The sequence below is a fragment of the Leptodactylus fuscus genome, chromosome 11 (genome assembly GCF_031893055.1).
Source record: "Leptodactylus fuscus isolate aLepFus1 chromosome 11, aLepFus1.hap2, whole genome shotgun sequence".
NCBI classification, from domain to species: Eukaryota; Metazoa; Chordata; class Amphibia; order Anura; family Leptodactylidae; genus Leptodactylus; species Leptodactylus fuscus.
The window spans coordinates 35,980,979-36,125,157 of NC_134275.1; the positions used below are offsets into that span (position 1 = coordinate 35,980,979).

Consider the following 144,179-nt stretch of genomic DNA (forward strand, 5'->3'; position numbering starts at 1 on the left):
TTTTATTTGTAGACTTTATATGGCAATATTGTATGTATATGGAGAGTAGTATTTGTATACAGTATATGGCAGTTGCCACTACATAGTGATACTATGAGGGTTGTATATGGCAGTATTACATGCATACAAAGAGAAGTATTTGTACACTACATGTTGTTTGGTGCTTTATAATGGTACTATGTGGACACTAGCAGTATTTCTAAACTGAGAGTATTATTTGTACACGCATGTTGGTTGGTACTAAATAGCAATATTATGTGGGTGGTATATGGCAGTATTACATGTATACTAAGAGAAGTAATTGTAGACTATATGTTGTTAGCTGCTTCATAGTGGTACCATGTGGGTGGTATATCGCAGTATTACATGTATACAAGATTAGTATTTGTACACTACATGTTGTTTGGTGCTTCATAGTGGTGCTATGAGGAAACTATAGCAGTTTTTGTAAACCTAGAGTAATATTTGTACACTGCATGTTTGGTTAGTACTACAGAGCAGTACTATGTGGGTGGTATATGGCAGTATTCTGTATATTTTGAGAGCAGTATTGGCATTTAATAGTGGTCTGATAAATAGCAGTATTGGCTTAGCACTAAATGGCAGTATAATGTGAGCCACATGTGGCAACCCTGTTGCTTAGGGCCCTGTCTTTCATTCAAGGAGCCATCTAGGACAATGGGCCATCCTGGATTTAGGTGTCTACTCTCTAAGGCTCTGTTCACATCTGCGCTAATAATCTGTACAGGGATTTCATTCCCCTCTCCGCATTTTTCGCCCTTTTCGGGCAGAAACCGAGCAGAAACCACATGGACTCCATTATAGTCTAAGGGGTCTGTGGTTTCCTAAGGTAACCGCTTTTTTATGCAGATTAGATTTCCGTTCGGATGGAACCTAAGCAGACCACCCGAACGGAAACACGTGCGCAGATGTGAACCTAGCCTGACACTCAGAAGAACATTTATTATCTAATCTCTGCTGGTGAATAAAGCTTACTATGCAAACTAGATCAAAGTCAGCTGACAGGGCGGCCTGAGCATGCTCAATCCTTCAGTCTGCAGAGAGATAACCCCCTGGCACTTTGTATCCTACTTGCCTTATCAATGAGAGATGCAGGCCTATTACATGGGCTATCTTACCTTGTGATGTTCCCCTATATAATTCTGCACCGTGTTCTCCTGCAAACCACTGCACCAAAAAACCACCTCAAATTGGGCAGTTTTTTCTACGGCCACCTCACAGCTTTCAACCTTATAATGGATATGCTGCGGGTTTACAACCCATGGTGCAGGTCAGTTTACCCGGCAGGTTTTAGATGCAGCATGTGGGTGATATTTGTATAAATCTCCTCCACAACACTACTAGTGTAGATGGCAGTGAGTGCCAACCTACTACAATCCCTAAGGCTACATGCACAGTGTTACTGCTAGTCATGACCCATTGTTTTCTATAGCCCCATATATACGCCCCTCTGTATTATCATGGGTACCTGAGCCTGGGACATAACTAAGAACAGGTCCTATTCTTTCCTTTCTGCAGCCGCTCTCTCTGCAGTAAATCAATGGGTCCGAGTGCATTTCCCCTTAATAGGTTTTCCCACTATAGACACTCGCTTGGGATTTAGCACTGGGAACCCCAGCAATATGGAGAACAAGGGTCTTCAAAGAGCGCCATGTGGAGTGCCCACCTGTAGATACCACCCCATTTACTTCTAGGGCATCAAACTCGTGCAGTACCTTGTAAGTACATGGAGGGGTGGCCCCATACACACACTGCCAGTGCAGTCACATGGGGGATCTTTACAGTATAAACGTGGGATAACCTCTAAAATGAGTAAACCACAGTCTAAAGAAAATTATCACAGAAGAACTGTACTGAATCAATCGTACGTACCTGTCTCATAAGCATATTGGTTACTGTCTCTTTAAGAGGTAAAAGTTTTTGCAGGTTACAACACACAAGGTGGCGCAATTTCTTAAATGTTGCAAACAACTGTAAAACTTTCACTGTCAGGCTTCAAGTCATCTCCGAGAGACCTCATCTAGACCTTGTTACTTCACAAAGTCTTACACCCATCTTTCCACACCCACCTTATCAAGTGTCCATCGCTCCCTGTTAGAACCTCCTGGTCATAGTTCCCTGAGTTTCAAGACTCCTGTGTCCCAAGGGTTTAAGGATTCTCCCTCTTCCAGCAGGTAGTCACAGCTCCAGACTGACTAAACCTATGCCCCAGTGGCCTCCTCAGAAGGTTGTGGCTCCCCGCTCAGGCTCATACAGGGTACCAGGTGGGTTATCCCCCTCTATGATATCCATGTGCTCTAATAAAGACATATAAAGCAGGCTGGCTTTATCAAACATCCCATCTAAACATCACCCAGCTTTCCCAGAATAAGAAAGGACTAACTATAAGTTACTGTAATGTACTGTATTACACCCTATTGTTAACCTTCAGCATGCCACCAGATGGTGCTGTAAGTTTTCGATAAATTCCAAATACATTGACTGAATTCTGATCACTTGCAAAGAAGCTGAAAACATTTTTATTTTTCATCCTCTTGGAAAGCTGGATGACAACAAGGATGGTTTTCTGATGTACCCATGAGGGCTCCCAGCTGCTCGTAGCTACTGACTCACACACATCCATGCATTAGGATAGTGTCTAGTTGTGGGAACATGGGAGTCCTTATAGCCATAGCAGCGATCAGAAGAGCCGAGTGGCTCAGGGGCCACTAGTTTTCTGCTATATGGTTCTACTATGGCGCCAAACCCCAGGAGTACTGGTAGTACATTACATGTTAGGTATACATTACAGACAGGCTTAGAGCATCAGGGTACCAGGACATCCAAAGTGTATCCGAGGTAGTTACACAGTTATGGGGACATCGATAAAAGGCACACTGCTATGGGGACATCAATAGTAGTCACACTGCTATGGGGACATCAATAAAAGGCACACTGCTATGGGGACATCAGTAGCGGGCACAATGTTATGGTGACATCAGTAGTGGGCACACTGTTATGGGGACAACTATGGCAGGCATACTGTTACGGGGATACCTATGGCGGTCATGCTATTATGGGAACATCTATGGCGAGCACACTGTTCTATGTAGGGGCACATTGTTATGGGGACATCTATGTTGGGCACACTGGTCTATGTCGGGCACAATGTTATGAGGACATCTATGTCGGACACACTGTTATGGGGACATCTATGTCGGGCACACTGTTCTATGTCGGGCACATTGTTATGGGAACATCAGTTTCTGTCATCCCATGGAGACTCCACTGCAGATTCCTTCTGTAATCGGTGGAGAGAAACGTCCTGCACAAAGGACTATAGTGTCCGTGGTTAACCGCTTTTTTACCGGACAGTCTCTCTTGGAGTCTTTTGGATCCCCACGTGGCCCTGAATGACATGGAGACAAACGCGAGTGTGAAACTGTTGGTATATGAATTGCAATACGGTTGAATTATACGCCATTTTATTATACGCCATTCTATATACGCCTACTGATCTGTATACACAGAAACGCCATGTTGGGGACTCCGCAACAAAATGCGCCAAATTTATAAGCACTTTTTCTTATCTAGAAGCGATTCCTTAGCTCACCTACAAGCGATAGCTTAGAATGACTACCTTCCTAAATTGTTAGATGTTCCTGGAGCCCAAATTCACCCATTTATGCCTATGACGTCACATCTTTTAAGTCAGCCATTAATAGGTACCAGTAACTGAGAAGTCGCACTTATTCTTTGTCACTTCTGCATTATAAATAGATATACAGGATTTCTCATTCCTTCTGCGTCTAACAACTGTGAAGTGTGCACTGCTGCCTACAAGCAAGAGTCCACCGGTGACGTCACCTGTTGCTCAAAGCGATTTTCAATAAAGTTCGGTGGCACGTTCTCGAGAAGTGGAACTAGGGGCGTGGTCTGTGAAGCCAAATACGGCGCCATGTTGACTGGCGAATGACATCCTCAGAACTCTGGTGGACGCGTAGATCATCGAAGCCCCGCCCACTAATGTTCCTCGAACCGCCCCTCGGCACTTCCTATCCGCCTGTACTGCTGTCAGCTGCCTTTGTAGGCGTGGCCAGCCGCCCGGCTCCAGCTAACTGTTCGCAGCAGTGAGTGACGGTGACAGCAGCTCTGGAGACAAAAACGGGAAGTGGTGACACCTGAGGCTCCGGCAACAGGAGGGGGACAGGTAACCCAGCAGACACTGAGGCACTTATCCATATACATGCCCTTTAAGTGCAAGCTTACATGTGGTCAGTCCTAGCTGCCAGACATGGCAAGGGACTCTTGTGTAGCATGTTATACCACTATATACTTGTATATAGTCACTTAGGTCACCTCTAGAACAGATTGCAAGCTCTTTGGTCTAGCGGATACCAAAATACCCCTAAAATAGAGACTTGTGACCCCACTAAGGTAGCCAGATTGTAACATATAGGTCATATACATAGTTGTGTATGTACTTCTATAGAGTACACTAGTATATGAATTCATATAGACACTTATATGCCTAGAAAAACAAACCTTTGTATGTAAAAGTTCCCGCCTCTGACACACGCAAGGATTTGCATATTTGCAGATGTTCTGGTGCAATATGTATACATACACAAATCTGTAGTCTAAGGCAGGAGATTGTCTCCTCCTTGTATACATACACTACAGGGTAGACACTTGCAGGTAGGCTCACAATGGTCCAGGTGTGTCCGTCCCCTGTCACCCGGGCTGCGGTCCTTAAACGAGTGGCAGCGTTGGCATTGGCAGCCTATGGAGCCCGCCGGCTGTACCCGGTCCTGAGACACCTCTTAGTTCACTCGTCTAAAAAACATAAAGACTCCAATGGACTCCAGAAGAGTAAAGGGGGGTCGTCTGCCACGAGCCAGGCCGGGTATGAGAAGACGGGGGTCAATAAGGTGTTCTTCCGTAGACTGATCCGACTACTTCGGCTACTTTTCCCCAAGTTAGCGTGCAAAGAGTTTGGGTTGCTGGTGTTGCATTCGGCTGCCCTCATCTCCAGGACCTTCCTCTCGGTGTACGTGGCACAGCTGGATGGACGATTGACTCGATGTATTGTAAAGAAGCGACCAGCAAGTTTTGTTTTCCAGCTGCTAAAATGGTTGCTGATTGCCCTGCCCGCCACCTTCATCAACAGCGCCATCCGATACCTGGAGGGGCAGCTCTGTTTGGCTTTCCGTACCCGTTTGGTGGCCCATGCTTACAAGTTGTACTTTGGAAACCAGACTTATTACAGGGTCAGCAACATGGATGGACGATTGCGCAACCCGGACCAGTCCTTGACTGAAGACGTAGTGGCTTTTGCCAGCTCTGTGGCCCATCTTTATTCCAACCTGACCAAACCTGTGTTGGACGTGATAGTGACCACTTACACATTGATCAGTACTGCCAAAACTAAGGGAGCCGATACCGCCTGGCCGTCGGCCCTTGCTGGACTCGTGGTCATCATTACAGCTAAAGTGTTGCGGGGCTGCTCTCCGAAGTTTGGGAAGCTCGTAGCAGAAGAAGCAAGAAGGAAAGGGGAGCTGCGGTACATGCACTCCAGGGTGGTGGCCAACTCTGAGGAGATTGCCTTCTATGGAGGTCACAAGGTAAGGAGGACAATGGTGTATGGGTATCTAAGTGCTCAGATACAGTGTAAAGGATTCTGTCAGGTTTTATACAGAATGTAAATTTAGGAAACATATATAAGATGTCTTGTTTCCATGACAACTATTCCACCACCAATTTTGGGAATTGAGAATGAACTTGGCACCAGTGATGTGGTTTATAGCATTTGTGCCCTTTACCATAGTCTAGTTGCGTTTTTTGTCCCATCAAGCAGTTTCACATAGGTTCGGCCTTCTGGACATGGTCTGGAAAATCCAGTCTATATAATGGCCACAGTTCCTGGCCCGATCCCTGTCTGGGGTCTTGGACTCCAAGCTTCATGGTCATCTATGATGTTAAGAGTCCCTGGCTCCCACCAAGGTGTCCTAGCATCATAGATGACCACTATGCTTATATATATATATATATATATATATATATATATATATATATATATATATATATATATATATGCTAATCGTACGCTTTAGACAGGTTTTCCTCCTGATTCTGCCAAGAGTGTATATTCAGATTTTTTCCAGTTGGGCGAGGGTAATAAGCGGTTGTCAGACTCCTCTTATATCCAGGGGTGTGGAGTCTGTACAGCAAACCACCCACTCCATCCTTTTTTCCGCTTACAGACTCCGACTCCTGATCCGACTCTGACTCCTTCAAAAAAGGATGACAGCCATGGTCAGATAGAAGCTAGAGATTGATTCCCATGAAAATAAATAGAGCACAAACTACAAATGTAATTATACAATGCCAATAATTATAGAATATCATTAAAAATAATTTCGCTAGGTTCACACTAGCCTTCATCTCTCAGTCGTTCGGGTCCACTTGGGTACCCAAAAGACCAAGAGCCATCTGTCTAATATGCAGTTACCCACCAATACCATAGACTACAATGGGGTCTGTAGAGTTTTCGATAGTTTTACACTGAAACTGGCAGAAAGAAAAGTCCTCGGTGCAGGATTATTCTCTCCACCATTACAGATGGAATCCGCGCTGGAGTGTCCTACGCAGATGTGAACCTAGCATTAATCTACTGTAGGAAAACATGGTTGAACATGTGAAAATCTGACATGCGTAGTTCTCTCCTCTGAAATCTGCTGTTACACTTGAGAAAGTTGGACAGCCTTTGCAAAATAAGCTGGTATGGCCGGCCATAGTGTGTTCTTGGACCATGGCGCCACATAGACAACTTTATTGAGTTCACAAAAATTTGATCTAGAGAAGGAAATGAAAATAATAATAATAAAAAAAAAAAAAAAGAAACCTCACCTCTTCAGTCCCTTGACAGTTCAGTACCACCGCTCTGAGACCTCTTCAGTCGCCTGACAGTTCAGTACCACCGCTCTGAGACCTCTTCAGTCGCCTGACAGTTCAGTACCACCGCTCTGGGACCTCTTCAGTCGCCTGACAGTTCAGTACCACCGCTCTGGGACCTCTTCAGTCGCCTGACAGTTCAGTACCACCGCTCTGGGACCTCTTCAGTCGCCTGACAGTTCAGTACCACCGCTCTGGGACCTCTTCAGTCGCCTGACAGTTCAGTACCACCGCTCTGGCAGTCCCTGCTGGTCTCTACTTACTTCCTGCAGCAGTGATGTGCCGTACATGCAGTACAGTACTAGTACATCAAGACTGAGGCCAGTGATAATGTGACTGCTGCAGGAAGTGAGCAGAGACCAGCAGGGGCACCCGCACACAGAATGGGATTGAAGTATAGTTTGTTTTTGGTTTTTAATTTTTATCTAATTCCTACTCCTGACCCACTTTTTTTGTAATGTACATTGTGAGCCCTATTTAGGAATCACAATGTACTTTTTTTTTTTCTATCAGTATGTCTTTGTAGAATTCGAGGAAATCCACGCAAACACAGGGAGAACATACAAACTCCTTGCAGATGTTGTTCCTGGCGGGATACAGACCCAGGACTCCGCACTGCAAGGCTACAGTGCTAACCACTGAGCCACAGTGTAGCCCCCACTCCTGACCCACTTTTTGTAAATCCCAGACAACCTCTTTAAGGCTCTACCCGCCCTCCTTATTCAGTCATAGGAGGTCACTGTGCCGTGTCTTGAGGGTTATCACTACAGATCCTTGAATTTGGGCAACTATTGATTACCTTATTGGGGGAAGGGAGGGCATGGGCCTCTATAGAGTGAGACATCTGGGCTAGACCATAATGAATAGAGCTAGCAACATACAGTATGTAAGACTTACTGAATGAAAAGAATATTCATGGGCCTGGTGGTAGAAGGTGTGGGCTGGCAGACACTTCGGTCGGGTTCCACTTATCTTGTAAGGAACATTTTTTTCCCTAGAAGACTTAAGGATAGACGTCCATGACAACCACCTCTCCTGAAGTCATTGACTTCTCTGCACAAGATAAGCGTTAGCTAAGGTGTTTAGCAGCCGCCATGGCCATAAATCATGTGTTGCCAGCTTTATTGATTTCTGATATTGCGGTCCTTCTGATATTAAGAACCATCTAGCTGCTCCATCTTATCGCTCCATGACTTTGTACACAGTCTCTGTAAACTTCCATAACCAAGCGTTGTGGTGACACCGACCGCTGATCTTCTATACTCAGTATACTCCACATCTAGGGAACTAAGTCTGGACTCCGCAGGGAGTGTTTATCCAGATGCTGATATAAAAGTAACCTGACATCTGTCCGTGGCCATTTTACTTTTAATTGAGTTATTGCTCATGTTTCTTGAGTGAAATGAAATTTTGCAGGAACTGTAGACATGAAAGGATTGTGCGACTCAGCTGTGATCTTCCGTCTTTCCAGCAGCCGGCTGGCGCTGAGGATTCATATGAATGCTTTGATGCCTCCAGGATCAAGAGAAGCTATGATGGGCAACTGCCTAAGGGTTAATTCACACAACTTTTTTTTTTTCTTTTTTTAAACACCTCGCCATTCTAGTTTGACCTACACTACTATATTTTCTATACACCGACCCTATAATAATAAAAACAGATCCACATATGCCCTAAAATAAAGGAGTAGTATGCCTGATATGTGTAAGTCTAATGTGCATGGTCTGCTTGAGGTTAGGTTTCCAAATGGCGACTATGGGAAGGCTCATGACTGATAACTGTGTAGCCAAAGTGCTTGCAAAAGTACATCAAGAGGTGCTTGCCATGAATACACTGGAAATCATTGTTGGACTGTATTCAGATGGCGTTGTAGATCTCGGTGCAGGTTCAGATGTTTGATCAGGAAGCCATGTAGGTCTAGAAACCACTCTCTACCCAATACCCCAAGTCTCAGTGTTGGACACTGAGTTGGAAGTAGATCGGTAGAGATTAACCCACCATGAACATGAGTTTAGCTATATTGCGAACTCTCATGGTGGCACAAGACAGTTGTATCATGATAGAAAATTGTTTGGGTTCACCATCAATTCCCTATACCATGTATTCTGCGTCCGCTACAATGGTACCAGTGGATGTTAAGAGAGAAAACTCTTCTGGTTTCAATAACTACAACTACTATTACTAGACAAATTGCATTCCATGGATACCAAGAAACATTCATTCAAGGTTCTTACCACCCGAATTTCCCACCAGCGTGACCTTCTCATGTTCTCAGTAACATCTTGGTGACACTCATTGAAGGACTTCATAGAGATGCCAGTGGCGTAACTAGAAATGGTGGGGCCCTGCGGCAAACTTTTGACATGGGGCACCCCCGACCGACACTGACGCCGAAGACCTCAACCGACCTCCTCCTACGCATTCCTGCGCACTCTATTATGCCCCATAGTGGTCCCTGCATACAGTATTATGTCCCTTAGTGGCCCCTACACACAGTATTGTACCCTATAGTGGCCCCTGCACACAGTATTATCCCACATAGTGGCCCCTGCACACAGTATTGTACCCCATAGTGGCCCCTGCACACAGTATTATCCCCCCATAGTGGCCCCTGCATACAGTATTGTACCCCATAGTGGCCCCTGCACACCGTATTATCCCCCTTAGTGGACCCTGCACACAGTATTATCCCCCATAGTAGCCCCTGCACACAGTATTATGTCCCACTGTGGACATCCATAAACAATTATTATACTCTGGGGTCTTTTCAGACCCCAGAGTATAATAATCGGAGACCCAGGGGGAGAAAACCATAAAAAAAAAACTCTGTTACTCACCTATCTTCCAGCTCCTACGCTGTCAGCCTCTGAACTAGTCCATCTTCAATGACGTAAGATGTCACATCACCCGGGACACAGGCCGGGGTCATGGGATGTCAGACGACTAGGCCGAAGCCTGCCCGGATCATGGAGAGGTAAGTAACAGTGTTTTTTTTAATGTTTCTTACCTCTCCCAGGCCGCCAATCATTATACTTGGGGGGTCCGAAAAGACCCCCCAAGTATAATGATAGCAGCGGTAGCGGCTGTCACCGGGCCTGTAATTTCCCGGGCCCTGTGGCAGCTACCTCTGCTGCTACGGCGGTAGTTGCGCCACTGAGAGATGCCATTATACAAGGTACATCAAAATGTCATCCTGCCATGTTAGCTAATAGCCAAGAAGCTGAAAGGTTTTTATGACTTGTAGCATGCACACTTAGTAGTAATATTGATGGGAATTTCTGTACTTTTGCCCGTGTGTGGCTGTTTTCATGAACTGTGTCCTGTGCACCCGGTCAAGGTTGATGCTTCATCTCTCCACCAAGGGCAAATTCCATTTAGAAACTTTTATCATTTTTCTGGCAGCCGAGGTTTATTGTAAACTGGTTATCACTGGTTAAACTTTGGAACTCTGAAACATGAATTTGATTAGTGCAGAGGTGGGAGAAGACCAGGCCAAGATTGGCAGCTCTCAGGACTATAACTGGTCCCATGACCTTCCTTCTCAGATCGATAACATGTTCATTTGGCCCGGCTGAAGGAACATGTTGTTTCAGGTGGTGGAAGGAGCTGAGTAATGCCTTCTGACCTTGCTTATCTCATAGAGGAGGTATTGGAAGGGTTGATATCTAACTTGGTCAACCCTGGGACAGTAAACTTCAAGGACATATGATATATAGATGTATACTCACATAAAAAGTTGTACCATCTCCACCTGTCAACATGACCACAAGACTAGTCCAACCTATTGCCAGAATGGAAGGGTACTCGAGCACTGTATTTTCAGCACCAGTCCTATAGACAGTAAAAAGTGCTTGACCACCGCTCTATTCTATTCTAGTCTTGGGAACCCCCTCAACCCCATTCTGGTAATTGGTGGGGTACCTAAAAAGTCAGACAAGCTCCATACCTGTGGATGGGTGAATACTGGGTATAAATCTTAGTATCTACAGTACCCAGATGAGCGAGTACTATTCTAAACGGCCGTTTCGAATAGCACGCACCCATAGGAATGAATGGAAGCAGCCAGCACGCAGACTTTGCTGGCCGCTTAACCCCCTGCGTGCCTGCTACATCCATTCATTCCTGTGGGTGCGTGCTATTCGAAACTGGAGTTTCGAATAGTACTCGCTCTTCTCTAAATTTGTACTCTGTTGACCTGCAATTGTGGAATGGTCATCAGTTTTTTTTTAAGCTGTCGCTCAGAGTATCTGCAATGTACGCCAAAAAAATTCTCCATGTTTAACTGTCCAAAATAATTTGGAAGCGAAGATGTTTAACTTGGGTCCACTGAAAGTTTCTTTGACCCTGCTTGGACAAGAGTACGAAACGTTCCTGTAGAGTTTTGTTCAGGTGATGCATTGACCGGACATAACCCTGAGTTAATGCTAAAAAGCTGTGGAAGTCCACGATATTCTCTAGCAAAGACATATTTTGTTTCTATCCCTATTACAAGTCCGGAATTTTTTACATTTCCATTTAAAGAATCATTGTATTAGTAACCTATAGACTTAAGAGAGATCTCAGGTATTCCCACCATCTCTAGATCTTTCATGTGAAAGTTTGATTTCCATTGACCTGAACACTCAGATTGTCCAAGCATGCATGTTTCTTTATACATGTGAGGTTTGGGTACGTAGTCAACTATTTTACAGTCTACTGCTTGACCAAAAAATCCAAACTGACCCATACCCATAGCAGGCTGAGATGTGGCAGATAAAACACTTAACATGGTGGCTTTGCTTTCTAATCATATGGCCAAGATGAGACTTGGCGGTGTTTAATATATCTGCGCAGGATCTGTTTATTGCCCCACTCAACCCCAATGGTCTATTTTTGTTATATTTTTAAGCATCATGGACAGCACACGGCAAGTCTGTCATCCGAATTGGCTCTTATTTGGACATTGATACTCTTCTAATAAGTAGAGCATAAAAATAGATCTTCTTAAAAGAAAGGAAACTTTTCTGTTTTCACTTAGTAATATCCAACCCCTTAGAGAATCTTGGACATGATTCAATGACACATCCATGGACAGCACTCTGTTGTGGAGTTGTCGTTCCTCATCAGCACTGGCCAGCTTTCTAGTTGGCTTTGTGAAATACCTTTAGTGAGGCTAGGCGACTATTGACAGGTACTATTGGCTTGAATTGGTGGAGGTAGTGAAAGGTCCTCTTTAAAGTGCCACCATAAATGATAACTAGGCAAAACAGAATCCCTTCAACCAACTATGTGGACAGAGGTTGGAGTCCGTTAATGCTTCTTATACACTTATACTTGCTTTGGACTTGTAACTTTTTTGCATAGTTCGTCAATTCAAGTTTATTAATTTTCTTACTCAATGGATTCTGAAACAATGACACTGGCTCCTGAAGTGGTCAGACTGGTTCCTGATGTCTACTCTACCCGGCAGTATGTTTGCAGTTCTGTTTGTAGGATTAGGTTTAAGAAAGATGCCACCAGAATTGCGTTTCTTCATTTTCTATTGCAGTGCCATAGTGACCAAAGCCACCATTGCTGTAGTCTAAGACATGGGAGATAGGTGGAGTTTTGACCTCTGGACTACCAATGTTTCTGGGAACAAGGTACTGCCATTCCCTCTTATTGGTCAGATACAAGACCTTTCCTCAGAATGTCAGGATGTAAGACATAAGAAGGAATAGCAGTGATAGAAACAGTCAAGTACACTCAGGTATTACTGATGCTCCCATTGATCTGTATGGTGTGGGACAATGCAGAATGTGGTGGAATTTGGAGATTGGACCTTCCTCGTAACTAAACTACATGAGTGTCCTCTCTGGAACGTTTTCCTTCTGCTCCTTTATTTGGGCTCATGGAGGACACGGTTAGCCATTAATATAGCCTTCGCCTCCCGTCATCCAGCATTCTTTTAATGGAGTTTGTGGAATAATTCACTCTCCCCTGTCACAGAAGTATGCTGCCGATCTGGATGAACCTGTTTAACGTTGTGAAACCACTGGCGGTTCCTCAGTTCTTCTGTTGGCAGTTTGTGGACACAGTCCTTTGTGATCACCTGCTTACCTTGAGACATAAAAGTAACAAGGCTGGATCTTTGTGGATTTTGCAGGTTTTTTTGAGTAGAGATAGCCATTCAGTAAGTTAGAGGAGGTTTACTGTAAAGAATGCTATCTGTCGGGTCATGTAACAAAAAAACATCCAACCCAACAACAGACACTGGAACAAAATCCTTGTCCTCATGTAAATATTCGAGTGGACCTCTATCCACCTCCATCAACTCCATCTCTTTTAATCATAATAGATACTGCTCTACTGACTCTGGCACAGTTGGAATTTTTTCTTTACCCCCCCCCCCCCCCCCGCCACCACCACAACCATTCCTGAGCAATTAGTTCTGTTACTCAGAGTATCCGATATAGCCCACATCGTGACCACCCCTCACTTCCTTTCCCCCCGCAGTATTCATCAGTACTAATGTAAATAAGCCACATCATCTTTAGCACCCCAAGATGGCGGCTGTGTACTCTACTGCATAGGTGCTGAAAGTGTTCAGTGCAAGTATGGAGAATATATGTAACGTCCATTGCTGCCATCTCGCAGTATACTAAACCAGGTCTTCCTCTCATGTCATCCAAATCTTCGTAAAATTGACTTGTTCAGTTGTTCCTAGGCTGCTGATATCAATATTGGATTGTTCATGTGTTGAGTTATTTATAAGGTGAGAAGATAAAGAATTCCTCGCAAACTTTTACTATGACTGATAAGAATAGTAATGTTTGTTTTGCTTCCCGGGCGGATAGCGGCCGTCAGCGGTGTAGTAAAGCAATGATGTGCTCCAAACAGTTTATAGTCTGTGTTGACTTTCCATAGTCTTAGCTCATCCATCACCACCAATGTGTTCTGCAGAAAGAAGAAGGAAATAGTCCAGTCGTAGCAAAAACGTGGCGGTGAATATTTATGGATATAGGCAGAGGGACAAGCCAGATTGGCCCCCAAAAACAGCAACCCGTCAAGTTTGTCATTATTCATCTCTCTGTGATCCTTGTCACACCACCATATTTGGATTGAGAAACACTGTCTTGTTTCATCCATATTTCCCAGCCCAACTATGGACCGCTGAACTGATCTCTGTGGGGCTACATGGTTGGTACATGGTTGTTCATTCACTAGTGGCCAGCTTCACCCAAACAATAGTAATTTCCTGGGGGCCTAAGGAGCAGGGCTCTCCTACTTGACGAATTGGGACTGCTTGCTTTTCTGTTCATCCCCAAAACGCCTAGGATCTTACAACATGTTTTCGAGATGTGTTGTCTTCATAAAAACCCCTTACGTAAGGCTCACACTAGTACCTTAGGTTCTTAGGAGGACCCGAATGACAGAGAGCCCTGACTGCTACAACAGCGGTTACACATGGAGACCGGTGAACCCCATTGACTATAGTGGTTGAGAAAGAAGTCCTCCATGCCGGACTCAGTAGTCTCTCCAACGCAGATGCGAGCTCAGCGTTCGTCCTCATATACACAAACACTTACAAATTTGCCACGAAAAATGGTTTTAATGTGTTTTTTTTATGGCCATTTTTTATCCATGAGGCATCAAGTCTTTGAGAGATCCCTGAAAATGGACAAAAATAGGACAACCTAATTTTTGATGGTCCATTAGAAAAGGACTGTCAAAAATGGGCATCTGATTAGACACATTGAGGCAGAATTTTGAAGACTGGCGTTTTCAGTGCCAATCTTCATATGCCCTGCAGCGGTTACAGGTGCGCCTAATTTATGCGGAAACGCACATCTCCTAATAATCGGGCACATGAAATCTGTGCCAGCTTGGCAGCGTACACTTCAGGGATCATTTATACCAGTAAACTATTGGAAATGATCATAAAGCTGGCAACTGGGTGGCCCCATCCACATCACACCCACTTTCATAAAAAGGGTAGCACAAAATTTAAACAAAAATTCACAAATTTGTGTGCAAAATTTGGTTTGTGCAAAGAATTGCAACTTTTACACACCTTGTACATAAACAGGCATAGGAGGCATAATAAATCCCCCCTGTTGAATTTAATAGAGAGAATATATTAAGACTGGTGATACTTATGCCAGTCTTTATTCATTCCCCAAGAGGTACAATATTCGACTTTTAGTAATTTTTGTGCATCTACCTCAAATCTACGCTAGCCAGCAACTGGTGTAGACTTGTGGTATAACTTGCACCAGTAGAGATGAGCGAGTACTATTCGAAATGGCCGAATAGCACGCACCCATAGGAATGAATGGAAGCGGCCAGCACGCAGACTTTGCCGGCGGCCGGCCGCTTAACCCCCTACGTGCCGGCTGCTTCCATTCATTCCTATGGGTGCGTGCTATTCGGCCATTTCGAATAGTACTCGCTCATCTCTAGATGAGTTATAGTAAATCTGGTTGACTGGGATGTCCCCACCCTGCTCAACCCCCTGTCTAAGTGGTGAGAGGGACAGGGGGAAGCTGAGATGCGCCTTTGTGCACCAAATTGAGAGAGGTGCAGCAGTCTTGATAATGGTGGGCCTATATATTCTAAAAATGGCAGTCACATGGTTGTTTTTGCTATGTGAATTAGACCTTGCACAGGGGGTGGCTTACTGAAATATGGTTGTCCTATAAGAAGCTACATGACGTGTCATTGTAGTGTTGCACAATCCATGTCTTTAGATTTCCACATATGGTAATATTCTTTCTTAGGAATTAGAAAAGAAGTAGTGGGTGAGATGGTGAAACATGTGGTGTCCTGGGCCAGGTGATAAATGCCATCACATCCTGACGTGACCCACAACCGTAGAGTTCTCCACCCTTCTTCATCCAGACTGGAGATGATGGAACAGATTTGTTTGGCCTCAAAGTGTGCATTCATCATGTATTTCCATATTGGGAACCATTCCGATCTTCCTTTGTTGCCTCCGTACAGTAGCTTAGGGCGACACGTTGTAACTAGCAGGAAGAGTCCAAATCAAGATATGGAATTTGCGATGTCAGGTTATACATAGCACTGGGCGCTGCTTTACCTTTCCCCTACTTGGCTTGGTAGCTGATGCTGGTTTTGTGACCTGTGTGAATAAGTGTTGCAGGTGGAAGTGTGTAAATGCATTGGTGGTGTGCACGTGGGACTGAATTAATCTACATAAAACATTACATTACTTTTCCTGTACTGAACCTGAGTTACATCCTGTATTATACTCCAGAGCTGCACTCGCTGTTCTGCTGGTGCAGTCACTGTGTACATACATTACTTATCCTGTACTAATCCTGAGTTACATCCTGTATTATACTCCAGAGCTGCACTCGCTCTTCTGCTGGTGGAGTTACTATGTACATACATTACATTACTTATCCTGTATTGATCCTGAGTTACATCCTGTATTATACTCCAGAGCTGCACTCACTGTTCTGCTGGTGCAGTCAGTGTGTACATACATTACATTACTTATCCTGTATTGATCCTAAATTATGCTCCAGAGCTGCAATCACTATTCTGCTGGTGCAGTTACTGTGTACATACATTAATTACTTATCCTGTACTGATCCTGAGTTACATCCTGTATTGTACTCTCGAGCAGCACTCACTATTCTGCTGGTACAGTCACTGTGTACGTACATTACATTACTTATCCTGTACTAATCCTGAGTTACATCCTGTATTATACTCCAGAGCTGCACTCACTATTCTGCTGGTACAGTCACTGTGTACATACATTACATTACTTATCCTGTACTGATCCTGAGTTACATCCTGTATTATACTCCAGAGCTGCACTCACTATTCTGCTGGTGCAGTCACTGCGTACATACATTACATTACTTATCCTGTATTGATCCTAAATTATGCTCCAGAGCTGCAATCACTATTCTGCTGGTGCAGTTACTGTGTACATACATTACATTACTTATCTTGTACTGATCCTGAGTTACATCCTGTATTGTACTCTCGAGCAGCACTCACTATTCTGCTGGTACAGTCACTGTGTACATACATTACATTACTTATCCTGTATTGATCCTGAATTATGATCCAGAGCTGCACTCTCTATACTGCAAGCTTTAGAAATGGAGTCTCCTAACGTTCTTTACACACACAGCGGTTTATATTTATTATTCCTTGTACGCCAGTCCACTAGTAACCTTTCAGTCTTCCAGTTTTTTGTCGCTTCTTAGTTATTTGGTATATACCACTAACAGAAGAGGTCTTAAGGACCTGTATATATGGGTGACCACTAACAGAGGAAGTCTCAAGGACCTGTATATACGGGAGACCATTCACAGAGGAAGTCACAAGGACCTGTATATACTGGAGACTATTCACAGAGGAAGTCACAGGGACCTGTATATACCAGCCATGGACCTAGAGTGCTGACTTAGACTCCAGTGAGGCCTGCTGCGGTCTTGTAGTTTGTTCCCCGCAGCAGAGCTCAGATAAGCAATGGTATTTTGCAGCCTGTAATCTCTATAGAGCAATTCTGGCTCGGAGGGAAAGGTTACTATAGGACATTGCTCTCTACCACTTTTCTGCAGTTCTGCTTTGGTTACTAAGATGCTAAACAAAAAGGCCTGATGTCGGCGGCCCGCTTTAACCAGTGCACTGCCAGCACACTCCACAACACTCATTCATGTATTGTATGAAGACAGTTGTAGAAAAGTAGGCGCAGAAGTTCTCACGCTGTTGCCTTACTGTAGGGCGGGGGAGATATGTGAGCGGCAAGCTGATCTGTGGTGTAAGCTATATTAGGAACAAAGGAGCACTTGACACAAGATTTAAAGGAGAACTCTAACCCGCAATAATAATTTGTAATTCTACATGGTATAAATCTATGTAAAAATGGAGTAGCTTTATAAAAAAAAGAAATTTACTTCTCTTCAGTGTTTTTGTTGTTAAGCCTTAAGTTAAATTTAGACGTCTTCAGGTTTCCTGTCAGAGCAATAAGGAAGCTCAGATTACAGGTCACATGACTGACAGCAGGAAGGAGATGAACCGTTGTCTGTTTCTAAGGGCAACCAGCAGAATTTTGAGAGCGGGCCTGAATTAGTTTTGCTGACCTCCACAGGTTTTGGGTTTTTGATCCTTTGCTGTGACCCCCGTATTTGTTGGATTCCAGCACTCCATGTGTGTCACAGAGCCCTTAAAGTCTATGGGGGTCACAGCTCACTGCTCCTCTGTGTTGAAGATTCTTGATGCATTTCTGTGTCTTTGGTCCAGCTGTCTCCCCCCTAGGTTAGAGGGGTACTCCCTCCATCTTATATGTATAGTATATGCCACCAACCAGAAAGGGTCCACAGTTCTGCCGACATTCGAAGTTTTCCCTACATGGCCATGATACCCGGCTGTGCTGGAAACTGAAGTTGGCCCCATTGTCTTGACTGAGGCCACGCATTGCGCTGCTATCCTGGGAACCCAGTGAAGGGGTCACAGCACCACAGCCCCTCTATTCATAGGATTGCCTGACCTCCGCCATATCCTATTGATATAACATGGTAGTGCCCCCTACAGCCAAAGAATGTCAACAGGCCTGGCCCATCTCTTTTGTTCTAAAAATCAATGGAGGCCTAGCAGGCCCCACTGTATGTACCGAGGTCATTGCCCTGGATTAGTAACCTATAGTAACCTCAGTTAGAACATGCTCAGTGCCTGTCTATGAAGGGATTTGGCTCTTAACCCCATCACCCGGTCCTATAAGGGAATTTAGCGGTTTTGGGTGCTGTATTCAATGTGTCAGTGTTTATCTGAGGTCAGCGCAGTGTGTAATGGGAAGAGATATTCAGGCCATTGGTCACACAGTGCATTGTCACATTATGTGAATCATCTGGGGCTTGCGGACTCCTTCAGTCGTGTCATGTTACTCTGAGGAGCCCTGACGTGTGGCCTAGTATACTCACTTAACCCTGTAGGGATAATCTTAAAAAGCAAGAATTCGGGAGTCTACTCTGCAGAGGTGGCCGGACAATGACCGCTTCTGTTGGGCGAATGATGCTCTGCTGGAGTTGGGGGAATGTGACATAAACACAGCGACTTACTTTATGGCAGGGAGCAGTAGTGTAGGAGCATGGAGGAGGTAAGTACCTAAAATTGTGCAGGGTTAGAAAAAAAAGGCTCTTTATTTCCAGAGACAGCGCCACTTTTGTGCATAGGCCTTGTCTGGTATTGCAGTTCATCTCCTCCATTCACTTGAGCCACAGCACCAGACTCTTCTGATGATCTGTACACTAGATCGGCTATGGCACATTGGAGCCCAATGACATCATGTAGATGAATGCACCCGGAAATGTCCCTCTACTGTTCGCCTCCTGTACTGTGCGGTCACTAACGCTCCTGTTTTCCATGTCATTGACAGGTGGAGTTGTCCCTTCTGCAGCAATGCTACAAGGACTTGTCCTCGCAGATAAACCTCATCCTGTTGGAGAGGTTGTGGTATGTGATGCTGGAGCAGTTCCTCATGAAGTATGTGTGGAGCGCGTCTGGTCTCATCATGGTGGCAGTGCCCATCATCACCGCTACCGGATATTCTGAGAGTGGTAAGGAATGGGTAGGCTTCTGTGGAGCATGTGCTGTTCATGATTTTGTACATCTCCACCACGTTAGGGCACAAATGGGGCATGCTTCAATACTTGCCTTGAGTTTTTCCCCAGGGCTCATGGCCACCTACACGGACCTATGTGTGTTTGGGGTCATAGAAAATAGTGAATCGGGGTACTGGCATACTGAAAAAGAACATATTGTTATACATGTATTTTTTAATTGACATTACATTTCTCAAACACATGGTCTAATTGCAGCTCAGTCCCATTCAAGTGAATGGGCTGAGCTGCTGTACCAAGCGCAAACACTATACAGTGTTTGACGCTGTGCTTGGTAAGTATTGAAGAGGCTACAGCACTCACCCAAACACTGCAGCCTAGTCAAACAGCTGATCAGTTGGGGTGTCTGACCCCTGCCGATTGGAAGACCTATGCTAAGTACCACCAGTATCTGGCAGCAGCTTTCTCCCGCTTCCCATTCAGAACACTAAGCTGAGCATACATCTTTAAGGAGATGTTATGAAGAATTGCAGATGGTCAAACAAGCATTTGATCGACCTCTAATGTGTATGGCCACCTTTCGGGCATGTGTTCTTGCCATCAAGCACACCTCCATGTTCTAGTCTGCTCCACCCCACAATATGGCAGCTTTCTGTCAGTGTAAGTGAAGGGGGCATCATATGTAAGTGACTGCAGCCGTCTTCTTAAAAATTCTTTCTTTACCTTAGACTCAGAGGAAGTGAAAAAGGCAGCGATGGAAATGAAGGAAGAGGAACTAGTAAGTGAACGCGCTGAAGCCTTTACCACTGCAAGGAATCTGCTGACCGCTGCAGCTGACGCCATAGAGAGAGTAATGTCTTCTTATAAAGAGGTGAGTCACGTGGCATGATCTGATTCATATTTTTCTATTATGGTACATAAAGAGGTTGTTCAAGATTGGGAAAAACATGACTGCTCCTCTCCACAGACTGTTGAATTAAATGGGACTGAGCTGCAGTACCGATGCCAACCTGTGGACAGGAATGGCGCTGTGCTTAGAAAAAGCCGTGGATTTTTCTAATCCAGTGCAACCACTTTAAGTGTAGGCTTTTAAGGAAGTTTCACAGACTGGTTGTCATTTCCCCTCCAGTCTTCTTAGCCATTCATATGACAAGCAGTATTAAGCAAGGAGCGACAAGTTACATAAGAGCGCTCACTGTGTTGTGCAGAGAGGTTCCCCAGAAGCATCGCTTCCAGGGGAGAGTGCTGACCCCTAGGGATTCATTGTGCCACCGTACTGGCACTGTGCACGTGGTAATGCCAAGTGGATAGAGTCTAAATCTATTAGTAACCTGAGAAGACTATTAATAGATATGCCTGATGTAGGTCCCTCTGCACAGTAGGGGGCAGATTTTCAGGACCTGTGGGAGCTGCCTGTTGTTTCAGTCGAGGCTCAGTATAAATAATCGCTTTGAAGCATTGCACACCAGCCATGGAAATGAGAGGGCACCTCCCAGAGGTCTATGTTTGAGTGTGAGAGTCTTAAGAATCTTAAAACCACTGTTAAAGGGGTTCTCTGCTTGGAATAATCCCTACCTGTTAGAAGGGTCCCTTGACAATAAGAATATCATGGAGTGTTTCCTGCTTGGACCTCCAGTGATAAGCTGCCATCTGTTTGGGATCTAGCTTTAAGTGTTAATTTTCTCTGCAGTGCCTCCACAGGGCAAATTAAGCATTACATAGAGAGCGATTTATCCTGCCTTATACACCAGTTTTCTCTGCAATTCTTTGTGGACAGTTCCTTTGTTTTCCACTTAAATAGACGAAGTCTGAGGCTGCACTACTGCCGGATTCTTAGTTCATTGCTGTCCTAGATACCTTGTATGAATCCAGATCACCAAAGACTTCAATATCTACATCCCACTATGTGTATATTTACTGATACTCATCTATTTCATGGCCTTGGATCTTTACAGGGCCTCGCTGACAGAAATCATAAGGGGACTTGTTGTTATCACAGTCTCTCAGTAGTGCATCTCAAGGCTTTGACCTGTAATATCACCCATAGATCAATTTACACTAATTGGGCCATTCTCAATTATAGGCCTGCTAGAGTATTGAATTTCTATGGGAGTTGTCGTTAATTTAACACGTGACAACATGTCTGACAGGTGACTGAGCTGGCCGGCTACACAGCACGAGTTCATGAAATGTTCGAGGTCTTCGAGGATGTCCAGAACGGTGTCTTCAAACGGCCTGGAGAATTGGAGGAAGCAAATCCCAAGGGAAGAGACATTATTCAGCATGGGATTCGTATTGAAGGTCCCCTCGAGATAAAAGGTACGGAGGTCGTCCATGGAATAAGTGCTGTATACTCCGAGTGTCACAGAGACAAGCAGCTGTTCCTAAAGTGCCGCGCCCATGTGACCACTTGTGGCCTATCATACATGTGGTCACCCATTGAATATAACTGCTGTTGCTTAACAATAAATATGTCGAGGGTTTTGTCTAGTTTACACTGCATTGTGTGTACCTGCCCTGCTTGTTATAAGGGTCCCATGACAATGAGTCGATAGCTCGGAGTCCCAATCCCGAAATTAGCCATGATCTTTGGGGGACCGTAGCCGTGTTTAATTTCCCAACAGCACCACCACAGGGGAAATTAAGCATTACACATTACCCCTCAAACTCAATGGCTTGTTTGTGTAAATATTTCAGGACAGGTCCTCCAGGGCAAGAGAAACTCTTCAAAAGATGAAGATCCTGATCATGGTCCCTCCTCTCCCTCTATTGATTCAAAATTTCCTGATGGGTGGTATAACAGGATTTTACCCATTAAAGGGGGTTTCTGGGATCAATAACCTAACCTTAGGTTAACAGTTAAAGATCCATGGGGGGGGGGGGCAATATGTGGTACCCCCTGGATCAGCTGGTTGAAGTGGCACAAGTGTTCTCTGAGCTCTGCTCGCTCATTGGTCACATGACCCAATCCCAGCTCAGTCCCATTCAAGTGAATGGGCTGTGCTGCGATACCAAGCACAACCGCTGTCAAAATGTACTTAAAGGGGTTTTCTGAGACTTTTTAATTGATAACCTATCCTTAAGATAGGCCATGTAACGTCACATTTCTCGGCTCAGTCCCATTCAAGTGAATAGGCTGAGCTGCTATGCCAAACGTTGCCATTATACACTATATGGCGCTGTTCTCGGCAAGTTCTGAAGAGGCTGCAGTAGCGCTCATCCAAACTCTGCAGCCTGAGGTGTGGGGGATCCTGGGTGTTGGACGTTTGCTGATCTTTAATAGGATAGGTTATCAATCATGTAATCTGGGAAACCCCTTTAATAGGGAGGGTCAGTTATAGGAACCTCCATCAGTTAGCAAGAACTGAGAAAGGCTGCCATAAGCTTCTATTGTGTGGCTGCCAGATTTTGCTGCTGATCACTCTATATTTTTTTTATTTTGAGTCACAAGTCTGATTCTTAGGCAAGCAATAGGTGACACGTAGCAGCTAACATACCTACCTGGAATCCAGCTTTTCCAGAAACTGAATGGACAGTGCTGTACTAATTTTAGTAATACCAATGACTCAGACATATGATGTAAGTTCGGGTATATTCAATTTAGTATCGTACAAAGTACCTGCTATCACGGCTGTCTTGCACATTATAATTAATACTTAGGCATGACTGTATGTAAGACAAGCATCACATGGACTACAAAGTGGATTATAATAACATGAATGCAGTTATGTATTCAGCCTGATTACAATCAACAGCGCCAAAGCCATATAATCTTCATTGAGTGCCCCCTGGTGGAGTTTGAGTGTATAACAGTTTATTTCCCGTCTTCATGAGCATCACAGGATGATTTCGCTTTCTTGGGGATAAGCCTTTATATGCAGTACAGGGCCTTAAAGGAGACCTGTCCTTACTCCCAGCAATTCCATATCTGAAATGAGTTCAGTTAGTTTTGATGCCTGATATCCTAGCTAGACTCTCTAATGTCAAGTGGATGGTGTCAGAGAGGAGCAGACAAGACACTGCCTTCGTCTGAGAGCTCTGTGACACGCTCCTGCCTGACCCCATCCACTTGACATTAGAGAGCCTAGTTAGTTTTGATGCCTGATATTCTAACTGAACTGATTTCTTAAATGGAGAGGTATAGAGAAAAAAATTCCAACTGTGCCAGAATCTGTACAGAACCTCATATTAAAGGGAGTGTGTCACCAGAGCCCAGCATATCACCACAACCTACAGATAGATAGGTTGGGGTCACCTGAACAACAGTGTTTTCACCTTGTGATTTGCTGACTCCGTTATTGAGATATTGATGTTTTTGTCAATATGCAAATGAGTTTGATGAGGGCACCATCATTGTTCCAGAAAGGTGAGTGGCCACACCCCATTGCTCCAGAAAGGTGAGTGGCCACACCCTCATTGCTCCAGAGAGGTGAGTAACCACACCCTCATTGCTCAAGAGAGGTGAGTGGCCACACCCTCAATGCTCCAGAGAGGTGAGTGGCCACAACCTCATTGCTCCAGAGAGGTGAGTGGCCACACCCTCATTGCTCAAGAGAGGTGAGTGGCCACACCCTCAATGCTCCAGAGAGGTGAGTGGCCACACCCTCATTGCTCCAGAGAGGTGAGTGGCCACACCCTCATTGCTCCAGATAGGTGAGTGGCCACACCATCATTGCTCTAGAGAGGTGAGTGGCCACACCATCATTGCTCCAATGCATCATTGCTCCAATGACCTAATTTTCATATTGACAAAAACAGCGATGTCCCAGTAACGGAGGCAGTGATTCATAAGAGAAAAACCTTGTGTGGTTCAGGTGACCCTAACCTACCTAACTTTGGGTTGGGTTGATACGCTGGGTTCTGATGAGACAGTCCCTTTAAGGAAGGGGAATAGTGATGGTGGAAAGTCCTCGATCAAAAAAAACCAAAACATACTTATGGATTTAGTTCTAGCACAATAGATCCCTGTTGCTATATACTTACTTCTCTACATGACGACTCCTCTCCTGCCCATATGGCCATCTTGTCCACAGTTGCCATAGCTATTAGACAGTAAGAGGGCAACACATGGCCGATCAGTAAATATCATCCACACAAAGTCAAGAGGAATAGGCACATACAGTCCTGCAGATCTTCAAGATCTGCTCCAAGAGCCCTTGCTCTTCCATTGAGATTAGATTTTTAATACTTATGTGCATTTTTTCCTATTGACAGATCATTTAGGAATTTGGGAGCAGATCCAGAGCCGCACTTTTAAGTGAACCTGCTGCTTTTGTCAGTCACCTTATTTGGGGTTTTTAGGTCTGAGATCCTGCGCTTACTGGTTTCCTGAAATATCTTAATAGCAGTAGCCACTCCAATTGTCTGATCTATAGCTTCTATATCCCTTAAGGTCCGTTCACATGCATGAATTTGGAGCTGATTTTGAGGTGGTTTCCATGTCAAAGTCAACTTCAAATTCTTTCCGGAATATAGTACATGCAAGTATGACTGTATATTGTACGCGGGTAAATGACGGGCTTTTTATGGGAAAACAAAATATGTTGTGGTAACCGCTCAGGTAGATGCTTGGTAGCAGAGACTGGGCCACTGTCTATACGGGAGCCTGGCTCTGGTTACTTCAGAGGGATGGCACAGTTACCTGGTTTTCAGGTTCAACTACACAGATCAGTCTCTTCATTGTGGTGCCACCGCTCCTAGTACTGACACACTGTCTATTCCAGTCCTTAATTAGGTCACCGGACCTACATGCTGTGGGTTTCTACCACGCACCCTTTAACTGCCTGGCTGAGACATACTCCCAAACCACACCCTTCACTTTCTCACATCCCTCCTCCCTCCTTCCTCCATTTCCGACCCCTTGGGGCAAACCCCAGACAGTCTGGGACAAGGCATCCACATTGCCTTGCGGTCTCCCGGCTCTGTGCTCCATTGTGAACCTAAAGTTCTGGAGTGACAAGAACCACCTAGTCACCCTGGCATTCTTGTCCTTGTTCCTGCTCATCCAAGTGAGGGGTGAGTGGTCGGTCACCAGACGGAACTGCCTCCCCAGCAAGTAGTACCTCAAGGGGTCTAACGCCCATTTTCTCGCCAGACACTCTTTCTCTACTTTGCCGTAGTTCTTCTTCGCTGGTGTGAGTTTCCTGCTCAGGTAGGTGACCGGATGTTCTTCTCCGTTCACCTCCTGAGACAGGACAGCTCCCAGCCCTACATCTATACAACAAACTCTGCTGAAGTCGGATGTAATGAGCACAGGGTTTCTTAAAAACCCTCATTTTATTGAAGAGCGCGCAGGTATGTAATGTATGATAAAAAACAAAATAGACAGGTACACAAAAAGAAGAATACCAAAAAAAAAGAGTAAGGAAAACATGCCACATTACCACCCCTCTCGGTCTATACTGCACAACACCTCCGCCAAGAGATCCACGACCCCCTTCCAAAAATCTAGTATAACTGGACAAGCCCAAATCATGTGCCAAAAATCTAACCGTGGAAGGCAACCATTCACTTGGATGACTGCGCTTCAAACAGATGATGTGTCATCACTGACCTGTCAGTCAGATGATTGATGTCAGACCTCCACCGATCATATACCAATGACCTATCCTAAGGCTCTAGGTCAATAATATTTTAGTCCCTGAAATCCCATTTAATGCCTTTTATTTGTCTTTGCTTCTGTAGGAAAAGTTGTGGATGTGGAGAACGGCATCATATGTGAGAATATTCCCATCGTCACCCCAACAGGCGACGTAGTGGTCGCCAGCCTCAACATTCGGGTAAGTGCATAAAAGAACAGTCATTTTTGGAGGTTTCGTTCACCGACAGTATGCAGAGATCCTGAAAACTAGGTCTCCATGTTGAGACAGCGTCTGTTATTGTATCATCACTGGAGAGGAGCGTAAAGTCGACTCTACAGTAAAATCCCGCTCGGCCGATCTGATTTGGTCGGATTTCTAGCGGGGTCTGGTCACACCTGCACACATGAGGCTATGGTCACAAGGAGAATAAAGCTGGCCATAGTTACTCGATGAATGTCAGCCAAACTCACTGATTTAATGTGACTATCTAGAATATAAGGGGTCTCCCAACCCTGCCCTGAGAGCAGATGTTGGGGGTTGAACATTTTGGATTTCAGCATGTCCCTTCCTTTTGTTCTCGGGAGGTATGCTGCTGTTCCAAGAGATGACTAGCACTCTCTTTTTCCCCACAAGGTATCATGTGAGCCAAGTGTGCATGTGTATGGGGGCTTGGGGGAGATAACTGTCGGGTGAACGAGCAACAGTTATAATCCCTTTCTATGGACAGACTAAAGGATGGGACAGATTAAAGGGGTAATGCCATGCAACGTGTATAATAACTAGCTGATTGGTAGGGGTCTGACTGCTGGGTCCTCCACCGATCTTGTGAACGTAGGCATGCCCCCGAATATGGTGCACCCCCGCTTCCATTCACTTCAACGAGAGCCCCAGAGATAGTTGTAGTACAGCACTCTATTATCTACAACGCTGCCATTCAAGTGAATAAGAGCAGGGGTGAATCGCGACCTATTTTCGTCCTGACCTGACATACACCTGCGCTGACCTTTCCCCTCACATCATCCTACAGCAATAAACCTGTGCTAACTTTCCCTGAAGTCCTGATAATAGATTACATGATACTGATGTTATCGGTGTTGATGACTGCACCCGATATCTGTATGGGGCAGGGCAGTAATGTCACCTATTAACCAGTGATAGGAAGGAGACAAAGTCAAACGTCCACGGACTTGGTTGTGTTGGCGTTGCTCTTTAATACTACGGCACAGATCTCTCCCTGGTACTAGAGCCTTGACCTTAGCAGGGCCCCAGTGTTTGTGTAGTCATTTATAGCTGGTGTTTTTGTGTAGGGTGTTACCAAGTGCGGCCATATCCCTTATCTATAGTATGTGATGTTTGTATTGACTAGTCACTTTTTGGCCCCATTCACTGTGCAAATCCTCGTCCCTAATAAGCTCATCCTTTATTAAAGGAGGTGTCTCTCCCCTCTCTCCCAGAAAACGAAAAGGCACGGCCGCATTATGATCCCTTGTGATGGTAGTGACATAATCATGTGACTGCTGTTTCTCTACCACCAATATATACAGTAGTGTTCGGTGTCTATGGCATTATGTTCCATCCTGGCTGGGTTATTATATCTTATTGTGGATTTATTTGCACCCCTGCAGTTTGGTAGGATTCATGTCAAATTAGAAAATATCTAATTCCATCGCCAGTGCTGGTGGCAGCGCTACTCGCACATTACATTGACCCCTACTGCGCCCAGTACTCGGATCCTGGACACATGCTAACTAGTGACTTGGAGAAATTAAAAAAAACAAAACTAATGGACTTCTCATTGCTCCCATGAATATGAACAATGGGAAACTCCTGAATTCTTGGTCGCTGTGTCATGGACATGCATAACTTAGGCTTGGTAATATTTGCTAGTGTGCGTGAAACCTTGTAAAAACAGTTGTCACAAATTTAAAGGGGCAGAACCATCTATTAGAAGCCATTATACTAATGGGGTTACCCAATTTTACATGCCTTTCTAGGGTTCATAAGCTAATAGTGGGGGGTCTTATTCATGACCCTCATCTCGGGTCCATTACTCAGACATCCTATTGATTTCAGTGAGCAGCAGCCTGTAATGTTTCTTTCCCCCTGTGGTGGCGCTGCAGGGAAGTTCAATGTTTTCTACAAGGCAAGGTTCCTCTATGAATGACTGCTGATCACTGAGGGTATTAGGACTCTCTATTTGTTGGATGCCCAATTATAACCAAATGGGGTGGGGGTATGAAACTGCATGATTTAAAGGGAGAAGATGCCCTATTCGTTTAAATCAGAATTTCAGTGATTTTTTTTTTCTTGTTTTACTTATTCAATGTCAATATCTAGATTTAAAAGCTCTAGATTATAGATTAAAAACTCTAAAATCTTAGTTTTCACTTTGACCACTCGGCCCAATTATTATTAGGACTAGTGGTCAAAGTGAAAACTGCAAGATAACCTGACACTTTATGTTGTAGATTTCTTTTCTGCAGTCACCTCATTTTCAGCACATCGATAGATAGATAGATAGATAGATAGATAGATAGATAGATAATATGGGATCCACTATTCAAAATAGGAGAAGGATGCAGTTTTACTCCTCCTCCCTGCACAGGTCACAAAGCATGCCCACAACACTCTCCCATAGACCTCCATAAATCTATCCAGACTATAGTGTCTATGAGGCTGCAGTAAAGTACATCTCTAAATTCTGTTAAACAGAAGCTCAGGCAAGATGGCCGCCGCCATATTCATCTGCAGAAAATGAAATTAAAAATTCTCAATCAGAAAGTAAAAACACATTAAAAATGTCATATTTGTCGCTATCTGGGCATAGTTGGTAAAAAAAATAGAGGTGATACATTCCCTTTAAATAATTTAGAGTGGCTCCCTTTCAGCAAATTCATTGACTCCATGTCTACTGTAATGTGAAGGCACACTTAGCATTGTGATGTCTTTTGGCCAATCGTATCAAGGCATATGTTGTTTAACACTTTCACTAATCTTCAGTCAGGAGTTTAGGAGATTGGTCAGTTGTGCAGTAGCGCCCTCTATCTTAGTGTAAGATTGACATCTTGTAGTTGCCCTGATTTAAAGGGGCAGAACTTTGGGGAGTCACAAATGTTTCTTTACAGATGGTCTTGTGTTGTGTCCACAGGTAGAAGAGGGGATGCACCTTCTCATCACCGGACCCAATGGCTGCGGGAAAAGCTCCTTGTTTCGCATACTGGGAGGACTGTGGCCTGCATATAGCGGCGTGCTGTACAAACCTCCTCCACAGCATATGTTTTACATACCACAAAGGTACAGTAGTCAATTATTTGGAGAAGCATACCATAGAGTTTCATAAAATGCTCTGTGTCTAGATATTGCTATTACACATTTGTTATGGCGCCCCCTGATGTTCTTTTGATTCTCTCCCAAATGACCACCTCCTGTGGAGCCCCATCTAGGGTTGACTATTAATAGCCAAATTGCACAATAGCAGGAATCGCACTGCCATGTGCAAGAGAATTCAGAAAGTGAGACTAAGCATGTGTGACCGCTGCCATTAGGTGGACATTCTGAGTTGGAATTAAAAGAACACCAGGTGGCGCCAAAATAGTTGTGTAAAAGCAATATCTAGACACTTGAAAATCGTGATTAATGGCTCCTGTTGAAATACTTGTATACGTTTCTGTGTGTGTTTTATGAGCATAAGGTAACTTGCACAAAATGTCATATTCACTTGTCACCGTGATTTTAAGGGCACGGACCACACCATCAACGGAGGAGTTCAGCTGTAATGACTGGGGTCAGAGATAAGTTTAGGGCCTGCCAATAGGATCCCTGTCAGCGTTACTCTGACAAGCTCAGTACACTCCAGTACTAAAACAAGTAAAGATAATTTTAATACAATGTTAAAGGCATTAAAGAATATAATAAAAACTCCAAAAAAATGTTTTTCTGTCTTATACTAGTTTCACACTAGCGCTCCTTCTCCATTTTTCTCATTCATGGGATAGGAGAGGCAGGCCATTAACATAGTGGTAATACACGTAGCCTGGCGGACCCCTTTGTTTATAATTCGGTACGCCGTTATAAACTGAAACGGTTAGGCGAAAAAGTCCTCCATGCAGAACTATATCCTCCTCCGATTTTCAGTGACACTACAACAGCGTCGCCAACAGAGATGTGAGCATAGCTGCCTTATTGTATGCAAATAAAAAGCTATTTGCCACATTTGTAGTGATCCTGAATAAATTCACTTGTTGAAATATTGTAAGAAACAAAAAATTAGGTTTTTTTTTTTTATATTGCTACCTCCCCCCCCCCCCCCGCGAGACAATGGCGCAGATAATAAAGTTGAACAATAAGTTATATGTATTTCAAAATGGTGCCATTGAAAATACAACTTTCCACAAAAAAAAAATCAAGTTACTATATGGCTTTGTCAATGGGAAATAAGAGTCATGGCTCTGAAAAGGGAGGGGTGAAATAACAAAAAAAAATCAATGCATTATCAGGGCCAAAACCAGCAGTAAAGGGTTAACGGGTTTAGCTCATTTTTGACATTTCCCCCTATCCACAAGTATAAGGAAGGGGTAAGTTCAAAATTTGGGCCAACCCCTGTAAGTGACTGGTGCCATTACAGTTCTCGCCTGTAGATGGCACTATGGTACAGTCAATGGAATATTGACATTATAATGCTAAGAACTCCTCTATAATGTACGATTTCAGGGCCGCCATCAGGAATTTTGGGGCCCCATACCGCCTTAGCGTCTGCCCCCCCCCCCCGCCTTTTTAAAACTACTTTATTTTGCGACATACCAATTATGTATTAAATTTACCTTTCACAAAAAAAATGTAAACCCTGCCACTACAACAAGGTACACTTGTTTGACAGATTAATAATATGAGTCATTTTGTTAAATCTTTTGGTCAAGTATGTTTATTACTGCGCTGATTCCATATGTCTCTTTGGTGGCCTCTCAGTTTTTGACCAATGTGTTAATAACGCAGAAAATATATTCAAGTCACATCAACATATTACATTCATATAAATAAATAACCAGAACAGTGCAAATACACCAAATTAACAAAATATTATTAATTTTGCCATCAACAATATTAAAAGCAGCAATAAGATGGCACAAAGGATAAAGACAAAATACTCCTGCACCACACTAGAAAAATATTTGTTTTCACAGTAATACCAATAAATAACAGGTAACCAGAAGATAAATTATACGCAATAATAATACGTAATAATACGTAATACGTAAACTCCACCATAGGTGTAAAAAAAGAACCTCTATTGCAACAAACAGCTGGCTCCAAAACAAAGGTGCAGTTCGTGCAACAGAGTCTGTGTGCTGACCACATCACAAGAACTGCACTTGTGCATGTGAATGGGGCTCCCCACTTCATAACTGCACTGCCACCCCAAGCGCTGAGGAGCTCCACGCTTCATAGCTGGAGAACTACAAAGCACACAATACCTCCAAATGTATGTGCTTTGTATTAATAATGATGTAGGCTGCTATGCTACTACTATGCTGCTATGCTACTAGCATAGCAGCCTGTTTGGGGGTGGGACTTTCACTTTAAAGGAGTTTCACATTGCGTTTTTGGCCTCCCTTGCCGGGATACGTTGGTAACCAGTCAGAATCAGCTGTCAACTTATCCCTGCACGGAGAACTGGCCATTAAAAAAAGGGGGGTCCTGCAGTTCTCCGTGCAGGGATAAGTGGGGAGCTGATTGTGACTGGTTACCAACGTATCCTGGCAAGGGAGGCCAAAAACGCAATGTGAACACTCCTTTAATGTGAAAGTCCCACCCCCAAACAGGCTGCTATTCTAGTAGCATAGCAGCCTACATCATTATTAATACAAAGCACACATACCTTTGGAGGTATTGTGTGCTTTGTAGTTCTCCAGCTAAAAACTTATATATTATTGCCCCAGTTCCCTCTCCGTAGTGCCACACACCCGATGCCCCAACAATCCCCCCCCCCGTCCACCTTCTAACATCTTTTCATTGCCCCCTGTACCTATAAATGATGTCCCTGGGCCCTGGTCCCCTGGCGCCTGCAGCAGTCATTGTGCCCAGTAAGCAGCGCCGAGCTCCAGCTCCTCACACAGGTGCAGTACTCCCGCTCGCCGGCTTCAATACGGGTAGTACTGCGCCTGTGCGAGGAGCTGGAGCTCGGCGCTGCTCACTGGGCACAATGACTGCTGCGGGCGCAAGGGGGCCGGCACACAGTGGCGGGCCAAAACTGGGCCCTACCCATTTTTCAATTTGGCCGGGCCTCTGACGCCAGTAGCAGTAATACTGGCCTATCGGCGGCCCTGTACGATTTATAGGGGTTCTATAATGGGGTGCCCTTAAATACTGAATTACTGCAGTAGGAACATTAGGCCATGTTCACACGTGGTGTATGTGCAGTGGGTGACTATTTATCTGCCCACTAACCAGCTGCATGCATACGGTGTGTGGATCCGGCCTAAATGTGAATAATTCATATATTCTTTATAGCAAACCTGGAGACCCCCGAAATAGACGCTTAGTCAGTGACTAATATTAGAGGGGTGCACTATTGTACTGCAGCAGTGACTCTCTCCTGTACTCCGTCCTGCACATGTTACATACTTAGGACAAGCTGTTTTTTGTTTGCATCCAGGCCTTACATGTCCGTGGGTACCCTCCGAGACCAGGTCATCTACCCTGACACCGTGAGTGACATGAGATGGAAAGGCTTCACTGACAAAGACTTGGAGGCCATCTTAAATATTGTGAATCTGATCTATTTGGTGCCACGAGAGGGAGGTGAGTGATCCGGCTCCCCAGGCCACAAATTCCTGTCTTCTTTGTTCCTAGATTCTTGTCATAACCATCCTTAAAAAACAAGTTTGGATGTATGGCGTAGACTGCAGTACAGACAGCAGGTGGCGCCATGGAAACATCCGACACATATTGATATTACTCATGGGCAGAGATAATCCGGGTGTGTTAGGACCCAGAAGCCCTGCTATGCCTAGGGGTAGCGGTGATCATGAGGTCACCAGGTCCTATAGGCGATGGCGATCAATGTCAAAAAAAGAACAAAAATGATCCATTTCGGTCCATTTTAAAGGACGCAAAACTCTAGCATACCATCAAAAAAATGAAAAGCTCTTTGCCTGTTTGTAAACAGGTTCTTAATGGGGTCCGTGTGTCTTCCATGCGGTGTCCACATGAATCATGCGGAGAGAAAACCGCTTTTTAATGCGTTCGATATTCCGTTCTGGGGGTCCCCAAGCGGACTCCCTGAACAGAATACCGAACGCAGATGTGAAGCGGGCCTTACAGTCATGATTATTATATCTGGAGTACCCCTTTACTGTCCAGGCCTGGGCACATAGACATATTGTACTTGTATCTGTTGCGTATCCCAGTCAGCACTGCTATATCCATAGAGTGGAGGGTTTTACCGTTTACATATGAGCAAAGTAAAGAGCTTAGACATTATCCTGTCTAATCCACAAGGGGGAAACAAGATATCATCCGCTCGCCTGTGCCATCTGTCTGTACCCCATCCAGCCTGGTCACCGACATTATATAAGGGATACAATCCTCTTGTTACGGCTACACTATAGCTACACCATAGCCACTATGGGGTTGTCACCCAGCTTTACTAGAGCATTGAGCCTCCAATATGCATGGCTGCTCAGTGATAGGAGCCCATGTGTCACAGACATGTCCCTTCCCCGAGAAATAACAATTCTTTTAATTCCTTGTTGTTGTCTCTCTGTTATTCTTCCTGGAAATTGATGAAAATGAGAAGTGGGTGTTACTGTTCATAAGGGCATGCTCCTATATTCACAGCACTGATTGGTTAGTGTCAGATTATTAGAGACAAACCAGCTGTCAGTCTATTTATATATTTCCAGTAGGAGTAACAGAGGTACGGCACAACACAGGGTTCTGAGAAGCTCCAGAGTTTTTATATTATTGGAGTAGTTATTTGTCAATGCAGACATGTCACGAGAGGTGACCAAGTTTAGAGAAGCTGGGTGACAACTCATATGGGAGCAATTCTGGCAACCATATTGTTTGTCACCCAGCTTTCCCACAAACGGAATCTAAAGACTATGAAGCAATACTTCACACCAAAGCAAGTACATAAAAGGACATCTTTTATTATTTTTTTAAAATAAAAACCTCTTTAAAGGGGTTTGCTTTAGGATAGGTCATCAATTGAAGATTTAAGGGGGCACAACACCTGTGACCCCTCCCCCAATGAAATACATGCCTGAAGTAGCAGCAGTGCTTCCTGAGTGCTGCTCCTGCTTCTGAGGCCATGTGATGTCGTATTCAATAGTGAATATCCTGATTGCAGCTCAGTCCCATTCAAGTGAATGGACTGAGCTACAATACCAAGCACAACCACTATACACATTGTGGCACTGCGCTTGATCAGTACTGAAGAGGCGATAGCACCCTCCCAAATGCAGATAGCTCTAGACACCTGATGGTCTGGGGTGCCAAGTGTTGGACCCCTGCCAAACCTTCAGTTAAAACCTAGAACTCCCCTCTCCCCCCCCCCCCCAATTCTGTTGACGCCCATTTATGACACCCTGCTGTTCATCCTGTCTTGTCTTTGCCGGCATCAACAACAATCTGTTTATTCCATTACGTAATCGATTTTCTTAACGTCATCCTTGTTCCAGTGCCAAGGTGGTTCTGTTGTGGCAAGTAGCACACGGAGAAAACAAATGACATATGTGTGAGCCAGCCGTGGTATGATTCATTGCCTTGATGATGACGACACCCTGGGGTGTATGTAAAGAGGCCGGTTCATACCTATCCATCCCCTCCTCCAGAGACCTGAGGATCTGGCGCTTGCTTTCTTAAACCATTGTAGCGTGACTTAAAGGGATTCTCAAGTAGTATGATATTGATCACCTATCCTAAGGATATCAAGTCGATAGGAACCTCCACTGATCAGCTAATTAAAGGGGCTCTATCATTAGGAAAAGTCATTTTTAACTAATCACATCCTTGCATAGGCTTTAGAAATGCTATTCCACACCTACCTTTAGTGTGTAAATTGCCTTAGTAGTTTTTGAATGAGCCCATTTTTTATTCATATGCTAATTAGCTTCCAGCCAGCACAGGAAGTTCCCAGCAGCCTCCTCTCTGCTATTCTTTCCTATCTGTGTGTGCAAACAGGAAGCTGGAAGTCATCATCAGCAGCACAGGCTATATAGGAAAGAATAGGCAGAGCTGCAGAGGGTGCACGATGAGACTTCCGGGGTGCACCGAGAGGCTAATTAGCATATCAATAAAAATGGACGCATTCAAAAACCACTGAGGCGATTTACATACTAAAGGCTATGCAAGGATGTGATTAGTTAAAAATGACTTTTCCCAATGATAGAGCCCCTTTAAAGGGGCTGCAACATTTAGACAAGTAATGCAGCCTCTTTGCTACTTACCAAGCACAGCGCCATACATTGTATAGTGGCTATACTTGGTATTGCAGCTTAGCCCCTCTCAGTTGACTTGCTATCACTGACCTGTGAAGAAGTGGAGCTCATCCAATTGATTGTTGGGGGTCCCAATGTCAGACTTTACCAATCTAATATTGATGGTCCATCCTAAGGTTATGTTTTCTGAGATTTACATATTGATGACCTAACCTTAGGATGGAGATCAGCGTCGTAACACACCCAACCGTTAGGGGAGCCTCCTTACACTGTGCCAGTTCTGGCGGCTGTGGCTACCTATCATCTGGTTGGTGGGGGTCTTACTGTTCTGGATATTAATAACCTAAATTGGATCCTTTCTCAATCAGTTGTGCAGTAATTGCCCTCTGTTATCAGCCATCAGACCACATATAGGATGGATATAGCATTCTTCATCCATTAGAACCCCTTCCTCCCATCTCCAGTATTGATAGGTAGCTGGTATAAGATATACTTTTGTGTTGTGGATCTATATGACATGGATGCTGACTTCTGTCTTGTGTTTCCATACAGGCTGGGACTCTGTGAGTGACTGGAAAGACGTCCTGTCCGGGGGAGAGAAGCAACGTGTCGGCATGGCTCGAATGTTTTACCACAAGTCAGTAAAAGAATGATTGGAACATGAGAGAACTATATATATATATATATATATATATATATATATATATATATATATATATATATATATATATATATATATATATATATATGTGTGTGTGTACGTAAGACCTGGCATGTCCATGAATTAGGGGCTGTCCAGGTAATTTTACTTGTTCAACTCTTTTTCTAAGGTTTTATTCATGCTTGACCTGGAGATTTCAGGTTGGTTCCATGCCCAGGTCACAGGATCGGAACCAACACCTGGGTCACTTTGCCTCTTGTCCTATTTTGATAGGTAGTTACATGTGCTATGTGAGCTAGCTTTGTCATCCCCCAATAACTCAGGTAACTGGAGGTGAAAACCCCACTAGATGAGGCAGCGTGACCCAGGAGTTGGGTACTGGCCCTGATCACGTGACCCAGGTTCCGAACCAGCCCTGAAGTGAGTAAAGTGAAACTCCCTGGACAACTCCAATAAGGTCATTTCTTTCAGTGTGTACCATGTAATGCTTTACTTTGCCTGTGGTGGTGATGCAGAGTCATCGAGCATTTGCTGCCGGGTTTCTCTTTAGAAGTTAATCACTGGCAGCCCAAGAAGTATTGTAATCTAAACGGATTGTCTATTGCAGTCGGCCATTTTAATATGGGCCTTACTTAAGTCCATAAAAGGAAGTCTTGATGCAGATGTGAACAGTGCCTTACTTGCTCCAGTATAGGTGATATATGTAGAGTTCACCTTATAGGCGGCAGATGTAAGACTCGGATTGCCTATTTGTTTCTCAGTCAGTATTCCTATATAAGGACTGTATAGAGACTGGGTCTATATATGATCACGCCTCTCTGGGTCATATGTCCACCATGAAATCTAGATGTATACTTCAATTCATATAATGGGTATCAGACGCCTCTCCCAGAACAATCGCAGACCTTTCCTCTGGGGTCAGTCAGCTGTCTATGGGATGAGATATCAGATAAGCCGAGAGCTTCTTGTAACAACCAACAATCTGATTATAATCTCTCCGCAGACCAAAGTATGCCCTCCTGGATGAGTGCACGAGCGCTGTCAGCATTGACGTGGAAGGCAAGATCTTCCAAGCTGCAAAGGATGCTGGGATCGCCCTGCTGTCCATCACCCACAGGCCATCCCTATGGTAAGATAAAGCAGAACCTAAAATGTTTACATCCTCTAAAGCAGGGGTCCTCAAACTGCGGCCCGAGGGCCACATGCGGCCCGCCAAGCACTTCTGTCTGGCCCCGCCGACAACGCTGGCAGGCGTGCATTTATAATGAAGCTCCTGGAGAGCTCAGGCCAGACCATGGAACGCACTTCACTTTACCTATTGGAGGGCACCGCTCCTGATGTCTGTGCGACCTGCTCTGCCTCCGGCCCACTGTTTAAAAAGTTTGAGGACCCCTGCTCTACAGTATTCCTGTGCAGGGTCCCTTACTGGTTCCTGCGCCCTCGCTCCCATTCTGCAGCAGTGGCTGCAGCGATGACACCAGATTGACGGCATGTATACGCTGCAGTCCGTCATGGCTTTCCGCCTCAGATGTAATTGACAGGACCAGGTTATGGTATGGGCAAAGTGGGGCAAATGCCCTTCACTGTGGCCCTTCACCATGCCATTCCTACAGAATGTGTTAAACCTACTCCTGGCAGATCATCTCGTATTTATATCAAGGTTAGCATTTTGTGGGCACTACTTAAGCTCATCATTTTCCTGGGAGGGGGCCCGTACATGTTTATCTCCGGGTCCACTGCAATTGCAATCTAACAATAAAAAGAGCCTGCCTATACCCCTCACCGTAGTTGGATGCACATCACTGTCTTATGATACCATCTTGGGTTTAGTAACCTTCAGCGCTCCAGCTATTGTGAAACTACATGCACACATGCTTGGCTGTTCTTGGAACTCCCATAGAAGTGAATGGAGCATGCTGGGAGTTATAGTTTCACAACAGCCGGAATGCTGAAGGTTGCTAACTCTATGTGATATGGGGGCGTTCCTATTTTTCCTGTTATTACCATTTTTGGACATTGATTGCTATGGTGAAAACTTGTTTTGATTCCCAATGCCCACAATGAATTTGGGAACTGGTGACCTCGCCCTCGGTATATTAGTTTGCTGTTATTAGTCACTGAGGTTAAATCTTCTTTAAGATGGCACCGTGTAAAGTCATGTGGGCAACCCCTACTCAAAATATGAACCCACTGGCAAACCAGTGATCACCACCAAAATGGCCACTGAAACTTCTGCTGATAAATCACTCACTTAATTCTTCTGGTTCCCACTTTTTGGAGATCTTTAGGGGAGATAAGGCCATAAGCAACATGAAACAGAGAAATTGTGGACGTTTGGGATACAAGAGTAAGACTAGGGCTCCTTGACAGTACAGAAGAAGATTATAAGATTATTATTACAGAAGAAAATTACAGAAGTGACATTTGCTAATATTTGACATTCTTATGTCCCTGCTGGTCTCTGCTTCCTAATAGACATCTGATCTTCCTGATCTCAACACACATTTGCCAATCACTGGTGACATGGCCAGACATTGGCTCAGCAGGCCTTTGCTATGTGTTGAGGCAGGACCAGGAGGTAGGGACCAGCAGGGAACCTGACTAATGTCGTAAAGTATCAGATGGGTGAGGCTCTTTTTCAATTTTTTTTAGCCTGCACAGCTCTTTGCCAGTGATATTTTGTTTTATTCTTTTGGACCACCCCTTAAAGGGATGTTCAGACATAGGAATTTGATGCTTAAATTGAGGTGAAATCTGCCACTTATTCCAAGCGTCCTGTTTGGTCTTCGGGTGGATTCTGCCTGTGAACTCACATTGAAATGAATGGGAGGCAGAAAATACACCTTTTGACACGGAATTTGACAAAATCTGCTCTTGGAATGTGGAATTTGGCCCTTCCCGTTAAAAGGACAATAGGGAAAAGACGGGCACTTTTCTCCAAATTCAGCGTCAAAATCAATAAACAAAATCTGTCTTGTGCTTTTGTGGAGCAGAAAAAAAATCTGCCTCTAATTCCTTTCTGTGAACACCCCTTTAATGGCCACTCAAGCCTTAAGGGAAAGTTGCGTACACATCGGTGTGGAAATCTTATAAAATAGTAGCTCTGAGAAGATGGGATTATTCTTTCATTAAGTCCGGGCTCTTACAATGCACAATGTAGTGCAGCGGGTACTATAAAATCCAGGCCTCGTGGCAAATACCGGCGAATCTCAGATCATGTGGTCCCGGTCAGAGCGTTCATTCTCCCTCCCTATAAACGTACGACTTGTGTTTAATTAGAAAATAATAGATTTCCATATACACAAGGCTCTATTATATACCGAGCCTGTGAAGTCAGTGCCTCAGGATCGCCAGGCATCACAATACTGCGAGGGGTTAGCACTCCAGGCAGCAATGGGGTTAAATGGCATCACTGCTGCTTTAAGTAAGGGTTGTATGGCCGTTCTCAGAGACGTGACCCTCAGCTGCCCTTTTGTGCCCCACTTCTGTCCCCTTTTATCGTCACAGATGGGGAAGTTGGATGGCTTCCAGCCTTGGCCTCCATGAACAGGACACTGGGACAATGGAGGCTTGTTCTTCCCTCCTCTGCAGTCCGTACAGTGACATGCAGGACAGAGCCGGGTAGACCTTACCCAGGGAAGACGAGGGCATTTACCACGTTGCTTCCTCTCATCTTTCATTCAGTCAGTCACTGCCATGAACTGTCCTGCCGCCTCTGCAAGCGAGTCTGACGTCTCTATTAACATTGACTGGAACAATGGGGCCGAGGAGGTTTATACAAGACATTGCGATCAGTGGTGGGGATGTCAGATAATGGCGCCCAAACTGGGCTGCGTATTGGTCTTCATTTACTCCAGATTTTTATATGTATGGGGTTGAGCAGTTGCCCTGTTGGGACATATGCGTTATCTAAGGTTTAACAGAATACCACACACAGTCCACAGACATGAGTGGCGCTGTTTATTGGGAGCAGGGGAACAAGTACAGCACTATGCTATATCTGGGGGTCCCATTGAAATTAATGGATGCCCTTGTGTATCCGCTGCTCAGAATGGGGAACAGGTTAAGATGTTTGGTGAGAAAACTCATTTACGTGTCCCATACATATTAATAAACAGTCAACTATCTGATGTGTATGGGGGTGTCCTAACTCTCTGCCCATCAGCTAAGGGAATACATAGGATTGGGCATATTGAATTTTACATGCCCAATCCATTTGTTCACAGGGAAGTCAAAGCTGAATTATTTGGCAATAGTTTACTCTTCTCCCCTTATTTTAGAACACATGCATGCCCAGAACCGAGTATGCATGTGTATGAGGGAGTCAGATGGCATAACTATTGGCTGAAGGTTCATTCCTTTGTGCACACAGAGTTTTTTGGCGCTGATTTTGAGGCTTAATCTGCCTCAAAATCGGCCTCTAAAAAAAGCCTCCCAATTTGGGAGGCTTTTTTTGGAGGCTGATTTTGAGGCGGATTCAGTGTCAAAATCAGCGCCAAAAAACTCTGTGTGCACTGACTCTAAGAAGGTTTATGGTCATATTTAGTGTTACATAGAGGTTATTGCAAGAGGATTTTGAGGCAGAATCCACCTCAAAATCTGTCTAAAAAATGCCTCCCATTCATTTCAATGGGAGTTTGTAGCAGATTTTTTCCTTTAGCTGATTTTTTTCAACAATAGATTCATTGATCATTAAAATCAAGGGCAGGTGCAAAAACCATACAGTGTTCTGGATTTTTTTATTTTTTTTTAAAGCACAACAAAAACCATATCATAAAAAAAAAAAAAAAAAAAAAAAAAAAGTATCAAAATTCCTAAAGCAGATTTTTTCATCCTGCAAAAAACTCTGTGTGAACATTCCCGTAGAATAAAGATATGTATAGGGTATCATTAAAGGGTAAATCTGCCAAGATGCAATATCAGACACGACCTGTGGATAGAGTGGTGCTGTTTCTCTGGGTAAAAAAATTAAAATTCAGACAAAATCTTTTGCAGCGATACGTATCCTAATACTGTAGTTCTCCAGTTGTAGTATACCGTGTATGAATATACTGCGCCAAATTTTCCGTGTGCTTCTAACCACCCCCTCACTCTTCTTCCCAATAGGAAGTACCACACTCACCTGCTGCAGTTTGACGGAGAAGGGGGCTGGAAGTTTGAGAAATTGGACACGGCCGCTCGCCTCTCCCTCACAGAGGAGAAGCAGAGACTGGAGCAGCAGCTAGCCGGGGTGCCAAAAATGCAACAGCGGCTCAGTGAACTGTGCCAGATCCTGGGAGAGGATTCCGAAGTGTCCGAAGACGGCCAGAAGTCTGAGCAGCCTGTGTAAGGACATTGCTAGGTGGTCTCGGCAGCCGTTGCTGTGCCATGCTGTCCAAGTGTGTCCGGCCCTTAGCCTCACCAGCACCTGCTGGGTAGCGCCAATTACCCACACCTGCCTTGCAACCATTTTTATTTTTTTTTTCAATGATTCAGATTAATTGTCTGTAGATATGACAGACCATAATTTCTTGGTAAGCAAGGAGTTAACATGCACTTTGAACTCAGCGGCGTCCCCATCGTGGCAAGCTCCCGACACTGAATGTGGTCATCCTGCGAGCTGCGCCAGTTATAGGCAGGAGTCATGTTTATCCTACGGAAAATTGGAACCTAGTGCGGTTTCAATCCAAAAAATGTGAAGGAAATGGGGAGGGGGTATAACCTCTAGGTAAGGACCGACCCCATCATGTACTGTAAGGCTAAGGCCCCACATAGCATTTTTTTTTCTTCTACTAAATCTATAGGGAAAACCGTTGGTAATACCACGACTAAAATTAACACACAGATTTTCCGGGGTTTTTTTTTTTTGTTTTTTTTTTTGTTTTCAGCAATACATGGATGAGATGGGATGAAATCTCATTCACTTCGCTGTAAACCGCCGCATTGCTGAGAGTGCTTCATTTTTGCAACGTGTGGCCTTAGCCTTAAAGGGGTTGAATACATTTGGCCATCTCCACCCATGCCTTTTATTAGGTATTCCCTACATAGATACCCCAGAAGTGAGTATAGATACCTTGTCCTATACCAAATGGGCGTACCTGTGCAAGTCTTGACCTATAGGGACCAGGTGTCACATGTAGTCAACCCCTGACAACCCTTTAAAGCTTCAAGGGAGTCTGAACCTGCAACATGACACAGACTGACTGTGGACACTGTAATCATTTGGGGTTAGTATGGTCGTTTTACTTGGTACACTTCATGTTCTGCCCACTATAGGTGGCGCTGTTCATATAATGAGCCATAACATTGATGCTGTACAATTGTAGCCGGGGTGTTCAGCAGGTGCAGCTTTACTTTAGATCCGCTATAAAAGGTGCAGATGAAGGAGAAAACATGGAAAAAACACAATTTTAACCATTTTTCAATCTCTGCGTGCTGATGGTGAATGATAACATTGTGATTTAACCCTTTTCATGTCTCAAGATTTGTTACAGTGTATTTGGTCCAGGCAAACCTCCATGAGCCAATACACCCATACAACAACACAAATCTGTCTCCTGTGCTGAGGGTTTGCTACAGTGTGTCCGTGTAGCTTTATAGCTGTGAGAAGGGAAGTGGATTGAAAGACTAAGATCCAGTTATACAGCAGTTACATCCCACCAAGTCTAATATCAGGTCTTGCATTGTAATGTTCTGCCATATGATGCCCATGTAAGCAGGTCAGACATTTAGGGTCACCTGCCCATGTACTTAGTGATAAGTAACTTCTTATAGTGCCAGTAGCCATTACTAAACCCTATATATAGTTTATCTCAAACCATCAATGTCTCTCTATGTGTAGTGGCTCAATTTTACCACAACTGATGGGTGGTGCTGTAGAGCCCTAACCACTTTGACCCGAATTTCTAACCCTTTTTTATATCTGCACATTATTTATTGTCTTTAAAGGGTTTTTGCGCTCTTGCAAACATTTTATGAAGCCATTTTGTAAATCCTGTTGCTACCATTTTGTGTATACAGCTCCCCTGCAGACTGGTGTATTTTTAGTAACATCTTGCATTACTCATGTTGTATGGGAACAAAGGTAGGTTCCGTATTATAGTCACAATTCTGAAATCTTTCTAGTTCACCTCTCAGCATTCCTTGCTTGTTCAGTGTCTGTACAAGGTTTTCTCCGCTACGTTTTATGTCGTAGCCGTCACAGTGTCCGTCCGCAGTGACCAGTCTTACAGTCTCCCCAGGATACATATAGGTGATAGAGGTGAGTCTGGTGGCAAGCTTCAGTTTCAGTAAGCAGAATTACGAGTTCAGCTCTGGAATAGAAGTCAAATTTTTCAGCTTTTTATATTTTTTATACCCACATATACTGTAAAAAAAAGATATATGCTGTTCGAATACCCATTATATATACTCCAAATTACTCTGTCTATGTGGGTGGCCGCTTCAGCGCAGAGGCGATATAATCTCATGAGATAACGTTACCCTGAATTCATGGCAAAGAAAGAGTAGAAGCGTCAGACGGCAGCTCGGGGAGATTGCATCTCATCTAATCACATAAGCAGGCCAGATTTACAGGCCGCACGTTCCCTGCAAGCCAACGTGTGCCTGCGAGGCGCCATGACATGTACATTAATGCTTCCTATGATTTCATGTTTGCTGACAGACATCTGGAACATATCCCTGGTATGTAATCCTGTGACCTGCGTACACCTAGAGGAGAATGTTGATGTATATAATTTTATATACTGGTGTATAAGGGCAGTATACAGAGAGGATATTTCTAGTGGCCTAGGTGATTTATCACTGTTGTAACAGGCCTGTGAAAGTAAACATGGCCGCCACAGCTGTGACAGGACCGGAGTATTTGCTCTGTCGGCTTGACAGAACAATAGTCTTGTGTACAAAGAGAGTGACATGAGATCTTCATCTTTACATAAGTGAGAGCCCCCTCCCCCAAAGAATTGGCTTAGTTATCACGGCCGTCATTTTGCTTCATGAGGAAAACGGAGATGTACGGGGTTGTAGCATCCACAAACAGCCCCCCATATCTCAGCTTTCTAGATAAAGGACATATATCACAGCTGGTGCAAAGGCAGAATGGCAATTAACCCCGAATGTTCAGGTTTTATTAGACTGTTAGCAGTGTACGTCTGGCCGATGGCAGTTTTTCGTGCGCCGGGCCTATATATAACTTCTAATGAGAATGGCATTTTTTGGTCTTTTCAGTAGAAAAAAAAAGAGGAATTAATTTTTGCAAGTGACAGAGACATGGACATCACGTGATGTCTGACAGAGGTGTCTGTAGACACTTCCCCATTGAGTAACCACCCGGTTACTAGGTTGTCTACTAGGTTGTCTACTAAGTCACCGCAGCTATCAGTTCTCCCCGGTGGGCTGAGCTGCAGTACCAGACACGGCCATGTATGGCGCTGTTCCTTGGCTAGAAAAATAGGTTTTAGTCTTGTACAAACCCTTTAAGATAAGTGGCAATCCCAGAAGGAGGCGTCATGGCGGTCATGTTGGTTGTCTGTCACCCATCTTTTCCTGTAACACATGATTTACTTTTTTTTTTTTGTAATACCAGCAGGGATTGGGTTAACAACCCAATTTATTTTGTGGCGCAGCGGGGAACATATTACTTACCGACCCAAGGCTCCGAGTCAGGTTACACCGGTGCCATCCCCTCCCAGGTAATAAATACACAGCTCCCATTGTGTCAGGGTTTCATCATGCAACACTACAGCCTCGGTTTGCACCCGCAAGGCAGATCCAGGGGCGGCTCCAAGGAAGAAGCCTTTGTCTTAGTTGTGAAACTCTGAGGTGTTTGGAAGTATAGCAGCTGTAGGCCGGAGCACAGCCTGAACAAACATGGTGTCTATGTGCTAAAACGGCGGATACAGTGACAAGCGCTTTTTTATCTCCTTTCCTCTTATCTACCTTTCTACCCTAAAGCATTGGGGGAGATTTATCAAAACTTGGAACAGTTCCCCACGACAACCAGTTAGATTGCAGGCCATTTGGAAAATGAACACCGCAACCTGACTGGCCGCCATGGTCATCAATTGAATTGAAGATTTCTCAGCTACTGTATAACGCCATACTTGTGATATTTCACAACTGCCCTTTAACAGCCCCGGCCGCAGCTCAAGGGTTAATTGTGGGGCATGTGAGTGATGGATCTGCTGTATGTAAAGCTCCTGATCAGCCTTATACATGGCTTCTATCTTGGCTTCTCTCCATAGCTTTACACTTTGTTCCATTTGACCTCTTGCCAGCATCCTCCGCGTCTCGGCCCTCGCTCACAGCTTACATGACATTTCATATACTAGGCAGGGAGTGATATAGAACGTCAGTCTGAACAAGGTCTTAATAGATTCTGATCTCAGACACTGCTCTAGTGCCCACGTTACACAACTTCCTAGACGGTCAGCAAGCAGAGGAGTAAATGTTCTATTCGGCCCATGATGGGGTCGGTCATGGGATCCAAATATGCATGGGGCATCTTGTATAAAAGCTGGTATAGACAAAAAGAGTAAGTGTCACTCTTGGAAAGCCATCCGATCACTTATTATATATTCTATCCCACATTTGCCTTAATGATGATGAAGGCGGTGCAGGTAGTAGCCATGCCCATACCTTAGCCATGCCCACTTGTGGCACTAGCCCAAAAATGCCACTTGACACTATTTTAGCTGTAAGTGGTGGTAAATCGTCACAAAGCGACACAGAAGTGACGTAACCATAATAATACATTTCCCCATTGCGTAGTCCGTTCCTGCGGTCATATTGTCATCCATCTGTCCCCCAATTCATGGATACCTGTTGATTGTATAATGGCAAATAGTAGAGAAAAAGAAAACATTACTGCAGGCTCAGACTACTGTTTGTCGTCTGTAACCATAGAAACACATAGGCCTCCATAGTAGCTGTGACTACAAGGATTTTTTTATTTTAGATGCATTGGATCAATATAAAATTGCTGTATACAGTCTTTAAAAGGGAAATCTGGTCAAAATAATCCTTGATTACGAGTCTGTGATCCTGAATTACCGTTGGTCACTAGAATGAAAGGACTTTGGTGCTTTTCTATTGCTAGAATCTGATACGATATTTAGAGCAAAGACGTATTAAAATCAATTACCATGTAGAAATCTCTGCGCAGTGCCAAAGGGGCTGGATCTCTCTGTAGTGGTCATTTTGACTTGACTTCCCCTTTAAATGATTACCGCAGTGTAGTAAGTGCTCTCTGATTGTATACTATAAAGGCCATTGAGGATTCTGGTGTCTAGGCTTGGCACATACACAGTTAAACATTTACTCACTTTGCTCCACGCAGGGCACAGTTTTCGGAACCCGACCACGCTTCCTGCCCACCCATTTCCTAGCGTTCTCTGCCCAATCTAGGCCGGACCTCTGTCGGCTCCAGACGTTTAATGATCTGTGAACCTTATTGTTATCGGGTATCAGAATCGGTCCAGTAGATATAGGGCTATATATCTATATATACACCATATGTATCAGCTATTATATGAGAGCACTTACAGCCATATACAGATGACAAGAACCTATCTAGATTCTAATATTTAGGAAATGACGTATTGTTATATGTTAGGATCCTCGGACAGCGCCATTCTACCCCCTATAACTACGCGGAGCTCTGAATATTGTGCTTGTTCTAACTGACTATGCAATGTAAATCTCAATACAATACAATACAATACAATATGTGCCTTACTGATGGTTCAACGACCAAATGTCTTTTATCGGTTAGATACTAATAAATGTATGATTGGAAAATACCGTCTCGCGTTTCCTTCTTACCAACATTTCCAGAATTTTTTTTCCTGTATAGGCTATATTTACATGTATCCTTGCATATATGGATGCATGACATCATTTTTTTATTATAAACTATACATTATCATATAACATATTTTATTACAAGATATATATTATATAACACATTTTGATAAGTTATATTTTATATAACACATTTTTATAAGATGAAGTGGACAATGGATCCCCAGGGACAGGTGAGTATAACTTTTATTTTCCCTTCCTCGGCCTCCTCTGGGGTTTCTGAGATTCATGGACAACCCCTAAGATCATATATCTTGTGGGGAAGGTAGCTCGGAAGCAGCAATGGTGTGGTCCCAACCAGTCAGAGACAGGGACACAAAATATGAAGGAAATAGGTTTATTTAGAAAAAAAAACAGGAAAATAAATAAACCGTGACTTCAGGCACAAAGTGAGCAAAATAAAATACAGCCTTTACTGCAGGCAATACCATAAGAAACAAAGACCTGCTCGTCTGAGCAAATAACTAAACAGTAGTAATAAGCTAACTATATGTGTGGTTTATTAACAGCCACATGAACAAACCAATAAGCACGGTACAGTCTCACCGGACTCAGAGTATCAGGACAGACCCAGGCGCCTCCTCTCACTCCCTGGATCTGCTCTGACGTGCAGGCTCTGCAGCCATTTCTGGCCCAGTAATGAGCCAAGGACTCACACCTGGAGCTGAGGCCTACTCAAGACTGGACCACACAGAAGTTAAAAACTTGGAGGAGATATAGCGAGATTCCAGGACCCTGCCTGTCACATTCTCACGATCTATACAGTTCCCATAATCAGACCCACTGATTTGACTATTACATATATAAGGAAAAGTTTGGTTTCCCCTTTGTCAAAACCTCAGATGTTTATTAAGTGCGCTTTTTGCTTGGTAAAAGCAAAACCCTAAATTATTACAAATCTTTTAATGTATGGAAGAGTAGTAAGATCTCTAGGATGAAGGCAGACAGAGTAGTGGGGTAGTGGTAACTCCATATATTACATACATGGCCATTGCTTTGGATATCCGGCCTGTAATACAGAATTCCCCCAGCAGTGGCCGCTAGGGAAGTACTACTGTATATGGCCAGCATCAGGTTTCCCGACTCCCAGGAGCTCATTGTCTTTAGAGAAGGGGGGGCTGTCTTCTTGAGACACCCTAAAGTAATTTTCATCTTTATATCTAATTTTGCAGTTATTTAAGGGTAATGCCCCATGTCGCCCTGTACTGATGCCCCAACTATTCTCATTCTAACACTGCTTGTTCCCTGCTGGTCTCTACTTCTTAATTCCTGCAGGAAATGCCCGTTTAGCCAGTGTCAGAGGATTCCCCTGACACTTGGCTACTGCTACATCCAGTGATTGATTGGGCTAGTATTTTCTGTGTCGAGACTGCATATAGAGACCAGGGGGCCAGCATCGGAAGGATAGTGGGGGGAGATGCCACTGAGTATCCATAATTTCTTTTTAATCCGCTCTGAGCCCACTGCCACCAATTCTTTTTCCCACAAAAAAACCCAAAACACTTTAAATGATATTGACATGGTCTCCCCGTATGCCGTGTACAAAGCTCATTATTTAGGACACATCCCTTTATATAAATAGAGTTACATCTATTTCAACATATTTTGAGGCATTATCGAGGGAACAGTTGAAATAATGTGTCTACAAGAACACAGTGCGGTGTCTGAACCTGCAGTACAGAGGCCTGTCTGGCCCCAGGGAAAGTCATCAGATCTCCCCTCCCCCCAGCAGCATATTGCACAGTGCTGAAATATTCATGATTTATGCAGTTATTTCCTATAGTATATGATCAGGGATACATATGACGTCTTTCATGAGTCCTCCATCCCCAAATTTAAAGGAAAAAAACAATCTTGAGTCTTCCTCTTCTGCCCGTTCTAGTTACATCAGACAAACCCATATTTGCAATTCTCCGTAGCTCCCACATGGGTTGTCACCCCACTTTACCAAAATCCTGCATGCACAAATCCAGCGGTGTAGAGAGTGCCAATATATGGTGTCGCCATACAGCACTGTATAAAAATGGTATATCTCTGTAATACAGCATCCAATAGAACAGGGGGTACAGAATGGGCACCTCCAATATAGCCCCGTGCAAGACTTTATAGTAGGGAATAGTGTTATAGGGTTTCAGGGCAAGTCCTTTGAGTAAGACCCACCCTGACACATTATACCCCCACACAGAGGTGTCATTTGAAGCTCTTGGGCCCCAATTTACAATCTGTAATGACATCCCTAACAATGTTGTGTCATATAGAATAGTGGTATATTTTATGGGGCAGAAGAACCTTTGGGGCCCCCTCAGAGTCCAGGGCCTGGTAGTAACGGCTACTTCAGCAGCCCCTATAGCTACGCCCTTGCCTCCCCAGTCTAGTGTCCCCCTCCAGCTGCTCTCACAGTATAAAGTCCCCCTCCTGGTGTGCCCGCAGTATAATGTCCCCCTTCCCCCAGCTGTCCCCACAGTATAAAGTCCATGGCATGGTGCACCCACAGTATAAAGTCCCTCTCTAGTTGCCCCATAGTATAATGTCCCCCTCTAGCTGCACCCACAGTATAAAGTCCCTCACTAGTTGCCCCCCACAATATAATGTCCCCTTCCAGTTCCCCCCCCCCCCCCAGTTTAATGTCCCCCTCTTGCTGGCCCAACAGTATTAATATTGTACCCCTCCAACCGCGCACAACTAGGACAGTGGGACAACACTCAGAATCCGAGGCTGTCTCACTGGCTCAGGAAAGTTGGGAGGTACGCATGATGTGTGTCTATGATAAGGACCCAAAAATGACCTGTATTACACTTATGTAAAACCGCCATCATTTACATACAGTAAACATGCCTCATCCATATAGCCCTGCCTCACTACATTGCCGATCGATGTGATGGAGCGGCTGTCACTTGACAGCGGGTCTGTTTCACCTTCTTGCCAGAATAGATGTTACTGACTTCTTGCCATAGTGGATCCTTGCCATAGTGATGAGTTGGCGGCTTCTTCTACGAACAGGATGAGCATGGTGACATGTGTTTCCTGTGCTGATGTCTGGGGAAGTCTGTGATACGGGCAAAGGCCATAAATAACCACAAAGTCCTAGGACATATCTATGATGTTTGTTTGTTCATTGGCAATGGAGGCCTAAAGCCAGGGCCACACTCATGGCAGCAGGGAATGATGTGATACAGCTTGTAATGGACAGAAGAAAGTTCAAGAGCTTTTGAGAATTTCTGCCAGTGACCTGCAGTGTGACTCAAGGGCGGACATACCATAAGTGCAGTCTATTCGTTTGCAGCGTGGCCCAGTGGGTAAGGGAGCCCTCAGCAGTATCCCCAATCTATTAGACTGAATTTAGGGGACTGAGTCATAGCTCACAATTACTGGTGAACGGCTCAAGAGACATAAATGGCAACTCTATAATAAGGATGAGGACTTTGATCACATCTCCCAAAGATTGTTGCATCATCCTGCAACCCTTTCACCAATGTAAGCGAATAGAGTTACTTTGTGACCCCAAAGGTGTTGTGACTGCAACTTCCACATTCAATACCGATGGATTTTTTTGAGACTAAAAGTCACAACCACAGCATGCACAGGGTCGCAACGTTACTCCACACACTTACATTAGTAAGAGTTCAAGGTGATCTGGCATCATGTGATGGAGTTGCTGCCAAAGTCAACATGTAACCCTAAAAGCAGTCTTGTTTCTTTCACAAGTCTCACCCACATAGTGCCATCGAAGGTTCTGTGACCCATTGTGCTAGCCATGAAGAAGTGACCTGTAAGTACCTGGCATTGAATAAGCAGGGTAGTCAGTGACTGATCTCCCTGTCTGAGCCATGACTACATCCATCATATGAGTGGCCGCTTGTGCCACTCTTTATTCTCCAGCAATGGTGACTTCCTCATCCCTGCAAATGGGTGAAGGCCCTGGTGGTTAGACCCCCATTAATCGCACTTTCATGGCATAGCCAGGCAGGACAACTCCTATTTTTTCACAAATTCTAAGTTGGCCCTGAAAGGATGAGAGTATATCAGTGAATGGGAACGGGTCTGACACATCTCCAGTCTCATTGACACTCTTTATAGGGTTGCTAGTGGCTTCCCCTATTGGATACTACAACATGTCAGGGATGGGGCATGCTTCATTTTGGCTTAGCCCAGAAATCACATGGCGCTGCGCCACACTGTGTGTCCAGGCTTGGTCACTGGGCCAGAAGTTTGACGGCCAGACACAAAATTTTACATAGAAGTGATAACTATGAGGCAGTCGTCTCTAACTGTTGTGAAACTACTGCTCCCAGCATGCCCTGACAGACGCAGTCGCTGCGGCAGGACAATCGCCAGCTATCAGATACTATTAGATTAGGGTAACATGGCGGCACAGAAAGTCACATAGACTATAAGAATTGTGCGACTTGTCTGTGACTTACTATTGCACTTGGAATTGGCTGTAAAAGCCAAGTCATAGATATGAAGCCTGGTAAAAAAAAAAAAAGTCGTGTGTGACTTGCAACCAAAACCCAACAGGTATGGATTGTCTGCGTTACGTAATGTCACAAAGCGACACCATAGCGATACAGTGAAATGCTTGTCGCCGTGTAGCTCTGCCTTATTGAATAAATGTGAATATCTGACTTGGCTACATATCCAGTTCTTAATAGCCAGAGGGAGATAAGCGGCTGCTCAGTGGCCCCTTATCTCTGACAAAACAACAAGATCATACAAGATGGAATCCAATCTGTTAGACAACTGGGCATTATATAACTGAGAAATCCATAGACCAAGGAATAAGCAGACGTAATATTCCTGAAGAAGTGGAAGGGACATTGAAGACATCGTGCACTGCCTTGGCCTTGTAAGGTGTAATGCTGACCGTCACCAGCAGAGGGCGCTCGGCAGGCAGCTCCTGGATAATGGGGCTGGTGGGAGGACCCGAGTCCCTGCTGAGCCGCTGCCTGTTGTCTCGGGGAGACTTGTAGGGAACTTGTGTGTGAGGAGGAGTTCTCGGGTAGAAGCTGCTGCATGTGCAGGGGGACCCCGGGAGCAGGTAAGTGGGCACCCCTCATGTCTATGGAGCACCCTCCTCCCTCAGGTGCTGCAGTGACCTGCCCTGGTCCCATACACCTCTGTGTAGCATGCTGTGAGTCACTATGGCGGGGCTGTATACAGGTGGGGGCACCTCTACATATATACAAGTGCTCTATTTATCTGCACCCCCTCCCCACATCCCTGTTCTGTCCCTTTAAATGCTGCCCCAGTACACAGTGCACTATCTATGGGGCTATTATGTGGGACCAGGTGGCCCCCACCCTACAACTTCTCATTGATCTGAAGACTTTCGTCTTATTCGCCATTTTTCCGATCCAAGATGGCTATAAACTTTGGATGGATGATAAATGCTGCGTATAAGTGGGTAGGACATATGGAGGGGTCCCTCATGGACCCCCTCTATTCAGCAGGGAGGACTGACGCTGACCCCGGTTACTTCAGTACATGGCGTATAATGCTTTGGGTGGCTGCGACTCGTCACTCAATTTGCAATATTTTGCATCAATTTTGAATTTTTTTTTTTTTGGAGATGACGTATCTATACTATGACTGGGTACGGATGACTGACCTAGTGGGTAGCAGTAGCAGACTTTGGTGCGGGGGTGTAAGGAGTGGCGGGGCGTTCACTTACCGTATATATTTTTATACATGTAATTTTTAATACAATTATTTTTATTATTATTTTGTGCATCAATTCTTTTTTTGACATGATTTTACTGTGACCGGGTATGGAGGACTAATAAATGTGGTGAGGCTGAGTTGCTCTTTGCTGCAGGGACTAAAAGGGTGTCACTTACTTATATTTAATAAATCATTTTTAATACAATTATTTTATTTATTTATTCACTTATTTTTTAGTAAATCATTTTTAATTATTATTTCTGCAATAATTTTTATTTATTTTTTTTTTTTCATAGACATGACTGTACATGACTGGATATAGAGTACTAATATAGTGTGTCTAAGCCGGGACTGTAAGGGGTTCACTTATTTATTCTTGATCCTGGTGAGGTGTCAGTGCATCGCACTTCATGAAATGGTATCTGTACCGCGGAGAGGTTGGCAGTCACAGCCGGCGGTATATTTGTGAATGAGTGACGCCACTTTCTGGAACCTCAGATGACAGCTCAGGCATCTTTATTTCTGGTTGTTAAAGGGGTCCTCCAGCCTCCAGCTTGTCGATCGCACGCCACAATTGTGAAATTTTGTGCAGCCACGCTCACCTGAGGTCAACTGATGCACGATGCATTACAATTTGCGGCCATTTTTACTTGATATTTCAGCTTCACGGTGACTTTGGCGCGTTGTGAACCCTTTGACTCCTGTAAGTGAACGTAGACGTGTTGTGAGCCTGAGGGTGCTGTGACTTCTACAAAAACCATTCAGCAGTGCCTAATCTTTTCCTGTCTCTCGGGGTTCGCAGTTCCTCTCCTTTCATATTAGTAAAGGTATCACAGAGCAAAACTGTGATTTTTGGTCATGCCACTGGAGTCACAGCCAGTGCCTGATCTTTTTGTGACCCTTGGGGGCCGCAATTCGACTCCATTCACTTATATTAGTGAAGAAATCACAGAGTGACACGGAGATCTTTGGTCATCCAACAGGAGTCGCTTCCAAAGTCTCCATGTAGCCCTAGCCTTAGGAGTGTATATATGCGCACGTAGTGGCGGTCATATGTGTCTGAAACCCTGAAGTATACAGTATAAGTATGATCATCGGGGGCCACGTGTAGCTGCTACTAGTGAAGGGTGACACCTCAATACCCATATACTGCTCATATCTAGGGTATATCCCCATCAATAGGTCATATATACAGATTTTTTTGGAACAAGGAATAAAAAGCGTACCAAATAGAGCGCACTTTCTGCAGATTTCGCTATGTACAAGTCCGTATCGCAGGTCCACTTACGTTTTTTTTTGCTTGCAATTCAAAGGCAGAAAATTGCTTGGTCTACCCGATAAATGGAAACAAACCCTAAGTTTTAGGTTCGGGTCACACGGTGACTTTGACCATGACTCCCATTACGCGATCAAAGATCACCATGTCTCCTGCGACTTCTTCACCCATGTTGGTGAGTAGAGTCGCAATGCGATCCCGAGGGTGCCACGACTGTTTCCCCCCCCCCCCTCCTAAAAAAAGTCAATGCAGTGTTTGACTTTTTGGTGACTAGAAGTTCCAGTCACGACACTCTCGGGTCGCATTGCGATTTCATACACCAACATGAATGAAAGAGTCGCAGGGCAACTCTGCCATCATTAGTCATGTGACCAAGTCATCACGTGGCGCTGACCTTTAGTCTCATGTCCATTTTGTGGCTTTTCTGGAATCCTGGCAGTTGTGTGTAATTTCTACCTATTTGCGGTTCAGGAGTCTGGGAAAGCTGGGTGACAACTTCTGTAGGAACGGCCATCTTGATTGTCACCCGCTTTTCCCTCTCTAACATAGATTATATGTATTATGGCTGATGTTATTGTAAACCAGAGATTATGTATGACGGTAGACTTGGACTATACCTGTGGCTCCATTAGTCAGTAGCCAAGGGGATGGACACGGATACATTGGGGCAGTCACTGGCGTCAAGATAATTGGGACACGAGCACCCATGTGAGACCAGTCATGATAGCTTTTTACTGTGTGGCACAGATTATACCGCCATGCCGTGCCACAGTCTATAGGTTTCAATTCATATGCCAATATTCTATTAGCCACTCGGTTTCTCCCACAAGTCAAGACTTTATTGACTGGTTCATTGGCTTCCTGCTGGGTGGGTGCACGCCATAAAACAAAATCCCTCATAAATCCAAGGCCTTGAGTTGTCTCATCTTTGTCACCTTGTAAAAAAAAAAAATCTATTGTTATATGGGTTTCTGGGAAAGTCTGGTGGCAACCAACATGGCCGCCATTATAACACCAATCTATGTAGTGACCAGTCCTCAACTGTGTATCTGTGTTACGTCAACTAGGAGATGTGAAAGGCTGGGTGTTTGTGTTGGTAGAAGATTTGGTGAGGATTTGACACCCTGGCCTATTTGCAGCTAAGTCCCAAATTTGCGGCCTGAAAACCTGGGAGAAGAAATTTTTGGGATATGTCCATGACACCCCCTGTTGGACCTCAACACATTCCCTTTTAAGACATGGATGTGAAATGCCCCGTCCGTGGCCCTTTTTTGGGATATGACTGGCACATACAGTACCCAAGTCACATATAAAACGACTGGTAGCCTGGCGGACTCAGGATATTCGGACTGCTCCTGGTGGTCACCCTTATTGTCGGGAGCCTCCCAGACTTTACAAGAGATTGGGGAAGTGTGCCTTTAAACTACACAGATGATCATAAACTGACACTTAAAGGGATTGCCCAATACTTTCTCAATACCTCTGTAGCCTTGGGATTATGATTCTGACATAATAGTGTGACATCATGGGACGGGGCTCAGGGACTACATCTTTATAGAGAATTCAGTGTTATAGACATTCCTAATCCTGTCAGAAGATTCTTCTTAGGTTTTTGGGGTTTTTTGCCAAAAAATCTACAACTTGTTCCCATGGCGGAACGGATAATTATCCGGAAGATTCCCTCGGGTGGTTCCTTAATCTCTTAAACCTATTCATAAATGCTGTCAGTGACAGGACGTGACTGACATGGGCCTCGATGCCATTGTCGTCAGCAGTGCTGGGGGTTGCAGGGTGCACAGGGTATGCACTAGTTTTGATAAAGCTGCCCCGAGGTATTTAGTGACTTACAAATCTGTCACAGTTTATTAAGCTTTTCCCCGTCAACTTCAACTAAGGAAACCAGTGGGGTAAAAAATGGGAAAAAACCTGTCAATTAGAAGTTGGGGTTTTGCATAGAAAATTGCCACAGGTAGTTAAAGGGGTTTTTCCTTCATAGAGGATAAAATGCAGATCAGTGGGGGTCCGACAGCTAGGATCTCCAATGATCATGGAAACACGGGTCGCTTGCTCCTATTGAATAAAGCTGTGGTCGGAAACTTGCATCCCCGCTCCATTCATTTCGGTGGGACTGGGAATTGGCTATCTCCAGCCGAAATTGGATGTCACTAAGGTATGTCGTGGCGTCACTATTGAAGGTGGGTTGATCTCTGGGACCCCCTGTGATTGTAAAGACAAAAGGATCAGATCCGATTGGCCCAGGTAAAACAAGAAAAAATGTCTGGTCACTGGGGGTCCGACTGCCCCCCAAACAGAATTCCGGTGTTTGCACTACTTCTCCATTCACATTCTGTAGGACTGACGGACAAAGCCGAATAGTCTAGTCGTTTTTTGGTGGGCATTGGGTTAAAGGCCTAACATCACATTGTGGGAGCCCATTTTGACCTTTATTATGGCGCCCCCCATCAACTATATGTGCTGTATCTGTATATGTGCTGTATCTGTGTATATGTGCCATCTTCTTTATTATGGCGCCCCCCATCTTCTATATGCGCTGTATCTCCAAACCAGAAGCACGATCTAATTCACCTTCTTCAGACATGGCAGCCTGGAATATGCGTTAATGTCATGCAGCCCCTATGGACTAGATCAGGCTTGTCTGCTGCTCCGGGTGAGGAGATGGATCCGTTCCGCTCCATTGTCTGTGATGTTATGTGAAAAGTGGGAAATTATTAGTCGTCTTCTAGTCTTGTGTAGCCACTTGCCTGACTCCTCTCCTGTCCGCTTCTCCTGGGAGTTGTAGTTTTGTATCGGCTGTAGGTTACAGGCTGCTGCTGTCGCCATCTTGTCCTTGTCGCTATTTTTACAGTTCTCTAACGCAATTTGCCGCCTTTTTGGTGATCTATTTATTACTATGTATGTTTGTCCTCAGTAGGTTTGTATGGTAGGATGTGGCTTGTTGCGGTCCATAGGATCATAGTCGTGTCATAGCCGCAGGCAGGATACAGCTGCTGTAAGATAGATTGTTGTGGTTCCTTCCATTGCTGTGAGAGACGTCTTCTGGTGGACATCTATCCGGACCCCCTTGGCTTCTCTTCCTGCTTGGGGGTCCTGATACTCTTTGATATTATCACAATAGGAACTGATATGTCTTATCATTGCAGGGGTCAGGAAAGCGCCAATATCAATAAACCTCCGATGTCTGGCCAAAGATAGGTGACGTTTTTGTATACAGACTGATGTTGACCATACGTGAGAACGGGTGCCAAGTCTGGTGGGATTTTGGAGAAGTGGCACAAAAGGTTCATTTAGCTGCTTATCGGACACGCGTCATACTAAGGCCCATTCACATGACTGTATTTTTGGTCCATGTGACCCATAGTCATGGACCGATTCATTTCTATGGCCCCATATACACAACTGTATGTTTTCCTGATCCGTTTCGGGGGTGGTAGAACTGAGCCACAAAATATAGTGCAGGCACTATTCATGGTGCGGTGTAATCGAACACCAGTCTTGATAATGTCCCCCATTATGGCTGGAAGATGGTTAATTGGGGACATGTTATTAAGCCCTTCATGACACAATTTTGGTGGTAAGTCACAAAATTGAGTTTTACATAATTTTGAGTTAATTTGGGCCAAAATTATGCAAAAAGTTCCCCTCATGATAAATTCCCTCCACAGGACCTCTTGGCCAGATCTTCCATGGTTGATCTGTTGTCTTATATCCCACTCCAACCAGGCCTGTGTGTACAGACCACAATGACATAGACACAGGGCAGTGTGCACAGCGCCATGTTTACCCAGCTACACCAGATCACAGGATCATAAAGTTACTTATCTACAGAACAAAGCAGGAAGGTGTCAGATGTAGCAGAGCCGCAGCAGCGGGGTGGCCATCTATACCCCTGAGTGCAAGGACGAGGAGGGGAGATATGAGCAAAGGTAGATGGTGGAGCTGGTATTAGGCCATAAACATGAGCCGGGGCGTGCATGTATTGGCTGAGGTAAGTCGCTGTCACACACCTATGGTGATGCTTATCTTCTGTCAAGGGCCACAAGGGTTGGGAGGTTTTTAACCACAAGTGTCTAGTCATTCCTAGAGATTCCCAAGAAGGTGGAGACCCCCTGGAGGAGTAGGATGACGGAATTAGTGGTACGAAGATGGCAGCCAGGACTAGTGTTGTCTGTGCTATAGCACATAACTGTCATGGTGTGGGTCCAGATAAGAGAAAGGAGGCTGGGGGCTGCCCCCCTGCTGTCTGGGACCCCGACGGCTGCTCCTGCTGTCTGGGACCCCGACGGCTGCTCCTGCTGTCTGGGACCCCGACGGCTGCCCCTGCTGTCTGGGACCCCGACGGCTGCCCCTGCTGTCTGGGACCCCGACGGCTGCCCCCTGCTGTCTGGGACCCCGACGGCTGCCCCCTGCTGTCTGGGACCCCGACGGCTGCCCCCTGCTGTCTGGGACCCCGACGGCTGCCCCCTGCTGTCTGGGACCCCGACGGCTGCCCCTGCTGTCTGGGACCCCGACGGCTGCCCCTGCTGTCTGGGACCCCGACGGCTGCCCCTGCTGTCTGTGACCCCGAAGGCTGCCCCTGTTGTCTGGGACCCCGACGGCTGCCCCTGCTGTCTGGGACCCCGACGGCTGCCCCTGCTGTCTGGGACCCCGACGGCTGCCCCTGCTGTCTGGGACCCCGACGGCTGCCCCTGCTGTCTGGGACCCCGACGGCTGCCCCTGCTGTCTGGGACCCCGACGGCTGCCCCTGCTGTCTGGGACCCCGACGGCTGCCCCTGCTGTCTGGGACCCCGACGGCTGCCCCTGCTGTCTGGGACCCCGACGGCTGCCCCTGCTGTCTGGGACCCCGACGGCTGCCCCTGCTGTCTGGGACCCCGACGGCTGCCCCTGCTTTCTGGGACCCCGACGGCTCCCCCTGCTGTCTGGGGCCCTGACGGCTGCCTTTGCTGTCTGGTGCCCCTCTGGCTGCCCCTGATTTTTGGCACCCCTGCTATCCAGTGGCTGGCATCTGTGTAAAAGGCTGACCGTATTATGCGGTTTTTGGGGATGTGCTAGTCATTATTCAAGGGGCTAGTATCATTTGTCTGATCCAATGTCTCCTACACTGTTGGCCAAAAGTATTGGCACCCCTGCAATTCTGTCAGATAATACTCATTTTCTTCCAGAAAATGATTGCAATCACAAATTCTTTGGTATTATTATCTTCATTTAATTTGTCTTCGTTGGAAAACCACAAAAAGAATTGTCAAAAAGCCAAATTGGATATAATTCCACAGCAAACATAAAAAAGGGGGTGGACAAAAGTATTGGCACTGTTTGAAAAATCATGTGATGCTTCTCTAATTTGTGTAATTAACAGCACCTGTTACTTACCTGAGGCACCTAACAGGTGGTGGCAATAACTAAATTACACTTGCAGCCAGTTGAAATGGATTAAAGTTGACTCAACCTCTGTCCTGTGTCCTTGTGTGTACCACATTGAGCATAGAGAAAAGAAAGACCAAAGAACTGTCTGAGGACTTGAGAAGCAAAATCGTGAGGAAGCATGAGCAATCTCAAGGCTATAAGTCCATCTCCAAAGACCTGAATGTTCCTGTGTCTACCGTGTGCAGTGTCATCAAGAAGTGTAAAGCCCATGGCACTGTGGCTAACCTCCCTAGATGTGGACGGAAAAGAAAAATTGACGAGAGATTTCAACGCAAGATTGTGCGGATGGTGGATAAAGAACCTCAACTAACATCCAAACAAGTTCAAGCTGCCCTGCAGTCCGAGGGTACAACAGTGTCAACCCGTACTATCCGTCGGCATCTGAATGAAAAGGGACTGTATGGTAGGATACCCAGGAAGACCCCACTTCTTACCCAGAGACATAAAAAAGCCAGGCTGGAGTTTGCCAAAACTTACCTGAGAAAGCCAAAAACGTTTTGGAAGAATGTTCTCTGGTCAGATGAGACAAAAGTAGGAAAAGGCATCAACATAGAGTTTACAGGAAAAAAAGAGGCCTTCAAAGAAAAGAACACGGTCCCTACAGTCAGACATGGCGGAGGTTCCCTGATGTTTTGGGGTTGCTTTGCTGCCCCTGGCACTGGACTGCTTGACCGTGTGCATGGCATTATTAAGTCTGAAGACTACCAACACATTGTGCAGCATAATGTAGGGCCCAGTGTGAGAAAGCTGGGTCTCCCTCAGAGGTCATGGCTCTTCCAGCAGGACAAGGACCCAAAACACACTTCAGGTCAGCACTAGAAAATGGTTGGAGAGAAAGCACTGGAGACTTGTAAAGTGGCAGCAATGAGTCCAGACCTGAATCCCATAGAACACCTGTGGAGAGATCTCTTGATGGCAGTTTGGAGAAGGCCCCCTTCACATCTCAGGGACCTGGAGCAGTTTGCTAAAGAAGAATGGTCTAAGATTCCAGCAGAGCCTTGTAAGAAACTCATTGCTGGTTACCGGAAGCGGTTGTGCGCAGTTATTGTGTATAAAGGTTGTCCTACCAAGTATTAGGCTGAGGGGGCCAATACTTTTGTCCAGTCCATTTTTGGAGTTTTGTGTAAAATGATCAATGATTTGACTTTTTTTCATTCTCTTTTGTGTTTTTTCATTGCAAGCAAAATAAATGAAGATATTAATACCAAAGAGTTTGTGCTTGCAATCATTTTCTGGAAGAACACGAGTATTATCTGACAGAATTGCAGGGGTGCCAATACTTTTGGCCAACACTGTAGATAAGCGTCAGTACAGATGTCTTGCAGCTGCTTATCTCCTATGCCCTATAGATATTAATGTTAATTAGATCTTAATGGGAATGATGGCTGTCCGCTTTCTAGAGAATACAGATCATACAGACTGGATTTCACTTGAGAAATAAGCGGCTCCAAAAATGTGTAGTATCATTTATAATGTAAAATATTCTGTGGCTTCTCCCTTGGTCTGAATTACTCACATCTCCGTTATCTTTGGCCTTTATAGACATTGTGGCTTTAGTCATGGAGACCACATTGTACTGACAGGACGCTCGCTTTGTACTCCGCTACTGCTGAGCATGACCCCAGAGCTCTGCTACCAGGACATATAGGTATAAGCCAGTGATCCAATATACGAGCGAGAATCTCAGTTCTCTCCTTAATCTCTGGAAGCGTCTTTATGTGAAGAACCGTTCATCCTGATCCTCCTGGTTCATGAATAGAATGCAAAAACTACAGTAAGGGTGCATGCACACTACGTAACGCCGGGCGTGTATGAGAGCCGTACACGCCGGCGTTATAGCAGGGCTGCCGAACACTTCCCATTCACTTCAATGGGAGCGCTCGTAAACGCCGCTGTTACGAGCGCTCCCATTGAAGTGAATGGGAAGTGTTCGGCAGTCTGCTGTAATGCCGGCGTGTACGGCTCTCATACACGCCTGGCGTTACTCAGTGTGCATGCACCCTAAAGGCTGACACAGGCAGAGTATGAATAGAGTGCATTTTTCACTTTTATTTTTCTAACCCATTCTCACCTGTCGGACAGCGCTAAAGAACGCTCCCCAGCTACAAATGGCTGATAACAGAGAACAATAGATCATTAGGTGCCATTGACTGTTAAGTCACCTCATAGGCTCAGCTACATGACTCTCGGTATTGGGGGTGACGCTCTTAGGCCACGTTCACATGTAGGGGAATCTTATTGCTGTAATTTCCCTACAATTAGGCATTTTCCATAATCTCCTTATTATTACCGGATTTGGGAACCGGTGAAGCTGGAAATGGTGAAATGTGTCATGTCTTTATCCAGGGGTGAAATTGTGTCTGACAGTAAACAGCAGGGGGCGGATCCTCAGGCAGTCTATGCTTTTATCGGTTGCTTAGTCTGACCTGGGTCTTAAAAGGAAGGAAATGTATACACGTGTGTTTAGACGGCCCACCATCCTCCATGTGAAGTCTAGCGCAGGACTCTGGACTCTGTGTTGATATCCTGCAAGTGCCTTCGTGTCATTGAGAATTTCAGTCATTCTTCATATGGCCTTATTTTCAGTCCACCCACTTTAGCTGCAATACCAGACACCACCATTTACTAGGGGGGCACTGTTTCTGGATTTGCTTGACTATCTAATGTGTATAGGAGTGTTCTGACTCACTTAATGTCAAATATACACAACAGGATCAAGTGTGTCAGATTCCAATATGCCTAGTCCTTTGTTGTTTCATCCCCTCTATTAAGAGAGCATGCACACTCAGCCGAGCCGAGGATGCATGTGTTTGAGGAAGTCGGGGAGAATAGCTGTCTACTGAAGTGCTTCACATGGCAGAGACGCTGCTGCACCATATGTCCTAAGTGACTCTGAGTGGCCAGTGGGAGCTGAGGGGGCTTAAAGGGAGTGTGTCACCAGACCCCAGCATATCACCCCAGCCCCACAGATAGATAGGTTAGTGTCACCAGCCCCCAGCCCCACAGATAGATAGGTTAGTGTCACCAGCCCCCAGCCCCACAGATAGATAGGTTAGTGTCCCCAGACCCCAGCGTATCACCCCAGCCCTGCAGATAGATAGGTTAGTGTCCCCAGACCCCAGCGTATCACCCCAGCCCTGCAGATAGATAGGTTAGTGTCACCAGACCCCAGCATATCACCCCAGCCCTGCAGATAGATAGGTTAGAGTCACCAGAACCAGCATATCACTCCATCCCCGCAGATAGATAGGTTAGTGTCACCAGACCCCGCATATCACCGCAGCCCTGCAGATAGATAGGTTAGTGTCACCAGCCCCCAGCCCCACAGATAGATAGGTTAGTGTCCCTAGACCCCAGCATATCACCCCAGCCCTGCAGATAGATAGGTTAGTTTCACCAGACCCCGCATATCACCCCAGCCCTGCAGATAGATAGGTTAGTATCACCAGACCCCAGTATATCACCCCAGCCCCACAGATAGATAGGTTAGTGTCACCAGACCCCAGTATATCACCCCAGCCCCACAGATAGATAGGTTAGTGTCACCAGACCCCACATATCACCCCAGCCCTGCAGATAGATAGGTTAGTGTCACCAGACCCCCTCATATCACCCCAGCCCTGCAGATAGATAGGTTAGTGTCACAAGACCCCCTCATATCACCCCAGCCCTGCAGATAGATAGGTTAGTATCACCAGACCCCGCATATCACCCCAGCCCTGCAGATAGATAGGTTAGTCACCAGACCCCACATATCACCCCAGCCCTGCAGATGGGTATGTTAGGGTAACCTGTATCACAGTGTTTTCTCTTGTTGCCTCCATTGCTTAGATAATCAAAATTAGCTCTTTGCAACGAGGCGTGGTCATTGCCCCAAAGATCTCATTTGCATATTGATAAAAATGTCACGATCTCCACAACGAGGCAGCGATTCACAAAGGGAAAACACTGTGTGATTAAGGTGACCCAAAGATATTTGTGTGTGACTCTGTTCTGGTGACACATTATGTCATTGTGCATTTTCTACGTATTTATTTTAAATATCCCTCATCCTAATGAGTCAGGTTCATGCATAGAATACCAGAACTGCAGAGTAGACTGACACCAAGAAGAACAGAAAAATATCTGGGAAAAATCTATGGCTTTGTAGGTTCATACAGTAAGTCATTCAGGGTCTGAGGAAAGCTGAGTTTTAGTAGTTGTCATCCTGTTTTTCTCTGTTGGAGACCATTTTTTGTTTGCTTTGCTTCTTTTCTTGTCTCGCCCTTTAGTCTCAGCGATCATACAATACAGGGATAATTATGGGACCATCCCTTGGCTCTGTGGTCGTCCACAGGGTGGATTGCTTTGTCTCCCCTCCCCCACACCTGCAGAACGTGTCTGTCTGGGAGCGCGGCTGGTTACCTCTTTCCAGGAGCACACACACCTGACTCTCTTGTGGTTTGCTCCAGTATAGCCAAGTCTCAAGGGAACGTATGGGAGATAAACAAGAGCGCAGGCCGCCCTATAGTGGAGACGTAATATTCTGTACCTGTGGATGAGACTACAACTCCCAACAGGTATTCTGTCATGGCATACTGGGAGTTGTAGTATCACAAAGAATTGGATACCGCAGCTGTACGCTAAAATATCAGCAGTAGCTGCGATTGTACACCTCAGTAGTTGTCCGTCACTGACGTCCGCCATTACATTACCCATAGGAGTTGTCATAGGTCCTTAAAGGGGATGTTCAGGATTGGGAAAGGGCTATACAGCAAGTTTGGCTACGACTCTCTTCATACCCAAGATTGCTAGGTTCACCTACAATTCCTTCACTAATATCAGTGACATTGTGACCCCCTAAGATGCCGCGATCGTGACTTCTAGTTGTAAAATAAATAAATAAAGAGCAATGGTCGATCATTTTGTGACTACAAATCGTGATGGCAGCACTCTTGGGGTCACAATGTCATTGCATTCACTGATATTAGTGAAGGAGTCACAGAGCAATCAAAGCCGCCGCGTAGCCCTAGCTTTGAAATAACCCCAACATGACTGCTTTCTTCCAAAAACAGCGCCACAGCTGTCCATGGGTCTTATGTTGTATTACAACTCAGCATTATCCACTTCAGTGGAGTTGATGTGCAATACCAGACATGACCCAAAGACCGGTGTGGCGCTGTTCTGGAAGAAGGCAGTCATGCTTTCCAATCCTGTTTTTTGGGATCATGACTTCTAGTCGCACGGTGTTCAATCCTTTTGTGACTAGAGATTGCAGTCATGGCATCCTAGGATTTGCAGGGCGAATCCCTTCACTAACATTATTGAAGGTGTTGGGCAATCTGGATATCTATGGTGGAGGAGCAGAGCTGTAATACCAGATGTGACCCACAGACAGGTGTGACGCTGTTTCTAAAAGAAAGCAGCCATGTTTTTCCTTCTCGTACAAGCCCTTCAATGCTGTATAACCCTCTTTCCTCTGTCCCAGTCCATACCCTGTTCATGTTTGGGGTATATTCACACGCAGCAGGTTCTGAAGTATGTGTATGAATTCCTGCAGGTCTCATTTAGATATTTTGGACGGTGACGTGAATTTCTGCAACAATTCTGTCGTGTGTGAATATACCTTGACTGACTGAAGCACCAGAGAATGTATCTAGCCTGCAGTCCTATACCATCTATACATTAAAGAAGTTATCCACGATTACAAAAACAGCGCCACACCTATCCATGGGTTGTGTTTAGCATTGCAGCTTATCATAGACATTAGTGAAGTTTAGAGGCAGTACCACATGCGACCTTTGGGCAGGCGTGGCGCTGTGTTCGAGCAGAAGCTGCCATGTTTTTGTCATCCTGTACAACCCCTTCAAGGCCGGTTGCACATGGGTATAATATGTTCAAAATGTACCTTTACCATGGTTCTGTTACTGGGGTGGGGGCTTCCTAATAGGAAATCTGTGAGGAGGGGGACAAACGATATTTGCAGAGGGCCCGGAGAGGGGGATGTTCTGGCGTCCATTTTTTCTGACTAGGTAGTAGCATTGACATTGCTTTTCCTTATTTCTATGACAATGCAGATCTTCCATCTTGGCCTAAAGATTTTCGGCATCAGCTTTTTTGGCTTCGTCATATTGTTGCATGTTGCCCATAGCAACCAATCAGATTCCAGCTTTTATCCCCACAGAACTTATTTATAGATGAAAGCTGGAATCTGATTGGTTGTTATGGGCAACCCTTTCAGTAATCTTCTCTCTGAGGCCTAGTATGTCTATACAGCCATTCCTCCTGCACTAACATTGTGTACATCCATCTCTTCAGCTAATAAATGATATAGTCCCAGTAATGGCCGCTCTCTGTGGGATTCTCTTCATCTCTTTTCCATAGAGGGGCGCCATTATGTGATGCTATTGTAATAATGGCTACTTTCTCCTAAGTCTAAATACCTAGTAGCCAGATAAATCCCCCACCACCACCACCACCACGGACTGTGAGGGTACATCAGTGCATGACCTGAATACTCACAATGTCTCTATATTGGATTTAGTCACTTCCTGGCCTTTGATTTGCATGGAGGGCTCATGAATTTGCATTGTGGCGGGATAGAGGGGCTCAGTGTGGCGACGGGTGACAGGATGGGGGTCGTCTGCTCACTTGCCTTATGCTTTAGGGCTGCGAGAACAAGAAGTGCAGACGACTGTGGAGCAGGGCACAAGATGCCGGGTGTATGCCATGTTATATGTGTGTATACCTATTGTGCAGTATATACTTTTAACATGGTTGCTCCCATGGGAGATCAGCTGCTGCCAGACACTTCTGGTTCTGCTTATCTCATGGGATGATCTTTGTATTGCCCTTAGGGCATGTGTTGGAGGATAGTCAGGCTGTCCCCATACACATTAGATGGTAGGCGGATACGCTATATCCTATTATGGCCAGGTTTATAGTCACATTTTTATGGGCACACATGCTGCCAAGATCGGGCATGCTCCAGCATAGGTCTCTATATGGCTACTTCTCAAATACGTACAGTCACGCTATTGATGCTGGTTCACACTAGAACTGCTTCTCCATTGTTCTGGTCTATTGGATCAGCAGTTACACACTGTAATGGGGTGCGTTGGGTGTCCATCATGTCTAAACTGAAACAGTCAGAGGAAAAAGCCCTCCGTCATCACCCCCTCTCGCCATATTTATCATTCTGGAGGAGATGTATGGCAGCTATGAGCTTGTGTACATTTACCCCCAGGTGTACAACATGGTGGAGGGTTTGCCTTGTCATATATGAGGCGCGCCCTCCCCCAGCTCAGAGGCTCTGTATCTGTCTCAAAAACTTAGGCCAAAAGTCATCATTAGCGTTAGGACCCCCGCATTGATTGTCTTGAACTTCTATGGGGTGTCAGATATTCTCACTACTGTCATTCAAAGGGAAGAAAATGGCTGAAAATATCTAACATGGCTGAAGATCGGCTTTTACTGCTCACTTTTTAAATTGTATGTCTCCCTTTTATATAACACTGTGGTACAAGGGTGCACATCATACTTAACAACTCTCCCCAAAACATCTTGGGGGGCTTCAGAAATAAAGCTATTTACAGGCTGGATTCTGGTAACACACTCCCTTTAAGAGTCCTTACCAAGTCTTGATGTCCTTCGTGGCAGAACCTAGAACATAGAACAGTTGTCTCTTTGCTATGAATCCCCCTCTTTCTATATACGCCACTGCTGTGGTATACAGCGGTGCTATGATGTAAGTATAGTTAATATTCTTTCTGTTTCTCCAGCCCCGAGCAGTTTGCCAGGCGCAGCAATAGAGGGCCGGTTATCCGTCCCTCTCCTGTGAGCTGGTGATTACAAGGATTAGCCCATAAAGCCCTATCTCTAATATGACTGTTTGCTTTACACAATCATTTCATGCAGATGGGACCCCCACCCCACCAGACAGATTCCTGCTGTTCTCTGAAGTGTCAGGAATCCACAGAGGCGACCCCCCCCCCCTCCCTCCTCTGATGTCTGCACAGGTACAGAGGATTAAAAGCCAAAACAGTAGCTTAGACGAAAAGATAGGAACTTCTTCTCACCCCTAGGGCCACTGCAAAAATCCTGCTGACTGAGGCTTTTCCACAGCGCGGTGACCCAGAGAGGGTAAATAGGAACCTCACTGGTGGTGGCGTGTGCAGATGGAAGACAATGGCGGCTGCATGTAGTATCGATGGGCAGAGACGGGGCTAGAAAGGGATTTTCCAGGATTAGGAAATAGTCTATTTTTGGGTAGTGTGCCCTTTGTGTTGTGTTGTATCTGGTCTTTCAGTTCATCCACATTCCAGTAACTAGTTGCACTACCAGACACATGCCAAGGGCAGATGTGGCGCTATTTTTTGGGATAAAAAATAATGCCACTTTGTTCCATTGGTTGCATTTGGTATTGCAATTCTTCATCGTTCCAGTAACAGCTAAGCTGCAATACCAGATGCATCCCAAGGGCAGTGGTGGCTCTTTTTTTTTTTTTTTTTTTTTGGGGGGGGGGGGGGCAGCTGTCCGCACAGTTCTAAAGAAGTGGATGGAGTACACAGGCTCTCCATTAGTGAACTTTTTGCTGATCCCAGTGATCAAATCCCCAGTGATCACAGATTTATCCACAGGAGAGAAATATAAAGGCAAAACCCTGTCAGCCTCATCCCCAGGAATGCCCTAAAAACAACCACTTTGGGACAGTGTTTTTGCCTCCCCCACACCTTTTGCAGTCCAGTTTTTGAGATTCTCCTGCCAAACTATGGATTGTTGGCAAGTATGTACAGTATGGGGTTTGGGTGCCAGAGGTCGGACAATGTCATGTCATATCCCAGTAATATGCCGTAAGGTTACAAGGTGGTAATACCCCTTTAAGGTTTTAGGGGAGGAGTGGTGCTGTTACTCAGAGTAAACAGTAAGAATTGTAAGTATTGCCAATTTGTTTGAGTAAAATTGGCAGAATTTAGTACTTTTTTATAATTGAGACGTGGAAAATTTAAAAAATCACTAAAAATTCCTAAAAAATTTTTTTTTTATAAAAAAAATAGGTCATTTTCTGGTGACGCATTCTAGTTAGTATCTCATGACCAAATATTTTAAACGTGTTATCCTCCATTGTGGAAAAAATTGCACACCCGGGTCCGTTTTTTACAGACCCGATTCGCCAATTAACGTTAATGGCTTTGTGAAAATCCATGAAATGCCCACCGTGTGAATAAGGGCTTAACCTATAACCTAATGCTTTGTATGGACCCTTCCTATGTTTTTGCACTAGTTTTGTGTTCTGCAGCTTTTAGCAGATGCGATCAGCTCTTTCTGGATCATTTACAGAATTTGGCCCATAAATAAGGATTTCTAAACTGGATAATCCCTTTAAGATAAGTTGTCTTTAGGTTTACCTGTAGCCCTATGTAAACCCCTGATAATATATTGGAGTGAATTTATTAAGACGGGCGTTTCGTATACCCGTCCTAATAAAGAGCCGAACAGGCGAATGAAATTTATCGCAGAATGGTAATGAACGCTAGCCGGTAACGGTTATAGATTTCCCATAGAATTCATACGTTAGTAATACAAGGTGAGACATTCTTTACATTCGCGGGACAGGGTATGTGTCACACATTTGGTGCAAGAAAGGACCATGCGCCACAGAAAACTGGCGTAGATGGTGTAATAAGCTTCCCCCATTGTAATTTCATTTCATGGCTTATAAGTGACACACTTAGCTCTGCTACATCTGACCATTGCGGTACCGTCAGATTACTTTTGTATTTACCCACCATGGCTTGTGATATCTACGAGTGAGGGGTCCGGAAAGTTTCCATCTTGGCTCTCCAGTATATCCGCTGCCTGTCAGGGAATGCTGTCACTTTGCGGAGCGGCTTTAGTGAGTCATTATTCCGATGTCCCAATTATTTTCATGGTTTGCAGAGAAATCCTTTTAGTTCCACAGCGACCTTATCAGAGCCCCCTGGACAAAGAGGGGCTTTCAGAGCTTGTACTGGCATCAAGCTCCAAGGCATGAGGGTGGGTGGGGGAGGTCAGTGTCTCTGCCAGGCCTGAAAACGGCCTCTGTGTGGGAAAGACGGGCTCTCGCCTCCCTTAACCATCAATCATCTCTTGTGCCCACCCGTAATGCAAAACAGGGTGACGTCTACATAATATAGGTTACCCTCCGTCATAGTCAATCCATGCCCTCACCGTCCATCTCTTGTGTATTAGCCCCCCTTTAACCTCCTTCATACACTTTACTCACCATTTACATGGATCTGCCGGGTGGAAATCGTCTTGACCTGGGCAGGGTGTCTTGGCAAAGACGTGGGTTCAATGTGTCCTGGAGCTGACAGTCACTTCCCCTACTCCAATCCCTTTGTCCGACTTGTGAATTCCAACTAGTAGTAAATTTATCGAGTTTGGTACATTTACTTTTATTTTGGAAATTTGGCTTCAATTCTAGTTGACTTTGGGTCTGTTTGATGACAACCTGTATGGCTCCCTTCCCAGCTAATACAGGGCTTAAAGGGGCGCTGTCACCTCTACCGACATGTCTATTTTAGTAAGTATGTGTGTTCTCCACAAGATAACGGTACTGGGACACCAGCGACAGCTCTGCCTTAAAGGGGTTTCCAGGATTAGAAAATAAAGGTCTGCTATTTTTTTTCCGGAAGCAGCGTCACCCTTTGTTCTGGGGCTGTGTCTGGTATTACAGTTTATAACTATTTGAGTAATGGAAAGTAAACCTGCAATACCAGACACAGCCCAGGGAGAAGAGTGGCGCTGTGTCTGGGAAAATAGCAGCCCTGTTTTCCAGGGCATCCCTTTAATACCCAACATCCACCATCTGGCTATCCATAATTGGTCAGACTTTGACAGTCAGGTGGCCATAGGTGTAGTCACGTGTCGGATTTGATGGACACACAGACCCAAAAGAAATCAATGGATCTGTTTTCAATGGATTGATATCCGCGTTACGGATCAATAGATTGGGTCAAAAAAGACCAATGAAATTCATCCATTTCTCATACAGTCCGTTAAAAATGAATGACACTCCACCATCGAAAAAGAACAAGCGGATCCACAATGTTCATCTAAAACTGATAATGTCCAATTTTCGCCCATCAAAAACAGAACGATCATGTGAATAAGGCCTTGCATTGTCCAGTCACTGATTTTAGGGACACTCCCCTTTGAAAAGTGGAATGGTATCTCCCACTTGTCAATTTATTCAGAAATTTCCAGGAGGAATAACAGAGCAACGGTCCAATGCAGATCTGTAAGAAGCGTCCTGATTTCTGCAGCAGAATCGCCATTGAATGGCCAAGCATCTCTGCTTTCTGCCATAGGTTCTACAGGGACGTTTTTGGAAAGGATTTTAAGGCAGAAGACCACCTCAAAATCCTCTCCAAAAGCTGCGGTGTGAACAAAGCCTAAGGTGGGACTCGCTACCTGTATTCTGTATTAGACTACTGGTCAGATACCACAATGTAGTGGAGAAGTATCTGTGGCGATCATGTGGCCGGGGAGGGAGGGGGGCTTTAAAAGGTTCTCTAATTGAAGGAGGTGGGCCGCCTGAATGGCTGTGGTCAGGGGGATGATGTCACACACACTTCTGTCACAACCCTTCCCCTGGGGATATCTGTGCGAGGGGTAGTCACTGCTTCCATAGGACAGAGGGACGTTGTTAAGGAGTAGAAGTGTCGCTTTAATGTGCCGGTTATCGCACTGAGTAATTCATCTTTCTCATGGAAATTGCCTTTGCTCTCTCCCCAAACTGGATTTTGGCTCCCGGCCCTCCTGTTTGTCCCCTTGTCCTTTTCGTGTGATTTGTAGCTTGTCGGTATAGAAGGGGTTACTCTCTCAGATCCTGGGACACAGTATAGCGGGATGTCACCAGTATTCCCCATGTGGCAGATGCTGTCAGTGTAGGAGGAGGGGTACGAGGATACAGACAGCCAATAATGCTCTTTGCGTTTTCTGCTCTGTCTCTTCATGGGCAGACCCCCCTCCCTCCTTTGGGTGTCCCCTGGTCCCTACATACACACATCTGCCTATTGTTTCTGTGCTGTCAGTATGGGCTGTGTATAGAAGTGGAGGGGCTCCGCCAACATTAGGATTGTAAGTATCTGTCCTCTTTATTGTATGTGTATGATATAGGGGTAACAAGTCAGGGGGTCGTCTGCCTCAAATGTTACATGGAACCAGAGCTGTGACAGGTTCCATAGGCGGGCATCAACCAAAAGATTTTCTACTAATCTGACAGTCCTCGTATAGGATTCAGCATTATATATCCTAACATATACTAAGATACTGTCTAATATGTACTAATATCTATTAATATATAATCATTTAATAATACATAATAGCATTTGAATCTTCAGTAGTTGATACATAAAATACCATTGTGTGTGTGTGTGTGTGTGTGTGTATATATATATATATATATATACGGCATATATAAATATTTATCAAGATCTAATGTATGCTGATTTTTACTAATATATAATAATGGATTACTAATATATACCATATATACTAAGATACTATCATATATATTTATTATTCACTATACCATTTAATTTATACTACTAATAATAATTATGTTGGTGCGATCGGCACCGTAGGACGTCACTTCCAGGACCAAACTTTTCTTTTCAGTCCTTTGTGTTATACAGGGACTACTTTGCACATTAGCAGTTTTATTATCTGGCAATAATTTACTAACCTTCGGTGACTCTTACTTAAAGGGATTGTCCATGAATGTATAAAATTGACTGCACTTCCTAATCTACTCTGAGTTTTGTTCTTAAAGGTACGGATAGGGAGGGGGGTTAGCTTGATTTTGTGATAGTTTTCTACAGAAGAGGGAGACGCTCTTAGTTCTCCCAGTATAGAAGTCACATGTATAAATATAGGACAGGTTCACACTTGACTAGTTTCAGGATAAGCTGCATGTTATGCTGTAAATACAAGACATAAAAGTACAAGGAGCCGCTGTGTTTGTAGTGGTTTCCGTGAGATCCCTTTAAGACTCCTTTAATTCTCAGTCACCCCGTGCTGTCTAGTTCATTCAGTGGTTAGTGTTTCCACCCTGACTTCTTCCTTTGTGTCCGTTCTGTTGACGCTTGATTATGTAGAAAAGCTGGGTGACTATTAATGTGGCTGACGTCATCCAGCTTTCCTAGACTCCTAAACAGCACTTTGCCTGTTTATGTATTGATCCATCCCTATTAGACTCTTACAAGGCATACTGACTAATAATCACTCAGCTTTTCTAAGTAATGATGGGATATTTAAAAACTTGCACAGTTCAAGGTCTTTTATAGCACTCTACCCGCATTGGGTTCTGTTCACATTTGTCTTATGCCGTAATCCGGACCTATTGAGAGGCTGCATCTATGTGAATGGGATTTTAACCAGTGGTGAAATTTGATCGGAACACGCCGGAACTCCGTTCCCGCTTAATTAGAAAATATCTGTCAGCATTCTGGTATAATTTCTTAGTTTATTCCGTATAATTTATGTAAGTAATTATCTGACCCAGAATGCAGAACATAATAAAAACAGTTACTTACCTCTCCTGGATCCAGAAGGCTTCAAGCCTACTTGGGTCATGTCCCAGACATCACATGGGCTGGGGCTTGCATCCTTATGCTTCGCAACGCAAGCCCCTGCTCATATGACGTCTCATGAGATAGCTGACATCGGCAGGGAGTGCGCCGAAGCCAGGGAGAGGTAAGTACCATAAGCAACAGTGCTTTTTGTATCCTCCCCGGGCCCTGGGTCTCCAATTATTATACTCTGGGGTCTGAAAAGACCTCAGCGTATAATAATTGTTCATGGGGGTGTCCACAATGACTGGGGCATAATACTGTGTGCAAGGGCCACTATGACCCATAATACGGGGGCCATAATATGAGGCACTTTGCGCAGGGGCCCATATGAGGCTATAATACTTTGTGCAGGGGCTATGGGGCAAAATCGTGTGCAGGAATGCGGAGGGGGGAGTGGGTAAGTCTGTCAGAGTCTTTGGGGGGGGGGGGATCCGTTATTCCAGAGTTCCCCCCCAAATTTTTCCCAATTGAAGCACTGGTTTTAACAATACTCACATGCTTTGGAAAAAAAAGATAACCTGCGAGAATAAGTAATTCCAACCGATTCTGCTTTGAAGATCGACGCATTTTGGTCCCAAATATTTGTGGCACATCCGGCGCACTACATATTGTAAATCATAACAGGAATCGGGGTGTAAATCGCTGTTTTCTGTCAGAGACCCCTCCGGAAAATTTCTGTCATATTTCTTCTACATTAATCTGCCACATGCAGTCCTTATATAGCGAATTTTACCAGAACAAATCTTGAGGTAAAAGTCCCAGTGAATCCGCCTTGGCAAAATCAGTCTTGGCAAAACAAATCCATTGACATCTTTAAAATCTATTTGACAGTCTGGCCAAAAAGCAAAACTATTGGAAAGTTGGATGTTGTTGTTGTACAGTTTTGCCTAGAGCGATCGCTCTGGTTCAGCCTCTATACGTCCCACGCACCTGTAATATCCTGGATGTGAAATCCCCCCCTCCCCCAATTACCGTATGTAAATGACACCAACACCCTTCATGTACCAGTCTCAGTTACTATAAAGGGTGTCTTTTTTGTTTTATTTTAAACCACATTCATTGTGTTAGAAAAGCTCTACAATTTTTTTACTTTGCGTTTCAGGTCTTCATCATTTTCTAGATCTCTGCTTGCAGTTTGTGAATGGAGACACAGGTAGTACGTACAGTACGAGACACGTGATGAGCTGGACGCGGGGTACAGGACTGGGTCACGTCTCCGGCTTCTGTATAAAGGTTTTCCAGTCACTGACATCAAGCAGAGATTTTGAACATGGTGGGGAATTGAAGCCTAAGGAATTACTTTATATAAATCTTGTACTGTAGGAAGGTTTGTATGGCCAAGGATTTAAAGGGGATTTTCATAGTGATGACCTAGCGGTTCGTTTAATGACAGAGGGACCCCACATCATTCTACTGATCTGGCTGCTACTGTGAAACACAAGCTACAGAGATGGACAGAGACTGGAGCAGCTACAGCTAGCCGTGGCATATGGGTACGAACATGGGTACTAACACAGTACCTGATGGGTGGGGTCCCTAAACCAATGAAATGACTAAAGATGGGTAATAAATACAATTCCTTATTGGTCGGGGTCCAACATCTGGCTCCTGCACAGATTATCTGATCTGGTTACCCTTGGGCACCAAAAGCTATAGAGCTGAGCAGAGACAGAAGCAGATCTGCAGCTAGCAGTGGCACCCGAAACTACAGGTGGTATAAATGCAAACATGGGTACTAAATAGTAGCTGATCGGTGGGGCCCAACATCTAGACCCTGCACCGATCAACTGATCTGGTTGCCTATGGGCACAGGAGGCTATTCAAGTAATAGGACCAGACCTGCAATACTCCAGTACCACCACTCTACAAAGGATGGGGCTGCAACTCCAGTCCTATGGCTTGAATAGTTTCTGGTGCCCAACTCCTAGACCCTACACCTCTCTGAGGAGGGGGATCTTTGTTTAATGGGTTGGGCTCCACGTACATGGTTTTTCACTGCAGACAGAAGTGGGTGCGAATTTCTGACTTAACACATAATGAATGCCCCTTGGGACACACAAAGGAGACTTGTATTTACATCTTTTTGACTTATGATTTGTATTTTTTTTTTTACTTCTAATTGTTTTCTTTGTATTGTTATAGGTGTTTTATTTTTGTCCCTATCCCTTTAAGATAACTGTTGGCGTGACCAATCCTGTAGTAGTCGGGGCAGATAACCTTCCATTTAGCAGATGCCTGAGGTGGTGTATACTTCTTCCTAGCAGGGATTATCTGCAGTGCATTGTGGATGTGACCTGTGACATATCCGGTCTGGGCAGAGTTTAGGTCACAGATAACCTCTACACCCCTCACCTCCAGTTCCCATAGAGGGGTTATGGCCTGAGAACATCTATAGAGCGGATCTGCTGGCGAGCCAGTCTGTGCCTGTACAATCTGTACCTGGAGATTGTTTTGCCGTCATGCACCTGGATGCAAAACTAAGCACCTATTATATTACACATAATGTGCGCTTATTTGGTTAACCAGTGATGTTCCGTCTCACGCCACTATAAATCTGAACATACAGGCATGACTGTGGTAAACCCCTATTATAGATGTCCAGGCAGCTGAGCTATGGGGTGCTGTTCTGTAGAGTCCTCATGTGATCCAAAGTGGTATGATCCATCAGATGGCAGATGTCATATGGCACGCTTACTGTACTGTATATCAAGGCGTTGTGGTTCTTGTGTGATTTGTTGACCTATAAACTGTCAGGATTAAACAGAAAGATTAACTTCCTCTTTATGGTTCCCCCACCACTGACTCGGATTAGACGTGGCGATTTCTGTGTGGTATCTAAGGTTAAGTCTGTTGTGGAAATGAGGACAAAATTCTGTCAAAAGCCTCTAATAGAACGTTCAATCCAGAGCAGAGTCCTTAGTAGTGTCTATGGTCAACATCATGGACTTTTATGACACGCCGGAGACCTATGGCTGCTAGAACCCAGCTTTTTGGGATGTTTTCTACTGATTATACTGTCTATAAGGTCTGGTGGCCACTAAAAAGACATCTGGCCATTTGTGGTCATCTCAAAGGGAGATGATCCAGATGCCTCTTTTTGGGGGGTACGATAGGTTGTACCAACTTTGGTTTCCACTGAACACAGACCTTGGCGATGGTCTTCCACTGCTGATGTGCCGCCAGGATACTTCTTTAGGGCTTCGGTTCTGTGCAAAAAGTTTGAGTTATTTGTATAAAACCTCTAATATGGTTTGTTAGAAGAAGTTCCTGCCTGTGAAATATTGATATGTTGTTTTTTTTTAACTACCAGATTCAGTGGAAAATTCATTATCCGTTCTCACAAATAATCTATATCTGTACCAGTAATGCTTGGTCATTTATTTTTGCTGATCTTACTGATGCCCATTCCATGACTAAGAGATGAGTAGACTTTTTAATGCTTTATTATTAATATTTTCCTCTTGTTTTTTTCCCTTTCAAGGTGATCGTTATGTTGGATCTGGCCCAGTCCTTGCTTGTCTGTCTCTGCCTATCTTTGTCTGTTTCCTCTCTTCCCAACTTCCTCCGACCCAATGTCACGTTCAACCATATGGCTTATGACCCTGACTCGGGCTTTATCTACATTGGGGCCGTCAACTGGATCTTCCAGCTGTCGCCTGACCTCCAGCTTTTGGCAGAGGATTCAACAGGTCCAGTTTGGGACAGCCCGGAGTGCCTTCCATTCAAAGATCCTAAAGATTGTCCCCAGGCCACCAACACCCCCAACTCTAACAAGCTCTTGACTGTCAACACTTTGGGAGGAGAGTTATTGACCTGTGGACATGTTTTTCAAGGGATCTGCGAGAAAAGGAACTTGGCTAATATTTCTAATATCATCTACCGCACAGAGGACCCTGGTGACAATCAGTTTGTGGCAGCCAATGATCCCAAAGTCACCACAGTGGGAATAGTTGAGAGGACATCAAAGGTTGATCACCTTTTTGTAGGCCGGGGCTTGACTGCTAGACTATCTAGTGGTATCCCACCAATTACTATACGGCAACTGGACAAGCCATCTGTGTTCTCCAATGAAGGTTTGGGCAAACTTGTGGTGGGAGACTTTTCGGATTACAACAACACATTTGTGGGAGTTTTCTCCAACGAAGGCCATATTTACTTCTTGTTTTACCGTCGTGGATCGAAATCTCAAATGGACTACAAGACTTATCTTGGCAGTGTCTGCAGCAAGGACATTCACCTCTACTCGTACGTGGAAGTTCCTTTGGTATGCGAAGGTTACAACCTGGCACAGGCGGCCCATCTGGAGACTAAGAATAGGGAGCTTTTTGTGGTGTTTTCGGCAAGCCAAGGTCCCATCCCATCTCCCAGTAGCCGGACAGCTCTCTGTTCCTTTAAGATGAAAGACATTGAGGACCGAATTGAAAAAGCAAGAGTCTTGTGTTACACTGAGTTAGGCAAGGGGGATAGTGGCCAAGAGGAGGCTGGGATTGAGTATGGAGTGAACTCCAAGTGTGCGACTCTTCCTAAGGTAGGTGCACAAATTCAATTATGGTTCTGGTTTTGTCTTTTAGTAGTCCTCAAAGTCAACAGTAGTAGAAATGTAGACCTAAGACAGTTTAGGCAAGACTGGTAGAGTTGAGCACATGGCTCAGTACCATCTTGAATTCTTAAGTTGAATTTTGCTTACTTCCTTTCAAGGAACCATATTTTCTCCTTGCCCACAACAGAACCCATCCAAGAAGGAACTCCCATCCTGGGATGTCCTTTTCGCATGGGTGTTGTCGTTGGTGTCAGAAAAATAATTACTGGTAAGAGAAATTTTTCGTTTTCTTCATTTCAGACAAAATGACTGTAAAAGCCGTATCCATCTTCAAGTCTCCATTGCCGTATATGGTGCTCAGATAGTAATTTACCACGTATTTGTGTTTCCTCTCAGGAATCTCCACAGAACTTTCCTTGTGGAGGAGATCACACACCCAGCCCGATTGCCAGCCGCGTCCCCGTCGTTGCCACACCTCTGCTCACTAATGACTCCAGTCTCACCGCTGTGGCCGCGTTAGTGGAAGATTCTCGCACGGTGGTTTTCCTTGGAGATGCTGGAGGATCTATACATAAGGTGAAATTATTGTAAAACACTTGCCATTTTGTATGAATGTTTCCAAATTTTTCAGACCATCAGGTTTGTCAATTGATTTCCTCCGTGTTCTGTCATTGAGTCTTGACATGATGCGCTGTGATAATACTGAGGAAGCTTTCTACTACACAAAAAGTAGTCTAAGCCGAGTCTGCATACATTTAGACCAATATGGCTGTCATATAATTGGTGCTAAGTGAAGAATGACATTGGCTTCTGGGAGGGAAAAGAAGGGAAAGTCTTCTATAACATTTTTTTTTTCGGGAAAATTTTTCTTGCTTTGTTCATGATTTCTTACAAGCAACGGAATATAATCCATCTTGTTAGTTCTTGCCACCCATGTGCCAATGCTTTCCAGATCCCAACCATTTTCTACTCAGTAGACTCAAGTGGGGACATGGCCTGTTGACACGTGACCTCTGTGGCTGTTATGGTGACTTGCCGATGCCACGACCAATGCTTGGCTACAGTAGTCACGTTATGCTAGGGACTGATGCCATAGACTGGCAGGATAAAAGACCTGCAGGCAGTTAAGTATTACTCGGTATTTTTGTAAAACAAAAATCAAGGTGAAAACCCATTTAAATGGATACGATTTCGACATATTTGGCACTTCATGGTCTTCTGGTAGAAACCTTGGTGTGTTTAAGGTTTAAAGTTTTCCTTCTCTGTTTTTCTATAGGTGTTTGTTTCCTCCGGGAATGGACAAGTCTACAATTCTCTGACGGTAGCGCCGGGATCTTCTGTAAGCCCTGACCTAGTTTTGGACAACTCGGGAAGGCTCCTGTATGTTATGACTGAGTCAAAGGTAGGAGTGCTCCACCCTGATGTGTTTGATGTCTGGTTCTTTGCCTGAGGCACGTAGTAAACAATGGAGTAGTCCAGCTTTGCAGGATAATGATGATGTTGACACGAACTTCCACCATTTCATCTGATAGCCTAATACCGACAGGGGAAAAAAACTTAAGTATCATTATAGTCCGGAATATTGAAGATTTTTGCCTTTAGAGGTTGTCCGCTTGTTACCTTGTAATTGGCTGACACAGGTGCTTGGTTTGTTATAGGAGACAGCCCTGGTACACTGTGACAGCCCCGCAGCTGTGTCATTTACATCCACATTTCACAGTTCAGTAACAAAGTGTATTAAAAAGTTCCAGAACGTTTTATTATACAATAGTTAAAGCTTTATTTACAAAATTGATTTTTTTCTTTCCGGTTTGTAACTTATTTTGCCGTTTCCTGGATTTATCATTAGTCAGGTATTTTGTACAGTGTTATCTGCACAGACTTGGCATGGGAAAGACTGAGAAGGATGAGGACAAGAATCTGTGGACAGCTCTTTGGGCCTGGAGGTCAGTCCAGTCTTAAAGGGAGTCTATCATTAGAAAAACACACTTTTAACTAATGGCATGCTGGACTAACCTGTAAAAAGATTATTCTACTCCTACCTTCCATTCTAAGCTTATAAAATTAGCTTCTTCTGTTAATGCAAATTACGATCATGGAGCACTTGGGGCATTCCCTTATGATCCGAGCATCCCCCGTGTCATAACTCCTCCACCAACCTTTAGCTGCTTATGTTCACTCACATGTGCACATGTCTGAGCAGTACGCTCGAGTAGCCGGCTACCAGAAAATGGCCGCCTGGATATGCATAGTCGGCTCTGCTTGAACCCGAAGTGGCAGCGCCAATTGCACATACACAAGATTTGATATACATACAGCACTGCGTCCGATGCCTGTGAAAGGCAGAAGTTCCGGTGAAGAGGAGGAGGGGAATGAACATAAGCATCTAAGAGGCGGTGGAGAGTTATAATGCGGGGTACTCGGAGCACTGGGGGAACGCTTCCGGGGCTCCGAGATTGTAATTTGCATAACAGAAGAAACTGATTTTATCAGAGACGTCGAGGAGAAGATTAGAATAGAGGTAGGAGTAGAATAGCCATTAGTTAAAATGTGTTTTTCTAATGATAGACTCTCTTTAAAGAGGTTGTGCCGCGGTAAGAGAAACATATCTGATTTCTCTGAGAAACAGCGCCACAACGGTTTTGGGTTTTGTCTGGTGTTGTGGTTTAGCTCCATTGACGTTAATGTAGCTGAGCTGCCTTACTAGATGTAGCCCTAACTTATCCTGATACTACAACTTTAGGAACTCTTGGACTTTTACTTGTCTGTGCCGTTTTTTTTGTTCCTTCTGACTATGTTCCTGATGCATTGATACAATTTACAGAAGTAATAGAGCCCCATTGTGTTAATAACACAATGTACCAGGTCATCCCCTCTACCAGGAACACACTCTGTATCGTCCTTGAGGTTTCTTACAGGGCAGCTGACCAGTATCACTTCCCTCATTCTTTATGGTGCGGCTACCAGTGCCTAGTAACAGGACTGAGGCAGCGGCATTATATAAGACATGGCACATGATCCTCCTCAGTTCCAAGAAGTCTTTACTCAGAAATTACGTGAATTCAGACTTGTAAGGTCAGCAGGATACTATGAGTTGCACACCTCTGATAATAGTCTAGGGCAGCATTTATAGTTTTGCAGGCTTCAGAGCTGAAATCTTCATGTGTGCACAGTTGTGCATAAGCCATGTTTGGGCCCCAGTGCATAGCCTGTGAGTGGGCTCCTGTGTGGAGCTTGTGAGTGGGCTCCTGTTCATAACCTGCGAGTGGGCCGCTGTGCATCAGCTTTGTGGTGACCCTTGTTCATAAACCACATGTGGGCCCCTGTACGTAAACCATGTGCAAGCTCCTTTTCACATGCAGATATTTTCTCGACAATATTTTTCCCCTGATCTGTCCCACCACCTTCTAGAAACTTCTTATCTGTGAAGGACGTGTGTGTCTCAGATCTCGTTGACTGTTGCCACTGTCAACCATTGTGCTAAATTAGATATACCGGTAGGTAAGAAAATTCCCCTCATATTCCCCACATGTCTGTTGATATATGAATGGAAAGCGTCTGCCAAATTGTATGATGCCAGTCATCAGGGAAACGCTGACACAACCCACGTGTGTGAACACCCCAGCGTATGTCTGTGTGACACCCCTATTCACATCACCTTTAATTTTCAGTTACTGTAATACAGGTATTTGTTTTATGCCACATGGCTGGCCGTCATAGTCACTATATAGTTGGAGAGAAGCTAATCCGGGATGAGGGGGCCACAAGGAAGCTGTTGGATTAGTGAGGGTCTGTAGATGTGTTTGACACTTGTGCAGACAATATGAATTCATCCTAACCGCCCTGTAATCCAGAATATCCAATAATCTGCTCCCATGATCTCAGAAGCCTGGGCAGCTCTACATGTATGAGTGTAAAGGGTGGCTGGATTACCAGCAAAGAAGAAGTGACCGTCCCTAGTCTGAACTCCGAGAAGTCACTGGTGATTCACAGGCAATGCTAGAAATGAAATTGAGAACAAAGATTTAGTGTAAAAATCTTTCATGTAGGGTATCGGCGTGTAAGTCAGAGATTCCGGGGTACGGCCCCACAGAACAGGAAGCCAGAATACCACCACATTGCATGCACCGACTCGATCTCTAATGCAAACCTCCAAATATGAAACTACTTTTCAGAAATGAATATTCCAGGTGAATACAAGAAAGTTTGTAATATATCTTATTAAAGAAATCTGTTTCCTTATCAGGCTGAGTTACTTTGTACATATTAGTCAATGGGGAGGGGGAGGAGGAGGCTGCTCTGATAGGCACTCTGATAGGAGCTGCTACACTCTGCTGTTCTATGACCGAGGGGACCCTTCTAAGGCCGTATTCACATGTACATTTGTTTCAATGTCTTCATTCAGATGTCCATCAATGAAGGTATGGAATTGAAGGGGTTGTGTCATGGACATTTATCCCCTATCCACAGGATCAGATGTCAGATCGCAGGAAGTCCGACTGCCTGGTCCTCCAGTGATCAGGAAAATGGGGGTTGAAGATTCCCCCTAAAGGGTTCTAGTGAATGCAGTGCCAGTGCCCTCGCATTGCTTGTGCTCCATTTACTTGTATAGGACTGTGGGCACTGTCACAGATTTTGGTCCTGGCAGCTCCATAGCAGTGAATGGCGCGCCAGACACGCAGGCACACTGGTGCTCCATTCATAGGCACAACCCCTTTAACGGTCTCCCACAGGATAGGGGCTAGTGTCAGCTCACTAGACGTCCGACCCGAGGACACCCAGCAATCAGCAGAGCGGGGGCCTAAAAGTCGCCATGCATCCTCCATGGGAATGACATACTAGTGGCCCCCCATGAACTTCTTTTGAGCTTCCAGCACTGCAGATATTCAGTAGCCCTATAGAAGTGTATGTCAGGTGAGCACACTGCTTCTTTATTCACATGGAGGATGTAGGAGGAATATTCAGGCCCCCTTTCTCCTGATCACGGGGGTCCCACTGGTCGGACCCTCAGCAATCGGACACTTATCCCATATCCGGTGTACAGGGGGATAAGCCTCTTTAATGCCAAAACCCCTTTAACCCCCTTAACTACTCTAAACAACCAGGGAAGCTTTCATTAACCCCTTCACTGCCATTGAGGGATAACTTCTACCTCCTGGATCCTAATGCACAATTTATAACGGGGCTCCCTTTCTTAAGTGGCAAAAGGACCAGTGGGCCCTCTACAGCCCCTACAGCTACACTCCAGGAAATATTGTTGTTGACCTCTTCGATACACTTGATCGCCAAGGATGTTAGTATTGACCCCTTCTATACACAGAGCCAGGGATACTAGTCCAAAGCCTGGTACTACATAATACATGGTCACTCTGAAGCCTTCTGTTGTAGTGACGTAAGGGAGTCCCAAGGGATTACTCCACCCCCATGACACCTAAAGACACCATATAAGCAGTGGTTGTCCAGTAGCGACAATCCTAGTAATTATTCTGTATCTACATGATTTAAGGAATAAACGTTTGTGTTGTGCCAAATGACAAATCCAGCTCTGCTACATCTGTATATTTAAAGTATTAGGTTGAGCTGGTTTTCTGGCTCAGGACATGTTATTAAACACTGTAATAACATATTGGAGGAGAAGAGCTTCTGGGCCTGACTGCCGCTTTGTCGTATTTCACACTTGAGACGATATCCATAATTAATGGGGACGCTTCCTCAAAGCTTTGCCGCACTTCCTCCAGACGGGTCAGGCCGGTGAATATTTCATTACAGGTTCACACATGCAAATTTAAACAGGTTATAACAGCCCCGGCACACAATCTGATAGTTACTGCTGTCTGGCCCTGCTGCATGCAGGCGGCGGGCGAGACCTGGTCATTAAATACATGCAATGAGCACAATAGGGCAATGCAGGGCAAAAAAGTAGAAACAGTTGAAAAAATGGCTGAAGTATGATTTTTTTTGGGGGGGGATTTGGTGTATCCGTTCCATGACACAGACAGAAGATATGTTCACGTGAAAGGGCCCTTTATTAAGTTAGCAGGGTGTAGGATCATTTGCATTAATACTGAGCACTTCTGTCTGGCTTGGCAGGACTTCACCCAGTAGAATAGGGCGAGGCTTAAATCGTTGACACTCTTTGTAAACCATATACCTTTAAAGGATCCCTCCACTTAGAACAATCCCTACTTGTTAAGATGGTCCCTTGACTATAATCTTCACACCGAGTATTTGATTTCCCTGCAGCGCCACCACAAGGAGGAATTAAGTTTTACACTTTGTCTGTGTAAACCAATGGGTTGTCTGGCTAATGGTGGACATGTCAGGTCCTCCAGAGCGAGAGACACTCTTTGTAACTCTGCTCTGACCCAGAAATGAAGACCCTGAACACAAGACCCCCATGCGATTAACCGTTTAAGAAGAAAAGTTTACACATACGTATAGAGATTTTAGCTGAGAGTTCTTAGTACTGGACAGATGCGAGATAAAGTAGGGGTCATGATGTCGGGGAATATTTAGGCCCCCCTGACCTGAAATGACTGATAACAGAGAACCACAGCTAGCTGCACAGGGGATGTAAAATGTATATTGTCACAAACATCCTGTAGAAAATATGGTAAAGCTCATCACATCCTTAGTCTGTGTCTTGTGACTTTTCTTGTGCAGTTGAGACCTCCTTCCTGCCCCTCATATCTACCCATTTCCATTACTTTCCAGGTCACCAGACTTCCAGTTGCTGAATGTTCCAGCTTTTCATCATGTGATTCTTGTCTCGACGCTGGGGACCCCTTCTGTGGCTGGTGTGTCCTAAAGGGGAGGTAAATAATTCATGTAATAATTACAGATTAGTGACAGACGAGGGGCTGCCAGGTGACAATCGCACTTTTACGCTCCATTGACTGGAATGAAAACATCACATTAAAATGAAGGAATTATAGGGCTATATTTTAAGGCTGTTCTCACTAGGGGGCGCTCAGACAGACATGTCCCCTGAATCCCCATCCTTGTAATATAGGAATTGTCACATGTGCCATAGCCCTCTGCCATAGCTCTGTTACATCGAAGGGAGTCCCAAGCATGCACCCCTTTCTGTGACACCCTTATAGGGCACATAGGTACGGGTTATCTTGATGAGACAGGCCCTTTTAGGGCTATCAGATGTAATGATATAGCACACTTGTAGCACATACACCTAACAGAAGCCTATTAGCTCCAAAACACCTCCCAAACAGTAACAGTGCTGTGTAGGGGCCTTTAATAGGAGCAGAAACTCCATTTTTTTGGTCACAAATCAATGAAGCAATGCAATGCAGAGATAATCATCTGTTTATACTGGTTTCGGAGGCAGCCATATTTGACTGATGTTCCTACAGATAGCCCTGACACAGACCACCAAATGTCAAAAGGTTCAGTGATGAGTTGTGATTCTAGAGGAGACGTGTAGCAATTGTGGCTGTCTGTAAGCAAATTAGGCCCCGCCCCCAGAGCACTTGAAGGCTTATTTGCATATCAGTAAGATCATTATGTCTGCATTGCTTCATTGGTTTCATGGCTACAGAGGTATTTTCTGCTCTTCATAAAGGCCCCTACATGGTACTATTATTGGTTCAGGGGGCATTTTGGACCCCACACACTCCCTTTAAGTGGCAGGAGAAGCTACTGGTGTCACTACTAAACACTTACAAAGTAAAGGGATGAGAGGGTTGTCTCATAGATTAACAAGGAAACCCTACTTAAAGGGAGGGGTGGGTGCCCTCGTGGTGACCTAGTGACAGAGAAAGCAATCCAGGGTGAGCTAAGATGGCCGACTATGTTACATGACAGCTACTTCCTGTCCCAGAAACTGAAATGTGCTCTTGATTGCTGAAACACTCTGCATATAAATTCAGTCCCTGAATACTGACCTGCCCCCTATGGAGTGAATGTGATCAGAGCCCCCTACCATATTAGCAGCTGCAGTTCACAAAGTCACCACTGGGATATGTCATAAATGGAAATACCCATGTAGCAAACTGAATCACTGTGAGTCTAAATCCCGTCCCATGGGCGTCATCTCTTCATGACTGGATTTATTGGGGTTATATCGCATTTGTGTCATTGTCCAGTAAGTGGTTTATTGTCTGGTTTTATACGGGATCATGACATTGACTCGCCCATATAGGAATGACAGTATGATGAACTACGGCAATGTGTGTAATGGGGAGAGATGTGATGCTCATGGGCAAGAAGTGTTTACTTAATTTCTCGTGTTACTGATTACTTATGGAGATTGAACACAAGTTATTAGATAAAGGGATATTGCCATCTCATAAAGCGAGCCACTCAGTAAGACCGAGCCCATCTGTGCATTACATGGACGCTATGGTCTTTAGTGATCCCTATGCAATGCTATATTTCTCTTTATTGTGAAGCTGCTGCCGTGATCAGATGGTGGAAGATATGGATAAATATATGATTGCTCTGCAGCGGCCACTACTGTGGAAGTATGGTATTACATGCAGACATGAAAATCAGTAACTGTCCATGTAATGTATTAAGGGGATATCGTCACTCCATAGGGAGAGACCACCATATAGGTGTGTGGAGTCTTATTAAGCCATGAGCGCTCCACCGTGCAAAGGAACATGGGAAGAATATGCAAATCTGACTTCCATGATGTAATTAGGATGCCAGTGCCTCAACCCATGGAGTGACGATATCCCCTTAACCCTGTCTAAGCCTCTCACCTCTGCCAGATCAGTCCTCTTTACGCCAAGCTGACGAGATGCAAGTATATCGAAACGGCTGTCCTTGGCTGAGAAGACTGTATCTGGTATAATCCCAACATCATTGCAAACACAGGCCTCTGAGAAGGTCGGCATGATGTTAAAGGGAGCGCCCTCTATAGGCTTGCTTGACTGAGACTCTGTCTTCCTAATTACATCATGGAAGACAGATTTGCACTTTCTCAGTCAGCGCCCTCTATTGGTGTGCATACTTGAGGCACTGACTTCCTAATTACATCATGGAATTCAGATTTGCATATTCTTCCCATGTAATGTATTGACAACCCTGCATTATCTGAGCAGGAATCACACCTGACTGTTGTCTCCTTGCTCTGGTTTGCAGGGTAAGGTGTCCTTAGTGGAGAATGTGACAACCCCTTTAAGCCATATTTACCTAGATGAGGCCTTTAATTCCTATTTACCCTTTAAGAGTCTTACCACTTATAACAAACAGTATCCCTTTCATTGGTCTGGCAGAGCCACCACTATTGGACCTGGGTTGGTCTTAATACCAAACATTTTTGGAATGGGTCTCTTGAAATCCTCTTCTTATCTACAGGTTTTCAGTGGGGATGTAAAGAGCTAAAAATACTGTGTGCATTCTTCCAGAACAGCTCCATACCTGTCAGTAGGTTGTGTCTGGTACTGCAGTTTGGCTTCATTGGCATAAATACACCTGAACTTCAATACCAGACACAACCTGTATAGAAGGGGGGCACTGTACAAATCCTTTTCAATGGTTGTTACTGTCGTCTTCTTCTTCTTGCAGGTGCACAGAGAAGCAACAGTGTGCAAATAGCAATGAGGAGAACCACTGGCTATGGAGCTTTGATGACGAGACTCAGTGTGTGTCCATCGAAGGTCTCCTACCAGCTAACCAGAGCAGACATGAGCAGACAGAGGTGCGTGGGGGTGGACAATGGTATATAGGGCGACGTGTCTACATACCATAGATCAGGATGGAAAGCTTTGCAAGGACGCTCTTTTCTCAATTCACACCCAGTTAAAGCTAAGCCTCTGCTTATTCCTCCCTGGAATTTGACAGTAGTCACGTGATCTTAAGACTGACTTTTAAAGATAATCCCTTCTTAAAGGAGTTTTCCAGCAACAGCAGCTTTTCTTGTGGCTAGGTCATCAGTATGTGTTTCGTGGAGGTTTGACACCCAGTCTCTGCACCATTCAGCTGATCGATCAGTTCTGTGGATGGGGTTGAAAACAGCTTGTATTCAAGAAATAGGAGCAGAGCAACAGCGCCCACGCCGTATAGTGGCGGCCCTGGAGTACTGCATATCTGTGCCTATTTATTCAATACTGACAGCTGCTTCTGACGCCAGATCAGCTGATCACTGCGGGAACAGGATGTCGGCCTCACCGATCAGATACTAATAGCATATCCTTTAAATAGATCATCAGTATAAGAAACGTTGTTGGGACTGGAAAACCCCTTTAAATAAAAACCAGCTGAGCATGGCCGATCTGGTTTTACCGTAAATTTCTAATGAATGGTTGGCTGTGTAATGCATGGGGGTGACTGGTGGGGCAGAGTAGGAGATCCTCTTGTAAGTGGCTTTCTACAGTATTCTGGCATACGTGGGGTCATGAGACTTATTAGGACATATCATTGAAAAGCATCTTTTTGCAATGGAGAACACTGCAGCTAGTGCTATAGTGGCTAAAACAATCCCTCCTTGTCCCTTCAGGTATCCATGACTGTGCTCAACTTTCCAACTGTTGCAGAACAAGACTCCTGGAAATGTCTGTTCAACGACTGGCCCAGTCCTGCACAAGTCTACGGGAACCAGGTCAGATGCACCTCTCCTCCACCAGAAGACCTGCCTCCAAACCAACACGACAAAGGTGAGCTACCTCAGATAAAGACCTCCAAGCTCAGGCATTGGTAGGCCGAAGGCTGAGAAATCTGGATTATTACATAGTAACGGATTCCTTGGTCATCTACATGCACTTGGTCGTCTCCTTGCACTTGGTCGTCTCCTTGCGCTTGGTCGTCTCCTTGCGCTTGGTCGTCTCCTTGCGCCTGTTCATGTGGAGACCAGCATGATCACCTGGTGTCCTGTAGAAACTGGATGCAGGTATTCATGGTGCGCGTTGTTTTGTCTTGTGGCGGTGATGTTCAGTGTTGTCAGGACATTCATAAGCTTCTTGACATTGCAGAGCAGCAGGTTATAGAGGTGTGGTATACGCTGGTACATGAGGAGCTATGTGGTGTAGATGAATGGAGGTCAGAATGTCCTCTCAGGAATCTTGTGCCTGTCATATATGAAGTCATGCCTGGCTCTCTTCTGTACACACATTCTCTCTGAAAATTTTTGTTAGAAGAAATTCTGACATAAAATTAGTTAAAAGTAAGCCATCGACTTATAAAGATTAGGAGAGGTCATCTATATATGATTGACATCTGACACCCCCATCGATCTACTGTATGAAGAGAGTGGCATTTGGTGTCAGGGCCCGTTAGTATTATATCTGTTTGTACATTTGGTGTACCGCATGTGAACCCTCAAATGTAAAGCACCATGGAATTAATGGTGCTGTATAAATAAATAATAATAATAACTACTTACTGTACACTGTGTAGTGGCTTCACTTGGCATTGCAGCTCAGCCCCATTCACTTGAATGGAACTGAAGCACAAACAGGTCATGTGACCAATGAATGGAACATTGCAAGTCCTGTGAAGTGGAAGCAATGCTGCCATGCTGATCTGTGCAGGTCCAGGTGAGGGACTCCAATCTCCTAAGGACCGTGATATACAGGGATGTCAGTCTTAAAGGGAGTGTGTCACCAGAACCAGCACATCATACTAGCCCTGCAGAAAGATAGATAGGTTAGGGTCACCTGAATCAAACCGCTTTCCCCTTATGAATTGCTGCCTCCTTTACTTTGGTATCATCATTTGCCAATATGTAAATAAGCTGTTTGGAGCAATGAGGGTATTACCATTGATCCAAGCAGGTAAGTGTCAACAAAGCCCTCAGTAATCTCGCAGTGATTCACAAGGGAAAACCCCAAGTCATTCAGGTGACCCTAACCTATCTATCTGTGGGGCTGGGGTGATATGCTGGGGACATAATCCCTTTAAATGCACGGGCTTGAAGTACCGTATACTGTGCACTGGCCATAGCTGTAATAGGTGAGGTTGTACTAGAATCGGTAGTTACATAAGGTTATTTACAGGATTGTAACCCAATAAAGCAGAACTAATAAGTTGCAGTATGTTGTCTGATTTCTTAATTATGGAAGTTATTTTTGTACCGGAGTTAATTCCAGTGTAGCCCTTAAAGGGCCTCCTGAGGTTTCTCCTCGTCTCCTACCTGCCTTTTCTTGGATATCTGCTGGACATAACAGGAGACAATGAGTGCAGGAGTTTTGGGGTGGGTTTTTTTTTTTTATAGACCCTTAAATTCTATAGCCCCTTACACACATTTGTAGATACACAAGCCTTAATAAGAGGAACACTGAAGTAGGATACACTTAAACCAATATATAGGTAAAGACCTGTAATATAGTAATACTTATAAAGCAAAACATATTTATATATTTTTTCTAATATTTTTTTTAGATCACGTGACTATACGTTTAGCGCTGGTTTACCAGGATGTCACCGTGACAGTGACCGACTTTGTCTTCTATGACTGTGCAGCTGTTATGGACCTGGCAGTAACTAATCCGTAAGTTAGTCAACCCTAGGCTCATAGATCTTCAGAAAAAATGGATTGGGCAGGGGTTTTATATGTGTGGAATTGCAGTCCCAGTCACTTCAGTGGATGCAGAACCATTGGCTGACCAATTTTGTGGGTAATATCTCAGATTACCCACATATTGCAGTACCCATTGGCCACCAAGGGTGGAGAACGTTTTAGATGGCATGGTAACCCATGCTTAAAGGGTCTAAAGATCACCAGACCTTAGTGTATCAACTTGTGAATAGCTGCCTCTATTTCTGTTTTTGTCAATATGCAAATGAGCTCTTTGGAGCAACGAGGGTTTTACTGGCAAGTGGTGAGCGGCAATGCCCTCATTGCTCCAAAGAACTCATTTGCATATTTACAAAAATGACGGTATCTCGGCAACGGAGACAATGATTCACAAGTGGAAGACAATGTTTGAATCAAGTGACGCTAACCTATCTATCATTGGGACTGGAGAGATACGCTGGGTCCTGGTAATGCTAACCTATCTATCTGCGGGACTGGGGTGATACACTAGGTCCTGATGACACCTATCTATCATCGGGACTGGAGAGATACGTTGGGTCCTGGTAATGCTAACCTATCTATCTGCGGGATTGGGGTGATACGCTAGGTCCTGGTGACACTAACCTATCTATCTGCGGGACTGGGGTGATATGCTAGGTCCTGGTGACACCTATCTATCATCAGGACTGTAGAGATACACTGGGTCCTGGTGATACTAACCTATCTATCTGCGGGAATGGGGTGATACGCTAGGTCCTGGTGACACTAACCTATCTATCTGCGGGAATGGGGTGATACGCTAGGTCCTGGTGACACTAACCTATCTATCTGCGGGACTGGGGTAATATGCTAGGTCCTGGTGACACCTATCTATCATCGGGACTGGAGAGATACGTTGGGTCCTGGTAATGCTAACCTATCTATCTGCGGGATTGGGGTGATACGCTAGGTCCTGGTGACACTAACCTATCTATCTGCGGGACTGGGGTAATATGCTAGGTCCTGGTGACACCTATCTATCATCGGGACTGGAGAGATACGTTGGGTCCTGGTAATGCTAACCTATCTATCTGCGGGACTGGGGTGATATGCTAGGTCCTGGTGACATCTATCTATCATCGGGACTGAAGAGATACGCTGGGTCCTGGTGATGCTAACCTATCTATCTGCGGGAATGGGGTGATACGCTAGGTCCTGGTGTCACACTCTCTTTAAAGGCATTTATGGTACGGTTTGTCTCTGCAGGTGTGGTGCATGTGTGAGCAGTCCCTGGAGGTGTCACTGGTGTCTGTCTGACCATCTTTGCTCTCACACCCCACAGTGCGACCATGATGGGACCATCATCTACAGCCAGAACGTAAGCATAGCCTGTCAACTAGGAACATAGTCCTGATTCTATAGTGATGGTGCTAGAAGATGACCCAAAAATTTGTTAGATCATCACAAACGTGTATGCTGTTGAAAGGACCTCTTATCACGCCTTCAGGTCCTCATGTATACACTATGTTGTTGACATGGATTTAGCCACCTTGAATGTATTTCATATCTGACTTTTGTTTACTCTGTGTATACATTACGATGTGCTAAATTATTCCTGCAGCATGAGCAAACGGAGCTGTGGGGTCCAGATTCTTGCCCCCGGGTGGAGAAAGTTGAAGGATCTTCCTTAATTCACGTTGGCTTGGAAGGAGAACTGGATCTAATAGGATATAACCTTCAGCTGCTCAATGTGAGTTCAGTTTATCGTATATATTTGTGACCCTTGGAATAAGAAACGCACTTCCTTATAATCATCTTTCACTGGTACATTCAACAGCGCCACTTATGTTCATAGGCTGTGTCTGGTATCGCATCTTAGCCCCATCTACGCAAATAGAAGATCCGTGGGGGTCCAGAACTCACGTCTGTGGGCCAGAAATAGAAGACCCTTGATTATGGGATGTTTTCCCTGTCCATGATATACAGTGTAGGCTCAGTGGAGGATGTGAGCTTAACTGGGGAGTTCTGTACATTGTATAGTGGCTGTGTTTGGTATTGCAGCTCAGCTTCATTCACTAGAATAGCTCTGAGCTGTGAACAGGCCATGTGACAGATAAACATGGCGTAATATGGCCTGTAAGGCAGAAGCTGCACTTACAGAGCTGATCTGCTGGGATCCTGCTGATCTTCAGTTAGTGACATCGGACTTTGAGTAATACATCTGGAGAACTCCATTAACTCAGCAAACCCTTAGGGCGGTTATCCCACCATTAAATGTCATATTTATTGTATAAATCACAAAAATAGAAAGTTTTCTATCTATAAAATAACAATCCAGTGAAGAGTTATGTTGTGTAATTACAAAATATGGCGCCACCTGGTGTTCTGAGTGTATGGTAACATGCATGTCCACCTAATGAGTGCTGGTGTACGCACATGCTCAGTTGCTTTTCCCACAGCCAGGTCCCTGCCTACTGATCCTTTATTCATTGCAGGGATACCATTGGCAGTGAACAGATCACTCTGCAGAGACCTAGCTATGGGGAAAGCGACTGATCATGTGTGTCCACCACCACTCAGGTCATTGGGTGGACGTACACATTGCTATAACTGTATATATACCAGGGGGCTCTATACTATGTAAATAATGCACGACTGTATCTTTTTCAGCAGCATTAAATGACATACATTGTTATTGTATAGCTCACAGAAAGTGTACAGTCTGCTGACAGACTCCCTGTCATGTCGGGTGTCATTATTGGTAGAGTACTTCCCAATCTTTACAGTCTGCTTCCTTTACTCCACAGGGAGGAGCTCTAGAATTCAACTGTATAATAGACCTGGAGGAGGCGCCTATCACCCTGCGAGCGCAGATTGAGAAGATGACTGCAGGCGGCGACCAATATAAAGTGCACTGTCAGACTCATAAGGTTGGTGAGCGCTTTGTGTCATGGTTCGGTTGCATGTGATTCACATCACAGGATTTTAAAAGGATTGATTCATTTTCGTAATCCATTTTTTGCTAGAAGAGATCCCCCCAAAAAAATTGATCATAAGTCCCATAGCCCAGGCCCCAAGTGATCAGCCATAATCTACGAGGAAACCAAGCAATAAGTGTTCAGTTATCCTGCAGCGCCGCCACAGGGAAAAGAAAGCATTGCATAATTCTCGTAAATGTCAAGGGGCTGTCTGTGTAGTGCAAAGACTTGCTGGCTCCTCCAGAGGGAGACACTCTTTCTACTCTCTCATATTAGGCTGTTTTGAACTATATAGAATTTTTATTTTTTAATAAAAAAAAAAAAAAAAAAACTTTTATAAAACTGTATTATAAATATATCGGCAATTCCTTTGCTGTTTAATGTGACAACACCAGAACATATAGGGCATGGTGATTCATTGTCTGCGACTTCTTCTTTCTGTTAGTATGAGTACCCGCTACACGTCATGGAGCATCAGGTTCCTGTCTATGTGAAGAAAGGGGACGTGTACCGTGTGGACAACAAGGGGGACATTAAAGGTATATTGAATGTCTTTGTGAGTTATCCACTCTCTTCTGGTCCTTCCTATTGAGACCACATGCATGCTTGATTGAACCGAGCATGCATATTGATGCGGGTTTGGTGAAATAGCTGTTGACAGAAGGGCATTCAGAAGACCGTTATCTAATGGGTATAGCTAGCATTACTCAGCTTTAACTTACTGTATCAGAAGTGTTTGTGAGTTATTCACTCCCTTCTGGTCCGTCCTATTGAAAACACATGCATGCTTGGCTGAATGGAGCATGCATGTGAATAAGGATTTGGTGGAATAGCTGGCGACAGATGGATCATTCAGCTGACTGGGGTCCGTTGCAGCCATATTTGCTATAGAGCAGCAGGATGGGCAGTGCATGCCACTCCATTTATTTCAGTGGGGCCACTGGAGTGCTGCATTTCAGCTCTGCTGACGGACCCATTGAAATGGATAGAGCCGTACAAAATACCCTATGATCAATGAGGTCCAACAGCTGTATAGGAGGGAATTTGTTCTAATGGGATGACCCCTTTAATGCTAGTCGTATACATCATTCCGATGGAACATGCAAGCAGTAGTATTGAAGCAAAGTTGGATTTTAGCCTATCTGTTTCTCTCTGGGAGAGGCGGTGCTAATTCTATTCAGAAACCGCTTATCTCATATGACCTATTGATATAACTCGCCCATACCTGTAAGCTATGGAGGAGGGTTATCCTCTCACCCTCATCTAACTCTTACTATTATCCTATCCTGTATTCTACATGTTCTCCATTGTTTTTTTTCCCCCCAGTGACTCTATATAACTGCTCAGTGGGTCAGTCAGACTGCAGCCGCTGCCAAGCCTTAGCGCCTGAGTACCAGTGTTTGTGGTGTGGAGAAGGCGACAAGGCGTCGTGTGTGCACCAGGATCAGTGTGAACAAAGCACCATCCATGTCTGCCCTACTCCGCTCATCCACTCGGTAAATAGAAAGGGCTATGTAGAGCGTTACCATTTACTAATAATGGATTATATGGGATATTGCTTTAGTATCAGAAATTTTACTAATTCCTACATTTGAGGTGCTTGTGAGTGATGTCATCACATGGCGCCTACAGCTCCCAAAGCCGGAGCACGCAGGGGCACAGTGATGAGGCGGGGGCTCTCTGCTCCTGCTTCACCGCTGTATTCAACTCATCTAGGTCCTCTCCAATCCAATACAGTTCTCATTGCGTGCTATGTATACAGCGATGGGGAAGCCATGGATGCTGATAATTTGCCCCTTCCTTCTGTATGGTATATTGCGCTGTCACTAACAACTCGTAGAGCAACTAACTCTGCAAGGACATACACATACAGCCTTGCAGAGTTCATTGCTGACTGCCTATTGAGATGAAGAAACTAATTATTTTTTGTACTTTTTAGTTTTCACCCATGACTGGTATTTTGGAAGGAGGGACAACCCTTACTATTAATGGGGAGAACATGGGGCAGAGAGCAGAAGAGGTGTCGGTGAGCGTATGTGACCAGCCTTGCACCCTGCTGCCAGATTTGTATGTCGTATCGAACAGGTTGGTATACCGCCCTGAGCTCCGATGACTGGTCACGTACACACTATTTCTGTATTATTCTTGTATTTCCTGCAGCATCATGGCTTACACGTCTTCGTCACCACTTACACAGTACTTCTAAGCCTTTGTTTACTGGAACGTTTCATTTTAGTGTCCGTCCACTTCTAAAAGTTCCAGTAGCGCCTGCGATCACCAGAGAGTGTCCTGAAATAGACGTGTTTATTAGTCACTTGGATCCAGACATACTTCTAATTGGTTACACTGTGGTTGCTGTGCCAAGTTTTATTTATGTCATGGCTCCACCTGCTGGCGGGTAGTAGTACTGCAGGAATAAGATTGAAACGTGAAGAGTTTTATATGGAAAAATAATACTTTATTATTTATATAGTGCCAACGTATTTCACAGCACTGTACATATAAGACCTTATCAAAAAGGTTCTTGGAATATCATACACATTGGCCAAAGCTTTGATATTGGCCGGAGAAGACGATCATCTAATTCATTTAGGGGTGTCCTGACTCCCACTTTGACATCCACAACAGCTGGAGTGCCCTAAGGCTGCTGTACCCTGTCTAAAGCCTTGTAACACAATGTTATGATGTTGATTTATGCTGACTTCGTACCTGCAGGATTGTCTGCACCCTGTCTGCTAGTTCGGGGGAGGTGTCGGGCACTGTGAAGGTTTCAGCAAATGGCCGCAGTCCAGGAGTTTCCAGTGAATTGTTCTCATATCAGGTGAGTCAATAATATGGAATGTCCTTGTATTTGGTCTGTGAAAACTTGTAGGTTCTGGAGATGTCACCGAGGGCCTTACTGTATGTTAGCAGAACAAACAGCTTGTGTGGGTATATAACACTCAAGCTGGCAGGGCATGCTGGGAGTTATAGTTATTTGATACCTGAAGAGCTTCACGTTGTAAGCCAATGTAGTATTGAACTCTTCCTCCAAAGGTCACACCAAATATTGATGAGACTTAGATTTCTTTTTTTGTTCATTCGCTTCATTTTGTTAATTAACAAAAATAAACTATTAACCCTTCTATTTCTGGAAGCATTCTTGCTATGGAGCATTTTTTTTCCTTACATGCCTAAAACCTTTGCAACATACTGTATTTTCCTGCGGTTACCACTAGGGGAGCTCTCTATGTGCTTTTACAGATTTAGGATGAGGACACATAATGTGGCCAGCGTAACATACAAATCTGCAATAGTCTGCCACCATTAGCCACCGCGGGTGAGTGGGGTCACCATTAGCCACCGCGGGTGAGTGGGGCTTCTGATGCCCTTGTTACCGCATTGGATCACCCTTATAAACTGTATAAATATGTAATCAGTGAGCTCCCCCTAGTGGTGGCTACAGGCACATAGTGTAAAGTGTACTGTAATGTAAGGCTACCTAATGTTTCCTCAAATGATTGACATGTCTTGATCGATGGGGGTCTGGGTGCTAAGGCCCCATGGATATAAGGCAAAAGCATTTAGCTCGGCTCTCCTCCGAGGTGTATGGACCTGTATACTTTCTATAGGTTGAAGCAAATCTGATTTAAGCCAGATGGAAACCAGCACTAAGCAGAGCACTTCTGCACCTTCACTTTAGCCTTTTTGGGGGTCTCCGCACCTGGACCTCCACTAATCAAATTACCCCTCATGATTCCGTATACTCTCTCTGCTCCATTTGCTTTTACTAAAGGCAATTGACATTAGGGCCTTCATGTTAGTAACATTTTTTTCTTCCACTACAGGACCCCATTCTTCAGAGTCTGGATCCACTAAGAGGTCCCATGGCCGGTGGGACAGTGATCACCATTTTTGGTTCCAAGCTGCTGACTGGTGACCAGATAACTATGACAGTGGGGGATTTGCCTTGTGAAGTGTTAGTAGTATATTCTCATGTGGTTGGGTTTTTTTTTGGAGTCATCTGTATTCAGAAGAAATAATTCACTATTCTGTCTTTCCCAGGTTTGGGGATTTATTAGAAGATCAGTTATATTGTGTTACAAGCCCCAGTTCTGTCCAGCAGGAGATTCCAATCCATGTGTTCTATGGCAAAACAATAAGACGTCTGGAGGACACATTGTACAATTATACAGAAAACCCAACAATTTCATCTGCTTCACCTTCCACAGCCTTCTACGGGTACAAACCAAAAACTTTAATATCAGTGACTTATCCCAATGATAGGCCAACAGAGGGTGATATTGAGGTCTGTCCCCCAGCAATCAAAATAATGAAGGATCCTTGACAGATCTGGAGGCTAAGGCCCCTTTAGTATTTGAAAAGCTTAATTATGTCTAAGGATGTGCCTGGTACTGCAGCCAGGCCAATGTACAGCGAATCAGGTCATTTCTAACACCCTATCTGAGCATAAGATAGAAGAGAGAAGCTGAGCTCTGTGATATATATTTTCATATGATAGAGGAGAAACGCTGAGCTCTGTAATATTTAGGGCTATGTGATATAGGGAGAGAAGCTAAGCCCTGTGATATGTAGGTTTATGTGATAGAGAAGAGAAGCTGAGCACTGTGATATATAAGTTTATATGATAGGAGAGAAGCTGAGCTCTGCGATATATAGGGTTATATGATAGAGGAGAGAAGCTGAGCTCTGTGAGATATAGGGTTATGCGATAGAGGGAGAGAAGCTGAGTTGTGATATATAGGTTTATATGATAGAGGAGAGAAGCTGAGCTCTGTGATATATAGGGTTATATGATAGAGGAGAGAAGCTGAGCTCTGTGATATATAGGGTTATATGATAGAGGAGAGAAGCTGAGCTCTGTGATATATAGAGTTATATGATAGAGGAGAGAAGCTGAGCTCTGTGACATATAGGATGATATGATAGAGGAGAGAAGCTGAGCTCTGTGATATATAGGGTTATATGATATGATAGAGGAGAGAAGCTGAGCTCTGTGATATATAGGTTATATGATAGAGGAGAGAAGCTGAGGTCTGTGATATATAGGGTTATATGATAGAGGAGAGAAGCTGAGCTCTGTGATATATAGGGTTATATGATAGAGGAGAGAAGCTGAGCTCTGTGATATATAGGAGGACATGATAGAGGAGAGAAGCTGAGCTCTGTGATATATAGGATGATATGATAGAGGAGAGAAGCTGAGCTCTGTGACATATAGGATGATATGATAGAGGAGAGAAGCTGAGCTCTGTGACATATAGGATGATATGATAGAGGAGAGAAGCTGAGCTCTGTGATATATAGGATTATATCATAGGGGAGAGAAGCTGAGCTCTGTGATATATAGGATTATATCATAGGGGAGAGAAGCTGAGCTCTGTGACATATAGGATGATATGATTTGGATCAGTATTTCTGAGTATAAAGCAGAGTGAATCCTGACAGGACTCCTAGGAGATACAATGACAGTCCTGCCTGCCTCGCCCACAACTTTCCCTGTATTAGTGTTGCATTTATCTTCTCTTGCATCTTCCACAGGGGAGGAAGGACAATTGTGGTAAATGGTCAGAACCTGGATGTTGTTCAGATTCCACATCTGTGTGCTTTGGTGCGGTCACCAGTGGAGGAGCCTCAGCCTGGAGAGGAGAAAAGAAGAAGGAAAAGGGGGCGAAAGAGGGAGTTCATACCCAGTCCTGTCCAGGAGGTGGGGCTAGTCATGGTCATCCGGCTACATTATCAGCTCAAACATTGTAATTTCTATCATTTCTTTCTTTCATTACGTTTACTATTTTTTTTGTTCCTTCCTTCATTAGATTAGTGAACCTTGTTACCAGAACTCCTCCACAGTCATGGAGTGCATTTCACCGTCTGTCCCCGACAACTCCATCCTTGTGGATGTCTTATTTGTACTAGACAATGTTCGGATTCCATTCAACAGTGTCGGGGAGAAAGAAAACTTCACTTACCAGAAGAACCCAGTCCTGAAGCCTCTGAACCGTGATAACCCCAGTAAACCGTATAGCCTAAAGCCTGGGAACGTGCTGGATGTGGAGGTAAAAACACAAAGTGCTCATCTAGTCCCTGTAGCAGGCGTGAGTGGGTAACTGGAGGCCATTCAATGGTCTTGTATTGTACAGTGTGTGATCAAGTGATCATATCTTCAAGTCCATGAAAAATTTTTAATAAATTTTATTAAAAAGTTAAAAAAAAATACAAATTCACAATTTTTCCCTAACAGTTTTATTATGTTAAAAATAATATAATAAACCTATACGCAATTGGGTATTGTTGTGTCCAAAACCACCCAAACTAAAAAGTGAACCTGCACATTGAATGGGATAAGAAAAATAAATAAAAAATGTTTGGATGTTTTCGTTCCTCTCGCCCTCCAAAAAATGAAATTCAAACTTATCAAAAAGTTGAGTGTACTCCAGAAGAGTAGCAATAAAAACTACAGCCCGTGCTACAAAAAATAAGCCCTCATATAACTCGATCAAGAGTTATGGCTCTTACAGTATGGTAAGTATTGTGCTAAAGTTAAAAACAAAAAAAAAAAACCCTTCTAAATTGGGAATAGCTGTAATTGTACTGAACCACAGAATAAAGTTACCACGTCATTTTTTACCACACGGTGAATGATGTAAACATAGAAGAAAAAATAACCACAAAAATTGTAGAATTAATTGTTATTCCTCTATCTCCTCCCCCCCCCCCAAAAAAAAAAAAAAAGTTCTTCAGTGGATTTTTTGTACCCCAAAATGTTACCGTTAAAAATACAGTGTTACAGCAAACTGAATCCTTCAAATCGCTATGTCAGTGGAAAAAATAAGTTATGGATCTTGGAACAAGGAGATGAAAAAAGCAAAAAAGTCTGTCCAGTCCTGAAGGCCAAAATAGACCTCACAGTAGCCACGTACCTGATGTCTATGGGGCCTCTGGACAGATGATGTCGGGGTGCAGAAGGGTCAGACTTGATCCTTTTTTTCTCAGGAGAGATAAGTCACCACCACAGATTGCTGGCGCACTCCCCTCTCTTCATTGACTACACATGCATGCTTGGCCGAAGCGATACACACCCCATAGGCCAAAATATATATATTTTTTTTTTTGTAAAGACTTGTTGGTGCACTTGAATCTTATCCTATATATTTATATATCCACTATCCGTTATGTTACAGTAATCACATCTTATATGTTTTCTTAGGGCGAGGGATTGGATTCGGGCATCAGTAAGCAAGAAGTACGAGCAATGATTGGAAATGGTGTTTGTACAGTGAAGACCCTCACCCACAACCACTTGTACTGTGAGCCGCCTCTTACTTCCCCGCAGCCGCTGGACTCAAGTGCTTCCCTGCCAGAATTTGTGGTTTGTAATCTTTAAAGGGTCCACGATGTGCCATAACATCCTACGTGGTCTCCTCCCCTTCCCCTGTGTATATATAGCCCTATTATAGACACAGCAGCCATATACTCTCCTTTACCTAGGTGCACATGGGAAGTCTCCGGTTCAACCTCGGACAAGTGAAATATGACGTGGAGGGGCAGTCTAGTTTCCCTAAAGAAGCCAAAATTGGAATAGGAGTTGGAGCAGCCCTGCTCATACCCATTGTGCTCATAATCATCTTCATGTACAGGTACGACTACAGATTTCGGTTGGTGTCAGAAGCTGGTGCCTTAGTAGTTAGCATGGATGGCTTGCATCTTTGAGGTCTCTGGTTGGTGTATGTTCTCCCCATGTTTAGCTGGGTTTCCTCCAGGCACACTGGTTTTTCCCTCCACTCCTAAAATGTACTAAATGTCTCCTGACATGTCTCAGGAGAGGGGTTCTCTGGAGAGTCTTTTATAATGTACGTTTTTAGATTCTATACCTCGGGGTTCTGGGTGGGTTCCAACCCCACAGCAGAAAACAGCAGAGGAAGAAGGAGGTGGAGTGTCCTGCTAGGTGCTTGGTTGGATCTTATAACCCGGGATCAGAACCAGCCCAGAATCCCTAGTTATAGCACGTAAAAAAAAACTTGAAGAACCCCTTTAAATAACTGTTTTACTTAAAACGTTATTTGGTGTTGTTCCTCTACTATTCCTCCTGGAAGTATAAAAATTGACAACTGGGTGTTACCTCTCCTCATATTGGTAGGGTGTGTCCTTGAAAACGCCTATCAATGATTGAACAGTGTAGGGAAATGCCTTACTAACAAAGGAAATCAGAGCACCTAGTTTATTTCCAGGAAGAATAACAAAGGAGTTCTAACATAAGATAGTCCAGAATTGTTGTTTTATGGGGAATGCTAAAATAGGCATGTCACAGAGAGGAGCCGTCCACTTTATAGTATTTTCTCTGCTCCTGAGAACAGGGAGCACCAGAGAGAGCTGAAGTACAGTATTGTACTGGCACTCCCACCAAGGTGTCTGCATCCACCAGAGGTTTGGCCACTTGTCCCATGGCTGCATATAAAAAGGGGGGTCTCAGAGGTCAGACCCCCACCGATCAGGATTGGTATTGCTGATCTCTGAACAGAACTATGGATTATGCCAGCACTATATAATAAATGAGAAACACAACGTGAGAGGAGAGAGTCACAATAGGGATATGATGGATAACTCATAGGAATGCTTGCTTTGTTACAGGCGGCAGAGTAAGAAGGCAAAGAGGGATTATGAGAAGGTCCTCGTACAGCTGGAGAACCTGGAGACCAGTGTCGGAGACCAGTGCAGGAAGGAATTTACTGGTAATGTCCCCGCGTCTATCTCTGATTTTTTATTTTTTTTCTTGCATTAGCTTTGGGTCTTGTATATCAGAATTCATGTATTTTCCATTTTCAGATCTAATGACAGAAATGATGGATCTCACCAGTGACATTGAAGGCTCAGGCATCCCATTCCTGGACTACACGACCTACACTGAGAAGATATTCTTCCCTGGTGACACTGTCTCACCGCTCAGGAAGAGCCTAGACGTTCTCGAGAACAGACGTAGCACTGTGGAGCAAGGCCTTACCCAGCTCTCCAACCTGCTCAATAATAAGCTTTTCCTTACTAAGGTACAAGCAGCGGCTTATCCCAGATGTAGTTTTTACTAAAAAGTTGACGTCTTCTGAATTAAAGGGGGTGTCCAGGGAGTTTCTTAGTATACGTTTCAGGCTGTTTCTGACCTCAAGTCACTTGTTAAAAACTAGCACTCGGACTTGGGTCACTCTCCCTCATTCCTACTCTCTCCATTTCACATGTATAGTCTAGCAGCCCACATAGCACTGGCATCTACCTGTGCATCCAGGAGAGAAGGGAAGGGTCAGAGTGACCCAGTGAGTGCTGGCTGTGATCACTTTGGGAGGGGGTGACGTGACCCAGGGTTGTTGGTTCTGATCACATTACCTGGAGTGGGAACCAGCCCAGGACCCCCAAATCCAGAGTAAAAACAAAACAGAAGAAATAACTGAAATGAGACTCCCTGGAGAACTCCTTTAAATTACATCAATATGGTATTAAAAATATAAAATCCCTTTTATCCTAGCTGATCGAAACACTGGATGCCCAGCCCACATTATCGCAACGTGACCGCTGTCATGCCGCCTCCTTGCTGACTGTAGCTCTGCATGGCAAACTGGAGTATCTGACTGATGTCATGAAGACCCTGCTGTGTAACCTGATAGACCAGTGTGTGGCCAAGAATCCCAAACTTCTTCTCCGCAGGTAAATGTTGTACTGCCCCCCCCCCATAAAGACGTTCCTGGTAGATACCATTCATATCAGAACATAAACCCCTCTCTCTATTATCAGGACTGAAACTATAGTGGAGAAATTGCTGACCAACTGGATGTCCATCTGCCTGCACGCTTTCCTTCGGGTTAGTAGTTTTAATAAGACATGGCCACCATGATCTAAAAATGTCAGAATTCATCCAGAGACCCCAGTGCCTTCTTTTTCTGGATCATTGGGGTCCCCAAAAGTCCTAAAAGAATGCCATAATGTTCTAAGCCTATATTCACATCTGTGTCGGAGTTTGTCGGGCACAGAGTCTGTCTGAAATGATGGACTTGCAAGCCAACTTTTTCATCCGGCGATGTCAGGGAAAAAACAGCAGCTAACAGACAGACCCTATTCTAGTCAGTGGGGCCCTTTAGGGCCTTGGATTGATCTACTTTTATTGTTTAATTTGTTCCTTCGATGGACCAAAAGAACAGATTAAACAACGCAGGTTTGAACGCACCCTTAGGTGGAAATACCCCTTTAATAATGTGGCTGTATAATCAGCTGATAAATTATAACTAGTGGTTTAATACAGTGAAAATGTCCCTTCTTACGGGAGCAGCCATTTTGTTGAAGATTTTATAAACCTGCAGCCTACAATATTTGTTTTGACTGACATAAAGGAGTTTTCAGGGACCAAATATAGATGGTTTATCGATTGGATAGGCTGTCAAGATCAGATTGTGGGGGGGGTCCAACTCTTGGCAACCCCACTGTCAGATGTTTGAAGAGGCCGTGGCACTAGGGTGAGCTTTGTAGTCTCTTCATCGTTTGTAGCATACACCAGTCACTAGTGTTATCTGACATTTTTATGAGTTTCTCCATCTTTTATTGCTTCTTTTTATAGTGTTAAGCACTCATACACCTTTTTTCCTCCCCGCAGGAGGCTGCAGCGGAGCCTTTGTACAAGTTATACCGCGCCATTATGTATCAGGTGGACAAAGGTCCGGTGGACGCAGTGACTGGTAAAGCCAAGCGCACACTGAATGATGGTCGGCTCCTGAGGGAGGATATTGAATGTCGGCCGATGACGCTAACTGTTATAGTGAAGAATGGCACAGAAGTGCAGCAGGTGCCGGTCAAAGTGCTGGACACCGACACCATCACACAGGTTAAAAGGAAGATCCTGAACCATGTTTACAAAGGATCTCCATTCTCCCAGCGACCTCCTGTCCATACACTTGACCTGGGTAAGGATTAGTAGGATAAATCTACACTTACATTCTTATAATATAGTTCTGTATGGTTTCACTAGGAACTGTGTAATACTTTGTTTCTCCTGCAGTGGTGCTGTAAAGGAATTAAAGGGGTTTTTCATACTGGTAACCTATCCTGTGCGTCAAGCTGCTTATTGTACAGTTCAGAAGTTGAATTGTAATATATATCTGTCTCTACAGAGTGGCGCTCTGGTCAGGCAGGCCATTTGACACTCTCAGACGAGGACCTGACGTCACTAGCACAGGGTCAATGGAAGAGGCTGAATACACTGAACCATTATAAGGTATGGGATTAGGTGTGATGCATCCCTCCCAAACTATCCCATATTCAGTGGGTAATGTCCTGAGTGGCATGTCCCAATTTCGGTTCTATCTGTGTCCTCAGGAGGGCATTATACTTGATAGGGGCATTAAAATATGTGGGGGCCACAAGGAGGCATCATGCAGTATGGTTGCCAAAAATGGACATTATACTGTATATTAGTCACAAGGGTACATTATATTCCGTGGGGGCACTGAGGGAACATTATACTGTGTGGGGGCACTAAAGGGGCATTATACTGTGGGGAGGCAATTAGAAGGCCTCATCAATGTGTTACACAAAAGAGGAGCCAATTACTGCATGGGGGCACAAAGGGACTGGATGGAGTTAGAGGTTTGGCCGCAGTATGCTGCACATGCCGCAGGTTTTCTCTCTGGCCCCTGAAAGTTGGAGGTTTGGGGACGTATTTGTGACTGTCAATCACACCAAGTTTTACCAATCTCTTCTACTTTAACAGGTTCCAGATGCTGCAACTGTAACTTTAATACCCCGGCTTCATAATAATCAGTGTGAGACAACAAGCAACAACTACATGGGGGGAGAAAGTGAGTATTTCCCTTCTTACTTGTTATATCTACCGTAGCACTGCTAAGCCACATTGGCACTGGTCCCCCTTGGGGCAACACAGTTTACAATAGCATTTGTGTCCTTAGACTAGTGGACACAGATACATTTGAAGACTGTGTATCAGGAAGCCCCAGCATTTCTGAAATAGCACCCTAGCCACCCACTAGAGATGAGCGAACACTGTTCATAACAGCCATTCCGAACAGCACCCTCCCATACAAATGAATGGAAGCGGACGGCACGCGGGGGGGTTAAGCGGCCGGCCACCGGCAAAGTCTGCGTGCCAGGTGCTTCCATTCATTTCTATGGGAGCGTGCTGTTCGGATCGGCTGATCCGAACAGTGTTCGCTCATCTCTATCACCCACCAGAAAGACTAATAAAACAGGGAGGAAGGAAAGTAGTAGGACGACAGAAGAGAAGGAGGACCAACAATGCCACTCCGCCCCCTCCTCTGCAGGACCTACATAGAAATGGTCACATGATGAGATTTGTGCAGGTCCTGAAGCCAAAGAACTGCTGTGTTGGTGTATTGGGTCTATTATAAAGAGTCTTGTTAGGGAGCCTGTATTTATGTGGTCTTGATAGGGTGTCTGGTCACTATTTTGGATGAAACCCCCCAAAAAATTTTTTTACTGCGTCCATCCCCCATCACTTTTCTTACTTATCACTTCTGTCCGTATCAGAGACTCCAATGCTGGAAGATGGTGATGAGGGTGGCATCAGAATATGGCACCTGGTGAAATCTGTGGAGGAGCCAGAAGTGTATAAACAGCGGCGGAGCAGCTTACGGGAGAGAGAGCGCGCCAAAGCCATTCCAGAAATCTACCTAACACGCCTGCTGTATATGAAGGTGAGGATACGGAAGAATGGCTAGCAGGGGTGAAGGTGTCTGATGTGCACCAGCAGAGACTTACCTAGCTTTACCCCTCGCAGGGAACATTGCAGAAGTTTGTAGATGACACTTTCCAGGCGATGTTGGGAGTCAATCGACCTGTCCCCATCGCCATCAAATACTTCTTTGATTTCCTGGATGAAATGGCTGAGAAACATGGCATTGCAGATAAGGAGACAGTTCATATCTGGAAGACACACAGGTGGGTACAGTTAGGTTGGGCTGACGTGGCTGGTACATGTGGATGTCATTGTTAAATCCCCATCCACATGTATCGTGGTTTGCATTGCTGCATTTGGTCCATGATAACTTACCTCTAGTGTGCACAGTATTTCACTTCTTAGAGCAGAAGTTTGTGCTCCAGAGCTGCTCCTCCTGTTACAAGGACTCAGGAAATTCCCCCGTATTTCAGCAAGGAATGACATTAATAAAGAAAAATGATGGCTTACATGGGTATTCCAGCCATAGTAAGACGCCACAGGATTGGGGGTAACTTGCTGATCAGTGGGATCTCTAACGATCACGAAAACTGTGGTGTTTTACAGTCAGTAAACAAAAATGTACGTCTCTGATCATTTCAATGGGCCTGCCGGAGGTAGCAGTGGGATGTAAATAACTTACCTCTGGCAACCCCATTAGAATGAACAGAGTCAGTACATACATTCCCAGTTCTTATAATTGGTCGGGGTTACAGCGGTCAGACCCCTCCACTGGCCAGCAAGTTACCTCATTTTCATTCTTTTATGTGAGGCTCAATTTCCCCAGTTCCTGCTGCACTCACTAGTTTACTCAATATATACGGTATGGTATAAAGCCGCCACTAGGGGGAGCAGAGTACATACAGATTCTAACAATAATGTATTCTGCACATAACTGGAGGCTCGCTGATGTAATAAAAGCATAAGGCATAGACTAAAAAGTTGTAATAATAATGAACCCCGAGGAACATCTGACTCTCTGCTTGGCCACAGCTTGATGCAGAGGTTCTGGGTGCTTATACTGAAGAACCCTCAGATGGTCTTTGATATTGAGGTGTCGGAGAATGTGGATTCCATCCTTTCAGTCATTGCTCAGACCTTCATCGACTCGTGTACCGTCTCCGAACATAAAGTGGGCAGAGTGAGTATATAATAATGATGATGGTGGAAGAAATTGATATCATAGATTTTTTTGTGTTTGTATATATTATGTTTATGTGTATATTATATTTATGTGTATATTATGTTTGATAGATGGTGATATGTACACTATATACGTATTTGTGGAGAGATAAATATTCAACCTGAGATGAGAATGTTCTTGTTTCATTGTAGGACTCACCTGTCAATAAATTACTATATGCCCGTGAAATCCCACGATATAAGCAGCTGGTGGAGAAGTAAGTACATACCCAACCATTGTAGAAGACTTACTGGCCTTCTGGTTTTGGCGGGTCTCAATGCTCGGAGCGACAATATAAATGGGCCTAGATCACTAATCTGGGGGCTGCTCAAGGGCGCATCCTCTATGGTAATTGTGCATGACATGGCGGCATTTACCACATGTTTCTGACCGTGTGTTGTGTATGCAGCCAGGTGATCCATCTCATCCAATCTACCTAGAAGGATAGACCAATTACGACTCACCATACAGCACCCCAAGTAGTCTGGGGGGTATATTTATAGGGGCAGTAGAACAGTAGGTATGCTGTTTTTAAGGGAAAACAGAGTGTAGCCACTTGAGCCATAAGGATGGGCGTAGTTGAAACTGCATAGGACAAACAGGCAAGCAGTTTTGATGTCATTTTCAGTCCAGTTTCTTAATTTTGAAGGTGAAACATATTTATATAATATGACTTACCTGCAAAATTAAGAAACTACAGCAAAAAATGCATCAAAACTCAATGTATTTTTTTTCCCAATGCAGTTTTAACTGCATCATGTGAATGTACACTAAAGGGCCTGTACAAGATTACAAACCGCGCTGCCCATGACTATGGCTCGTGTCTGCTATTGTATCTAAAAATACTGGTGGTTGAGTTGCAATACCATGTACAGCCTCTGGACAAGTGTGGTGCTGTTTTATATTTATTTCAAACTTGTTATATCTGTAATTTTAGGGTTCTCAATCATGTTGTTCCATCCATAGGTACTATGCTGACATCGCAGACACCACCCCTGCTAGTTATCAGGAAATGAACTCCTATCTCACAGAGCTGTCGGGGGTGAGTAATACAAATCTCCCGGGTTCAATGGTTTTTATGGAATTTTTTCATTATAATAGAAGTCTATGCACAAATAGGAATAAATGGGCGTAGAAAGTGGTTAGTGTGGAGCTTCATTTCAACATGGCATCATGAGTATGTAGCTTGCAGGGCCTGAGCTATAGGGCATGCAGTGGAATCTATATCTGTATATATGTATATTATATGTTAAATATGAGCCCCTCTGTCTCCTTTCAGATACACTCAGATGACCTGAACTCTCTGGTTGCCCTACAAGAGCTGTATAACTATATAAACAAGTACTATGATCCTGTAAGTACAACGTTTATAGCATTTTATCTTGAGCAGACTACACAAATCGATTACAGATATAAACAACACCCTGAGCTTCCTCATCCTCACCTATGGTTGTGCAAGCTTGACCTTAACGGGGATTCCCAGGAATTATTAATTGATTACCTATCTTTAGGATTGGTCATCAATTGAAGATCTGTGGGGGTTTGACACTCAAGGCCCTGTGGATCATCTCTTTGAAGCAGAAGTGGCATTCCCAGAGCTCTGCTTCATACGCCAATTGACATCACTTTCATTAGTCACATGGCCTGATCCCAGTTCAGTCCTGTTCAAGTTATTGGCCTGAGTTGCAATACCAAGCACAGCCATTGCACGATGTATGGCGCTGTGCTTGGTGAGTACTGAAGAAGCGACAGCAATCACCCAAATACTGTAGCTGATCAGCTGGGGGCCTGGATGCCAGACCCCTGCCAGTCTTTTATTGATAGGGCATCACTTATTTACCCTGGAAAACTCTTTTATTCTAACTATAGAGTTGAGCTCTTTGGAGACAGTCCTTGACTTTGTAATCATTAGAAACGAATTGGACAGGTTGGATTTCAATCTGGAATATTTTCTCAGAGATGAGCGTCAGTTGTTGTGTTTGGCAGCCACTTATCTCCATCCGAATATTACCCTGCCTAGTCCTTTGTTTCCCTTGGAGAGGTCTGGGGGCGGTTCACTCTCCTCTCTCCTTTCAGAACTGTTGCATGCTCTGCCAAGTTGAGGCTGCATGTGTATGAAGGGGGTCAGGCTGTCAGATGAATGACTGTTTGGGCCACATCTCTGAAGGTGAAGGGGCACTTTTATTGTCCCTTAGACTTACCCCAGCCCACGTGGCTTCCATCTCAGCCATGTGTGTATAGCTAACGCCGCCATGATGACCTCTGTCACATATGAGTAGACCCCACTAACCCTTCTTTCTTTTTCCACAGATAAGCCAAGCTCTGGAGGAGGATCCCAGTGGGCAAAAGATGCAGCTGGCATACCGCCTGCAACAGATCTCTGCTCTGGTGGAGAACAAAGTGACAGATCTATAATGGATTCCATGTCGCAGGACTTTCACCGACCTCCCATAGTAATGAGTTACGGGATCATCACCTGGAGATGCGGATAATGGTCTCCGGCTAGGATTTTAGTCCATGTTCCCATCCAATCAGAAGATGTGGGATTGGGGAACTCTTACGTCACTGGATGACACCCATAGACTTATCAGAACAAATGACATTTACTGTTTTAGCACTTTCTTTCCACAATACAGAAGCAATGCCAAGTTCGGCCATATTGATTTGAGAATTCTTTACTTTCTTCACCAGCCCTGCAGTGCACTGCCTACCTCAGTGGAACTGTATAAGTGCCTTACTTCTGGTTCTTCCTGTGGTCCGTCAGGGTCCAGCTCTTACATGTCAGACTGTAGAAGGGTGACAGTATACAGCCCAGGCCTTGATCCCTTCTTTCTGTGGTCCGTCGGGGTCCAACTATGACCTATCTTAGACTATACAAGGGAAGGGTGACAGTATACAGCCCAGGCCTTGTTATCTTTGTTCTGTGGTCCGTCAGGGTCCAGCTATGACCTATTATAGACTATAGAAGGGTGACAGTATACAGCCCAGGCCTTGATCCCTTCTTCCTGTCATCTATAGGGGTCCCTCTATGACCTATTATAGACTATAGAAGGGTGACAGTATACAGCCCAGGCCTTGTACCCTTCTTTCTGTGGTCCGTCGGGGTCCAGCTATGACCTATTATAGACTATAGAAGGGAAGGGTGACAGTATACAGCCCAGGCCTTGTTACCTTTGTTCTGTCATCCGTCAGGGTCTACCTATGACCTGTTTTAGTCAGTAGAAAGGCAATGGTATGCAGCCCCAGCATTGTTCCCTTCTCGCCATCTTTCATGGTCCGTCTATGACCCATCTTAGTCTGTGGAAGGGCAACAGTATACAACTCCAACCTTGTTCCTTTCTCCGTTTGGTCCATTGGGGTATACGTATAACCGGTCTTAGACTGTAGAAAGGTGACCATGTGCAGCCCCGGCCTTGTTCCCTTCTTCCTGTCATCTGTCAGGGTCTGTCTATGACATGTGTTAAACTATGGAAGGGCGACCGTATACAGCCCCGGCCTTGTTCCCTTCAGCTGTATAATATGGAACTAATAGATAATACACTGTGCGGATGTATATTCTAGCTATATGGCAGGAAAGAGGTGGTAGATAACGGCGGTATTAGCCATAGTAACCAGCAGGATTTCTGATTGGTTGCCATGAATCACAATACCGTAGTGCACACTTCTCGTTCATGTCACCCGATATACTGTTATACTGTATGTGTGTGCTTTTATGTTCTATGTGCTTGTGCCTGAGCCTCTTACTGGACCAGCCCTGGAGGAAGGACTCATTGAATACAGAGCACTGCTTGCTTTAGCCAATAGGGGCCATATTGTGTGACTGAGACACCAGGGTGTTGCCTTTGAGAGGTCCTCAGTGTGACTGTTGTGTCTGGTGGTGGTACCCCAGGGGGCAGTCTTCATCAGCGCACTGTGTCTGTCTCCCCCGAGCGTTTGCTTTTGTTTGTTTCTAACTTATGCAAAGCCTGTAAATAGATATAACTATATTTATTGTTCTTTTTATGCAGATTGTTTTGCAAATAAAATGATTTTTTAGAAAGTGATTTGTCAGTTTTTACCTTTTTTCTGTGTGCCGCCCTTCATGCCTGTGTTTTAAAAAGGACCTTGCACCATCTTCACCAACTCCAATTCATTGCACCCTGTAATAGGAGTTGCTCTGCTGATTTTGACACAGTTGGAGTTCTTTCTCAAGCCCCCACCATTCCTGAGCAATCGTTTGTTATTTTCAGCATAGTAATACTCTCTACTGTCAAGTGGGCGGTCCTGTGTTTCTGCTGTAATCTAGGACCACCCACCTGACAGTAGACTCCATAATTGTGCTGCAGAGTAATATGTTCACAAAGAGGAATTTGGCGCTGATTTTGAGGTGGGTTCCTGAATCTGCCTCCCATTGTTTTCAGTGGGAGACAGAATTTGTAGCAGGACGCTGAAAAAATAAGAGTTCTGTTTGATGTTGCTGCGGAATCGGCAGCTGATTTATCCGCAGAACCCTCCACGTGGGACACTCGGCTGATCAGCCCCATGTATCTAAGCCTAATCAGCAAGATGGAACATAGAAGGGAATGCTACCTAAATTCCTCTTTGTTTTCCCACATGTGAATGGGACCTTAGAGTGAGTTCCCACATCGGAAAATGAGCAGGAATTGGAGGTAGATGTCCCCCCTCCCCCAATTCCTCTTCATTTTCAAGCCCCTGGCTCCACATGGCCAAAAACATTCCACCATTGATTGGCCCCACATGAATGTCTCAAGCTCTGAAATCCGCAGCAAGAGCAAGTGGGTTACTTATTTTCTCAGCGTCCTGCTCCGCTCTCTGCCACCCATGGGAGGCAGAATCGGGTTGGAATCTGGCGCTGATTTGAGGACGGAATCCGCTTTAAAATCAGCAGCAGATTCTGAAGTGTAAACTGATCCTTATGTCGGTTGGATACAAATGGTCAGTCAGAAGCAGCAAAGGTCCCGTAATTCAAGCCAGACATGATTGCTTTGAAGGTAAATCCAGAACAAAGTCGTCCCACAATCGATGTGTTTTTCATGGTTGTGTACATGAGACCTTAGGATTTACCTCTTCTGCAGTTACCCCTATTTAGATGTGTTTGAGCCTGTTGATCATTGATGTGTGTATCCCTTTAATTAGATTTCTGATTGTTTAGACTCCACCCATTCCCTTTAAGTACCATAGCAGTAGTCGTCATCATATCTCCCAGGTGGAGGGTCTCCCATGGTATCACCAGGTGCCCCTGCTCTCTACACTATCAGCCCCACCCCAGCGATCACAAGACTCCATCTCTTCTTAAATCTCCAGGTAAGGAACCATGTTTGCTCTATGTACATATTGCCCTTTGATATATGAGGAAACGTTGTTGTGTAAGGAACCATTTCTGGCCTGAGAAGTGGCCGCATCGGTCCTCGCCGCTCACCATAGTGTTAGGCCGGGTTTACACCCTCAGCTTTTTCAATGCAGTTTTTGAAGTTAGAACCAGAAGTGGATTGAGTAAAAAAAAAAAAGGCAAATTATTATATGTCCTTTATAACCCACATCTGGCGTTGGCTATTGTAGTGTTGTAGTGAGGATGCAGGTCTTCTGGAATAAGTCCACTATGAGATGGTTACTCTTGTAGATCAGAACACTTTATTCCATGCTCCATCATGGCTCCCTGTATAACAATTCCTCCCCCTAAGCTCAGCTCCTCCTCCATTACTACCTCACTGTTGCTAGGCAGACAAAGCAGAATAAGTAAGCAGAACAGAACATACAGTACTTACTTATAACAACATCACATCTCTCCCCTTCTTATAAAAAAAAATAAAATAAAATGCAAACATTATAAATGAACAATAAATAAAAGGTCCGAACTGAAAAGAAAATTTTACTGCAGAACATAGTCCCTGAGGTGCGTTGGTGGCCTTCGACTCATCCTTGTCGGGTAGCGTTGAGACATCTCGTTATCAGAAACAGTCTGTGAATTTTCAGTATCTCTTGTTGGTGTTGCTGAACCAGTTGTACCTGGTGAAATGTCCTCATCATCTGTCTCCTCTGCACTTGCTCCTGGGTTGTAGTCACGAAGCTTTTTAAAATGGGAGACATTTCGTGTCACTTGATGACCCTGGCGTTGAGCAGTAACCATGGTACCTTTGACGTGTGTGACTTGAAAGGGTTCTGGATGATAAGGGGATGATAACTTGTCACTGGGTCTCAGCCTTTTAACAAGGACCCAGTCTCCCACATCCAGCTGTTTGAAGCAACAACTTCTCTTATCTGCATATCTTTTCATCCTGCCTTTGGCAAGGGAATCATTGAGGACCAATGGAGTCTGGACATGAACTACTGGGATGTTTGGAAGCTTAATGCGCAAAGGCCTGCCGAAAAGTGCAGTCGCTGGCAGAGTTCCTGTAGTAGAGTGTGGGGTGGCTCTGTACTGTCTAAGGAATCTGTACAATTCTTGCTGCAAATCCTTGTGTTCCATGGTAGCAATCCGAAGAGTTTTGTTGATTGATTGCATGAAGCGCTCCACTTCACCATTGGCTTGAGGCCAGTAAGGAGTTATTTTCCTGTGGTTAAAACCAAGATAAGTTGCAAAAGACTGAAAATCTGCACTATTGAAAGGTGGCCCATTGTCAGTCTTCACTGTTTCAGGTATGCCATATGCAGAGAAGATTTTGTCCAGTTTTGGTATGACAGCTCTTGCAGAGGTGGTGGAAACGGGTTCAATGACTGGAAACCTAGAAAAATCATCTATGACAACCAGTAAATAGGAATGATCTGGCAAAGTGCAGAAATCAACACTCACAGCAGTCCATGGATTGTCTGGCAGAGGTGTCATTTGTACTGGTGCTCGGCTATGGTCCACCGTAGTTGCTTGGCAAGGTATACATGTGGCAATAAGTGCTTCCACTTGTTTATCTAGTCCAGGAAACCATACTTTCTCCCTAAGTAATTGCTTTGTTTTAACTATACCTTGATGGGCCTCATGGGCCAGATCGATCACTCTACTCTGAAGTTTCTGAGGAATGACCAGGCGGTTGTCACGTAGTAGTATGTTTGAGTCAGATACAGAAAGAGAGTGTCTTGCATTAAAGAAGGCCTGTAAATATGCTGTTTGGCCCTGCGGTTGAAGACGAGTCTCAGCTAGAAAAGAGTTCCAGTTCTTAGACCGAACAGTGTCAATTACCAACTGAAGTTGGGGATCAGAATCCACCGCATGTTTAATTTCTTCGAGGGTCATTGCTCTTGGCACAGAGTGTGTAACAATGAAATTTACATGCTCCTCAGCTAAGACAGTGGCAGGCAAGTCATCTTTGGTAGACTGTGGTGAAGGGTGTCTTGAAAAATAGTCTGCAGGGTTCCCAGCTCCTGCCTCATATCTCAAGTGAAAGCGATAGTTCTGCAGGCGGAGTAGCCAGCGTTCAAGTCGTGGGGGTGGCTTTGATGAATGTTTATTGAAGATTGGAATGAGTGGTTTATGATCACTGACCACTGTGAATGGACAACCAAAGAGGTAAAGATGAAAATGAAGGCATCCCCATACAACTGCGAGAGCTTCCCTCTCAGTTTGAGAATAGCGCTGTTCCGTTTCTGTTAAAGCCTTGCTCGCATAGGAGACTGTGGAGATACTGCCAGTTTTGGACACCTGAGTTAAAATTGCACCAAGGCCTACAGGACTGGCATCCACAATGAGCTCAGTAGACTTTAGTGGGTCAAAATAGGCCATGACCGTGTCACTAGAAAGACTGGACTTTAGTGTGTCAAATGCTGATTGATGTTCAACTGTCCATGACCAAGGAGTATCCTTTTTAGTGAGTTGTCGTAGGGGTTCAGAAACAGTAGCCAGATCAGGTATGAATCGTCCACAGTATGTGACCAGACCAAGAAAACTTCGAACATCTGAGACATTTTGTGGCTGGCTAGCAGAGGTTATGGCTGCTACTTTCTCAGGGTCTGCAGAAACACCATTTTCAGAAAAAATGTAGCCAAAAAAATTCAATGACGTCTTGTTGAACTCGCATTTTGATGGATTAACAGTTAAATTGCAGGTTTGCAGTCTCTGAAAGACTTGTTCTAGGTGATTGTCATGTTCCTCTTGGGTTGTGCCAAAGATAAGGATGTCATCACTAACATTGAGGACTCCAGGTATTCCTGAAAGAACCTGCCTGATAACATTCTGAAAGATTTCTGCAGCCGATGAAATGCCAAAATTCAGCCTCTTGAACCTTCTTAGACCGACATGAGTGCTAAAAGTTGTGATATATCTGGAGTCTGGATGCAATTCAAGCTGATGATAACCAGATTTTAGATCAATTTTTGAGAATACTTTTGCACCATTTAGATCTGTGAGAATATCATCAATGGTAGGCGTAATGTGCCTTTCTCTTTGAATGGCTCGATTGGCATGTCGCATATCCACACATAACCTGATTTTACCAGGCTGCTTAAGTTTAGGCGCAACAACAATTGGTGAGACCCAGGGAGTTGGGCCCTCGACACGTTCAATAACATCATCTGTCTCAAGGTCTTGTAGCTCTTTCTCTACTAGCTTGCGGACATGGAATGGGATGCGCCTGTGAGGTTGAACTGACGGCTGGACTGACTGGTCAATGTGTAATTTCACTTGAAAGTCTTTCAGCTTTCCTATGCCTTGAAAGAGTTGAGGATATTTTTGCATAATAGTTTGGACAGAAGAGTGTGTTACGCTGTTTGCCAGTTTCACTAGGCCCAGAGATACCGCACTATTGCAGCTGAGAAGAGTGTCTGCAGAACACTCCACTACATAGAAAGTGTCCGTGATGGATTTCCCTTCAGCCGTTAGTAATGCCTGAAATTTGCCACATAGGGGTAATGCAGTAGCTGAACCATAAGGATATATCTTCAGGTTAGTACATTGCAAAGCAGGTTTGTTCTTTAGCTGGCTATAAGTGGCATGACTAATAACATTGACAGACGCCCCTGTGTCTACCAGTGTCTCCACCGGATTGCCATGTATTAAGATGACTTGTTTGGGATTAGTCATTGCATGCACATTGCGAGACCCCTCAGTCACTGAGAATAAGTAGGTGCTGCTGGGCTCATCAGCAGGGGACACTGACTGCACTGCCTGGACTTTCTGTGGCATCACTTGTTTAGCAGAGAGAGAAGATTGTGATTTTGATCTGCAGACTTTTGCAAAGTGATTTTGTTTCCCACAGTTATGACAAGTTACTCCCTTTGCTGGGCATGGTTTCTGATGAGGATAAGGACCTCCACAGTTGTAGCAGGTTGCAGCCTGTGTGTGAGGCACATGTGGCTTCTGAGTGAGCTTTGCTACAGAAGATGGCTGCTCTGGTATACAGTCTGTGTTCTCTATAAGTTTAGCTTGATTCTCTGCTGCATCATGAATACGTGCAACGTCCAGTAGCTTTGCTAAAGTCATGGTGGGATCTCTGAGTGCTTGTCTCCTTAACTTAGAGGACACACAACCTTGTATGATTTGCATCAGAATTTCCTTGTCTATATCTGCAAATTCACAGTAAGCTGCAAGTTGTCTTAAGCGGACATGATATTCATCAATGGTTTCTGTTGCTGACTGTTTTGACTGTCTAAACTTGAAAATTTCAAAAGCTGCATTTATGTATGGAGAGAAATGCTTAGTTAGTGCTGCTTTGCTTAGCTCATAGTCACTGTCGTCCCCTGTATTGGGCAGAGTTGTGAAGATATCATAGACTTGCTCCCCTGCATAGTGCAATAACATGGCTTTCTTTCTTGCATTATCAGTAATGTTCATTGCTTGCAGGAATATCTCAAAGCGTTTCAGCCATTTATTCCAGCATGCTGCTAAGTTTGCTTGGGGCTGGTGCACATCAAATACAGCAAAGGAGGGTAAGCAGGCCATGGCTGGTGCTAGGATTGCAGTCTTGTACACAGTTTTCTGTAGCAGTGAAATACCTTTAGCTGATGATTCTTAATCCTCGTCGCCAATTGTAGTGTTGTAGTGAGGATGCAGGTCTTCTGGAATAAGTCCACTATGAGATGGTTACTCTTGTAGATCAGAACACTTTATTCCATGCTCCATCATGGCTCCCTGTCTAACAACTCCTCCCCCTAAGCTCAGCTCCTCCTCCATTACTACCTCACTGTTGCTAGGCAGACAAAGCAGAATAAGTAAGCAGAACAGAACATACAGTACTTACTTATAACAACATCACAGCTATGAAAACTGCATCATCAAAAACCTGAATGTGTAAACCCAGCCTTAAAGTACATTCACATGTGGCAAATGTGTGGTAGAACTGTCTCTCCAAACCTGTGAATGGGGGGGGTTTCTGCAGCATATGCCCAAACGCCATTCAAATACTCCAGGAATTTCTGCCAGAAATCTGCCATGTGTGAACATCCCCTTACAGTAAGAGTACTATGTTGTGTATGTCAGTTGTACTATATGATACAGATCACTATATGCCCGCCCTATACATGCAGAGATTCTGTGGGTGATCACATTGTTGTTCAATATGGAGTACAAAGTGTTAAAGGTTTTTTTTATTTGTGTGTGAGAAAGCTGCCTGATAACCAGAGGGTCCATCATTCTATGCTAGAAGTACTAGTCACACTTTTCCAGAGCCATGAACGGAAAATATGTGCTAGTTATACAAATATACTCTTTAGAAGATGTATATATCTGTGCAAAACATATAGAAGACTTGAGGTTAAAGACTGAAAAAAAAATCTAAATTAACTCCTGTGAATATTGAAATGGCGGCCATATTGGTTGTCACCCAGCTTTCCCAGAAACCGTGATATTGCTTAAAGTTTGTATATAGCGGCAACTTGTCTACAGCACTGTACAGAGATTGTCATCGCTTACCTGCCTGCATTGGGCCTCACAATACCACAAATGTGAACAAGTGATCTTTTTCCCTGAAATATTCCTTTAATTTCTTCACAATATCAAAGGATAACAAGGGGGGAGGGGGGGACTCTGCTCACAGTCCCAGATAAAGCAGCAATAAAATATACACACATCTTAATAAATATTTATTAGAAATATACAAAGTTAAAGTCCTATTTACAGCATGAGAGAAACACATTCATATAATAAAAATGACTCCTATCCTTATGATACAATTTAAAAGAGCACTCCGGATAAATCCTATACACGGAATATTAAAGACCTCCAAATAGAATATCCCTGTGTCAAGCTCCACCCCCTTCAGGTTCAATGCTAGGCCTACTGTACTAGTAGTTTACCTGGAGTGTTCCTTTAAGTTTCCACATGACAAGTGATCAGAGCGGATGTGTTCAGTCTATCGCCACCTATTGTTTTCCATAGGCAGAAGCCCAGTTTGCCTTCCCGTCACACACCCATACATGTCATGTATAACACATGAGGTTACAAGGCCGTAGCTATATTACTAGAACAAGACTGTGCTGAAATGTCAGGATTGTAACCTATGTCTCGATGCCCCCTGGAGAGCCTGGATGGTGATAAAGTGGCGCTCCGGTACATGAGATCGCGCTGGTAATCTCTCATCATTGGTTGGTGGTGGACGTGGTAGTAGGAGTCCTCTGTATTGTAATGAGAAGGCTGACCATTGTAGACTCGCGGGTTATAGGTGCTGTAGTAAGGGGGCGCCATTGTGTATTCCTTTTGATACTGGATTGTATAGTGGCCGTTGTACAGAGACCTGTTGCTGCGGTGAATCATTTGGTTTTCTACATTGTCATATGCCATTGACTTCTCAGTACACTCAGATTCTGAAAAATAAAATTTTTTGCTTTTAGTATTGATAAAGATGTCATTTTTGGATTATCTTATCTTAACAACACCATGATCAGGAAGCAGGTACTATATCTGGTGCCCATCATAATCATGGGAGGAATGACAAGATTACAGGGTGCTCATAAAAGACCAAGAGCTCCGATTGACTTCAGGACAGGAAAATGGCCGATATTCCTCCACACTTGCCACAGCTTTCTGTTCTGGCTAAGGACGTGTTCACACTTGCATCATTTAATCCATATTTCAGGTCCGTCATAGGACCAGAAGAAAGGATTAAATAAGATGGATTCCAAGGGACCCTATTGACTATAATGGGGTCTATCAGGTATCTATTTTCTCTCTGACATCCGGGTGCCGTCCGCTCAGTTTACCCCAGACCCATATCAGGGACTCTAAAAGCGGTGAGTCCCAGTCCAGGGTCCCCTCCATTAGGTGAAAAGTGCCCATGTAGAGGCCAAGGACTCCTAATAATTTCTGTGTCCTCCAGAACACCTGCTACAGTCCTATGTAGGTGGAGCCCCTATATTATCTCTAGTATATCTGTATGGCTTGTACATATCTGACCCCTACAAAATCAGTATAAGTAGACTTGTTTACATGAGATGGACTATAATATAAGAGGATCTCAGCCTTGTCTATAGATTGCCTTGGTATTACATTGGCCCAGATGTGTCTGAATGGTGAAGCTGCAATACCAAACACAACCTGTGGACAAGGGTGGGGCTCTTTCTAGTAACAAAGAATAGGTTTTTAATAATCATACACAACCCCATTAAATACGTCCTATAGAAATATTATTACAACATAGAGTAAAGATCCAAATCTAGATTTCCTTTTTATAAAAATTCCTTACAATTCAGTGTATGTATTGCCTATAGCAGGGGGAACCTATTGCGGTCTTACCAGTTTGTTCTTGGGTGGGCTGTCCACTTCCCCTCCTCACACCTTCCCCGATGGTGTCAGAAGAGCTGTCATTGAAGTCATTGTCACCTTTCTTTCCAGTGTCTGGCTGTGAACTCCTACAAGAAAATGGATCAGGCCACAAGATGAGATTTTTGTCACATTTGAAAGGTTTCCCAGGTTCTCCGCACCCATAGGGACCCTGTAAAGAGTCTGTGCATATGTTACTGCCGTGTGCGTCATCCATATGTTGTCATATACGTGGAAACCCTACAGTAAAGTACAATGATATAAATTCAATGCCATTACCTCAGGCCCTCTGACGGTTTGTCCTGTTGCCAGTCAGACGTACATGAAGGAGCCGAAACTGAACTCTGTGAAAAAAAAAAAAAAAATGTATGTTGACATAATAGAAAGTATAATGGAAAGTTCAGACTACACAGTTTATTTGTAGTCTGTTACCATAGAGACCTATAGATCTCCACTGCAGCTGTAAAGGGAGACCTACTGCAAGGTTTAAATTTGAGATGAATCAAGACATTTTTTTTTTTTCAGAAGTGAACCTGACCTTTTAGGGCGTTGATCTTTAGAATAGGTAATAAATGCCCCATCCCTGGAACCCCCTATTAATCCCTATAACTGCAGGGGGCAGTGAGGAGGAGTTTGGTGCGGTGGTCGCGCATGCGCACTGCCACTCCATTCAATGTCTATGGACCTGATGGAAACAACCCAGTCCAGAGAACAGACATTGAATGGAATGGTAATGTGCATGCTCGCCACTCAATTCAGACTCCCCTTCACTATGGTGGTGCAGTGAGAAGGAATGGGGGGCTCTGGATCTCATATAGTGGTTATTGGGATCCCAGTGATCAGACATGTATCATTTATGTTCCTTTGTGGGACAAATGTGAAAAAATATATGCAAATACAGATTGAAGAGAGCAAGAAAAAGAATTACTTACAGATGACGCTGAGTGGAGTTCTCCACACTGCTCCCTAGTGGAGGACACGCTGAGGTTCTCGGTCTCTGTATTGAGGGAAAGCTGACAAGACTTGGAGGATAAGACACATTCTTTAGACTGGGTGTTGGTGTTGTGTTGTCGTTCTTCAGGCTCTACAGCGCTCCCTGCAGACTGTTGCTTAGACCGGTCAGATCTTCGTTTGCAGGAACACGCAACGCACAAAATTGCAATCAGGAGTAATGTGCAACCTCCTGATAACATTCCAATAAATATTATGGAAATGTCGTCTAGTTGATGCTGCTCCTCCTCAGATGGTTGTATGTTGACTAACTCCATATCTGACAGATTAGTATCAGTGAGAGTGAATCTTATGGTGGCACTACAAGACAGAGGTGGTCTACCATTGTCAGATACAACCACTACTATACTGAGGTCCTTCTCTAGTACTGGGTTGATTCTTCTATGAAGGTAGACCTCCCCAGTGGCTCTATTGATGGTGAATAGTCTATGTATATCCTGCTGTAGTGTGTAGGACAATTGAGCGTTCACTCCATCATCCATATCTGTGGCCTTCACCCTAAATAATAAGTAATTTTGTGGAGCTTTGGCCGACAGTAGGACATCTGCTGCTCCATTGTCCAGTAGAGGAGAAGTTATGGTTGGATTGTTGTCATTTTCATCAATTATCTTGATCTTCATTTGAGTGCGTGTTGAATGCTTGGGAACTCCATGATCATAGGCCTCAATTTCAAGGTTAAGTTCCTTAAGCTTTTCATAGTCCAAAGACCGTACTGCCCGCAGAACACCAGAGTCTACATCTATGACCACAAAAGTAGACAAGGATTGTCCCATGATTTTTGCATCTACCAGTCTATAAGATACTTTGCCATTGTGTTCAGCATCAGGGTCTCTAGCAGATATTGTGGTGATATAAGCTCCAGGGGAATTATTTTCTTGAACAGACACTTCATGCATTGGTTTACTGAAGGAAGGAGCATTGTCATTTTCATCGGTCAACCTAATTGTATACTTTTTGATGGACTTCAGTAGAGGAATGCCCATATCTTCAGCCACCAGTGTGAGGTTGTATTCAGCTATGGTTTCTCGGTCTAGAAGTGAGGTGGTGACTATCATGAAGCTATCCTTGTTGGCTTTCTGTAACCTAAAGTGATCTTGTCCATAAAGGGTTAGGTGGACTTTGCCATTTAGGCCTGAGTCTCTATCTGAGGTGCTGATCAATGCAATGAAAGTGCCTTTAACAGCTGACTCTGTGATATAAGCAACTCCATGCTTGTAGGTAGTCAAGGGAGTGATGGTAATAGCTGGAGCATTATCATTGACATCTAAAATGTTCACATTGACTTTACAAGTTGCTTTTAATGGGTTAGGACCAAGGTCCTGGGCTTGGACATCAAATTCATAGGAATGCTTAGTTTCAAAGTCAACTTCTCCTACCAAAATGACACCACCTGATTTTGGATCAATTTTAAAAAGTTCACGTACCTCCTCAGACACCTGAGCAGTGAAGCTATACACGATTTCTCCATTTTCTCCTTCATCTGGGTCAATCGCACTCAAATCAACTATAAGATGTCCTGTAGGAGCATTCTCCAGTAAGTCCACAGTGACAGAGCTCTCCTGGAAGGTTGGACTATTGTCATTGAAGTCCAGAACACGGACAATCACATTTGTACTGCCAGAAAGTGGAGGGCTTCCTCCATCACTAGCCACCAGCTCCAGCTTGTATGAAGATTGACCTTCTCTATCAAGTTCCCTCATCAGAATTAGGTCTGCATATTTAAGTCCATCTGCCCTGGTTTGTACATCAAGGCCAAAGTGACCATTACCAGAGATTAGATAGTCCTGGATAGAATTTAGACCTATATCTTCATCCACAGCCATGGGTAATGGGATTCTGGTACCCAGAACAGCTGCTTCAGAGACATCCACATGGATTTCATTACTGGGGAAATGGGGGGTATTATCATTGATATCTCTCACCTCCACCTTCACAGTGATCAGCTTGAACGTGTCCTTTGAGTAACTGAAGAGGTCCAGAGCAAGAACACAATTTGGGGATCTTCTGCAGATCTGCTCCCGGTCTATCCTTTCTTTGATGCTCAGCTGGCCATCACTCTCTCGGACATGGATAAAAGTACTGTTGAGATGGTTCATGAGACGGAAATTAATAGCAGGACTTTCAGTGGAGTTGAACATGGGATGATGTGATAGAACAGCAATAACAGCTCCAGGAGCGTCTTCTTCATTGGTGTAGAAATGGAAGGTCTCCCCAAGGCATAGTGTTGAGTAGAGGCTCAGTAGTAATACTGGGGTCATTGATGAAAAACCCATCATGTTCAGTCTCTGGAGTCTACACTGCAGATGCAGCAAAGTTCTCAACCCTGGTGTTCTTTCAGCAGAAGGTAAGTGGAACATCCAAGAAGCTATGTCAGTTGTGAGATGGTCCAGAAAACTTCTTCTAAGGAGGGATCAGAGGGAATGTGAGTTTGATCCTCCCACCTCTCTGGTTACATGCTCATGACTCGCACCTCAGTCCTACTTCAGCAGTCTTTGAGTCTTCAAGACAAATGGTCATTGAGGCTAGATAAATGAAGTTGCCATTAGCAGAGGCCTCAGCTGGGGTCCAGCTAATAGACTGCAGACCTGAGACTCTGTAGGGTGTAAGTCAAATACACATAGTAAAGATGACACAGGAAACCAAATTAACTCTAGAGAGTTGATAAGTTAGTTATGTTGATGATGTAAATGATACTAAAAGGTAAAGTAAGTCCAAAGTAATTGTAAGAGGAAAATGTTCATTGTTGTACAAAGTAATATAAAGTAATTGTATTAAGGGAGTCTACCACCACCTTAACCATATGCTATAGGGGTGGTTACTGACATATTGAATATAATATCTTAATGTCAAGGTGCAACCTTGCTGATGGGAAAATTATCTGTTTGGTGGAGCGGAGGCATGACTATACCTGTAGGAGCACCCATTACACAGATAGGAGAAAGGGATCACTCACAAGCGACATTTTTTTCCTTATCAATATGTCTTTGGAGTGTGGGAGGAAATCCGTGCAAACACAGAAAGAACATCCAAACTCCTTGCAGATGTTGTCCTTGGCAGGATTTGAACCCAGGACTCCAACACTGCAAGGCTACAGTGCTAACCACTGAGCCACCGTCTTCCCTCCCACCCTGTTTCCTTATTGTCAGTATGGGGTCCCCTTCACCAATCCTCTTCCTCATAGATCTAAGGGGATGGGGGGGGGGGTCTAGTCTAAGGCAAGGGCTAGGTAGCCGAATAATACTGAAAAAAAAATATGGGAGTGAGTAATCTAGTGGGCCCCCTTGAATGAATTCTATTGGTGGCCCCCTAAGTTTTCCAGTCCAGCACTATATACATTTATGGAAGGTCTGCAGGATACTTGACAAATGTCTAATAGGCATGTTACCCACCTCTGGGAGCAGGTATGTCCAGAACAGGGGTATCCATATACCCGATTGCCCTGTCCAATGAGATGGCGACCAGCTACCACATTCAGGTGGGGAATAAATAGCGAGGTTCGCTGGGGCAAAGATGTCTGGTGGTGTCCGCAACTCCAATAGAAATTACTGCTGTCACTTCTCCCTCCCTTGTCTGGATACTGCAATAGTGCCATTAATGTGTATGATGGAAATACTCCTTTAAAGGGGATGTCCAGCTAATCTTCATATGTCATGGATACATGTGACAAGATCACAATGATGATGTCTGTGACCTCGGATCACCACTGACTGAAATATCTGCAGCTACGGTGTATAGAGAACTCTGAACTTGGAAGTCCGTGGTGGTCCAAGATCATAGACCTCACCATTGTGACCTCCTCACATGGATCTATGGCATATATAAGAAGATGACTTTAACGGATTTTCTCTGTAACCTGAACTCAAACTCTATAAAACCATGAATATTGTAGAGTTCACTATCAGTATATACATTTATCTTCAGCAAACACTGGCATCTCCCTGCGAGGCTGAACAGCGGGAGGTCGTCAGAATTGGGTCCTGTTCACACTTCGGTTAGCAATGGATCCCTTTTTATCACCTTTTTTGCAATCCTAGTGAAAATGACCAGGAAACCTGATCTTTATGATTCCACACTGGAGTTGGGCAACATCTCTTGAACTTTGTGCACATGTGACTACACCCTTAGATTCTCATGGGTTCTAAAAGGCCAAAAATGGCCAAATCTGTTCAGTTTTCATGGCCACTTGGCATGTAATAATACTATTCATCTAGTCAGACAGCTGAGAGCTCTGTGAAAGGAAAGAACTCTACTTATTATAGATTTGATGGAAATTCAATAGGTCTGTGAAATCAAAGGATGCCACCTGAGATGCCAACTCTGCTGTGAAACGCGTGTCTGAGAGTCATTGTGGTGGTGTGAGTCCAGCTTTAGGCCCCATGGACACGGCCGGCTTTGAATGTTTGCAGCGTAATGCACAAGACCCCCTTTGTACAGATCTGTGGGTTCCCCAGCGATCCCCCACTTATTACGTATCCTATGAATAGATCTCAGGACAAACCCTCTGAAGTGTCTTATATCATTGTCCTACGGTGTATGGTCATGAATGAAGGATTCTTTCCTGTAGTCTTACTAAGCGGTTTGTGGTACAGGCCAGTAATCTGGGTGTAGGTGTCTGGTGGGAGAAGATCATAAAGAAATCATTGAAATTATTGATGGTCCTGGAAAAGGATGTTTGATCATTAATGGTCTATTGTGTGCAGGGCTGAGCCCAATGAGCCTGAAGTTACTATACAATGAAGTGGTAATTAAAGCGAGTGCCTGCGGGGCCAATACAAAGGGTTAACACATTTCCTAATGGTAATTAAAGGGATACTTTGTATAGTTAAAGTGACTGAATACACATCGACAGCCCCCCCCCCTCCACGTCTGACCATTATTCCAACATGTTATACTATGGGGCCACAGGTATAGATTGCAAACAATGGCATAACTAGGAATGGCGGGGCCCCGTGGCGAACCTTTGACATGGGGCCCCCCGGCTGACATCGAAAACCCCGACCAACGCCGAAAACCCCGCACGACCCCACCCCCCGCATTCCTACGCACACCATTACGCTCCATAGTGGCCCCTGCACACATTATTATACCCCATAGTGGCCCCTGCACACAGTATTATACCCCATAGTGGCCCCTGCACACACTATTATGCACCATAGTGGCCCCTGCACACACTATTATGTCCCCATAGTGGCCCCTGCACACATTATTATAACCCATAGTGGCCCCTGCACACAGTATTATGCCCAATAGTGACCCCTGCACACAGTGTAATGTCCCATAGTGGCCCCTGCACACATTATATCCCATAGTGGCCCCTGCACACAGTATTATGTCCCATAGTGGCCCCTGCACACAGTATTATGTCCCCATAGTGTCCCCTGCACACATTATTATATCCCATAGTGGCCCCTGCACACAGTATTATGTCCCATTGTGGCCCCTTCACCCACTATTATGCCCCGTTGTGGACACCCATTAACAATTATTATACTCTGGGGTCTTTTCAGACCCTAGAGTATAATAATCGGAGACCCAGGGGAAGAGCAACATAAAAAAAAACAAAAAAAACACTGTAACTTACCTGTCTCCCGACTCCCAGCTGGCGGCCATCTTCAATGACGTCAGGGACGTCATGTGACCGGGAGCCTGCGTCGCGACGCATAAGGACGCAGGCCCCGATCATGTGACATCTGAGACGTCACACAAGTAGGCCGAAGCCTGCGCGGAGCCCGGAGAGGTAAGTAACACAGTTTTTTATGTTCAGTTACCTCTCCTGCACTTCTGATCATTATACTCGGTAACTCCAGCCGGTAACGGCCTATTAAAAAAAAAACAAAAAAACGCAGCGGTAGCGGCTGCCACCAGGCCCCTAATGTCCCGGGCCCTGTGGCAGCTGCTACTGCTGCTACCACGGTAGTTACGCCACTGATTGCAAAAGAGGTCATGAAAAATCATTCTGATCCTTACCAATAGCGCCTGGTGTACTTACAAGATCTGGGGACCTGCTGTGAAATCTGCAAAGAGGGTTTGCAGCGATTACCATGTATAGTTTTTTTTCCTATCACTATGTCTTTGTAGAATGGGAGGAAATCCAAGTAAACACACTCCTTGCAGATGTTGTTCCTGGCGGGATTCAAACCCAGGACACCAGTGCTGCAAGGCTGCAGCACTAACCACTGAGCTACCATGTTGCCCGATTACCATGTATAGTAATGGTGGGCTTAGAGCTATCATTGGGGCCACTGATGCTATAAAATAAATGCCCTATCACTGGGCTTGGGGGCACATGGGAAACATAGATGCATTACTGTGGCTCTGTTGGGCCGGCATGCAGGGATATAGCTACGAGAGGTGCAGAGGTAACAATCACACCTAGGCATCGGTGCCTAAGGGGGCAATGCCCTGCTACAACATATGCAGTTTTCTAAGTGTCATATAGTAGAAAAGCATTCCTTGTACAGATTGTGCCAAGAGCTTCAAGTTATGCCCCTGCCCACAAAGTCCTCGGGGCAGGAGTGTAACTAGCAAAGACTTGCCCCATAGCAAATTTTTGACTTGTGGGCATTCCCCCCCGCCCCCCATATCAGAGCAATGTTGAGTATGGGCCCCTTACCTCATCATCCATTACAGATTCGGCAACACTGTGTTTGTTATCTGACTGAAGGATAGGGAATATGTGTCTATAATGGTAAACCTTGTGGCGAAATTCTTGTGAAACTTGCCACAAAAATTCTACCTTCCATTCATTTCAATGAGAGGCAGAGTCCTCAGTGTCCTCTAGCAGAAAATATAAGGAAGCGTCCTCCTCGATCTTTGGGCAGTTCTACCTGAACCTGCCATTGAAGTGAATGAGAGTAGGAAACCTTTCTGCTGGGGGCAGGTAGATTTTACATGGTGGATCCCACTGCAAAATTTTCCTCATACAGGGGCATGCATTTCCATTTTGGGCTGGCTTATGTTTCAGCTATAATTTACACAAGTTTTTGTTTCTTTAGATGTGGTAGGTGATGAAAAACTTAAAGGGATCCTATCATTAAAACGTTTTTTTTTTTTTTCTGCTTAACACGTAGGAATAGCCTTAAGAAAGGCTATTCTTCTCCTACCTTTAGATGTCTTCTCCTCGCCGCCATTCAGTATATAATCCGGTTTTCGTCTGTATGCAAATTAGTTCTCTTGCAGCACTGGGGGCGTCCCCAATACTGCGAGAGAACTCTCCAGCGCCGCCTCAATCTTCTTCAGGAATGGGTCTTCTTCAGGCGGAGGCTTCAAACTTCTAGGCCTCGGGCATCCGACTGCACATGCCTGCCAGCCACAAGAAAATGGCCGTTTACAATACTGTGCAAGCAGCCATTTTCTTGTGGCCGGTGGGCATGTGCAGTTGGCTTTGCCCTAGGCCTGAGGCCTACAAGTTTGAAGCCTCCGCTGGAAGAAGACGCGAAGAAGAACCGTTCCTGAATAAGTTGGAGGCGGCACTGGAGCGTTCTCTTGCAGCATTGGGGATGCCCCCAGTGCTGTTTGACCGCTGGGGCCTGACCTCAGTGCTGCAAGAGAGCTAATTTGCATACCGGAAAAAACGGGATTGTAGGAGAACAGCGGCGCAGAGAAGACAATGAAAGGTAGGAGAAGAATGGCCTTTCTTAAGGCTATTCCGACATGGTACCTAGAAAAAATTGTGTGTGAGTGATAGGATTCCTTTAAGGCTATTCCTATGTGTTAAGCAGAAAAAAATTAGTTTTAATGATAGGATCCCTGTTTAAAGAAAAAAAAATGGCGCAGGGGCAGCACAAACATGGCAGTCAGCCAGAGTCTACCCCACTTTCTAGACTGATTTACACTCCTGTATCAACAACTACAAATGGCTGACAATGACCCCTATATCTGTATATGGCGATGCTTCATCACACATTTGTCCCATTTGCAGAGCTGCAAACAAATGGACGCTCTTTTCCTCCTAACAAAATGTAGATGTAGAGCAGGAGACATTAGATAAAATATTAGTGAGCGGTGTTTCCACCCCCTCCGCCATATGTCTGGGTCTCTTTGAGCAAAGTGCGAAATTGTCACCTCCTGCCCACCTGACACTTTTGCCTTCTGAGTGTTGCAGGGGTGAATCCATCCCCGGAGAGCTCGGTGTAATGTCAAGGGTCGGTGCTAATTATCCCAATATGCTGCTAATTTACTCCTGAAAATTAGATTTAAACAAATCATTACCCTAAAAATTCATCCTGGTAAAACTTTATCCTGTAAAAGTAGCTCAAACCTCCTGAATTATCAGAAACATGCAGTAAAATTCCTTCAAATCTATTTGATGGTTCAGAAATTCTGCTAATCTGGCATGGAAGTAACAGAAACAGCAGAGATCATGTCAGATCCATATGATACATTGACTGTGCATGCACGTTGGCTGTATGTACGTTTAGGGGGTTTTCTGATCATTCGTAACGTTCAATCATCCATAAGCCCCAAGTATCAGGCCGCAGCATAAAACAGCTGCAGGACCCCTTCACAGAACCCTCTGCGGACTTTCTGCTTCAATTATACCTATAGGTTAACTGCCGATGTTTCCATATAATTGATATTCTGCGATTTCCAAAACTGCAACGGTTTTGGGGAGCGATGCATATTCACTGCGCATTATTTTTTTTCTGCAATGTGTGGATGGGGTTTGTAAGGGCTAGTTCATACGTAAATTACGTGTGGCATAATTTGGTCCAGAAAAAAAACGCTTCCTAATTAGGAAGCGATTTTTGGACCTTGACGCTTTTTTTTGGTAAAAACAGCTTTGGAAAATGCCAGGTGGTTTTCCCCTCCCCTAAAGTGAATGGACCGTAAAAAAAAGCGTTGCATTTTCGGTTGCAGGTTTCTTGCAAAAAAAAGCGATGCGTTTTTCGCCTCCCATTCACTTTTATTGCTTTCCTCAGGCGGAATCCGCCTGAAGAAAGGTCATGTTGCTTCTTTTTTCTGCTAGCGGCAAAAAACTCCATAGACCACCATTGTATGGAGGCGGATTTTGAGATGAAATCCGCTGTCAAAATCCACCTCATTGCCCCCATGTGAACTAGCCCTTAGAGTTCCATGCACTTTGCAGTGATTGTAGAACATAGTGGTTGTTTCCGCCGCAGTTCGGCTGTGTGGGGCCCCGGCCTAAAGAGGACTTTTCATGTTGTCGTAGATCGGCGGTATTATATACTGTGCGCAGAATTCGGTGCATACTAAGGTTTGCCGATATGCACCCCGGTGCCTGAGATATCGGGGCCATTATACAATCTGATACTAACTAAATCGATTGTTGTACTGGCACGGGAGCCTCATGTTACCCCATTGGGGGGGGGGGGGGAATCTTCCTCTTCTTCTTTGCAAACTTGATGTCTTCATTGCTTCTCTAACTCCAACATAAACAAACAAAAATATCTGACATTAGCAAAGCAAAGAGATGCAAATGGAGAATGTAATGTAATGTAATGTAATGACCCTGCTGGATAAACAAGCTGTGGCTGTGTCTCCATTTACATGATTGACGGGACAAGTCTGGCAGCAGTTAATGGGCCGGCAGGGGGCAAACAGGACTTCCTGCCCTTGTCATCTCTCTGGAGATGAAACAGACTCTTAATGCCATGTGGGTATATAGAAGAGTCACATTCACTATGTATAATATTAGGAATATGGAATATATAAAGATAGGGCTACAGATCTCCACTGGATTACAGATAAAGCTTGTGACCAATACATACAGCTATGGCTCTGTTCACATGGCCTAGGTATATGCCTAAACTCTTACTGTTAAAAAAAATAATAAATTTTTTTTTTGTTTGTTCCCACTTTTTTCTATCAACCTCTAGTAGGCGGGGTGACAGAAAAGGGGCAGCAGATTTTTTTAAAACCTAGGGGGCATATGAGATTAGAAACTCTGGACCTCCTGGTACCCCCCCCCCCTCCTCTAACAAAGGGTCTCATGGGACTCCTTAACCACAATGTGTCCAGCCAAGAAGACAATATAATCAGATACATTTAGAAGTCCTTGGCATTTCGAACCAAGGGTCACTATCTAAAGTGCTTTAGCCCCAACCCTGGTGTGATGACAGAGGAAATGGGAAGATGCGGATGTATATTGCACAGTGTAGCCTGCGGTGTCCCATCCCTGTAGCAGGGATTGTTGGTTAATGTGTATTTGCATATGTGTCATTTGCATTCTTAATGTTGCAGTGCAAGTGTTTGTGTACCAAGAGGGCTGAGGAATCCATTACCATCTAGAGATCCACTCCGGCAATGGCCATATTGCTGACCCCTGATATAGAACATTGGTTTTGTGCCGGATTCTCAATATTACTGGATTATCAGATGCCAAATAAAATGAGTTCTGCTCCATAACCCAGTACAATCCGCTACTATTAGACTGTCAATAAAGCAATCAACTAGCCCAAATGAAAACCAATTGGCCCTTCAAGAATGTCCAAAAATCATGAAAAGACATGTACAATGTGGACCATGATTGTGTTTCTACCCCCTTTTAATGGTCAGAACCATCTAAAGACAGAGGGGTCCCAAGACCACAACCTACATCTATTAGCCAAAGTGAAAAATGGCTGCAGATCTCTTTGGCGACACCATATGTGGTATTCATTTAGGGGTTCTCCTTTGGATCTGAATTTATTTAATGGGTTTGATTTAGGGTTTATAATTGGTTATTGGGATAATTTGGGGTGTCATGAAGGGGACATATGTATTGTGTACTGGCTTAAAGGGAGTCAATCCCCGGAATTTACAGAATTTCAACCCACCCCTGCAGATATAGGTTAGTGCTGACATGCTAGACTCTGGTGGCAGACTCCCTTTAAATGAAACGCCCCTTTAGTTGACAGCTATCTCTCTTAATCCTTTTATATACATGCACACTTGGCTGGGCCTGCATGTGTTCTCTATGGTACCTATGGCAGCAGAACTCTACACAAAATACAAAAGATCTACATATTAAAATTCAACCCGATCTACACCCTTGGCCTGGGCCAACTCATAGAATCTCAAAGTTTTCATTACCATTGACACCCAAATACATCTCTGGACCAGACATTACGTCTATGCTGTCCAGAGTTCAAGTGTTTAGCAGCTGTAGCCTCCTTTCTCTCCTCCCACTTTCTCAAACTCAACATGGGGAATACTACGGAGTTTATCATCTTCGCCACACCCCATACAGCCCCTCTACCTGACCCATCTATCAAAGTTAATGGAACCACACTTTCCTCTGTCCCATGGGTCCCTTGCCTTGGGATAACTCTGGACTCTGACCTGTCCTTCAAGTCGTACATTCAAACCCTCAACACCTCCTTCCGCCTTCAACTCAAGAACATCCATCGAATCCGCTCCTTCCTCACCCCAGAAACTGCAAAGATGCTCATCCATGCCTTCACAATCTCCCGCTTACATTACTGTAGCATCCTTCTCCATGGCCTCCCATCGAATAATCCTGCCCCGTTCCAGTCCACCTTACACTGTGCTGCTCCCTTAATACAGCTCTCGCCCAGTTCTTCATCTGCCGCTCCCCTCTGCCAATCCCTTCACTGGCTACCCGTAGCCCAGCGAATAAAGTTCAAGTTACTAACACTAATATACAAAGCCATCTGCAACCTGTCCCCTCCATATATCTCTGACCTAATCTCCCGCTACCTGCCCACACGTAACCTCCGATCCTCCAAAGACCTCCTACCCCGCTCTCATCTGCTCTTCACATAACCGTCTTCAATATTTCTCTCCTTACCACGACACATAAGACTGACCCCCACAATCACAGGCTTCAAGAAGGCCCTGAAGACTCACCTATTCAGGAAGGCCTACAACCTCCAATAACACTACTGTCACCACGTCAGCATCTGAACAGTCTCTCCCCTCACCTTCTGTCTGTATCCCTCTTCCCTCATAGATTGTAAGCCCATGGGGGCAGGGCCCTCTATCCCACTGTGCCAGACGGTCATTGTTAGTATTGTACTTGTTTTGTATTTCTTGTGTACCGTATGTAAACCTTCAAATGTACAGCACCATGGAATTAATAGTGCTATATAAATAAACAATAATAACCCCCCCCCCCCAATCCGTGTTGGACTGAGGTTCCTTGGGCCCACCAGATAAAATGGTTCTCCAACAACCCCTAGGAGATAGACCATAGCGCCCTTGGGGATATTCTGCTGGGTCCACTGGAGGATCTTCTAGTACTCTGATGGACTACTCCAACGCTGCACCCGACTTTTCTCTTCCATTTTCTGCTAAACATTTCATGGTTCACCAAGACCAAAGAGCCACCACCTCCTCCTGTCCTACACTAGGCCAGCTGGCTCATTAAGTCCCACTTGCTGCATTTGGTCCATGTACACACAGGGTGAGGGTCTGGCAGGAGATGGGTTTGGAGAAGTGGTTGCTTTCACACCTCTCTCTTTATGGATGATGTGATGTGGAGGTTATTGGTGAGGAGACTCCTCCAGCTGTTCCTGATATCTCTTATCTCCAGCCTGGCATGTGTGTTCTCCTAACAAAGGCCAGAGCATCCTGAGCAGATGTGCCCTATAAACCTGACAGTCCCCAGTTATATCTCTTACATATCCATCACCCACTGATAACAGGGACCGCCAATCTGTAGGGTGGGCCACAAGCCTGTTATGTTAAGCTGGTCAAGCAAATGGTAGATGGAGACAAGAAGCTTATCTGAAGGATAAAGGAATTACTTACCCAGCACTAAGACATACCAGCAGATACCTCCCAAGTGTCTTGTTTTTTGAGAGACAGTCTTTACTCTTTTTGTTTCTTGCATGTCCCAATTTTTAAGCAAAAATTAGATTTGCATTAAGGCTAAGGCTCCATGTAGCGCACCACAGTGTAAATGCGTTCCTGGAAAAACTGCGGTGGTATTGTGGTTTTCCCACAGAAAGGGAACCTCTGCGGACTTTCTGCTTCAATTATACCTATAGGGACAGCCGGCACTTCTGTAGATATAACTGAAATGCTGCAATTTCTAAAACCAAGGCAGCGCCTCCACTGTGCATATTTTTCTGAAAAACGTGGATGTGTTCTGCTAGAATCTCATTGACTATGCATGAACTGTAAAAACACAGCGTCTTTTTCCTGTTGCTAAACCTCAGCGTGTTTCTTGCCATGTATGTAGAAAACATGTACATGTCAGGTTTTGTAGAATTATTACATTTTTTTTTTCTCTTTTACGCTGTCGTTGCCGTGCTCCTGAAAGGAAAGCTTACTGGTGTAAATGACGCCTGAGCCCCTGGCCCTGTAGATGGAGAACCCTCAGCCACCGCAGGAGATATGGACTCTCTAGCAGCACTGCACCTATCATGAGGTGACCTGAAGCGACCGCATTTTTACTGACCTAAGTCAGTCCAAGCTGTCCTGGACGGCCTTAGAGTCAACGTCTCAGTGGATTGGGGCGGCCCTGTGGACGCAGCGCTGCTCCAGCGGCCGCCCCTCACGCTTTGCAGAGAGCAGGTCCTCTCCCTGCCTGCTCTCTGCCTGTAACACCTCCCCCTCCACTCCGCCCCACACGCCGGGTGACGTGGCCACGTAATCAGGCCTGCACCCGACGTGTGCCTGCGTCCTACGAGGTCTCACAAGACCGCTGCGCAGGCTGAAGAGCAGAAGCAGGTAAGCTTCTGCAGAAGAAATAGTGATTTTTCAAGTATTTATCCCCTATCCACTGTTTATAATATAACCAATAAAGTTGCTGTCTCTCTTAGAAAACCCATTTTCATACTGACCCAGGGAATTCTGAGGTAATAGAGGGGGGTCCTCCAGCCAGGCCAACTATTACCGAGAATGGAAAGACTAAAAGCAGAGCCTCTTCTTCTAGAAGACCCAACACGTCCATGGACAACCCAGTGACGTTAGTGAGAAGTGTGTTATACTTCATTACCTCTAGAGGCGCTGTAGGGAAGGTGAACGTCTGCAGTCAGGTCCGACCACAGGTTACAGGAAGGGATAGAGTTCAAGAGCTGGTAAAGAGCTGACAACCCTTTGGGGCTCTGTTCACACCACCTATAGACATCTATAGGTAAAATGACTTAAGTGAGATTGGAATATAATTGAAGGTGCCCGTCACGCCACAGATTTTGGTGGAGGTGGTGATTCCATCTAGGGCCAGCCCCAGGTCAATGATACTGGTGTGGCCTTCTGCATCCAACATGATGTTCGCTGGCTTGATATCACTGTAATGAAATAAAAGAAGAAAATGACGATCTGCCCAGTGACAGTGGAGACGGGGAATGGGTAAATACAAGACCAGGCAGAATAGCCAGGCAGGACCCTAGGAAAGCTGGGTGCATGAAATGTACAGAATGTAAAGGAGAGACATAGAAGGAAGAAAGTTCTTACCGGTGGACGATGCCGTGTCCATGGAGGAACTGAAGTCCGCAAACAATCTCTGCCGTGTAGAATCTCATGAGAAGAACGAAGAAATCTCAGTGTTAGTAAATCCCTGACTACATCCCTCGACCTCAGCTTTTATCTTCTCCCCCTCCCCCCGTATTTACCCCTTTTTCTTTCCTTATGTTGCCGATGTTCAGGCAGCTGCACATCTTGATCAAATCCGCCAGGCTGCCTCCAGACAGATACTCGGTGATGAAATACGCCCGCTGCTCAGAGTGGTGTGCAGCATACAGGTGGCAAATGAAGGGGCATTCTCTGGCAGCGGCGAGTATCTGCTGCTCTCTCAGGATGGTCTCCATATTGTCCTCTCTTTTCTCAATGATCTTGATGGCCATGAAGGTCTGTTGGCCAGGGACTGATGCCAGGAAAACCTGAAGGAGACAAATAGAAAATGGTTGTTACATCGAAAAGGAAAAGGGGCTCATACGCATCATGTAATGTCAGATATGGGATTGTGTATGGAAAGGCCATAAAGGGGGTCTCTATGATTACCATATGGGAATGGACAGAATAGGCACAAGATGGCGGGGTGGATCCGTTTGGGATCAGCATTCGGCTCAATTTAAATCACGTCTTGGTTTTTTTATCTGTTTTTCTGATCCGTTTAATGAATGCCAACAGATGGTCGTCCGTATACATAGAGGTCAACACAGAAGGGTAATCTACCATACTTATGTCTCTGTGCAAATAAAAAACTGCAAGATATGGATTACATCAGAATAGAGCCTTATTCACATTGGGTCAATGTATGTATTGTATAGCATAGACCAGGACATGGATATAAACAGTCCGCCACCCACAGCTCTGATCCTGAGATCCTCCATGAGTCAGAGTACCCCTTTATATTAACACTAAACATAACTATGGTGATACACAGAGCAGATGAAATATACAACAGTGGTCATGGGGGCAGGAAAGTCTCTGGGTGTCCTTACAGTCGCCCCATAGACCTAGACTACAATTAACCCCTTAGCGACCTTTGGCGTAGTATTACGTCATGGGTCGTATGGGGATGTATGGAGAGAGCTCACGAGCTGAGCTCTCTCCATACACGGCAGATGCCAGCTGTATAATACAGCCAGGACATGCCACTAACAGCAGCGGTTGGTGCCCGCACCGATCGTTGCTGTTAACCCTTTACAAATGCGACCGCAGCGTGTAAACTGTGCAGGCAGCACCCTCCTGAACGTCACCAGAGGTTGCTATGAAGGCTTCCAGGCTTGTCATAGCATTGGTTCTATTGCACGATGCCAGAGTCATCGTCTTATACAGGGGTGGGCAATTAATTTTCTCATGGGGCCACATGAGAAATTGTAACGGTTCTAGAGGTCCATGCGCACAGCGGAAAATTTAGCCCTCAAAACCACACCTACAAAATAAACCTAAAATGTGTCTGGTCCTGGACCACAAATTGGCCCAGTACTGAAGTGATTAAGGGGTTAATATCTACCCAGCCCGCAATGTTGACAACAGGAAATAAAATGGGGGTCAAAATGAATAAGAAGTGATAAAACTTACTTTGTCAAAGCTGCCCCAACCCAACAGCTTGTGGAGGATGAAGCGGCTGATGGTAAGGCCGGGGTAGGGGCCTGATGTTTCAGCGTCTTGGCTGCTGCCAGGGGTCAGCTCCAGGTCCTCCGATCCTTTATCCTGGGATCTTCTTTTCTTGTTCTTCTCCTTTAGTCCATCGTCACTCTCCTCTTCCTCTTCTCTTCTCTCTTCTTCTCCTCTCCGTCACTCTTCTCTTCCCTCTTCCTCTTCCTCTCCATCACTCTCCTCTTCCTTTTCTTCTCCTCTCCTCTTCCAATGGAAGCGATTCTGGTCATCTCTCACAATCCAAAAATATCCAAAAGGCTAAATAAAATCTGAAGAAATCCGTAGAAACTCTTCTTCTCTCCGCCGTCGAACTGAATGTCAGTTGGCCATACGCAGGTGACGTGATGTCATGGCCGTGAGACCCTCAGGTAGCTCCTGCCTGGCAGTGTTCCATTGCCCTGCACTGCCATATACACTGTAGGGTTGGCATCATGGGGGACAGTCCAGTGTCCTGAAGATTGGGAGAGACCTTTATGGCAACTTCTAGTGCTGCATTATTAGTAGATGGGAAAGAAGTGACCGCTATATGAGGGCCGGTCGTGCCCATAGTCCATTATTATAGAAAGTGTTACTACTAATATGTATGGAAAGAATATACGTGTAATACATGTTCCTGGGTGTCTATAAAAAACATAATCATTTGAAAGGGCTCGGACAATGGTTATTGGGACACTCTACTCTTCTTTATGGGACACTCTAATATTCTTTAGGGACACGCTAATCTTTATGGGACACTCTAATCTTCTTTAGGGGTACTCTAATCTTTAGGGGGCACTCTGGCACTATGGGTACAGAAAATGATCATGTGACAATGAGCTTTACTCTAAATTTAGTGTATCTGCGATAGAGAGGAATTAACCATTTAATTGTAATAGCGCTCCTGGTGGTTTCACCTATAGACCTGGATTTTGTGCATTGTATACAGACCACTGACATACCTCTCAACCGCCCCGATTTCCACTGGACATTCACAAATTCGGTGTTCTGTCCCGGTCGGCGGGAGGTATGTCCCAGTTTCAACTCCTCGGTGTCCAGACGGCGATGACTTAAACACATAAGCGAGTAAAGCAGGAGCTGTCACAGCTCAGCTCCTGCCTTACTGCTGCGCTCCGGCTTCTGCATGTGTAGACGCGATATGATGACGTCACATCACGCCTACAACTACGTGAGTGACCGCGGAGAGAGCTGTGGGGGGCGTTGGAAGGTGAGTATAAGTGTTTTTTGTGTTAAACATTGAGGGGAACATGAAGGGGGCCATGAAACTATGAGCAGATGAAGGGGGGAAAGAAATGAAACTGTGGGCAGTGATGGAGGGGGGACATATAATTTACGGGTGACTGTAGGAGGCTTATACTGTGTGGGGTCACATGAAAAATGAACGAGAATGGGCGGAGTCTTCAGCGGGCGTCGGTCGGGGGGGGGGGGGGGGGCATGTCAAAAGTTCGCCACAGGGCCCCACCGTTCCTAGTTACGCCACTGGTGGTGGGTATGGGGGGTTTGGGTTGACAAAGAGAGTGGTAGGTTTGAGAAGGGGGGGGGGGGTTGGGTTGGGTCGTACAGGGTTGGATGGGTGATTAGAAGAGGCAGTAATGGGGTGTAACAGTACATGGAGTCTCATGTCATCTGGGGCTCTAGTAAACTATACTATAATGCAGACCCCGTACATTACCTCCATCCTGTATGCAAAGCCCTCCATAAACTGCTCAGCAAATACTGACACCTAGTGGTCAGGTGTGAGTGCATAAAAATAATTCTGGCTTTGAGGCGAAATATCACAGTAGAGCAGAGACAGAAGGCAACAGGGCACAAGGGATATGATGTTCTTCATAAGCCCTTCTTTTTAGTTCTTGGTGGCGGTAACTAAATCCATGGCTCCTGGTCGCTCACCTTCGATGAAATTGATTGGTTTGGCAGTCGATCATCTAATGTGTATAGCCCACTATAGGCAAAATAGTGATCATTAATGTATTTCTCAGGGAAGTTGGCTACTTAGTGCAGCTCTAAAAATGGAAATAAAGAGAAGTATAGTAAAAGTCCATCAATTTCTAGGACTTGTATATAGATAGGACAGGTGAGCATTTGGGTCCAGCACCCAAGACCCCCCACAGACCAGCTTTGTGAAAAATCTGGGGTACTCAGTATCATGTTTATCAGTGCCATTCACGTGAATGGGGCTGAGCTGCAATACCAAACACTGCTCCTATGTGTACAACGCTGGTATTCAGTGAAGAGGCTTCAGTGTTCACCTTAACATTGTGCCCTCTCCAAGCAGCTGATCGGCGGGGGTCCTGGGTGACTCTCACAAATTATTTGTCAATGACCTATCCCAAGTACAGGTCTGCAATATATAAGTCTTAGAGCCCCTTTAAGGGGTTTTCCATCAGCAAAATCATGCTGATAGAGCCCCACATATGCGTGAATAGCCTTTAAAAAGTCTCTCTCTCTTTCTGTCTTTCTCTCTTTCTCTCTCTTTCTCTCTCTTTCTCTCTTTCTCTTCTCTCTCCATTCAGGCCAATCCGTTCCCTTCTCCGCATCAAAAGAGTGGAGAGAAAAGTCCTGCAAGCACCACTTTTCTCTCCGCATCTTTCGTGCGAAAATTGAGCACAAACCGCACGGATCTCATTATCTATTGGGTCTGTAGATTTCCTAAGGTAACCACTTTTTTTTATCACAATTGCATTACCGTTTGTGGGGTCCCAAAGCGGAATGGAAACCCATGAGCAGTTGTGAAGCGGGCCTTAAGGCTCAGTATGCAGTCTGCGGTATCTTCTTCAGCAGTTCTGGAGCTGTTACATAAGATACTGCAGCTTACATTAAAGTCAATGATCAGGTTTCTTATCTGCAAGTGTCTCTTGTCTAAACAAACCTGCTCTCAGAGATAAGATGCTCAGTTTATAGCCAGAGCCTGGACTTGTGCTATCTGGTTTTCAGATCCTCAGGAATCTGCTAGTATAAGTTTAATGAACTTCTACATTGTAGGGTCTGTGGGAAATCTGCATGAATGGTACATAATTGTCTTTAGGTATGGATGGTACATGGGTGATATCCATGGGCATCCGTGCCCTCCATCTACCCATTAATTTCCTGCAATGAGCCCAGGCCCGCCAAGCAGACAGGAATATGAGCTGTCTTGATTATAAAATTGGGCTCATGGCCCTCTATAAGGACCCTTAGGCTGGTCTTTCACGACCGTAGTTTTCCACCGCAAATGGTCCACAATTGCGGGTTCAAAATTGCGGACCATTTACGGTCCCATAATTTTGTATGAGGCCTCATACACGATCGTACATTTTGTCAGTGGTGTGGCGTGCCGCAACCGTGGTCCGGACAGTATACCGCATGTCCGTAATGGCCGTGCTTTTACGGCAAGGCACGGCACGGAAGGTCCAATAGAAGTCTATGGGCGCATGCATTTATGCGGATATACACTGAACATACATCAGTGTATATCCGCAATTGCGGATATCAACATGTGTGTTTTGTTTTTTGCGGATCCGCATAATACTGATACACACGGAACGTTGCGGATGCACTTTGCGGATGTCTGCGGAATTAATTTTTAAAGTGAAATTTGTGTTGTGGATCCACAAATTGCGGACCGCAAAAACCACTACGGGCGTGTAAGACCAGCCTTAATAGGACATATGGGGTAGAAAATAATGGGTCAGTATGGTAGCCCACTGACAAAGCACACAGTCATGAGCATACAGCCTAACGCCAGGTTCACACCAGCGTCTACACTCCGTTCTCAGGTTTCCGTCTTCTGCATGCGGAAGAAACCTGTCATGCCGTGTCCGGCAGTGAGTGTTTGAGCTCTCCGCGGCGAAACCGTTTTTTTTAAAACCGGACACAGAGTACTGCATGTCCAACTCTGTGTCCGGTTTAAAAAAAAAAAACGGTTTCGCCGTGGAGAGCATAAAACGCTCATCGGCGCTCACGGCCGGACACTTTTCAGATGTGAACGAGCCCTTAGAAGGAAAACTATTTTGGAAGGCATCAAATCATATGTCAGTCAACATGGGGTGTGGAAATGGGCCCTGGTATATGGTGCATTGGTGTTAATGTATATTTGTTAAGAATTATTTTACAGGTGTTGTGCTAAATGTTGTGACAAGTAACTAACAAGGAATGAAATATCAATTATCACAAAGCATAAAAATCCATTAAGTGACAGTAGTAAGAACATGACCCTATCCTATAGAAATATCACTGTCTATAATAGTGAATACTTTCCATGGAACAATTAGAAACCGGTTTATTGTTTAATGTAGAATTTATATAGCACTGAGGATCGGTTCACATCTGCGTTCGGTATTCCGTTCAGGGAGTCTGTTTAGGGACCCCCCCAAACATAATACCGAACACATTAAAAAGCAGTTAGCTAAGAAGCCATAGACTATAATGGGGTCCGTGTGGTTTCTGCTTGGTGTTCGCACGAAACATGTGGAAAGAAAAGTGGTGCTTGCAGTACTTTTCTCTCCACATGATTCGTGTGGACACTGAGCATAAAACACACAGACCCCATTATAGTGTATGGGGTCCTTGTGCTTTCATAGCTAATGCTTTTTAATGTGTTCGGTATTCTGAACCTTGTTACCCCATGACGACCTACATGACGTGTCACTGAATGCCAGGCACAACGACCAGGGTGGGCATGTATTAGATGTTCCACCGGGTGACACGTCTGTACTCGGTGGCATAAGTAGAAATGTCAGGGCCCCAAGGCGAACATTTGACATGGCCCCCCTTCCCCCCATACAAACCACATTCCTGCACACACTATTACGCCTCATAGTGGCCCCTACACACCGTATTATGCCCATAAAGTGGACCCTAAACAAAGTATAATGTCGGAGATGCAGGGGAGGATATAAACATAAAAAAACAAGGTTACTCCCTGGCACCGGCGCACTCGTTGCTGATTTCGTCCATCTTTAATATTGGACCAGACATCACCTGATCCAAATTGGCATTGCGACACATAGTGACGATGGCCTGGGTCACGTGACGTCACCAGACAGGACTAAAGCCTTCCCTAACCTCCCCTGGGCCTCTGATAATTATACTCCGGGGTCTTTTCAGAGCGTGGATCTGTAAGTAAACAGGGCCAATTGGTATTACTCCAGCAGGTAATGGCCTATTAAAAAAACCAAAAAAAAACACACACACACGTCAGGGGCCCGCCGGGCCCACTCATGTCCTGGGCCCTGTGGCAACCGCTACCACTGCTACCCCGGTAGTTATGCCCCTGTTCATACTCCTTACAGATGACAGTGGACAAGGTCCTGCCATATGCCGCTGTGACACCTGATGACAGAATTAAATAAGGTGGCGTTCACACTTGTGCCCACGTACCTGCCCGCCTTATTATTATGTCCTAGTTCCCGGGGGAAACAGGATAGCGACAGCTTCCTGGTGGTTTGAATGAGTTTTTAAAGCAAACCGCCGGTATCCGTATGCAACCTCTCCGCAGGAAAACCGTTTTGTTTTTTGCATGTACACAAAGTTGGGTACTGTCCCACTGGGCAGCAGGCAGTGACCTCAACTCTATCTCTGTTCAGAAAGATAGATTCCACTGGTGATTGATGGGGCAATATGACAATCATACCTATGGAAATGCTGGCAGGTAATCTCTGCAGGCTTTCTGTGAAAAGCGCTGCAGGAAAAACTGTATTGTGCAGCCCTTTTATTGTTGTGGAGCCTAGGGTCAGTGCACACACAGTTTTTTGGCACTGATTTTGACGCTGAATCCGCCTCAAAATCAGCCTCCAAAAAAAGCCTTCCAATAGAGTTTGGAGGCTGATTTTAAGGCAGATTCAGCGTCAAAATCAGTGCCAAAAATCTCAGTGTGCACTGACCCTTAGCCTGAATGTAGCAGACTTTGGGTGCGGTCACGCAATCCCAGAATGCTATCATGTCCAAATTTCAATTCATATATCTGTCTTCTCAGGGCAGTGTTGTATACAATAATGATAAAGCTGAGAGCCATGACACCCCCAACACCATTCACCCCTATTGCTGACGCTGGCAACTCAGACAGTGGCGATGTGGTCACATTAATACAGCGCAAATTCTACTCCAATCCAGTGAGAACAGACACCTAAGAGGACTCAGGAACAACATGGTGGGGTGACTATGGCATGTGTCTTCTGAAACACGTCAGCCAGTTTGCATGGATGTTGCTCACATTGTAAGATCATGCTGAAGATACAATGGTGTTCCATGTTTTAATCGCACATGTTCATTAAAAGTTAAGTGTTATCGTTCAGAAGAATTGGAGCGCTGGATTTTATCTTTGACGTTGTGGATTTACAAGTTTTCAAGCCGAGGAAACCATTCATCCGAGTACCTCTTCTCTGATGGTAGCGTGAGTTTTTTCAAACAAAAAGTTTTTTATATACATCTATCTAGAGTGAACATTTTTTCCCTCCCCCTTGTTCCCACACTACTTATGTGGGGTGAGTATGACCTCTTTAAAGGGATCCTATCATTCAATCACAATTTTTTCTCATTAACATGTCGGAATAGCCTTAAGAAAGGAAATAATTCTCCTTCCTTTTGTTGTCTTCTCTGCGCCGCTGTTCGCTTAAAAATCCGTTTTTTTTTGGTATATAAATTAGTTCTCTCGCAGCACTGGGGGCGGGTCCCAGTGCTCAAACAGCACTGGGGGCGTCCCCAATGCTGCCAGAGAACTCTCCAGCGCCGCCTCCATCTTCTTCTGGAACGAGGTCTTCACCACGTCTTCTTTCGGCGGTGGATTCTAACTTCTAGGCCTAGGGCAAACCGACTGCGCATGCCCGCCGCCCACAAGAAAATGGCCGCTTACAATACTGTTAATAAGAAAAAATTGTGATTGAATGATAGGATCCCTTTAACATTTGACTTGACATTTCACTATGGAGGCCAAAAGGTAACATTATACTCTCTATGGGAACACAAAGGGGACATTACACGTTGTAGTGTTCATTACATTATGTGGGGGCAACAAAAAGACATAAAATTATTGTATATTGGAATAAAGATTACCATATGGGATCCACAAAGAGGGGGCATTATACTGTACTAGGCCCACAAGATGACACAACATTGTATAGAAGCCACAAGGGGGCATTATAATGTGCACAGGCCATAAAGGGGAATCACTGTGTGCGAGCCACGGGGGGATAATATACTGTGTGGGGGCACAAAGAGCCATTTTATTATAAGCAGCCATTATGTTAGGGGTCAGTAAGGGGGCATTATATTGCATATTTATTATATATATATTTCTCAGTTTCCTGTGTCACATGAATAACAACAAAAGTAGCATAATATTAAATGTTTAATAAATAATCCAGTAATATATATATTTTTAATTTGTGTAGTATAAACATTGCAGCAATTTTAATTGTAGACAAATATTTTATGGTTTTTCAATCTCCTACTTTGAAAATCGGTAATTTTAGTAATCCCTCCTAGAATACTGCAAATGTATCATGTCAATAGTCATTCCACATCATTTAATCATAAACGCGCTTTTCAGGTTGGTACATATGTTGAACAGACAAGTCTTAGACGCGCCAATTTTGGTGCACAATTTTG

At 44.6% G+C, this 144,179-nt stretch overlaps 3 protein-coding genes across 5 annotated transcripts; 2 read left to right on the forward strand and 1 right to left on the reverse strand.

The window, feature by feature from the left end:
* Positions 1–4,101: 4,101 nt before the first annotated feature.
* Positions 4,102–46,961, forward strand: ABCD1 (ATP binding cassette subfamily D member 1). Its single transcript, XM_075259815.1, has 10 exons — positions 4,102–5,624; positions 19,331–19,511; positions 20,243–20,385; positions 21,665–21,833; positions 26,199–26,293; positions 29,244–29,389; positions 32,748–32,893; positions 36,088–36,172; positions 37,200–37,325; positions 41,303–46,961. The coding sequence occupies exons 1-10, from the start codon at positions 4,710–4,712 to the stop codon at positions 41,523–41,525; spliced, it is 2,229 nt and encodes a 742-aa protein (XP_075115916.1). The 5' UTR covers positions 4,102–4,709; the 3' UTR covers positions 41,526–46,961.
* Positions 46,962–51,950: 4,989 nt separating this feature from the next.
* Positions 51,951–110,152, forward strand: PLXNB3 (plexin B3). 3 transcript variants are annotated; one of them, XM_075260426.1, is made up of 35 exons: positions 51,951–52,073; positions 76,494–77,540; positions 77,949–78,128; positions 78,829–78,954; positions 84,267–84,367; positions 87,084–87,216; positions 88,015–88,171; positions 89,895–90,003; positions 91,276–91,387; positions 91,631–91,759; positions 92,817–92,939; positions 93,433–93,526; positions 94,314–94,483; positions 94,927–95,072; positions 95,703–95,808; positions 96,815–96,945; positions 97,032–97,208; positions 98,529–98,694; positions 98,804–99,043; positions 100,195–100,356; positions 100,476–100,624; positions 101,616–101,716; positions 101,811–102,028; positions 102,499–102,677; positions 102,765–102,831; positions 103,618–103,924; positions 104,132–104,235; positions 104,731–104,818; positions 105,525–105,691; positions 105,775–105,935; positions 106,705–106,852; positions 107,047–107,111; positions 107,861–107,936; positions 108,174–108,248; positions 109,205–110,152. In XM_075260426.1, exons 2-35 carry the CDS (start codon positions 76,503–76,505, stop codon positions 109,307–109,309), a joined length of 5,610 nt encoding a protein of 1,869 aa, XP_075116527.1. In that variant the 5' UTR covers positions 51,951–52,073; positions 76,494–76,502; the 3' UTR covers positions 109,310–110,152. The 3 variants fall into 3 exon arrangements, with proteins under 3 accessions (XP_075116527.1, XP_075116528.1, XP_075116525.1); XM_075260427.1 differs by lacking the exon at positions 51,951–52,073 and adding an exon at positions 71,304–71,516; XM_075260424.1 differs by lacking the exon at positions 51,951–52,073 and adding an exon at positions 75,799–76,037.
* A 9,263-nt stretch (positions 110,153–119,415) lies between these two features.
* LOC142185438 (protocadherin-8-like) lies at positions 119,416–122,857 on the reverse strand. Its single transcript, XM_075260869.1, has 4 exons — positions 120,506–122,857; positions 119,853–119,917; positions 119,547–119,662; positions 119,416–119,426 (listed from the first exon to the last, which is right to left on the reverse strand). The coding sequence occupies exons 1-4, from the start codon at positions 122,855–122,857 to the stop codon at positions 119,416–119,418; spliced, it is 2,544 nt and encodes an 847-aa protein (XP_075116970.1).
* Positions 122,858–144,179: the final 21,322 nt, after the last annotated feature.

What these genes read in the sequence shown, in the direction of transcription:
- ABCD1 (XM_075259815.1), top strand. Translation starts at nt 4,710, where the DNA reads ATGGTCCAGGTGTGTCCGTCCCCTGTCACCCGGGCTGCGGTCCTTAAA. An exon ending in CCTTCTATGGAGGTCACAAG is followed by an intron (nt 5,625 to 19,330) that starts GTAAGGAGGACA and finishes TGTCATTGACAG; the next exon opens with GTGGAGTTGTCCCTTCTGCA. An exon ending in ATGTTTTACATACCACAAAG is followed by an intron (nt 29,390 to 32,747) that starts GTACAGTAGTCA and finishes GTTTGCATCCAG; the next exon opens with GCCTTACATGTCCGTGGGTA.
- PLXNB3 (XM_075260424.1), top strand. Translation starts at nt 75,963, where the DNA reads ATGACACGCCGGAGACCTATGGCTGCTAGAACCCAGCTTTTTGGGATG. An exon ending in TGGTGTGTCCTAAAGGGGAG is followed by an intron (nt 84,368 to 87,083) that starts GTAAATAATTCA and finishes TTCTTCTTGCAG; the next exon opens with GTGCACAGAGAAGCAACAGT. An exon ending in GGAACGTGCTGGATGTGGAG is followed by an intron (nt 99,044 to 100,194) that starts GTAAAAACACAA and finishes ATGTTTTCTTAG; the next exon opens with GGCGAGGGATTGGATTCGGG.
- LOC142185438 (XM_075260869.1), bottom strand. Translation starts at nt 122,857, where the DNA reads ATGGGTTTTTCATCAATGACCCCAGTATTACTACTGAGCCTCTACTCA. An exon ending in AACTCCACTCAGCGTCATCT is followed by an intron (nt 119,918 to 120,505) that starts GTAAGTAATTCT and finishes TTTTTTTCACAG; the next exon opens with AGTTCAGTTTCGGCTCCTTC. An exon ending in AAACCGTCAGAGGGCCTGAG is followed by an intron (nt 119,663 to 119,852) that starts GTAATGGCATTG and finishes ATTTTCTTGTAG; the next exon opens with GAGTTCACAGCCAGACACTG.